Source organism: Schistocerca gregaria, chromosome X (assembly GCF_023897955.1).
Source record: "Schistocerca gregaria isolate iqSchGreg1 chromosome X, iqSchGreg1.2, whole genome shotgun sequence".
NCBI lineage: Eukaryota > Metazoa > Arthropoda > Insecta > Orthoptera > Acrididae > Schistocerca > Schistocerca gregaria.
The window spans coordinates 410,314,258-410,458,436 of NC_064931.1; the positions used below are offsets into that span (position 1 = coordinate 410,314,258).

Consider the following 144,179-nt stretch of genomic DNA (forward strand, 5'->3'; position numbering starts at 1 on the left):
ATGGACACAATCAGCATTATCACACCACATCTAGGCACATTTACAATGCACTACAAATATTTAGATTAAATAGACCAAATTTTTTTGACTTATTTGTTGTATGTAAACCTTCAACTGGCTGGACAAATTTTTTCCAGCCAATACCCATATATTGTGCACATTCATTTCTTACTCTAGAATAGTTTTTATTATGTAGGCTTTCCCCCCCGCCCCCCCCCCCCCCCTAAAGTGTTAACCAATTGCCATGCTCAGCACAAAAGTTCATGAGGACAGAGGTAATAAGTAAAAACTACAGGAAAGAGGCACCACTCAAAGATAATAATTTTATTATATGAAAACTGTACAATAAATCATTTACCACTAAAGGTAAGAAACATGGTATGTTGCTCTGAAACCATTACTTTCACTAGACAAGAAACAGGCACAATTGTCAAGTTTTACGCAGTATTCCAGCATAATTACCCCTCTTTAGTCGAGACCTATCCAATGATACTTTAACACAAGTTCAGTAGTTCAAAAACAAATGTTTCACATTGTTCCACTTGTCCTTCCAAGATGTCACATTAAATAAAGTCAAATCACATGTACCACTGTCAGTTTCTCAAACAAGAGGGTAGCTTGCAGAACTTGCAATTCCACAGTTGTTATCACGGTTTCTTGCCATTTTAATATAACCATTTTCACCCCACTCTGGTCCCCAAGAATTCTTCACCAACCAGTACTCAACATCATCCTCAGTTGTCCCATAACCGACAACAAGCACTCCATGGTCAAGGTTCTCAGAACTGCACTGCGGCTCATAGTAAACTCCTGCAAACAAATTCATTATAGCAGCACTTGCAAACTAATAAGTTTTCATGAAATGTAACAACACTAGGCATACCTTTAGAATAAAATTGGAATGAATCATGACTAGCATCAATAGCTACAGAATTGGACCAACTGTAGCCACAGCAACTTTAAGTTGCTCTTCATTACCTTGTGGAATATCCACAAAGCCAGTATCATCAGCTCCTACATCAATGCGTTTGAATCTACACTTGTCATCCTTTAATGAAAGAAGGGAACATGTCAAAATAAGAAGAAAAAACAAAACAAAAAAACTACACTTATCACAACAGGGACTGCTACTTGTTTGCTACATTAGCTTATTAACAAAATGCTAACAGAAAAATTTCATGCACTAACTAAACATGTAAAACAACAGCAATTACTTACATCGCCTTCATATGGATACGATTTTTCCGTATCGATTCCACGGTTATCTCTAACGTAAGTAAATGCCTGATCCATCAAGCCACCATTGCAGCCTTGATTTCCATATTTGTGAGAACAATCTATCAGGTTTTGTTCACTCAGGGAAGTCAGATAGCCTGCTTTCCTGAAATGTTGTCCTTCCAGTGCACCTGTCTATAAGAATGACAGAGAAATACACTAATTAGAATGGTGTCTGAAAGACAACAAAAGTTTTTTTTTAAAAAAAAAACTAGGCACATTTTTCCAAATATAAAGCTAAAGTACTCTAGTAATATATGTCACAATCACATTTCCAAAGTAATCTCTCTCTCTCTCTCTCCCCCAAACAAAACTAGACTCACCGAACTGAACGCCCAGCACGAACCACATGATCCTTGATTTTTAACGTCTGTAACTGCACCATGTTTCCTCCAGTCCATATAGGGCGGTACATTTACATTTGCAGGTGGAATGAAAGTAGATCCTCTTATACCAAGAGATTCCCTTAATTTTGCGTTATGAGTTTTATTAAAGCCATTGTATGTTGCACCGAATTCATGAGCCAACTGTTAACACAGCAAACAGTCACCACAGTGCAATGGAATATTATTATTTTTTTTACCGTGTTCATAATTAAACTTACCAGATCACCGAACTTGTTTAACTCGAGCTGGTACGATACTTCCCCTCGTTCGAACGCAGCATTGTGTTGGGCAATTCTTTTTTTGTTTTCCATAAAAATTTTCATTCTGAATTTTTCTTCAATAGGACTCAAGTACTTTTTTCCATGTTTCAGCTGAAACACGGATCTTTATGTAGACCTACCTCATTTCCAGAACATGCGTAATATAACTTTACATATACCTTTAAACCAACCTCACCTTGAAAGTATTCCACTCTTCGAGAAAGAGATCGAAGAACGCAACTGCTTGCGCTCCCGCAACAATACATAACAGTATCACGTACACTTTCATTATGGCCTGATTACAAGAAATCTCCTTGTTACTGTTGCATTTAACTGTAACAACGCACTGAAAGTTATAAGTTCTTATAGCAAGAAGGTTCCAAGCCTTTTGTTAGACAACGTAACTTCCTCGAAATTCTGGCGCAAAACTAAACAATGATTGAATATAATCCCTCTTTCAGGTAAACACTTCCAATTAACTAAAACTAGAAAAACATTTTAAAAACAAAATTACTTACCACGCAACAAAGGAACGAAAAAAAAAATTCACAGTTCTCAATACAGCTACTAGCTTCCACACGAAACCATCAGCCAACTAAAGCACAAAGGCAGAAACAGCTGTATATATACACACGATGTCAGAAGTCACGGGACTCTTCGTTGTCACCACCGCCATGTCGCCCAACAGCCAATCAGGGCTAAGCAGATGGAAAACTAGTTTTCAAGTTCGCGTTATCAAATCATAATTTAGCGTGTTATAATTCCATCGCACCTGATTTTTGCTGTAAACTTGTGAAACACGGATAGTACGACGAGTTTAATACTTAAATACAAAACTAGACCAGTGTTTTTTATATTGACCAATAAACATAGGTATTCTCATTAATAAACAACATTTGGAAAAAGTTAAGTAATTCAGCGAGAAATGAAGTAGAAATACTTTGCCATTTGTCTCCAAAAAACTGTGCTTCATTATATTATCTACGCATCCTCCGCTATTGCAAAACTCTTTGCTTGCTATTGTAAAAAGAAATGGCGGATCAGCAGTTCGGTGTTTCAAGACAAAATCGTGAGTTAATTGAAGCGGCAGCAAAAAGAAGGGCCTTATTACGCCAAGAGTATATTAAATTAACAACGAACCCACATCGACATGCAACTGGAGAAGGAGGAGTACTGGTATGTTTTCTGTAACATAGAAATCTCAATGTAGCCTATCGGTAAGGTTCATGTAGAAAACTATTATCGGGTATTTATTGAAGTGTTAAAGTATATTGATACTTTGTTTGCAGTTGTTGGGTAGGCATTTAAGTACAAAACAATTTGTCTTAAATCAGTAATCCTGTATTGTCCAATACAATGTTATGCAGTTTGGGATTTAAATTGCCGGGTACAAAGCCGATCAAAAAGATCCAGGATTTTTAACAAAAATTAAGTTTGAATTTTCAGCACAGGGTTTAATCAAAGTCGTTTGCTGTGCAAACCCATCTTGTGGAATTATTATTGCAATTGGTGTTGGCGAACAGAAGCCCTTCGTTGCTCAGGGGTGGAGGTTATGTTGGATGCTTTGTATGTTGTGCACATTTGAAGATAAAGAATATTAGTATCAATGGCATAATGCAATCATGAAGGTAAAAAAAAAAATTGGTTAAAAAGTGCCCCCATTGAAATCTGTGTTGTGGTGACGAGAGTTGGCGAATTCGACGAATGTGGCAGAAGGAAATCTGAACTCCGGTTGTGCTAACAAACTGAGCTGTAGCGAAACCTAATGTTTCCATTAGCGTTATATTAAAAAATGCAGGGGGGGGGGCGGCGGTCCAGTACGTAATTCATTGCCCTTTATGCAGAAGTGTCACATTATTCCTAGTTAGGCCTACACATTAATCACACTATAGGCGTACTCCTCAAACGTTCATGTTGTGTAACTCTTACAGATTCTTATTTGACAACTTCCGTGGAGGAAAGAAAACAGAAATATCTCAGCGTTGCAGTAGGCCCATGTCATATGAGTTGTGGAAATGAGACAACTTTCATGTTAAATCATATAAAGAGTTGACTGACAGAAACCTTAGCAGCCTTTTTTGTTGAAAATATTCATGTTGTCAGCTTGAGTTTGGAATATTTTCGATTTCAGGAGAACTGACAAAAACATTGCAATCCCAGGTTTTCTTGTTTATTTATAAGTATCATAAATATTCAAATAAATGTACAGAAGTATGTGAGAGAAACGCGAGACTTTAGAAAACAGTGCACTGAGTGAGGTGGTGCAGTGGTTAGCACACTGGACTTAAATTCAGGAGGATAGTGGTTCAAACCCATGTCCAACCATCCTGATTTAGGTTTTCCGAGATTTCCCTAAATTGTAAATCGTTTGAGGCAAATACCTGGATGGTTCCTTTGAAAGGACGAAGCTGACTTCCTTCCTCATACTTCCCTAATTCGATGGGACCAATACCCTCGCTGTTTGGTCCTGTCCCCTAAATCAACAAACCAACTTGTTATGATGCAATTTGCTTCACGATTTATTACATTTGTGGTTTCAGAAACGTAACTCCAGTCATTGTAGGAACTTAAAATAGAGATGAATAGCCTCTATTTCAGAAAAAAGGGCAGCCCACTGCATCACAAAATTAAATTCTCATTTATTTTCTTTAAAAATAAAGTTTATGATTTTAATTTAATTTTGTGATTCTTGGAGTGGTTAATGTGTTTCCATAATGTATTCCCAAATCGTTCTTCTGCAGTTTTTTTCTCTGTCTTAAAAGTGGGCATATACTGCACCAGTCTTGGGACGACTAGAACAAAAGCCTCTTCGGTTTGAGATATTACAGCTTCAATGAATTGCACTGTTATAGTTTGAAAGGTCTGCAGTTCATAATGTCAGCCTACACAAATAATTGGACATAAGTGTTTTTCTTAACTCCAGAAATACCTAAATTTTCTCCTCGTTGTCATTTAAAACATTTTGAGCTCGAATAACATCTCATGTATGTGCTTCATACTTACACTATGAGATGACAAAAATAGGGCAGCACTTCTCATAATGTGTCCGTATGTGAGGAGTCTACATAGGAAATGAAAATGTAAAATTCTTACAGAATGCTGACAATTATGTCTCCTAGAGACCAGCCACAGTGTTCTGTTTTCTTTATGGTAATCGTGGAGGTCAAATTCGTTTAGTTTTAGTTTGCAAACATTTTCCTCTTTTTCTTTTGTAACAGATATATTAGAGTTTATTTAGTTGTTAATTGGTGTTGTATAGCAGTTAGATTGTTAAACTTAGCATTCTTTATAGGATGTAACAGCTATGGAATTAGCTAGGAGCTGGAAAGTTGTGGGAGAAAAGTAGTGTCTTGTGTGGGAGTTCGGAAGACAGTGAAGACAGCATGTTCAACATGTGCAACAGTATTCTGTTTTTACACTTAATTTTTAGGAAAAAAATCGTGTGGTTATTCTCAAAGAATGTGTTAAAACAGCTGTTTAGGGGGTAGAACTGGTTTTTGGATTAGAATTTAGAAGCGTCATGTTTAACAGTGTTTTAGATGGTAATGTTGTTTTAAAACAGTTAATATTAACTTTTTACAAATACCTGACATTGTCAGCTCTGTAGGAGGCGATCTATAATTACGAATACTGTCTTCTTGTAGGAACATTTCATTAGCATGATCACATATATATGTTCATTGATAACTACATTCAGCAAATTAAATTCATATCCTCAGATCACTTAGTACTAGGTTGTCGTGTGTACATCAATCTTTGAAATTGGACATTTTGTCATGACTGTTGGCTTGCACTTTCTCACTTAGTGCACAAAAAATTTGTGCTGTTATGTCAGTGTAATTTTCAATAAGCTTCCAGCAGAACAAGAAAAAGTTAACATTCAAGTGACAGTTGTGTATTGATGATGGAAAGCATCTTTATGGTTCACTTCATTTCATTTCATTATGTACATGCATTCCGTGGACTTACAGTACTACAGGTATTGGGCTAAGAATAAAGAAGAGAACAGTCAATTTGGATATGAATTTGTGGCACTGCAGCTACTATGATAACTTCCCATCTAGTCTCGGGCTCAGCAGTTCTAGGTCTGTTCCACACTTATTGCCACTTCATTAATGTTGCATTAATAAAAATTAATCAAACAGGTATGCCTGTTGTGTTGTAATAGGTCTGTGTTGAGTATTTAAGGACCTAGACCCCAATTGATTCCATATTCAAGGTTCAGTGAGCTGCTTTGTTGCCCTGCTACTCCTGCTTAGTTATGTGTTATGCTATTATAAGTTTTAATGGTCCTCTGTTACTAGTTGAATTCTGAACTTTAGAGACTGTGCAATTGGAGTTCCAGTGGACAGCTACGAGGAGTCTTACTGCTAGGTGTTGTGTATCTTTGTAAAACAAACACACGTTATTTCAAGAATACATCCACTTTTGTTGTTTCATATAAAAGGTGGCATGATTTATTGTGTGTCATCTTTCAGAAATCTCACTTCATTTATTTTGATTTTTTAATCATTCATCTTCAGAGAACAATCTACATCTAAATGACTGCTCTGCAATTCACATTTAAGTGCTTGGCAGAGGGTTCATCGAACCACAATCATACTATCTCTCTACTATTCCACCCCGAACAGCGAGCGGAAAAAACGAACACCTAAACCTTTCTGTTCGAGCTCTGATTTCTCTTATTTTATTTTGATGATCATTCCTACCTATGTAGTTTGGGCTCAACAAAATATTTTCGCATTCGGAAGAGAAAGTTGGTGACTGAAATTTCGTAAAAAGGTCTCGCCGCGACGAAAAACGTCTATGCTGTAATGACTTCCATCCCAACTCGTGTATCATATCTGCCACACTCTCTCCCCTATAACGTGATGAACTAAAATTATCTTGTCCAGTACACAAACCCACATTCACTTTCAGTCGATCATTGCCAGTAAACTAATTTTTATTGCAGCAACACACTTCATTTGAGAAATACTATAACTAATTCTGGTTAATTCAAGTTTTCTTACGATAAAAGAGAGAATTGGAATTATCTGTGTAATCTTATTTGTCCTTCTGATGTATAGCTATTGTGATAGATTATCTTATGAATGATGGACAATGGTATTCAAGTGGAATTTGGGGATGCTGAAGATATTATAATTTGCAGAAACCTGGTAGAATTCTGTTTATTGCAACTGATTGTAGTAAAAGTAATTTAATATAAACAGAAACTGTACTCTGCAGGTATTTAGTCATGGGATTACAAGAGTGTCAGATTCCACTCATCTGCTTTGACCCATGACAGATTAGATTAGATTAATACTTGTTCCATAGATCATGAATACATTTCGTAATGATGTGGAACGTGTCAGTTTAATGAAAGATGTCTGTACAAGATATTACATTACACAAAATATTGCATGACACTAATGTTTAAGTTAATTTTCTTTTCCCTCCCTTAATTTATATCTAAAAATTCAGCCAATGAGTAGAAGGAGTTGTCATCTAGAAATTCTTTTAATTTATTTTTAAATGTTGGTTTACTATCTGTCAGGCTTTTGATGCTGTTTGGTAGGTGACCAAAGACTTTTGTGGCAGCATAATTTACCCCTTTCTGTGCCAAAGTCAGATTTAACCGTGCATAGTGAAGATCATCCTTTCTCCTGGTGTTATAGCTATGCACACTGCTATTACTTTTGAACTGGGTTGGATTATTAGCAACAAATTTCATAAGTGAATATATATACTGTGAGGATCCCTAGATCCTTAAATAGATGTCTGCAGGATGACCATGGGTGGGCTCCAGCAATTATTCTGATTACATGTTTTTGAGCACTGAATACTTTTTTACTTGATGATGAATTACCCCAGAATATGATACCATACGAAAGCAGTGAAAGAAAGTAGGCATAGTATGCTAATTTACTGAGATTCTTATCACCAAAATTTGCAATAACGCTAATAGCATATGTAGCTGAACTCAGACGTTTCAGCAGATCATCAATCTGTCGCTTCCAGTTTAACCTCTCATTAATGGACACACCTATAAATTTTGAAAATTCTACCTTAGCTACAGACTTCTGCTCAAAGTCTATATTTATTACTGGAGTTGTGCCATTTACTGTACGGAACTGTATATACTGTGTTTTATCAAAATTTAAAGAGAGTCCGTTTGCTGAGAACCACTTAATAATTTTGAGAAAAACATCATTTACAATTACATCACTTAGTTCTTGGTTTTTGAATGTTATTACTATACTTGTATCATCAGCAAAAGAACTAACTTTGCATCTTCATCAATATGGAATGGTAAGTCATTAATGTATATCAAGAACAGTAAAGGACCTAAGACCGAACCCTGTGGGACCCCGTACTTGATAGCCCCCCCAGTTTCAGGAATCAGCTGTTGTTTTAACATTACATGAACCACTTATTTCAACTTCCTGCATTCTTCCAGTTAAGTATGAATTAAACCATTTGTGCACTGCCCTCCTCAAACCATGATGATTTAGCTTATCTAAAAGAATTCCATGATTTACACAATCAAAGGCCTTTGAGAGATCACAATAAATACCAATGGGTGATGTTCGGTTATTCAGAGCATCTAATATTTGATCAGTGAAAGCGTATAAAGCATTTTCTGTTGAAAAGCCTTTCTGAAAACCAAACTGACATTTTGTTAGTACTTTGTTTTTACAAATATGGGAGGCTACTCTTGAATACATTACTTTATCAAAAATTTTTGATAGATGCTTGAATACTGCTCAGCAGTGTGGGATCCGCACCAGGTAGGGTTGATAGAAGAGATAGAGAAGATCCAACGGAGAGCAGCGCGCTTCGTTACAGGATCATTTAGTAATTGCGAAAGCGTTACGGAGATGATAGATAAAGTCCAGTGGAAGACTCTGCAGGAGAGACGCTCAGTAGCTCGGTACGGGCTTTTGTTAAAGTTTCGAGAACATACCTTCACCAAAGAGTCAAGCAGTATATTGCTCCCTCCTACGTATATCTCGCGAAGAGACCATGAGGATAAAATCAGAGAGATTAGAGCCCACACAGAAGCATACCGACAATCCTTCTTTCCACGTACAATACGAGACTGGAATAGAAGGGAGAACCGATAGAGGTACTCAGGGTACCCTCCGCCACACACCGTCAGGTGGCTTGCGGAGTATGGATGTAGATGTAGAAGAGAGATTGGGCGGTAGTTGTTGACATCCGACGTATCCCCCTTTTTATGCAATGGTTTTACAATGGCATATTTCAGTCTATTGGGGAAAACACAGTGCTCCAAAGAGCTATTACATACGTGGCTGAGAATCCTACTTATCTGTGGGGAACAAGCTTTAAGTATCTTGCTGGAAATGCCATCAATTCCGTAAGAGCTTTTACTTTTCAGTGAGTTTATTATTTTACTGATTTCAGAGGGAGAGGTTGGTGGAAATACAGTTGTTTCAAACTGCACAGGTATGGCCTCTTCTATTAGAAGCCTTGCCTCTTCTAGTGAAGATCTAGATCCTATTTTCTCCACAACATTTAAAAAATGATTATTGAAAATATTTCCAATTTCTGATTGTTTGTTAGTACACTTGTCATTCAGTTTTATGGCACTAAAGTCTTGCTGTGCTCTTAGTTGACCTGTTTCCCTTTCAGTAATATTCCAAATTTATGTAATTTTATTATCAGAGTTACTGATCTCTGACATGATACACATGCTTCTGGACTTTTTAATAACTTTTCTTAGTACAGCACAATAGTTTTTATAATATTGAACAATTTTGGGATAAGTACTCCCTCTTGCTGTTAGATACAGTTATCTTTTACGGTTGCAAGATATTATTATTCCTTAGTTAGCCAAGGTTTTTTATGTTTTCTTGGAATTATGTTTAACTATTTTCTTGGGAAAACAATTTTCAAATACCCTTAACAATGTATCTTGAAATAAGCTATATTTCAAGTTTGCATCGGGTTCCATCTACACTTCATCCCAGTCTAGCTGCTTTAGGCTTTCCCTAAAGTTTTCAGTATTTATATTGTTAATTGAATGCACTGCTTTGAAATTCTGATTTGATATACTGCATGGAGCTATGTCATGTACTGTAACTAGCTGTGCACCATGATCTTAAACACCATTCTTAACAGGATAAGCATTTATGTCCTTAAACTTATCTTGGGCTATAAAAAAGTTATCTATCAATGTCCTGCTGTTCTTTGTTATCTGAGTAGGAAAATCAATGATGGAGCCCAAATTGAAAGAACTGAGTAATACTACAAGGTCATTCTTCCTATTACACTCTTTCAGGAAATCAACATTGAAATCCCTACAAATGATAATTTGCTTCCCCTTGTCTGTCAGATAGCACAGCAAAGCATCCGAGTTTTCTAGGAATAGCTGGAAATTCCCTGAGGGGGACATATACATTGTTACAATTATGAAAGTGCCATCATTTAGTTTTAGTTCAGTGGCACATGCTTCCATATGTTGCTCTACACAAAAAATTTTTAGTTTCTAAATTTTTTGCGCTGTGGAAGCTTTTGACATATATGGCAACTCCTCCTCTCATCATATTATCTCTACTTACATGTGCAGCTAATTTGTACCCATTGATGCTAACCTTTTGCGTATCAGTGACAATGTGATCCTCAGACAGGCATAGTATATCTATTACATTCTCAGGTTCTATATCTTCTAAACAAAGCAGAAGCTCATCAATTCTATTTTTCAATCCCCCAATATTTTGATGAAATATACTAACATTATTTTTCATTTTACTTTTGTGAGTATCTTGAATTTTTTTTAACATCTTTAGTACTTGCCTCGCTGAGTTTCTCACTGGACACTGATCTTACACTAAAAAAGAGTTACCACCGTGAGATGTAGTTCCTCCCCTCTTTAAATTTCCTGCTATCAGCGCAGCCAGTTTACCCTTCCCCTTCTTGTTGAGGTGTAGGCCATGTCTAGTATAGTCCCACCTACAGAGTGAATCAACAGGAACCACACCAATGTATGACCCTGCATCAGATCCAAGTAGCCGTTCCAACTCCAAATTAACTCTCCTGACAGTAGAGCTCAAATGAGGCTGGTCGTGCCGCTCCAGAACCGACCCAAACCCAATACTGGTATGACTCGATGCCGATGCAATATTTGCCAGGTCACACTCTATGCTGTACCCTGGATCTCTGTCAATACTGTTGCCTGGCCCACCCACAATAACCACAGTATCTTCCTTAGTAAAGCCTCTACATAGTGAACCTAAATCCTCTGTAACCTGCCCCAGTCCAGCACTAGGTTTGAAAAAACTTGTGACATCATCAATATGTCAAAACGGTTACTTCCAGCATAAATGATGACAATAATGTCACTACATACACACACCACTGAACATGAACAAAAATAAAAATGACACACCTCACTCCAAAAATAGAATGAAACTAACAGGACAACCACGGAAAATTGGAGGTATAGGGCAAGGATAAGCTAAATATACAGCATTAAAAGAAAACCACACCATCCTAAAACAAATAATGTAAAAAATAATGTACAGCATTCTGCTACATCAGCAAAACCATAGGAATCAGACACTTCCCTTGACCTATATAGCTACCAAAAAACCATTACTTACAACTCCGAAAAGGAGAACCAAAACACCAACAATTCAAAAACACAAATACCCCATATTCACTACACCAGTTAAAACACAACTGACCTACCAACATGCGCGCCCACACACACACACACACACACACACACACACACACACACACACACACACACACACACACACACACACACACCCCTTAATAACTCACCGAAAACACTTCCATAACCCACGTTGTCACAAAAACTATCTAAACTCAAACACACATTAGCACAATTACAACCAAAACTCAAATGAACCCGGTACCACACATTAAACTCAGCATGTCGACATTCACCATCAGAGGGCACCATCAAATACAACTACACAATATCTACAAACATATCCAACTCAAAAAAACTCTGCTCCATAGTGACGTCACACACCACATCACCATTAAATCACAGGTCATAGCAGGTGGTTGGAATTGGATGCTTCCGTTGACCCTTAGTCATTTACAAATAATGTAAGTGACAAAAATTTCATGCTGGGGAAGGTTTAACATCTTGCAAATTTGCGTAGCATTAAGCTGACAAACCTGAAAAATATTTTCATTAAGGATATCAGTATATTATTTTCACAATCTGGGACTTCATTTCTTCTTTGAAAACCCAGAAGAGGTCATAGTAAAAGTGGATTTTGTTTAGTCTTCCTCCAACTTGGCATAATGTATTCAAAGTGTAACGCTATTGCATATAGCACTAAAATTTGTTAGTATACAGAACACAGCCAAATGTGTCATTATTTTATTTATTCTGACCAGTTTTGTTCGTCACATAAAGCATCCTCATACAGTCATTGACATATGCCCTTCTAATGTGTCAGCAGTGCCTGGATGTTTGAGATTTAACCTGCCTGTCTGCTATCAGAGTGTGATGAGTAGGAAATGCACACTGCAAATCTACTATCCAGTTTCCTATACGCTGAATATTAGCTCTATTACTACAATTGAGCTTCAGCACACCAAACTTTCAGTTGACTACTACCGCATCAGTGCATAAGCTATATCAGCAATTGAGCCTTACAGTGTAATTTTTATAATATAAATGAATGTGTTTCCTCATGTCTGTGATACTATCTGTGGTGTCACCGCCAGACACCACACTTGCTAGGTGGTAGCCTTTAAATCAGCCGCATTCTGGTACTGTAAGTCGGACCCGCGTGTCGCCACTATCAGTGATTGTAGACCGAGCGCTGCCACACGGCAGGTCTAGAGAGACTTCCTAGCACTCGCCCCAGTAGTACAGCCAACTTTGCTAGCAATGGTTCACTGACATCTACGCTCTCATTTGCCGAGACGATAGTTAGCATAGCCTTCAGCTACATTATTTGCTACGACCTAGCAAGGCGCCAGTATCCGTACTATTGATATTGTGAATCATGTACCGTAAAGAGAGTATTTTGTAGATCCCAGTTCTCATATTGTTCTGAGTATGTGGAGTTGTTTGTATGCTCAGCACTAGAGTGGGGGGGGGGGGGGGAGATTGCATGTAGCTTTGCAACTATATATTTGGGTCCCCTATTTTGTGCAGAGATCTTTGTGGGGAAACATCCGTGTGTGCATGCTTAGTGACCTCATGTTTTGGTCTATTGTTAATAGGTGCCAGAATCTAGTAGGTTCACTGCCGATCTGAAGTTAAGGACTGAATGAAAACTGAAGGTAGTGAATGAAATAGCTCAGTTGGAGCTACACTACAATCCTTAGTTTTGAGGAGTATTAAACTTACTGTTGGGAAGTTACAGTTACTATACAGAAAATGTACTATTTTGCTTATTCTCTTTTATTATGAAGCAAAACAGAATATAGATGAGTGATATAGTGCAAAACAGCCAAAATGGAATGGCTGTAGGAAGATGACTTTGAAAAAGATGTATGGGAAAATGTCTTGCCTTAGTAAATTAAGAAGTGGTTCCATCTCAGTTAAGACAGCAATTCCTACTCATTTCTAGGTGTTACGCTCCTGCAAATAATTTGGTGATGTACTTGTTACTATAACACTCCATAAGAACCTAAATGTGGTACAGGAATTAATTTTCATTGGGATGTGATGCTACAGGTAGATAAAGAACTAGCCAGACACTTGTAGAGGAGAGGAATGTTTGTTGTATGTTGTGTGCAATGTGAGCATACCAAACAAAAACGTTGACACTGACACATTAATCCACACATTTGAGGCAGATTAGTTTCCAGAAAAGGTCAAAGTCGTGGTTTACCACTGATATGAAGGTACATTTTCCCACCCCCAATATGGTGCTTTAAAGGCCAGCACTCTGAGCATTTGTTCTCACTGTGCACACAACCTGGTCTGTGAAGGCTTGTGGCCGGCCACTTCATGAAGATTCACCAGGTGCCCTACCAGTAGTCTGAGTCAATTTCAGGTTCATTCGCAAACACCTCCATGGTGTACATGTAGGCTGCGGCTTCACATGGATCTTTCACATGACCTTAAGGAATCGGTTAACAATGCAACACTCTGGTGTCACTTCCTCTGGATTCTCGACATGTACCAGGGCCATGAAGTGCTTTACACCGATGGCTCGATGGGTGATGGTCACGTTGGCTTTGCCTGTGTTCATGGAGGACATGTAGAATGGCACTCCTTGCCAGATGGCTGCAGTGTTTTCACTGCAGAGCTGGCGACCATATCTCATCCATTTAAGCACATCCGCTCATGCTGAGGTGAGTCATTTCTCCTGTGTACTGACTCCATGAGCAGCATACAAGCTATTGACCAGTGCTACCTACATCATCCTTTGGTAGCGACCATCCAGGAGTCCATCTATGCACTGGAATGGTCCAATTGTTCAGTGATGTTTGTCTGGACCCCAGGTCACATCGGAATCCCAGGCAACGAACTTGCCGACAGGCTGGCCAGTCAGGCTATGCAGTAACTGCTTATGGAGATCGGCTTCTCCGAAATTCACCTGCATTCAGTATTACGCCACAAGGTTTTGCAGCTTTGGGATATGGAATGGCATAACCTCAGTACACCCAACAAGCTGCATGCCATTAAGGAAACTGAATGTGTGGAAGACCTCCATGCACGCCTCTTGCAGGGATTCTGTGGTTCTCTGTTGGCTCCGAATTGGCCATACGTGGCTGATGCATGGTTACCTCCTCCATCACAAGGACCCATCTCGGTGTTGCTGTGGCTCACAAATGACGGTCGTTCATCTCTTGCTGGACTTCCCACTTTTAGCCACTCTCGAGCGAACTTTTAACCTTCCTAGCACCCTACCTTTGGTGTTGGTCGACAATGCCTCAACATCAGTTTTAGTTTCATGTTTTATTCGTCAGGGTGAGTTTGTATCATTTGCTCTAAGTTTTAGCACATGTCCTTTGTCCGTGTGTGTCCTCCACCCTAGTGCTTTCAGGGTGGGGCTTTTAATGTGTTGCAGAGTAGCTGGCTTTTTTTTCTTATCCTCACGGTCAGCCAGCCATGGTAACATGATTTCTTGTTTTAACCTCTGCTACCTGTTTCTTGCGTCTTTGTGGTTTTCTTGTCCCCTTTTGCCCATTTAAGTGTTTGTTGTCCTTCAGTCGTTGTTGCGATTTTTCCTTTCGTTCTGTTTTGTGTTGTCTCATTGTCTTATTCTCACTCTTGTGGCATTGTTTCCTTTGGAACAAGGGACAGATAAGCTCATAGTTTGGGTCTCCATGCTTGACAGTAATAAATGCTGAAATAATTGTTTGCTGAAATACAGTTTATCTATATGTTGCAAGTGAACTGGGAGTCTCATAGTGTCCTCCGCGCTGTCCTATCCTTGGTATCCCCAAACAAGTAACATTAAAGGGAGGTCAACTGGCTCAAGAATAATGTAATCCCCCACTGTGTTGTTTAGTGATACTGAATGTTATAAAAAGTTGCATACTATTCTTTATCAGGGTGAAGGCTCAAGTTCTGACAACAGTGAGGATAGTGACTATGTATTCATGTGTGTGTGTCTTTGCTGGTAATCTTGATTCGAGGGAATGTCAGCCTGCTTCATTCATTTGCCAGAAATGAGTTTTTCCTTTCTCAGCCTGTGTACAGCAGAACAAGCCTTTAGTCTGTGATAACCTTGCTGCATTATGATGTATAGCCGTTATTAAAGAAAATAAATGATAGCAACGCCTTTGCGAACAGCTACATTTGTCACTTTATTAAGCAACCAGTTTATGTCATAGACAGACCATACTCAAGTATATTGTGACATCATTATGAGATGAGATGTATGAGAACCTAGAACAACTATCAAACTTCATGTCACAAACCAACATGTCAGTCCAGGTGTAAATGTGGAGGAACACATATAGCATCGAGAATATGTTGGGTGAAGCACATGGCAATACTGTGCTTTTTGGAAATTTGTGGTAAGGCCTTATGGGACCAAACTGCTGAGGTCATCGGGCCCTAAGCCTACACACTACTTACTCTAACTCAAAACTAGCTTACACTATGGAAAACATGTGCACCCATGCCCGAGGGGGGACTCGAACCTCTGATGGGGGCAGCAGCATGGACCTTGACAAGGCACCTCAGACCGCACCGCTACCCCATGCGGCAAGACTGCCTCCCTACACTTCTGGTAAATGCTATATATGCTCCAACTGTGAGCAAACAATGTGTTTTCGTAAATAAACACATTTTAATCACAGTCTGTATAACTTACATGCTTTCACAGGAGTAAGGAAGTGTGAAAACTTGCATTGTACATGGCAACATTTCTCTCATTGAGTAATAGACTCATCTGGTAACTGAAGGAAGCATGTCAGGTGACATAAGACATCAACAAAAATGTTGAAGTGTAAGCATGCTGCACCCCCTCCCCCTCCCCCATGTCGCTATTCACAGCTAGGAATTGTGCTTAAGTTTTTCCGGAGGTCAGCATGTAAACGCCAAAGTTATATTGTTCAAATTTAACTTTCTTTAAGATTTTCATTGTGTAATGTCTGTCGCTACATTCAGCTCTGAAACTGATACAGTGGATGTGATGTAATGGAATGCGATATGGATTAATTTATTGATTGTGCTGATATTATTCCGTTTCCTTGTTGTTTTCGCGGCTTTCGCTTTAGTTGTGAAGTGTTGACAGGAAATTCCACCTATAAATATAACCGGTGGGGGAACTGAGACAATATTATTCAAAGGAAATACAGTGAGCGAAAATAATATGTAAGTTGCATTGAAACCACTCTGCACTTATAAGACTCGGACATGAAAGGGAAGCAGTGGTTGAGAGAGAGAGAGAGAGAGAGAGAGAGAGAGAGAGAGAGAGAGAGAGAGAGAGCGCGCCTGTCCCCAATGTTATTCAACCTTTACATTGAGCATGCTGCAAAGGAAACCAAGAAGAACTAAGGAAGGCAAATTGAAGTTCTGGGAGAAGATATAAGGTTAACATCAGCATCAGTAAAATGAGGGTAATGTAATGTAGTCGAAATAAACCAGGGGAACCTGAGGGACTTATAAAAATGGAATATAAATTTAAATGTTAGGAAGTATTTTCTTATGGTATTCGAAAGGAAGAGAATAGAAGCTTTTTATAACCTTATGCTATAGGAGAGTGTCGAAAATCGGATGGATAAATGGGATAACTAATGTGGCGTACTGAGTTTAACTGAAGAGAAAATAAAATCATGAGACAACTTGACTAAGAGAATGTATCGATTCCTAGCTACACATGATAAGACTTACAGGAATCGTCATTTTGGTAATGAAGGCGAGTGTGGAAGGTAAACTTTGTGGGTGGGGGACCCAGGCCTTACTACAGTAAGCATGTTCAAATGAATGGTGGTTGCAGTACTTACACAAAGGCCAGCATGGCATAGACTAGCATGAAGAGCTGCGTCAAAACCAGTCTTCGGACTGAAGACCCGTAAAACATTAGTTGCGATCTTTTTGAGCAAATAACTGTTATTACCAACAATTAGATAGGAGAGTACGAGTAAATTAACTATTTGCTGATATGATTTCTGTTCTGTTCTTGTTGTCTACAAATTAATACATTTAAGTAGGGTCCCCAGGCACTTTGGCCTATACTTTCTCATAACATAGTACCGCTGCGTTCAAATCTAAATTTACACCTTTTGTTGTTTCACAATTCATACATAGAAAGCGATCGCAGAAAATATTTTGCGTGCAGATACGAGAGCTTGTTTTTCATATTAATTTTTTTTCAATCGTAAGTACTCGCATCAGGTGAAAGATGAGTAACATTATAACGTGCACATAATGAATAGAAGTGTTCGTTATGGAGGTGAACATGATTCAAATACTTATTCTCTTTGACCATTCTTGTCCCCCCCCCCCCCCCCTTTCCTGCCTTCCTCTACAGCGAAAAGTATCAGGCGGCCGTGTCTGATAATGTGTCATTATAAAGAAATAAGAAGTCTGCGAAGACGTCCAATCTTTGTCATACAGAGCTAGTCTTTATGACTGCCAGGGAAATTGTGCTACCCTTATGAGTCCGTTGGGGAAGGCGACGAAATATACTAGAAACAGAGATTAGGTCTTACAAAGAAACGAATCATTGGAGATCCAACGGTACGTCGATAACCACCTGGTTCATATTGGTTCCTATAATACAGAAACGACGTCATCTTCAATAATACCCTTAGTAAAAAGAAGCAAAGCAAGAAAATTAACCCATATACTGTAATTTAAAAATGGATTATATATACTATTCTGGCTGTCTGGAACATTGTGTTGGTCAGCTCTAACGAAGTAAAGCCTTTGTTACTTTCGATAGAGGAGCGACAACTTTCCTTCGTGTTAAGTTGTTGTGGTCAAATTTGTCTGTCCCCCTCAGATTACAACCGTATCACCCATAACTAATGGTCGCAACCTTATTTGGACCCTTGGAAGGAGGCAGATTCGTAATCAGAAGACACAATACGTAGGACTTCAGACTGAAAAAGAGAAAAAAAATCATTTTTCCCCCTCCTGTTACCTAAATACATGGAAGGAAGTTGTAGATCATTTTAGAAAAAGAAAACTTCATTGCTCGACGGTAAATACATTGAGCGATGAAAATGAAAATGTAATAGCAGCAGTCTATATTGATTCAAAGAAAGTGGCACCCATACGATCAGCCACTGTAATGAGACATTGCAGTTCCACAGACAGGGCCGACAATGAACGTGGCATAACCTTAGAAATTAGTTGTATGGATTTAGCCGTAATCATTTGAGAAACGGAAACAAATGACAAACTAAGTTCTGCTGACCGTTTTCAAAAATGATTGAAATGGCTCTGAGCACTATGGGACTCAACATCTTAGGTCATCAGTCCTCTAGAACTTAGAACTAGTTAAACGTAACTAACCTAAGGACATCACACACATCCACGCCCGGATCGTTTACAGATCAAGCGCGCGATATTTTATAATGAAGCATATGAACGATTATAAAAATTTTTCGGGGCATAAAAACAACAGTGCCCCTGTTTACGTGTAATATACACGGGTGTGCAAAACATACGAAAGTCTTTCAGTGGTGTCATTGCTAAACAATGATCTTACATAAAAAGAACTGCTACAGTATAGTAGGGATTGTAACTGAAAGAAATGCACAATGAGAACAGCAGAAATTATATTTTTATTCAAGACAATATTTACACTAAAGTCACCACGATTCGTGATGGTACCCTGGACCTTATAAACGCGGGACATGATTCTTATTTAATACGGTGTGTGATGATGACAGACGGCAGTGCATGCTCTGCAGCATTTTCCATGCTGGCCACAATATTGGTAAGGAGTTCTGCCGGTAGGCCATATTTCTGTCAATTACGTTCTGTACTATATTGTAGCTGTTCTTTCTGTGTATCGGCCAAGTTCCGTCGAACTATGTTACTTGGCAGTGAAACATCTACATCCCCATCATACTCCACAAGCCACCTAATGGTGTGTGGCGGAGGGTACTTTCGGTACCACTATCTGACCCCTCCGACCCTGTTCCACTCGCGAATATTGCGTGTGAAGAATGACTGACGGTAAGCCTCTGTATTGGTTCTAATTTCTCAAATTTTCTCCTCGTGCTCAATACGCGAGATGTATGTGGGGGGGGGGGGGGGGGGGGAGGGAGGGAAGTAATATGTTGTCTGACTACTCCTGAAAAGTGCTGCCGCGAAACTTCAGTAGTAAATCTCTCCGTGATGCACAACGTCTCTCTCGTAACATTTTCCAGTGGAGTTTGTTTAGCATCTCCGTAACACACTCTCCCCAGCTAAACGATCCCGTGACGAAACGCGCCGCTCTTTGTTGGATCTTCTCTATCAGTCCTACGTGATAGGAATCCCAGATAGATGAACAGTACTCGAGAATCGGGCGACCAGGCACCTTATAAGCCATTTCTTTCGTGGATGAGTTACGTTTTCGTAAGATTCTTCCGATGAATCGGAGTCTGGTGTCTGCTTTTCCCACTATCTGTTTTATATGGTCATTCCACTAAAGGTCGCTCTGGATATTTACGCCTATATATTTTACGTCAGAAGCTCTCTCCCTCTGTTTGTCATCAATAGTGTAGTTCTACAGTAGTGGGTTTCTTTTCCTATGTATGCACAATATGTTACATTTATTTACGTTCAGGGTCAACTGCCAGAGTCTGCACCATTCATCAATTCTCTACAGGTCGTTCTGCAAATTCTTACTATCTTCTGGCGCTGCTACTTCGGTATAAGCGACTGCATCATCTGCGAATAGCCTTAAAGAGCATCCGACGCTAGATGCTAGATCATTTATATATATTGTGAACAGCAGCGGTCCTGTCACACTTCCCTGTGCTACTACAGATATTACCTTTACATCTATCGATGTAGTTGCCTTAAGAGCGACGTATTGAGTTCTATCTGCTAGAAAGTCTTGAATGCAATCGGTGGTCTGCTCCAATACTCCGTAAGCTGGTATTTTTTTCTCATTAAACGGCAATGCGGTGCGGTGTCAAATGCCTCACTGAAATCAAGGAACACGACATCGACCTGAGCGCCGCTGTCCACTGCGCTGTGGATCTCATGGAGGAACAGAGCGAGCTGAGTTTCGCAGGATCTCTGTTTGCGGCATCCATGTTGATTTTTATACAGGAAATTTTCATTTTCCAAAAACGTCATAATTCTTGAGCATAAAACATGTTCCATAATTCTACAACAGGTTGACGTCAACGATATAGGTCTATAATTGTGTGGACCTGTATGACGTCCTTTCTTAAAAACGGGAATGACCTGCTCTTTTTTCTAGTCATTAGGTATTTTCGTTGCTCAAGCGATGTACGATAAATTATTGCTAGAAGGGCAGCAAGTTCTTGCGCATAATCTCTATAGAATCTTAAATAGGCATCTCAACTAGTTCTGAAGCCTTTCCACTATTAAGCGATTGTAGCTGCTTTTCAGTTCCGCGATCGGTTATGTCAATATCTGTCATTTCGACGTTTGCACGACGACTGAAAGGAGGGACAATGTCACGATCTTCCGCGGCGAAACAACTTCGGAAGACCGAATTCAGTATTTCGGCCTTCTCTCTGTTATCTTCCGTTTCGGTGCCGGTGTGGTTACTGAGAGAATGAATAGATGATTTTGACCCACTTACTGATTCTACGAAGGCTGTTGTGACCGAGCGGTTCTAGGCGCTTCAGTCAGGAATCGCACTGCTGCTACGGTCGCAGGTTCGAATCCTGCCTCGGGCGTGGATGTGTGTGATGTCCTTAGGTTTAAGTAGTTCGAAGTCTAGGGGACTGATGGCCTCAGATGTTAAGTCCCATAGTGCTTAGAGCCATATGAACAATTTTTGAACTGATTTTACATACGACCAAAATCTCCTAGGGTAATTACTCAGGTCGGTTGACAACTTCTTACTTTCAAAATCAGTGAACGCTTCTCTCATTGCTTTTCTTACGCCCATTTTCGCTTCGTTCAGCTTTTGTTTGCTTGCTAGGTTTTTACTTTTCTTGAATCTGAGATGAAGTGCTCTTTGTTTATGTAGCGCTTTTCTAACACGGCTATTAAACCATGGTGGATCCCATCCCTTAAAACCTTACTCGGAACATACTTGTCGAGGGTATATTGAACATAATGCGAAAGTTACTTTTGTCCTTAAGTTTTGCTTGCCCATGTATTATTTCTGCAAGTTAGTGACACATGTATTTTCGAAGTATACGTACTATATATTTCGAAATTTACTAGGTTCGAAGGAGATGCATCATCCGTGATTTGATCTCATGAATCTGCAGCGACGTTAGCGTTAACAGTAGCTTTGTCATTTGCATCTTGAATGTTATGTCACATTGCCAGTCTTTCCCGAAGTATTTGGTTTCTGTCACTCGTATCCTTAACCGTCTTAGTCGCTGATACAGCTTTTCCTTTCTGATTAGTAGTAGTCTGGTATGTTTGATAGCAAACATAGTAGCCATCTGCCACTTCCTGTCGCAAACAAAGCGTATTGTGCCCTCAAATAAGAAACTATTGTGTAAGCGTATATTGTTAAGAGTATTCTGACGTAGCGCCTAATGCGCTAGTTTATCTCTCTCATGTGACAGATTTTGGGGGATGTTTTCCTTGTTTGCGGATGAGCTGCAGAGTTTAAGGTTCATGTTAGTCACACCACCGAAAGGCGATAGCAAGCAATACCAAAGCGCTCCTGTGTTCAGCGCCTGTACGCGGACTGAAAAACAAAATATTTTATCTTTCCTCTTATACCCGGCAGTGGTTTGTCAAACTCGGTTCTTTATTTTGCCTGCATTGACACGTGGGTTGCTATGACATTCTGTTTTGATAAAACCCTTCGAATCCAGTTAAAAGTAGCAGATCATCGCTCATGTCCGTGATTCCTGGTGTATGGAAAGTAGCTGTTACAGGATTTGTTAAAGTTTAATCATGAAGACTTAAAAAATTGTGGTTCGTTGGTTATCATTTGATTTCGCCTAGCCGCCCGCTGTGGACGAGCGCTTCTATGCGCTTCAGTCCGGAACCGCGCCGCTGCTACGGTCGCAGGTTCGAATCGTGCCTAGGGCATGGATGTTCGTTGCCCTTAGGTTAGTTAGGTTTATGTAGTTCTAAGTCTAGAGGACTGATGACCTTAGATGTTAAGTCCCATAGTGCTCAGAGCCATTTGAACCATTTGGTTTCGCCTATTTGTGGGTGTAGATATCGGTAGCTAAATTTTAGTGACTGTTAACCCTTCATTTCTGTAGTTATACAGTTCAGGACAAATAGATTTGTATCCAGAATGAGATTTTCATTCTGCAGCGGAGTGTGCGCTGATATGAAACTTCCTGGCAGATTAGAACTGTGTGCCCGACCGATACTCGAACTCGGGACCTTTACCTTTCGCGGGTCCCGAGTTCGAGTCTCGGTCGGGCACACAGTTTCAATCTGCCAGGAAGTTTCAGAAGAATTGTAAGTTACTGAAACAACGCTAGGTACTTTAATCGAGGCAATTTTGTGAAATTCTTGTTAACAGCTTGACATTTCATTTAATTACACGAAGCTTCATGGGGCTTGAAGTTAGTGAGTTCTGATATTAGAATTCCTTTTTCCTGTCTTCGAGTTCACGGGATAGAGTCGCTGATGCCCAAGCTGGAGATCGCGGGATAGAGTTCCGTATCGATAGTAACGATTTGAGTTGGCAGAGCTCTTGCGTTGCCAAAATATTAAACAACTCTGTTATTTCCTCTATTCGTCGCACAGGAGTTTTACATATAGACTCTTCGCCATTAGTAACAGTTTCTCTCTCCCTATGAATAATAAAGTGGCTATTAAAATATTAATTTGAATTGAGAACGGGGATGGAAACATGTCTTAGAAGACATAAAACAAGCCTCCTTTACTTATCACTGGCACTCCGTAGAGACGTTTAAATGGGATGACAGTTATTCCAGCACGTAGCATTAAAACAAGGTCATTAGGAACGACATTTTGAATTTCAGATTTTCTCCTTTAAGCTAACACATCTGTTGAAATCATCTAATTCTCTCTTGCATTGCAAGCAAGCGTCCTCACTGATGGTAGCTTGCGTTTTAGGAAGTATTTACGTGACTTGTTTCGGGACCAGGCCCTTCTCTGAAAGTGGTGAAAAATTTCCGTTGCTGATGGACAGTGTCTGATAGCCGTCGCTCCACGTACGCAAACAATGGCTACTTGCTCTGGCTTCTATGGCACAGCCGTTGACAACGACGAGTGGTTCGGAAAGTGGCACACGGCTGCTTCCTTGTTAGCGTTCACGTCCGGAATCCAGCACATTGTTAAAGCGCCCACTGCGAGTATTAATGTCTTTTCTAGGTGTACTGTATTTCCTTTCTATCTTACTCTCCTCATGGACAAACAAGAACCGACATTAATTGTTGTTGCTCTGTAAGGCTTAGTTGATGGACTACTGTTTTGACATGATACGACCACGAGCGAATCCTTAATTTAGAGAATCGTAAACAGCCTGAGTTGCTGGCCAGTGAAGTTCAGAGGCGGAACCTCTGCACGTGGCGTGATAAGTGCCTGACCGGGTCACGACAATCGTTGTAGCTGCACGCTTACGAACGCTCATATATTTAAGTATGAATTTTACGTGAAATAACGCCCTCTCAAGTAATACTGCAGTAAATTTTTGAATATTTTGTCTGAGTTTACTGGAATGCCCATCTGGTCCTACCGTTCGACGGTACAAGTGGCACGGCTCACACAACAAAGCTACCTTAGTTATTTTGTGAAGGTTCGTTAGGACCAATCTAATGCTCACTCCCAAGCTGTTGATGTCGTCGTCTTCAGTCCTGAGACTGGTTTGATGCAGCTCTCCATGCTACTCTGTCCTGTGCTAGCTTCTTCATCTCCCAGTACCTACTGCAACCTACATCCTTCTGAATCTGCTTAGTGTATTCATCTCTTGGTCTCCCTCTACGATTTTTACCCTCCACGCTGCTCTCCAATGCTAAATTTGTGATCCCTTGATGTCTCCCAAGCTATCACGCTTATTGTTGGATGTCAGACGCAAAAGAAGAAGCAATTTTCTGTGGAAATCAGTATCGATACTGGATTTAAAAAAGTCGTTCAATGTTATTACAAAAAATCAGTAAAAGTTCTTGACCGATTTACTTTTTAAGTTCTTACAAGATACTGTTAACTTTCGTACAGACACAGGCAATAATTTTTAGCGACAATGTACTGGTTTTCTGTTAAAACTGACTGCGAGAAAGAAAATGCTGTGCTGTGCTTTGCTGTGAAAATGTGCGGTTTCGTTTTCTTTCTCGCAATCTGTTCCGACTACAGTACCAGGTCCTTTGAGCCATTAGACGAACTGTTTCTCCCATAGTGCTTGATTTGTGACGGTACGCGCTGGTGCGCCGTGCTGGTACCCATGACGAAAAAAGGCGTTAAAATAGCTTTCTAAGGCGTCTAAATTTAAAAAAGAACCCCCGCCTCCTGGAAGGTCACGTAACGGAGAATACGGCAATGCGGTCGGTAGCGCCGATAGAAGACAAGTGTCTGGCGCACTTGTTGAATCGGTTACTGCCGCTTCAGTGGCAGGTTATCAAGATTTAAGTGAGTTTAAACGTTGTGTTATAGTCGGCGCACGAGCGATGGACACAGCATCTCCTAGGTACCGATAAAGTGGGGATTTGCCCGTACGACCGTTCACAAGTGTACCGTGAATATCAGGAATTCGCTAAAACATCAAATCTCCGACATCGCTGCGGCCGGAAAAAGTTCCTGCAAGAACGGGACCAACGACGACTGAAGAGAATCTTTCAACGTGACAGAAGTGCAACCTTTCCGCAAATAGCTGCAGATTTCAATGCTGGTCCATCAACAAGTGGTAGCGTGTGAACCATTCAACGAAACATCATCGATGTGGGCTTCCGGAGCCGAAGACCCACTCGTGTAACCTTGATGAGTGCACGTCACAAAGCTTTGCGCGCTAGCGCCCAGCAACGAAATTGGACTGTTGATGACTGGAAACATGTTGCCTGGTCGGACGAGTCTCGTTTCACATTGTATCGAGCGGGTGGACGCGTACGGGTGTGGAGACAAACCTCATGAATCCATGAACCCTGCACGTCATCAGGGGACTGTCCAAGCTGGTGGAGGCACTGCAATTGTGTGGGGCGTGTGCAGTTGGAGTGATACAGGGCCCACGATACGTCCAGATACGACTCTGACAGGTGACACATGGACTTCAGCAATTCCAGCAATACAGTGCCACCCCCACCCGTCCAGAAATGCTACAGAGTGTCTCCGGGAACACTCTTCTGAGTTCAAACACTTCCCGCTGGCCACAGTCTCCGCAGATAGGAACTTATTGAACATATCTGGGATGCGTTGCATCGTGCTGTTCAGAAGAGATCTCCACACCTCATACTCTTCCGGATTTATGGACATTCAGACATTAGTCCAGTCCATGCCACGTCGTGTTGCGGCACTTCTGCTTGCTCGTGGGGGCCCTACATGATATTAGGCAGGTGTACCCGTTTCTTTGGCTCTTCAGTGTATTTATAGTTATTCCTTATACATAATTTTATCAAAGATTGTGCGTGCTACAGTGTGCTGTTTTGTTCCCTTCCTCGCAGTCGGTTTTAACAGAGAAAGGAACATTGTATTTATGGCTTATCGGCGTGATGATTAGAATATTTTTATGGAATCTGAATCATCCGAAACTGTGTAATCCTAGCAGCTTGCAGATTAAAACTATGCGAATACTGTAACTGATTTGCCAGTTTATTTTAAACTACTTCAATTCCCAATCAGTGTATCCTTTGCACTAACAATAAGCAAGGCTCATGATCACAGAGAGAGGGGGGGGGGGGGGGGAGAAGAGGAGGTGGACAAAGACGGGGGGCGGCGGCTAGGAGATGGACAGAAATAAAAAAGGATGTGGAGAGAGGAGAGGCCGAGAACGACAGAGAGGGAGGAGGAGATTAGGACGCTTATGCAATTCTCATACGTATTTAGCAATTGCTAATCATTGTCGGGTTGGCTAATACATTATACAGGGTGTCGGAGAAATGTTGCAACGAAAGGGAGGGGTTCTAGATGCTGTCTTGAAGAAAAAAGCGAGAATAGGAACCAATGTTCCTGCCATTAGATCACTCGCTTCCACAACAAACGTGGTTTTGTACATTCATGGATCGTAGATGGAACTTCTTGCTACGTTGTTTGTTATTCAGTGATCGCCACGGATTTGTTCTTAAAGACACCGTCTACACCCGCCGAAGTTTATTGCAACATGTCAGAGAGACCCTGTGTAGGGCAGCAAATGTTACCGCGTTTCAGAGCCACCGCCTCTTGACAGAATTCACATTTTGACTTCCGTAAGAAATTGAAATGGCGTCACGCTGATGTAGACGTACTACTGCAGACTTTTCTTTTAGTTAGCTGCGACATGTGTTTTTATCTAACAAAATCCAGCAAGAATTAACACTACACACTTACTTTTCTTCAGTTCGTTAATCGCGCGCTCTACTAGACTTTCTTTTGTACACTCGGGAAACGAACGTAAAATGTAAATAGATAATACATGGCCTAAAATCCTTGACATTTCTGACGGCTGCTAACAGTCACACGACCCACTATTCTGTGGCTTGCGATAGATATACCAACATGGACCACCGTTAACATTAGACACGTCCACCATAAGTTAAAGAGCTAAAAAAGTAAACGTGATTCGCGCTGTGGAAAACACAAGGGTTTTGTAGTGATTCATATTGTCTTTCCTGTAGATATTATCAAACACAGCGTTGTTCATACTCCGCAGGTTGCAGTTCCAGGTATATCATAAGCCTTTAAGACTTGATTTGATTACTCAGATAACAATTAAAACCAATACTGAGTAGTGGTTTCCTTGTCGCTAGCCGTGGAATTTGTGACAGGAAGAGACTCATGACTTGGTTGATGTGGTAGATAAGTTCACTGTCAGTACGCCTGAAGTAGGTAGAAGAGGCGCAGCTTGTGATCATCATTTGTGGACATACGAACAAATAGGTGTTGAGAATACTAGTCGCAGACAGTCCATCTCACTATCTCACTTTCGCTGCTCTGCTCTCTGCGCTCATGCGCTGTGAAATCATCACGACTTGCTTCCGCATTGGTCACTGCCCTATGATACATAGCTAGTTCCTCTGATGTATAGGTTTCCCGGGCGTGTGACTCAAACGCGCGCGTGCGCGCTTGTGTGTGTGTGTGTGTGTGTGTGTGTGTGTGAACTGAAAGAGAGCCGTACAGGGATCTTAATAATTTGCTGGTTGGATGTTAATCTCATTCCCATAAATAATGTAAAAGATTCGCAGCCGTTAGCAAGTTACACAAAACGTTCAAAAAGTCTTAGTTCACCGCCAAGAGCTCATAATGAGTTGTTCTTTATTACGACCAATTTGGCTTCTGACCAACATCGGATATCAAATGTCGTTTAATACAGGTTACATGGCGATAATAGTAAGAACAAAGAAATGCAGTGAAATATATTACATTGTCAGTAATAAAATGTACTTGACAACAGTAATTTATAATGGATTACATGCTAGTTGACGCCATGGTTACCTCCGAATAATCTGCCCTCAATCTTTTATGATATGTGATATGGCCAGAAGACTGTAACTGGTCGTAATATAAAAGTATTTAATTCTTCATATATCAGTTGTATCCGCATCATCAGTTTCCGTAAGCATTAAACTATGCTAAAACTTTGAGTTTTATAAAGCAGTGTATATATACTTTTCGCAGGTTGTATATCCATCTCCACTGCAGGTTTACAATATTCTTCCTATAAAGAAGCTCCAACAACCATTTTCTCCGTTACGTTGACATATTAGTTTTTAATATGTTGTATGCTCGTCATTGCGTAAGTCTGAGAGGCATGTTATACGACCCAGTTTCCCTATCATTCATTTCACCTTTTTACTGTTGCGGATATGGCGCAAATATGTGACACGAGGCATCATTTGGATCAAAAAATTTTCTTACTGTGATGTCTGGTTGATGTACTGTCTTGGAACCTGTTCAGTAAGAGAATAGCTTCACATGAATGGGGAATAGATATGATTTGAAATTACAGAAATGCTGGTGAAATGTGTGATCTTTCACGGAATCGATGTCGATAAGACAAATAGCACCAAATTTGGTTACTTTCTTGTCCATTGTATTTCTTAGATAAGCTAGAGGTGTAGTGATCTGTTGTCTCCAGCAGACGCTATGGTGATACTTCCCAATGCTTTAATAGTCTGTCTAAACTGAATTTTCGCATTCCTTATGATAATGTTGACAAAATTTGTAACCTGAAAACATTGAATATGCAAATAGATGCTAGGCCCTCTGTCCCTGTAATAACGGAGTAATATGAAAATTTTCAACTTAAATGCATATGGAAGACTGATATAGTGAGGGTGGACGTGTTACTTCTTGAAACAGACAGACAGGTGGTATGTATGTGTGAAATAGCTACAACATATTATGAATGGTTAATATGCAGATTATAAACATATATTCCATCTGAAAACAGAGGATTTTTTTGTGACTGTGACAGATAATCAACTTTATTTAGACCTATTTATCATGGTACATAGCCTTCCACACTTAAAAAATGTGGATCAGACAATAAGATTATCCTGTTATTCAGCACATTGTTCATTAGATTTCAGTTATAGTACTGAAGAAAGTGTCACAGGTAAGGAAAATTCTGAATTCGTCCCGTTTGTCGTTTTTCTCAGAAAGGGTGTGGTCGCAATTTAACTATACTGCTGTTCGTCTTTGCAGATAATAGAAATTCACATTTGGATTGAGGAACCTAGTGAAGAGTATGTATCTGATAAAGATGTGCCAAAGGCAGCTATTCATATTACTTTCAGTGTCATTTTGTGACATTAGGCTGGTGCTTACTTGTACAGAATTGATTAGACCTTGCAGTGAATTTTATTACCGTCAAATCTCACAAACTGTGTAAACTGCATTGTTAAATGTGCTCGCTGCTGCTCCCTGCCTAACATGAACAGTTTATACCTCACATTCTTAAGACTTAATTTCAGTCTTAATGTACTTTACTAATTGCCTGCCGGTTACAATTGTGCTTCTTGTGCAAGCTTTATGGATTTCCTGATTCTTATTGTTTTCGCTTAGAGGAGAGAGCATCGGTGTTATAATGTATTTTGATCTTTGAATTTGTGTGCGATGGCCAACACTCCTGTATCGAAATGTCAGCCGGTTATGTAAACTCTACTCCGGGCGCTTTGGACGACATATGCTTAAAGCAGTTCTCGTTTGTTGTCATTCTTTGAGGAACGAGTAGGAGATAGAGAAGATTCACACACCTCAATGCACTTACAGTGTTTAGTGAGTTTATCGATTTTGGTTCTCTTTAGAATTGTGTGATGGAAGTGCAGCTTAGGCAAACTTAAGTGTCTATTTCATCAGCGACCTCAGGACTTTGTTTGTACTAAGATAAAGGACAGCCTTTGACGTTTCAATGTTCGCTTTGTTCGAAACATACTGCAGGCGTTTTCTCAATGGCATCACTGTTGATAAGGATGTAGCAGTGATAAAACTCGTGAAGGGCCTTGTAACACGAAGAGAACATTCCAGCTTTTCCACTCAGTGTTATGTAGATATCTAGTTTGTAGTTAATACGTGGAAGTGTACAGTACATATTTATACGATTTTTCATCACTCTAGGATGTGCTGTTAAAAATTCTCTCTCAGGTTTCTACAGGCGCTAATGTAATAAAAATACGTATATAAAGTAGACATTTTTTTGTGTACTGGAGTAGTATACCGGCGGTCATTTTTGAACACATTGTCTAAGGGGTCCCGAGTTAAATTTCCAGTATTTCCTCAGTAATGTGGACTTTCTCGTAATTTCTATAATCGCTCTAGGTGAAACAAGGGTGACGACGTAATGAAAATGTTGGCTAATTATTTCCCAGAATAATAAACTGAAAGTTTGTTCTCGGATTTCTTGGTTGACTGCGCATAGTAGGTATAGAGACATACTTCTTGTGGCAAGAGAGACTCAGCCAGTCTGAAGACTGTACTTAGTTGTTTGTCGTTTACTTTCTTGAGAAACGTTTGCGCCGAACATAGGTAAACTGTATTCTGTAAGTCACAGTTCATTTCATGCACGCTGGTTGGGAAGGTGTTGCTATCCTTTTTTATTTTTGCACCTAGTTTTTCTGTTACCGGATGGAGAAATAGGATAGTCGTCATTTATTTTACTGATTTAGTGAACACGAGTTGAAATTAATAGGACGACTGGTTTTAAGCTGCCAATTGTCGCAGAGAGATTTCTTCGTCTTTACTTTTTTTTCCCTCCACTCTTCATAAAGGATTAGTTGCTTTTCAAATTTAGCACTTCTGTTGGTATTATTTTTAGTGTTTCATAATAAATCATACTTCAGTTCTTTCTTGGTATCATTATTGTTGGTCTGTTTACAAAATGGAAATCCTGGTTCCTACAAATAATTCTCATATCTTTTTACACAGTTACATGAACCTTCTGCCTTAAACTGAATAGTGTTTAGTGGAGTGTATTTATGTACATCGATGTACACCCATCCCCTCCACGTTTTCCTCCCTCGCCCCTTGTCCTGCGAAGCACCTGCTGAGCTTGATTTGCTTGCATCCGACACACATTCCGCAACCGCAGTGTCCTGGATATGAGGCATTGTGTCTCATTCCTGTTGTATCCGGGACAGCCGCCGCTCCTGGACGCTGTGTAAAGTTGCACAACGCTTGTTTCGACGTCACCAGTGTTATCGAGTCTAGCGTGCTTCTGACAGAATAATCGTTTATGCAGTCTTCGCGCACCAAGAGTTAGTGTTCTCTTTTTCTTATGGGACTACACCGATATCATTTAACACAGAGGTTGACGTAAATGAAACTTTGTGAACGTCAGCTACGTATACAAGCAACAAATAGAAATCCTGTTTAATTCCAAAAATGGCTCTAAGCACTGTGGGTCTTCACATCTGAGGTAATCAGTCCCCTAGACTTAGAACTACTTCAACCTATCAAACATAAGGACATCACACACATCCATGCCCGAGGCAGGATTCGAACCTGCGACCGTAGCAGCATTGCGGTTCGGGACTGAAGCGGCTAGAACCGCTCGGCCACAGTGGCCGGTGTGTTTAGTTCCAGGAGAAAGCAAAAGACTGTGATTTGCTAGTTGCTAGATAATGTACATCTAAATATATACTCAAGCCACCGTATCGTGTATGGCGCAGGGTATCGTGTACCACAGCTAGCCATTTCCTTTCCTGTTTCACTTGCAAATGGCACGAAAAAAAAAGGCTGTCTACATACCTAAAAACGAGCTCTAATTTCTGTTATCTGTGCGGCCCACACGCGAAATGTACTTTGGCGGCAGTAAAATAGTGCTGTAGTCAGTTACAAATGCCTGTTCCCTAAGTATTGTCAATGGTGTTTCGCGAAAAGAACGTCAACGTCGTCTAACCTCCAGGGATTCCCATTGGAGTCATGAAACATCCCCGTATTAATTGCGTGTTGTTAGGACTTATAGGTAACAAATACAACATTAAGCCTATGAATTGCGTCGACGTTGTTCCTTTAAGCCGACCTGATGGGATTCCAAACGTTTGAACAGTACGCAAGAATGAGTCGCACTATAGTTCTTACTCGATCTCCTTCATATGTGTCCTATACGTTCCTAAAACTTCCTAACCTAATAAACCTGAGTCGACCGTTCACCTTCCATACTGTCGTCCCTATGTGCTCGCTCCGTTTCATATCGCTTTGCAGTGTTACGCCTACATATTTAATCGACGTGACTATGTCAAGCAGCACATCACTGACACTATATTCGAAAGATAGGCTTATTTTACCTACTCATCTGCATTATCGTACAGTCTTCAACATTTCGAGCAAGCTGCCGTTCATCACACCAACTAGGAATTTTCTATCATCCTGTATCCTCCTACAGTCTCTTATAACAGCGCCATCACCAAACAGTCGCAGATTCGTCCTCACTCCGTACAGTGCAGATGCATCAGTATTGAAAAGCAATGCTTTTGAGCCTATCAGACGGCGACTGTTGGAAAAAATCACTTATCAGGGCCTTACCTGTTAAAGCAGTGAGTGTCTTGGTCTGCCGGAACGGAAAGCAACCATAGAATTTTTAAGTATCTGTCATTTCTGATGCAGTGGACGTTATTCAGCGTCATGATTTTCTTTATGTAATAATCACATGAATGTAAAACTGAAGTGATATCAGGTGTTCCCCAGGGAAGCGTCCTGGGACCTCTACTGTTCCTGATTTATATAAATGACCTGGGTGACAATCTGAGCAGTTCTCTTAGACTGCTCGCAGATGATGCTGTAATTTACCGTCTAGTAAGGTCATCCGAAGACCAGTATCAGCTGCAAAGCGATTTAGAAAAGATTGCTGTATGGTGTGTCAGGTGGCAGTTGACGCTAAATAACGAAAAGTGTGAGATGATCCACATGACTTCCAAAAGAAATCCGTTGGAATTCGATTACTCGATAAATAGTACAATTCTCAAGGCTGTCAATTCAACTAAGTACCTGGGTGTTAAAATTACGAACAACTTCAGTTGGAAGGACCACATAGATAATATTGTCGGAAAGGCGAGCCAAAGGTTGCGTTTCATTGGCAGGACACTTAGCAGATGCAACAAGTCCACTAAAGAGACAGCTTACACTACACTCGTTCGTCCTCTGTTAGAATATTGCTGCGCGGTGTGGGATCCTTACCAGGTGGGATTGACGGAGGACATCGAAAGTGTGCAAAAAAGGGCAGCTCGTTTTGTATTATTGCGTTGTAGGGGAGAGAGTGTGGCAGATATGATACACGAGTTGGGATGGAAGTCATTACAGCATAGACATGTTTCGTTGCGGCGAGAAATTTCAGTCACCAACTTTCTCTTCCGAATGCGAAAATATTTTTTTGAGCCCAACCTACATAGGTAGGAATGATCATCAAAATAAAATAAGAGAAATCAGAGCTCGAACAGAAAGGTTTAGGTGTTCGTTTTTCCCGCTCGCTGTTCGGGAGTGGAATAGTAGAGAGATAGTATGATTGTGGTTCGATGAACCCTCTACCAAGCACTTAAATGTGAATTGCAGAGTAGTGATGTAGATGTAATGTTCGGTGTCGCATAGTTTTTAATGTTGGAAGGAGCTGGTTGTATACAAACGAGCATTTCTACCTTTTAAACATACACGCGCGTGCGTCAGTATTCTGATAGCTTAGCGAAAAGATAACGTTTCGGGAGATAGTATTTATCTTGATCATTTCTTTTTAAGTGAAGTAGTAAGCAGCCACATTTGTTAATCTAAAACGGTGTGTACCGCCTTTTATCACTATCCGCCTTATATACGACGGTGAGTCAAATGATAACCTTAAATTTGTAATAACAAATCGACATTTCGCGCCGTTATCCTGTAAGCGCCACAAACAGCGTGTATAATGGCCTGTAGGTGATAGCATAGTGCCGATTCACACATACCGTCGCAGTATCAATATAAAGATGGCCTCCCCACTTGCGACTTGCACCAGGGAAGAACAGCGTTCTATTATTCGGTTTTTGCGTAGTGAGGGTGTGAAACCTATTGAATTTCATCGACGAATGAAGGTTCAGTACGGTGATGCATGTTTGTCACAGCAGCAAGTCTACGAATGGAGTAGGAAGTTCGCAAATGTGAATTCAGTGGAAGATGCTGAATGACATTGCAGCATGCTTGCAGATTATTCATGGGTCAGCACACCACATTGTGCATGATGTGCTCCAGTTTCACGAAGTGTCTGCAAGATGGGTGCCAAGGCAGCTGACTCCTGAAATGAGAGAACGACGTGTTGATGCTTGTGAAGAACTTCTTCGGCGCTCTGATGACTTCCTTGCAAGAGTCGTTACTGGGGACGAAACCTGGCTTCACTTTCACCAACCGGAAACGAAGAGAGCGAGCAACGAATGGCGCCATTCATTACCAAAACCAAAGAAGTTTCGAACAGAACCACCAGCATGGAAGGTTATGATGACTCTCTTTTGAGACGAAAAAGGCGTCGTTTTGGAGCATTACATACCTAGAGGGAACGCTATCACTAGTGCATCATACACAGATATCGTAAAAAATCATCTGCGGCCTGCAATCAATTCAATGCGACGTCGGTTGCTGTCAGCATGTGTCATTTTGCAGCACGACAATGCAAGGCCCCACGCTCTTCGTACAGCAGTTATAACAATCACAGACTTGAAGTTAGAGTGTCTTCCTCATCCACCATAATCGCCAGACCTTGCCCCCAAGAGATTTACATATGTTTGGACCACTCAGACGCAATGGGAGGAAAGAAGTTGCGTTCTGATGAAGAGGTACGCCACGCGGTGCACGAGTGGCTGCGCGGACTACCAAAAGAATTCTTTCCTAAATGAATTTATGCACTTTGCAAGCGCTGGAGGACTTGCATTGAGCGTGGGGGAGAGTATGTTGAAAAGTGATACAGCTTTGTACCACTTCTGCACAAAAACATTTAAAAAAATATTTAAGGTTTTCATTTGACTAACACTCGTACGTCGGCTATATTTTTTAAAAAATCTACAAAATTGTGTGTTTATGACGAGATACGGTAAAAACGTTGTCTCCTGTCACACACATCTAACCGACCTGCCAAAGTAAAATAGGAAATGGGATCTCCCTGAATCTAGTCTCAGTTTTCGTGGGCCAGTGATAGGTTCCCAGAAAACTTTACAATGTGTCAAGTGCAATGTGCAGCAGAATTTGAAATACGGTTTCTTGAAACTCGCTAATAAAATTTTGCAATCGCTATCCATACATCTGGTGCAAAACAATATAAGAAACACTTAGCACGGAAAAACTAATTGTAATCGCTTGTAGTTTCTTAAACCTCGGTTACGGTGATTTGGTGTACGCTCACACAAAGATGTCTCGCGTGACCGCCCATTTTTGCACCGTAGCTGTTTACCAACTCAGTAGGTTGATACGACAAGTCATTACCTTGCAATTGACAACTTCGTGAAGTTTGCCATTCGAAGTGAGAACCGGAATACGGAGTACGGTTAAAATAAGATTTGTAACTATAGGTAATAATTCTCAACATATTCCAGTGACTGTACTCATTGAAGTGAATTGTCACACTGCGCGTACATATACTTGTCTCGTTGGTTGATCTATTTATCTGTATGGGTTTGTGCTGATACAGACGTCTCTTTTGCCTTAATGGTTATTGTGCAAGAAAGTACACCGATGAGCCACAACAGTATGGCCACCTGCTTAATAGCGTGCTGGTTCCCCTTTCAGACGCAATACAGCATGGCTTGGGTTCGATAAATCCTTGGTAGGTTTCCGGAGGTACATGTATGTGGCACCAGTGTCTACCCATAGGTCATGCAATTCCCGTAGATTACGGGCCGGTGGTGGTAGCACGATCCTTTCGGAAAATGTCATCGCCGTCGGCATGACATGAAGCACGAAGAGATACAGATCCTCGACAGTAATGTTCACGTAAGCCGCAGCTGTCGCCTTCGATTACTGCAACAGATGTGGAAGACTAAGCGAATGTCGCCTCCCCCCCCCCCCCCCCCCCAACCCCTCCCTCCCACCCCCAGTTGTATAATACTGCCTTCACCGGCATGCGTTCCTGGCGGGTGCTTGTTCCGGACAAGATCATCGACATGATGCAATAAGAAAGAGACTCGTCATGGCTACAGGTTTCCATTGATCCACGGTTCAATCTTGATGACTGCATGATCACTGCACTCGCAACAGACGATGTCGTTGGCTCAACATGGGAACACGAAACTGTTGTCTGCTAAAGAGCCTCATGCTCAACAATGTGCGGCTAATGGTGTGCTGCGAAACACTTGTTCCTGCACCACCATTGTGCTCTGTCGTCATACCTGCCACAGATCTCCACCTGTCCTAGTTTACAAAGCTGCAAGCATCTGATCTCCATGTTCTGTAATGAGGCATGGACGTCCAACACATTGTCGCCTACTCCTGGTTTCCCCGCCCTTCAACGATTTTTCGTAAATGATCACGACAGTAGCACTCGAACGGCCGACCACCTTTGCCGTTTCCGAGGTGTTCGTTCCTAGGCGCCAAACCACAATATTCTGTCCTTTCTCAAAGTCTATCTCGTAAGTGAATTTTCCCATTTGCAGCCCGTATCGTTGCTAGAATTATTTCCCCATACGTCTCTGCTCCTCTTACATATACTACTGTTTGAAAAAAAAGCGAAATACGAAGACTAAGAGATGCGATCATAATGAAATTTATTCCATCGATTAAGGACATGACACTGCACAAGTAATTAGCATTACGGACATGTACATGCACTATGACTGTGGAAATTCAGTACAGAGTAGCGCCACAACGTGCTGCAATCATCACCGCTAGACGTCGTGGCATGAAATAAGAGTGTGTGAATATGCTGCTGGAGAATACTCTGCCACGCGGTTTGTATGAACTGTGGCTGCAGGAGGACGTGAACGAACAAGTTGCCCACCGACCATACCCTAGACATGTCCGATGGGCGACACGTCAAGCGAACAAGCAGGCCAGGCAAGCAGTGGCACCCATTGTTCTTCGGAGGCGGTTTGCACATCCCTCACCACATATACCTTTGCGTTTTCGTGATGAAATACGGCACGTGGAATGGCCTATAGGAGGGATAGTGCCTCGGGTTGTAAAACGTCCCTGATGTAGCTGTTCGGATTGCCCTCAAGATGTAGGAGGTGAGATCACGTGTTGTAGGCAGTGGCATTCAGCCCATCATACTTTACGTTTTTCCCCTATACGGCTTAACTGTACAGTCTGCCGATTACGTTCACCACAGCGGCGTCCAACGCGTATTTGGCACACTACATTTTGGCACTGAGCACGCCAGTGTCTGCATACACGTGCTTATTGCAGTTTGCCTGCGTTGTTTGGTTCTGGTCAATGGAAGCCGAATACTGTGGCATGCGTGCTACCAGCCCAGCCCGCAGAAGGCGGCGTCAAACCGTCGGCGCAGACATGTCCATTCCCGTTGCAGTGCTCAAACCTCGGGCCACCACTGTGGGCGATGCTGTTAGGGCCGTTACAACCAAGCGGACGCGGTGGCAGTCACCTCGCGTTGTCATATTGTGTCGTCCAGTACCCTGTTGGCGCTGTGTACGGCCCTCTTCTCTCCACTGGTTCCACATACGCCTCTATTGAAGCAGCGTGCCGTGTACTAGCTGTACTATCACAGAACGACAGAGCCGCCTCCTCCCGGACACCAATCATTCTGCTTTGTTCGAACGCACTCGCATGCCAATATTCCGCTTTGCGATATTGGCGAGGCATATTGACACTTGGTTACACGTTTCCACATCGAAGTCGTGGTTACACGTTTCCACATCGTATGACGCCTTCGCACCGACTGAACATTGCGTAACACTTACCTCTCCGTGTACACAAAAGAGAGCACTGTAGCACCCACGTGCGTGCCACCTCTCAGCCATTTAAATCACTTATGGTTCTGCTGTTCTACACGTCCTCATATAATGGCATGTAGCAGACCATTTCTTCTGAGTTTCACTCTTTACAGACAGTAGCTTACTTCCCTTATTGCGACACGTGCTCATAACGCCACCAGACGGCATTCAGTTTCGTGATCATAACATTTTGGCTCATCAGTATATTTGCGTTCCTCACCGGGAGTGAAGTCCCGTGAAAATTCTTACAATACAACCTGCTTTTTAGGATTAATAATCAGTCAGCTGATGTATAACTTCTTCAATCCCTGCATTGACGACTGTCGTATCGGCTGCAAGCCGAAAGTCCGGCAGGTCGCCTTTAACGATTTACAGAAATCACTGAAAACCTTGTTTTGGATGACCCGGCGGAGATTTGAACTTCGCGTCTCTCGAGTGCGAGTAAAGTACCTTCCCAGTGAAGAAAATGGAGGTGAAACCGTCTGGCCGGAAAAACTAATTGAGCACAGTTTTTGTTACACAGTGTGTGTAAGAATGTGTTACTCTGTAGAGGAGGTACAGCGCTCGAAGAATTGTGTATAAGGGCATTACTGCGGAATCAAAGCTTGAAAGCGGCGTAATATTACGACGTATCTACAATTAATAATCTCAAAAAATGCAGATGCTAATAAGGTTCGTTTTAAAGGATAAGATAGATTTCCTTCTCATTCTTCACTAATGGGCTGGCCGGTGTGGCCGAGCGGTTCTAGGCACTTCACTCTGGAACCGCGCGACCGCTACTGTCGCAGGTTCGAATCCTGCCTCGGGCATGGATGTGTGTGATGTCCTTAAGTTAGGTAGGTTTAAGTAGTTCTAAGTTCTAGGGGACTGATGACCTCAGCTGTTAAGTCCCATAGTGCTCAGAGCCATTTGATTTTTTTCCTCCACTAATGGTATTTTTTTGCTCCGTCTGTAATGGTGTCGTCGATGGGAAGTTAACTGGTTTCGTTTAAGGGAATGGTCCAAGCTGATATGTCGAACCCTACCGTGTAATTTTTGACACAGGAAGAATTCCCTGAAAGGAATGCGCTGTCAAAACTGTACCTGCTAAGGCGCACCGCCAGTATTAAAAAAAAATGGCCAGTATTAAAAAAAAGTTAAAGCTAGTCATTTTTGCTGTACGAAGAATCGTTTATAGCAGTGGTTTTGTACAACCCTTCTGTGCCTAGCGCGCGAGTCGCCGAATAAGGAGAAGCAGCCATTACAAGAGAACGTAGAGCCCAGTCCAAAGTGCAGAAACGAATTAATCGTTACAAAGTCCCCCAAATCATTAAGTTTTTGATATATTTGCAGGTCATATGACAGCTAAACTGTTGCAGATGTAGTTGTTACACAAGTGACTAATAAAGAAAATAAAATAAAATCAGTTGTATAATGTTACATTGCAGACGACTTTACTCAGTCGGAACTTTGTTGACATGCAATAGTATATAACAATTCGTGTAACACAGTTCGTGTGATAATTTTTCAGTAATGTATATTTTATTAGCAGTGAAACAGTTGAAACTTCCTGGCAGATTAAAACTGTGTGCCCGAACGAGACTCGAACTCGGGACCTTTGCCTTTCGCGGGCAAGTGGTCTACCATCTGAGCTACCGAAGCACGACTCACGCCCGGTACTCACAGCTTTGCTTCTTCCAGTATCTCGTCTCCTACCTACCAAAGTCGGTCGGGCACATAGTTTTAATCTGCCAGGAAGTTTCATATCAGCGCACACTCCGCTGCAGAGTGAAAATCTCATTCTGGAGTGAAACAGTTGCTTGCTTATTCCTTGAATGCGAATCGTCTATTGGATGACTTAAACAAACATGGTCCTTACACCAGGCACACGATGAAAGAAAACTTACTGCATTCAGGCACTTCACAGTAATTCCTAGCTTTATTTAGACACAATTGGGATGGAGTAAGAAATGGTCATGGCCATTATTCTGCATATGCTGCAGACGAGACATGCTTTATCAAATTCGTAAAACGTGGTGATAAATACTGACAACGTACAAATGACTGAAGTTTAAGAATACTGTTTCGCTGATAAGCTGGAAATGACAAAGAGCTATCGGAAATTATATTGTCTGACAACTTGCTGAAAAATGCTTTACACTGTTGGAAAAATATCTTTATTGCGAGGCTGAATCACACTCCACCTGAGTCCGCAATGCTGTATATTGTCTTTTCGGGGTGCAGCTAAAGACAGATGGGCTATGTCCAGGCCAAGCGTCCAATAAAAGCAATGAATTATTTTCTGCAACTGGTAAGAAGACGTTTCGGATGTAATATTTAAACGTATTGTCTCCTATTTTCCAGATTTTTGTATGTCGACTACAAAATTTTTGCAACTTAAGTCTTTTTTTAAATTTTTGTTCCTAATTTGTCTCTAGGTTCCTGTAGACAGATGGGAAGCTGCGGAAACAGTAATCCACTGACGAGAGTTATCACTGGCTTTGTTTCATTTTTTTATGACTTCGTCATAGCACTCAGCGAGTACAAAGTGACTCTGACCTTACTCACTCAAAATGTTAGTTTTGTTCGCACTCAATTCTTGCACAAAACCTGACTGATAGGCTTCATGGATTTATACACAAGAAGTGAGGGGATAACAACAAGTTTCATTTTCATGTCAGCAACAAATTTCTCTATTAACATCTCCTCTACGCGTTTACTTGAAGTTAATTACTTAATTGTGCGAATTTTTTACAGTTTGTTTAACTAGGTCGACGACACTTGGAAATCATTAATGTGCATCTCACTTGCAATTCAGAGAGTGCAGTCTCGTAGACCTCTCTCAGTAATGTTGCACTGCTCTCACGAGCAGTTCTAAAACTTAAGAATACACTGTTCAGAAGAATTAGGGGAATACGTGTATCAAAATCTGGTATATTAAATGTGTTCTGATACAAGCTGTACCTGTGGTCTTACTGCATGGCTTGAGATCTCTTACATTCAGTGCAGGTAACAATTAAAATAATTTGGCATATTGCCTGTGTAAGCCATTACAGTGTCAGGGGACACCTCAGAAGAAAGTGAGTATTGGTGTGCAAATTTTTTCTACTGAGTTACGTAGATGGCAGTTGTCATTTGTGGGCGTTGTATTGCAGTATGACATCTTGATGCAGTGCAAGCTGCAAGGGTGGTCTTTCGATCCAGAGAGGAAGGACTTCCGGTCGTGTTGCTGCAGATGCCAACGCCTCTCCATGTCTCACCATAGGTTGTGGGCACGCTACTGAAAGACAGGTCATAGACAAGATGAGTTGGACAAGGTCGTCGACGCACTGAAACCCCACGGGAAGACCTATATCTGGCCATCTCTTTGTCGCGGCGTCGTACAGATACCGCCAGAGCCCTGCAAGATGCTCTCAGGGCCACTGGAGCCGCTGTGTTCGATCAGCGGCAATGAACAGGTTGCGAGGAGGGGCCTTACGACCCACACGTCCTTTACGAAAACAACACTTCACACATCTTACAGCTTGCGTTCAGTTCCGCCATTATCATGTCACCAGGCAACTTCGTCGTTGAAGAAACGTGTTATTCACAGACAAGTCCAGATATCCTCTGACGCAAGATGATAGCCGCGATCGAATTGGGAGCGCCGTAGTGTGCAATAACTGCCAATTGTAATCCAGGAAATAGACTGATTGCCAAGGTTCTGTGACTATGTGGGCAGGCTTCAGTGTTTATAGCCATACCGATCTTATCGTCATCCGTGGTCGGCTTACCGCCATACTGTGCATCTATCAGATACAGTTCGGATATGGGGTAACTGCTGAATACGGTGGCTGCCCAGGTCAAGGCTAACAATTTCAGTTCGCATCCGATCCCTCTATCCGAACTGGAGTCCTTGCCTTTACCACCTATACTTGAGGTTCATTCGCGAACTCCTCCATGGGGTACATGTAGGTCGCGGCTTCGCGTGAACCATTCACATGGTAGAAAGGACTCAGTTCACCCCGCGGCTCTCCTCTGTCGCTTCGTCTCTTATTCTCGACATTTACCGAGGCCATGAAGTGATTTACACTGACGGCTTTGCGTATGTCCATGGAGGACATATTGAACAGCATTCCTTGCCTGATGACTGCAGTGTTTTCACTGCCACAAGTTATCGATCAGTGCTACCCTCGTCATCCTTTGGTAGCGACCATCCTGGAGTCCATCTATGCCCTGGAACGTTCAGGTCGTTCAGTGGTGTTTGTGTGGACCCCAGGACACGTCGGAACCCCAGGCAACGAACTTGCTGACAGACTGGCCAGACAGGCTACACGGAAACCGATTATGCAGATCGGCATTCCAATAACTGACCTGCGTTCGTTTTTACGTCGCCAGGTTTTTCGGCTTTGGGAGACGGAATGGCATAGTCTCAGTACGCACAACAAACTGCGTGCCATTAAGGAGAATACGAATGTGTGGCAGTCCACCATGCGGGCCTCTCGCAGGGACTATGGTTCTCTGCCGGCTACGGCCTGCCTCCTGCGCCGTGAAGACCCGCCTCAGTGTCGATGCGGCGCCCGATAGACAGTGGCCCATATTCTGGTGCAGTGTTCCACTTTGACTGCCGTGCGACAAAATCTTCAGTTACCGGACTCGATGCCGCAAATTGTATCTGACAACGCTTCATCGGCTGATTTAGTTTCATGTTTTGTTCTTGAGGGTGGGGTTTATCATTTGATCTAAATTTTAACGCATGTCCTTTGTCCCTCTGTGTCGTCCACCCCAGTGATTTTAGGTGTTGCAGAGCGGCTGGCTTCCCCTTTTTATTCTCATGGTCAGCCAATAATAGTAATTTGTTTTGTAGTTTTAATCTCTTCTATCTGTTTCTTGCGTTTCTGTGGTTTTCTTCTCACCTTTTTCCATTTTTGTGTTTGTTGCTCTTCCGTCGTTCCTGTGGTTTTCCTTTCTCTCCATTTTGTGTTGTCAGTCTTGCTTGTTTTATTCTCACCTTTGTGACTTTGTTTTATTCGGAACAAGGGACCGATGTCCTAGCTGTTTGGTCCCTTCCCTCCTCTTTTAAACCAACCAACCTACCAATCATGTTCCCCTAATTTTTGTGAGCAGCGTATTTTTTCTTCCATACGTTTGCGAGTTTCATTTGGTGCACATTTCATAATTCGTGTAAATCCTTCTTCTCTTTATGCGTTCACGTTCAGATCTTACGACACGCTGCTTAACTTAGTTTTATTCCTGATTTGTTTAACCAAAAATGTACATCATTTTATTGTGTCACTGAAAATTGTTATTGTAATGTTTTCTTTAGGTTGGAACATACTCCTTGTTCTTGATCGTAAGTGGCACAGTAATTATCTCCCGAGCCTCAGTTCAGGGAATTGTCAGTGTTATTCCCTCTTTCTTCTTCTGTTTCCACAATTTCTAACGAAATGTCATCATTCGTATGAATGTCCAAGAAATTAAATAATAAATAACACATATGTAGATCTTGAGGAGAAGTAGGTGATTTTTTTATGACCTATTACATTCTTTATATTTCATATTTGCAAGGTTTAAACCATTAATTGGATTTCACATTCTATGAATCTCTGGAACTTGCACAAAGGCAGATGCTAATATTAGCAAGGGTATACGAAAAAAACAAAGAATATTAATTTAGTTAACTCTTAACCATGTCGCAAAGGCAACTACTAGTTACTGTGGCAAATTCGATCGAATAGTAACTGTGAGCAATTGTCAGAGGAACTGTCAACGGAAACATAAATTCACTTGACAAATTGCGATGACGTTGTGCCGTGTTGTCCGTCGTCTGTTTACAGATGTGCCATACACTTACCTTGTTGCTAGTGCGCTGTCTGCTATAGCTACTATAGCGGTGAACAATCTCTAGCTCCTTGGCGAGCTACGAATTTAGCAATTTTCAAATTAAAAAAAAATACTTGTGCCTTAGCACATAAAATTTTGACATGTTTTTTGTAAATTTTTACTCTACAAAAAATTTCAGGTCATGTTTCGACATGTCTGATTTGACTGTTTCCTTGTTAGTTCAGAACAAGGCCGTGTTCCTTCCTCATCCTTGTCCAACCCTCTCTTGTGCTCACGCTGTAATGTCCTCGTTGCCCACGGAATTTTATGCCCCAATGATCACGGAAGGAAAAGGATAAAATATTACGAGAAAATAGAGATTGTAGGCCTTGTGGTGCAGCTTGCAACGATATTACTTAAATCTATTACAAGACGATAAAATCCTCCTCAAATGTTTACATTCAGGTAGAGTAATGACTCTTTCACTCCATTGTAGTCAACACACTGAGGCGACAGAGGTCATGGGATACCTCCTAACATGGTGTCCGACCTCCTTTTTCCCAGCATAGTGCAACACCTCGACGTAGCAAGGACTCAACAAGTCGTTGGAGGTCCGCTGCAGAAATAATGAGCTATTCTGCCTCTATAGACGTCCATAATTGGGAAAGTGTTGCCGGTGCAGGATTTTACGCACGAGCTCACATCTCGATTATGTCCCAGAAGTGTTCGATGAGATTCATGTCGGGCGATCTGGGTGGCCAAATCATTCAAACAAAGCGCGAACAATTTTGGTCCGTCGGCATGACGTCGTTGCTTGGAAACATGAAGTCCATGGATGACGGCAATGGTCTCTAAGTAGCAGAACGTAACAATTTCCAGTCAATGATCGGGTCAGTTAGATCAGAGGACCCAGTCGATTCCATTTAAACACAGCCACACGATTATGGAACCACCAACAGCTGGCACAGTGCCTTGTTGACAATTTGAGTCCATGGCTTGGTGGGGTCTGCGTAACACTTTAACCCAACCATCAGCTGTTACCAACTAAAATCGGGACTCACCTGACCAGGCCACGGTTTTGCAGTCGTTAAGGGTGCAACCGACGTGGTTACGAACCCAGGAGAGGCGCTGCAGGAAACGTCGTGCTGTTAACAAAGGCACTCGCGTTGGTCGTTTGCTGTCTTAGCCCATTAACGCCAAATTTCGCCGCACTGTCCTAACGAATACGTTCATCTTATGTCTCACATTGATTTCTGTGGTTATTTCACGCAGTGTTGCGTGTCTGTTAGCATTGAAAACTGCGTTGGCCGTGACTAGAGGTAATGCCTGAAGTTTGGTATTCTAGGTGCAGTGTTGACACTGTGGATCTTGGAATATTGAATTCCCTAACGATTTACGAAGTGCAATGTTCCATGCGTCTAGCTCCAACTACCATTCCACGTTCATAGTCTGTTAATTTCTGTCGTGCGTTCATATGATAACGTCGGAAGCCTTTTCATATAAATCACCTGAGTGTTAATGATATCTCCGCCAATGCACAGCCCTTTTTACCTTGTGCACGGAATACGCCGCCATCTGTATATGTTCCTATCGCCATCCCATGACTTTTGTCACCTCAGTGTGTTATGCCCTGTGTGTTTGCGTGCTTCATGTTTTCTCTGTCTGCATGTAACTTTTTCCAAGATTTTAAGCGATTGTTGGATAAAATATTTTTCTTTTATGATACTTGTTTCTGCTGAGCGATGCAGCGCTTTGGGTCAGGAGTTCAGAGACAGACAATAGTGATTATTTATATGGCACGGGATAGCTGTCAAATGAGTTGACATGCTTTGTCATCTGTTCACCTTTTTATTGTTAGGTGAGCAGGTGTGTAGAAATAAGTAGGAGTAAACGAACATTAGCCAATTTAAGAGTGTAATCAATATTGCGTGCAGAAGTCGTAGGTATTATTAACCATTTTAGTCAGTTATTAACTTTCATGGTTTCCTCATTGGTATTTTCTTTATTTAGAGCAGAATTTGCAGCTTCGGTATAAGACACTACAGAAAGTGCTAGAAATTGAACAGGCTTCTTAGTCTGTCTCAGTCTGTTTTAGAAGCCTTGAGTTTTGCATGTGCGTTGTAACGTCAGTTATCTAAAATACAATATGACTGAATCAAAGCAATCGGTAGTTTCAGCATTTACTTCTGCAACCTCTCCGTGTAGTAGTGTGGTCCAAGTACCTAGAAATCAGACTAATGGAGATATGTGTGGTGAAAAGCAAAGGGAGGACTTGTTTTATTAATAAAATTGAAAATCCATTTTACATAGCTTGAGAGATCGTTTAGGGCAGTCTAATGTCAGAGAAGGAGTCGTCGTGAGGATGTGCGCACACGTATGGTATGACATGGCATATCTAACATTTACGTTGCAGATTCTTGCGGTGTCTTGCAGTCACTGCAGATCGCCTGTCGGAACCGGCAGCGTCTGCAGATAATTTCCTCTGCGTCAGACTCGGTGCGGCCCTTCTGTAACAATATCCAGGCTGATAAAGAGAGGATTTGATAAGCTATAATGCTGCAGCCAGTGACAATGAGAAATTCCTGGCCTTAGCCGTACGTGGTTACTGTTGATGAACTAATTGCGGTTTTATTCAACGATATGAAAAACACAGTAGATATTTCTCGTGCTGCAGCTTTAGATGAATATATGATGACAGAGTATAGGACTGCCGGGGATACGAATTTTTTTCCCGCAGTGCATAAAATTGCTGTAGATTAATCGCAAAGTCAAGATGTAGCTCATCTCATTCAGTTCGCCGTTCTCATTCCAGGCTCCGAAGGCTAGTTCTACGAAAGCGTACTGAAAAGTAATGGCTCCGAATTTTTGTGTGAAAACTCTTACACCTTTTTCAATAATACAAACGTTCTTAATATTCTACGTCGTTATTTGTAATGTCTACGTATTTATTTCTCGTCATAGTTACCCTGGCGACTGTCACATTTCTCATGACGAGGGAACCAGTTTGTTGATACCGCCACTGTGGAGTGTTTGGCTTTATTGACAGATCCACAACTTCACCTCTCCTTGCACCGCTTCATCACTATGAAATTGACGTCCTCGAAGGTGTCTCCAAGTTTTGAAAATAGACGAAAATCAGATGGGGACAAGTCGGGACTATACGGAGGATGATCGATGACAGTGACCCCAGGCGTCGGGTTGTTGCAGATGTCGCAGCGCTCGCGTCTGACCTGGCATTGTCATGCTGAAGGAGATGGTGCTCGATGTGTGGACAGACTCTTCGAATTCGATTACACCTTGCACGGTCATAGGTTACACACCGGCGTGTTACTCGCAACAATTCAGAGCCTTCTAGCGGCAAAGGGCTACAAATATGTTGACAAGAAGAATAAATATGTAGAATGTTAATAAAGTTTGTTTTAATTAAAAAGACATTACTTTTCAGTACTCCCTCCGTCAAATAGAGCGTAAATGGTTGTCAATGAAGGTACTTATAGCTGCAAACAACATTGCATTTACATGTCATCATAAATGCTGTTTAAACGAGGGGTATTTGGAGTACTTTGAAATAACAAAAAAAACAAAAGGTTCAGATGGCTCTGAGCACTAAGGGACTCAACATCTGAGGTCATCAGTCCCTTAGAACTTAGAACTACTTAAATCTAACTAACCTAAGAACATCACACAGATCCATGCCCGAGGCAGGATTCGAAACTGCGACCGTGGTGGTTGCGTGGTCACAGACTGAAGCGCAAAGAACCGCTCAGCCACGCAGGCCTGCTTTAAATAGCAAACATCACGATAATAACTGAAAAAGGTCGCAAAATTCACAGCTGTCAATGATTATTAGTTGTCTGGCCTTTTCATTTTTTGTATATACGAAGTTACCGCAAGTAACATTTGCGCTATTGTTTGTTTGTCATTACCATAACAAGTTTTTTTTTCTAGCAGTTATATACTAATATTTTAATAGTTGTGGAAACTAAAGAATGTCTTACGAAATCTTGACGTGCAGTCTTTTTCCTGGTGCGGCTACACAGCTTTCAGGACAACAGTACGCTAATTCGCCTCCAGTAATATTCCACAACGGGAGCGCTGTGGAATGTCTCCGGTATACCTGTGTCGTGGACTTTGCGACCCGTGACGTCAGCTTGGTGTTTCCGATCACAAATATTTAAGCGGGACATACATCCCTTTACGTTTTATCCAGAATTATGACTGGCTGTGTACATATTACATAGCGCATAACTATCTTCAAATGTTTGCTCGTTATTGCCTTTATTTTCATTCCTTATATTTACCTTTGTCCTTTCTGCAATATTACTATAGCAAATGATTAAACGTTTCATGAATTTTAATTTCTCACTCAACTTCTTGTGAGATATCCAGGGATTTTAAACTGAGTTGTTACATCGTCTTACCTCTTTTAATTTTTTGTCAGGCTCTATGTACCTTTTTATTCTTTCTTGAAAAGGCAGGCAAATTGCATCTTTTTTACTGTTTGCTCCTTCAGCTTGTTTATCAGAAAGTATCTGTTCGCATGTATTTTGATTTATTATGGAATTTAGTTTCCTATGCCATCCATCTGTGCCACTGGTTAAAAACATTCCACGGTTCAATTGGTATACTGGGATTTTCTGTCCATTGATAAACCATATTGTCTGTGAAGTTTGACCGTTACTCCACTGGGCATTTCCTCCATTATTAGCATCCAAGCCTCATCGATACTGTTTGAGGAAAGATGTGCCAGTGCAGCACACATGCGGCAAAACAATCTGACTTCTTCTCTACCACTGTATTGAAATCCCAGTTCTTGTATTTTCTTCCAAATAATTGTCTCAAGTGAAAATTGCAACCGGAAAGGGCTATATCGAAGAACACTGATTGCTTGGCTTTAATTGTAGCCATTTCAAAGTCAAGCACTGCAGATGGCGGTATCCAGCCAGGCATCGTATTTTTCAATCCAGAAAAAAGCCTTTGATATGTATTTTGACTTTTGACGTATATCAAAGCGAATGAAACAGCTAATACCTTAATCTCTTTTTCTATGCTTCCAATAGCAACATGTCTGGCGTACAGTTGTTTTGTTTGAAACAAGTGTTAAATTTCCCGTCCATAAGAACAGTTCCATTTTGACACGAGATTTTCTCCGCTTCTTCACACGAGTCTTTTGTGAGGAACAGACCTATCGTCAGGTTTTTTTTTTTTAATTGGATTTCAAAATGTCTTCGCTCACTTGAATCTTCGAACTAGTGCCAGGGTTCTGGGTCGTCCCAGTAGCTTCCCTTGTTGCTTTACACATTGCAGTCTTGGAGTTTTCATCATTTGGCATACTTGAGACGAAATTTAAACCTTTATCTCTCTGATCTTGAAATTCCTCGTTAAAAATTTGGGAAACAGGTACTGTCTTTTCTTCGTGAACCCTTTTTCTGCAGTTACGCATTCGTTTGTTAATCTGCACATCTACTTCGTCAGGTGGGCAAGAATGTTGCTGTTCAGCCATGATACTGCCATTACCAGTTTTTAAACGGCGTCTACACATACTCGTTCGAAATTCACTCACAAATAGGTGCTATATTTTGTGTGCAGCCGGTTGCTATGACCATCTTTGACAAGACACGGCTTCCTTTCCGTTGTCGTAATTATTTCCATTGCTCACAGTGTACAGAACTCAAGTAGCTTAGGCATACGAAACTATACGGAAATGAAGGTTGTCAGCGAGGGCACTGCCTGACTGACGGTGACAACACATCCGCCTGTGTTAAACGACTAGTGTAAATGGACACACTTCGCGTTCATCAACAGAAAAACAATTTATGGCAAGGCAGGTATGACGTGAAGGGACGGGTAAGAATCTTTTCTCACACTTAGGTTATCCCGTTTTTATTTTCTTTAGGGGTTGCGGTGTTCTTAGTGCGAGGCAGAACGGAAGTTAGTCTTTTTATCGCAGCAGCTGCTTCTGATGGGGACATTGTTGGCCGGCTTGAGTCAGTGTCGAGGTAAACTGCTAGTAGATGGTGCTTTTGTGGCTGCAAGGGCTTTCATGTATACTGAGAGCATGCCGACTTGGTGGCTAAATCGCTAATAACGTGTCGAACATAAAACTCCCCTCCCCCCACCACCACCTTCAATTTCGCTACTCTAGGCTAGGCTTCTACCTACTTCGCCCATGCGATAGAGCGCCTCTGGATCTGTGTTAAAAGCGGTAAGTTTGGAGTGTTATGCAAAAAAGTGGGAATTACATCACAGACGTTCTGCTTTATAGTTCATTACAATAATTTGTTGTCGACATTTCAACTGCTTGTGAGAGACTGTCGCTATGCACAGTCAGACTCACTCATATTCCTCAGTAATTTTGGCTGTATTTTCTTTCTGCAGCAACTGTCAAAAACACAGTTTTATAAGGATTATGGCTCGTATATCTGGTAGTAACTTCAAATCGCACTCTTGATCGCGTTATTTTATTGTGGCGCGCCCACACACCCACACACACACACACACACACACACACACACACAGAGAGAGAGAGAGAGAGAGAGAGAGAGAGAGAGAGAGAGAGAGAGAGAGAGCACGACCTGAAGAAAAACACACCGAAGGGCACGGTGAGCCTTTGAGCCAAGCTACCGTTGGTAGCTGTTGCCAAGGTCAAGATATCCTTGAGTACTGCATTCATAGAGGCGCTGCAGGTCCAGCTACGTCATTCCGTCAGATCCGCCTCGTGGAGCCGCAGGCGATCCTCCTACAGGTGGTCAGAAACAGGCAGGAAAACCTTCTGGGGGGTGTTGCAGGGTTGATTGTGCTGAGAAATAATTGTTCAGAAAAAAATTCGATGCGTTGTGCCGTTTCCGAGTTAATTAGCATTGAAGTTAGCCAATCAAATTTTTTTCTTATCAATTATTTTTCAGCACAGCCTATCCTGCAACAGCCTTACAAGCTTCTCAGACTGTTCTAACCGCCATATATATAAGTTGCAAGACATCAGAGAATTTTTTTATAGTTAAATGATTTTTGTTACCACACAAATTAGCATTTATCTTTTCGATTACCAATTGCAACCTCAGTCATCATCAGATCAATGTGCAGCTGAGGAGGACCATGCGTCAATGACAACTGACGATTCTGGCTCCATTATGAAGCTGTGCAAAGGAGCTTTGCTTAAAATGGCGGTAGTATCGAATTCTTTCGGTTTCTGTTCTCATTTTTCATAAAAGTGCTTGGAAAAATACAGAATACGGATTTCTTGTGAAGTAAGCTTCTTTGTCTTATACTCTTTAGGTATAACATAGAGAGATGATTCTCGATATTTAACATAGGCCTTTTCTCCTCCCGAATTGCGACGTTATGTAATGAAATGTCGAGATTCCTGCGTGGTGCTACGGTTTAACATAGTCGTGGCAGTATTAATCCAGAGGCTTTGAGATTCTATAGGCATGGAAGAATACGAACGTTAAGAAGAATAAAACATTGTGTTGGTGAATGTATCCTGGCAGTCTCAGGAAGTGATTTAGGGACACCGTGAAAACAATTCTGAGGTGGCCAGACTTGGATTTAAAAATCTGTGGAGTGTTTCGATCTTTGCACAAACTATCGTAGTTTTTATTTTTTATATCTTATTTTTTGTTAGTACAATGGTAACGTAACGACAAGATCATGAAAGTTTAATTACATTAAATGAATAGTATTTAAATCCATTGATAATAATAATAATAATAATAATAATAATAATAATAATAGCTATAAAACGTTAATTTCGAATTAATAATAATGGGAAGGGAATTGGGAAATTTTGACAAGGTGTTGGTCGAGCTTCTTGTCGACATTGTGCTACGGTAATAGTGCCTTTCTGTATCGGTGTGGAGCATCCGTAGAGTAAATCAGACCACACCATGTACTCAGGTGGAGAAGAAACAGCACTTGTTGGAATATCAGTCTTCAGTCGAACTATTGCAAGTCACAGAAGATACTCATAAAATCTGTTCTGCGAATTGGAGAGCCATATTTTGTTCCGAGAGAATGTTTATTGTTTGATATGGTTGCCTGTTGACTGTACCTGCTAGACAAACCGTCACATCGTAGTCTATTTCTCACGCCTGTCTTTCGCCGTTTCAGAGGTGAACTTTATTTCTGGCAGAAGTAAAATTTTTCTTTGTGCTCTAATGCTCTTAGGTCATTTATTTTAAAGATTTTAGAAGCAGGATTTATACATTAGTGTGTATCCATTTCAAAATGTGTTTCGTACATTTGGCTTCTTTTTATGGACTATAATAATTAATTTTGAAATAGTCACTGTTGTAATAAATAAACTGATCATACAATAATTATCATACAAAATAATAATAATAATAATAATAATAATAATAATAATAATAATAATAATAATAATAATAAATTATACTGTGAATATAACTAACCAACCATTTCCGTGTATTTGGGACTGTTAGCAAAGGCACTCGCGTCGGTCGTCTGCTGCCATAGCCTATTAACGCGATATTTCGCCGCACTCTCCTAGCAGATACGCCTGTCGTACGCCCTACAGTGATTTCTGTGGTTATTTCACGCGGTGTTTCTTGTCTGTAAGCACTGACAATTCTACGCAAACGCCGCTGCTCTCTGCCGTTAATGAAGGCCGTCGGCCCACTGCGTTGTCTGTGGTGAGGTGATGCCCCATGCGTCTATCACCAATTACCTTTCCGCGTTCAGGGCCTGTTAATTGCGGCCATATAACCACGTCGGAAACCTTTTCTAATGAATCACCTCAGTACAAATGACAGCTCCATCAATGCACTGCCATCTGTAACTTGTGTACGCGATACTACTGCCATCTGTATATGTATATATCTATATCCCATGACTCTTGTCACCTCAGTGTATACTGGCAGCTGGTCCATTGTGGAGGCTTCCGTAGCTAATGTGACAGCATGATCATTGCCTGCGAGGCACGTGTTGCTCTGTGTCCAGATGAATACCACGGAGGTTCCAGTAATAAGGAGGTCGTGTAAAAGCTCGCGAAGTCGGAGAGTAATAATCAATCACTTTTGTACAACTGAGGGTTTCATAGAATAGGATGTCAGGATGAAGTTTTACTTGTGCGAGAGCGCTGTGGATCACTACAAATTACACCGTTTGCATACTACATTATGGTGGAAAGGAAGTGTTATTCACAAACTTTTTCTGATAAATTCATAAGCAAATTTGTCATCGTCCTTGGTATATCAATCAGACTGATGGCTGCCCATTCATGATGGTACGGCCATTAATTTTAGGGTATGTATGATCGTTAATGCCACACCAGAAGTCGATTCGTACAATAGGTTTGAGGATACACTGCGGGTGAAGCTCCTTCGTCTGGGGGCGGGCACTAGAGTTCTCGCGGGGATGTGTATCTATTAGTGTAACCGCTGCTGTCCTCCGTCTAGTCGAACGGCTCATAAGGAGACAGACAATGGCTTCAGGGGAAGTATCGTATAATGTGCATTTTATTGCATACAATAAATCTCAACAGCAGAATTTATTAAGGGTATACGGAATGAATTTTTCAATGAGAAAATCGATTTTTGGGAAACTGTATTCTCCCGTTTAGAAGAGTGTATAAAATACTGAGATTAAGTGTGTAGAAGTATTTTACATCTTTTTTATTTTTATTTTATTTTGTTTTATTGGGGCATATGATGATCCGCACCATGTTTGAGGCAAGAAACCTTCCTTGATATAGCCTGCCTTGCCAGGATATAATTGAGCACGAGTGTGTTACATTTTCTGTTAGCTACACTGCAAGACAGGTGACAGTCGATTTTGCGCAGTTTATATTGTTTCCTTCGGAATAAATCAATGTGCTTGTTGCTAACGTAATATTTGGTGAAATCATTGAGTTTTCTTGCCTTTATCACGCCAAGATCTAGTCTGAAACAATTTAAAAAGCATGTTCATTGGCGCAAGAAAGTAAAGCGTACTCAGAATTCGTTTGACTCATCATCTGCATCAGTACTTGACATCACAGCAGCGTCTAACTTCTACGCTGGTAGTCATAAATTGAACGGTGCGGCTACTACTACACCTAAAAGTGTTTGAAAAAGAAAAACAATTGCAATTCAAGACCAATAGAAGCAACTAAATGCTGGGAGTACAAAATATGAGATAATTGTGTGTCTACTATCAGATGTTTCGGTGAACAATGTGTCCTGCAAACAATGTGGAAAATGTGGCGTTCCACTGAAAACAAACAGAGGTATGATCAAAAGTAACGGAAAGTTTTGTCCCTCCTACAGAATCTTTATATTCCTCATCAGCAGCTCTGTCCTCTACAAGGTAACCCCCTCAGATATAATACAATTGTGTCAGAGCTTTTTCCAGTCTTGGAAGCATGTCTGGAATTCACTTTCCGTTATGGTGTTCAGCTCCTTCAGCGATTCTGTTTTTATGTCATCAGTGGTGGCAAAACTTCGTCGTTTCATGGTTCTCTCCAGCCTCAGAAATGGAAAGAAGTAGCTGCTGGCCATTTCTGGCGAATAAGGTAGCTGAGGCAACATAACAGTTTTGTTTCCTGCCAAAAATTCACGAACAAGCATTGAGGTGTGAGCTTGTGCATTATCGTGATGCAATTTCCACGAGTGTTAGTGTCATGATTCTGGTCGTTTCCTTCGGATTCCTTCACGCAAATGGCACGTAACTTCCAGGTAATATTCCTCATTGACCGTGCGGCCACAAGGCAGGAACTCATGGCGCACAGTCCCTGTGTAATCGAAGAAAACAGTGAGAAGAACCTTCACATGTGATTGAACTTTTCGAATTTTTTTCAGTCATGGCTCTTCAGCCAATGTCCATTGGGACAATTGTGCCTTGGTTTCGACGTCATACCCATAGACCTATGTTTCGCTGCGTGTTCTAACCTTCTTTAGAAGTTTTAGATCGTTGTCAGTTTCATTCAGCAATTTCTGAGTTATGTCTACGCGACGACGTTTTAGTCGAAATCCAACAATTTCGGAACAAACTTTGCTGTTAAACTTTTCATGCCCAAAACACCTGGAGCCAAAGAATGAGCCTTCATCATCAGCAAACTCTCTGATGGTGATTCGCGAATTTCCAGAACCATTTTCTTTGCGTTTGCCACCGTGTTATCATAAATTGATGTGCTGGGACGCCTAGGGCGGTCGTCGTATTCAGCGTCTTCTCAACTCACTTTGAAATTCTTTCGTTATTCGTAGTAGATCTGCCAAAAGTCACAGTCAACATTTCGAATGTGGTGTGGCACGCTACGCCATTTTTCAAGCAAATTATTATGCTTCAAGTGTAGTACCGAAGTTTCTGGAGTTGGAAGTATTTATCAGTTACCAGTAAAATGGTTCAACGTTAGATGTATAAACTATTTTGGACATTGAGGAACTGAATATTGTGTGTTTGTGTTTGTGTTAGAGAGAGTGAGAGAGAGAGAGAGAGAGAGAGAGAGAGAGAGAGAGAGAACCAACCATAACCATGTGATACTGAACAGACTACCTGAAATTGAACAGACTACCTGAAATTAAACAAAATTAGAATTATATATAATACCTTCAGCTGCTGACGGGCGATGATATATATCAACGGGGACAGGTGAAAATGTGTGCCTTGAGCGAGACTCGAACCCGAGATTTCCTGCTTACATGGCAGACGCTCTATCCCTCTGAGCCACCGAGGGCACAGAGGATAGTGCGACTGCAGGGACTATCTCGTGCATCCCTCCCGCGAGGCCCACATTCTCACATTATATGTCCACACATTACATTCATAGTGTCCCAACCCAACACACTCATTATTCGTGGAATACATTCTTACCAAGTCCCGTAAGAGTTCGGGTAATATGTGTGCATCCGAACAGAAGAGGAAGGTCTACATCCACTACATCTACATTTATACTCCGCAAGCCACCCAACGGTGTGTGGCGGAGGGCACTTATACGTGCCACTGTCATTACCTCCCTTTCCTGTTCCAGTCGTGTATAGTTCGCGGGAAGAACGACTGTCTGAAAGCCTCCGTGCGCGCTCTAATCTCCCTTATTTTACATTAGTGATCACCTCGGGAGGTATAAGTAGGGGGAAGCAATATATTCGAAACCTCATCCAGAAACGCACCCTCTCGAAACCTGGCGAGCAAGCTACACCGCGATGCAGAGCGCCTCTCTTGCAGAGTTTGCCACTTGAGTTTGTTAAACATCTCCGTAATGCTATCACGGTTACCAAATAACCCTGTGACGAAACGCGCCGGTCTTCTTTGGATCTTCTCAATCTCCTCCGTCAACCCGATCTGGTACGGATCCCACACTGATGAGCAATACTCAAGTATAGGTCGAACAAGTGTTTTGTAAGCCACCTCCTTTGTTGATGGACTAAATTTTCTAAGGACTCTCCCAATGAATCTCAACCTGGTACCCGCCTTACCAACAATTAATGTTATATGATCATTCCACTTCAAATCGTTCTGCACGCATACTCCCAGATATTTTACAGAAGTAACTGCTACCAGTGTGTGTTCCGCTATCATATAATCATACAATAAAGGATCCTTCTTTCTATGTATTCGCAATGCATTACATTTGTCTATGTTAAGGGTCAGTTGCCACTCCCTGCACCAAGTGCCTATCCGCCGCAGATCTCCCTGCATTTCGCTACAATTTTCAAATGCTGCAACTTCTCTATGTGAAAAGCAATGGTCCCATAACACTCCCCTGTGGCACTCCAGAGGTTACTTTAACGTCTGTAGACGTCTCTCCATTGATAACAACATGCTGTGTCCTGTTTGCTAAAAACTCTGCAATCCAGCCACACAGCTGGTCTGATATTCCGTAGGCCCCTTGTTTATCAGGCGACAGTGCAGAACTCGTGTTCTAAAATTCTACAACAGATCAACGTCAGAGATACAGGTCTATAGTTTTGCGCATCTGCTCGACGACCCTTCTTGAAGACTGGGACTACCTGTGCTCTTTTCCAATCATTTGGAACCTTCAGTTCGTCTAGACTTGCGGTACACGACTGTTAGAAGGGGGGGCAAGTTCTTTCGCGTACTCTGTGTAGAATCGAATTGGTATCCCGTCAGGTCCAGTGGACTTTCCTCTGTTGAGTGATTCCAGTTGCTTTTCTATTCCTTGGACACTTATTTCGATGTCAGCCATTTTTTCGTTTGTGCGAGGATTTAGAGAAGGAACTGCAGTGCGGTCTTCCTCTGTGAAAGGAAAAAGGAGTTTAGTATTTCAGCTTTACGCGTGTCATCCTCTGTTTCAATGCCATCATCATCCCAGAGTGTCTGGATATGCTGTTTCGAGCCACTTACTGATTTAACGTAAGACCAGAACTTCCTAGGATTTTCTGTCAAGTCGGTACTTAGAATTTTACTTTCGAATTCACAGGACGCTTCACGCATAGCCCTCCTTACGCTAACTTTGACATCGTTTAGCTTCTGTTGTCTGAGGGGTTTTGGCTGCGTTTAAACTTGGAGTGAAGCTCTCTATGCTTTCGCAGTAGTTTCCTAACTTTGTTGTTGTACCACGGTGGGTTTTTCCCGTCCCTCACAGTTTTACTCGGCACGTATGTCTAAAACGCATTTTACGATTGCCTTGAACTTTTTCCATAAACACTCAACATTGTCAGTGTCGGAACAGAAATTTTCGTTTTGATCTGTTAGGTAGTCTGAAATCTGCCTTCTATTACTCTTGCTAAACAGATAAACCTTCCTCCCTTTTTTTATATTCCTATTAACTTCCATATTCAGGGATGCTGCAACGGCCTTATCACTACTGATTCCCTGTTCTGCACATACAGAGTCGAAAAGTTCGGGTCAGTTTGTTATCAGTAGGTCCAAGATGTTATCTCCACGAGTCGGTTCTCTGTTTAACTGCTCGAGGTAATTTTCGGATAGTGCACTCAGTATAATGTCACTCGATGCTCTGTCCCTACCACCCGTCCTAAACATATGAGTGTCCCAGTCTGGCCGGTGTTGCCAGAACTATATACTTACATGGATATGGTGTCTGTTCTTTCGGACATGTCCCAAAGAACAGACACCATATCCATATAAGTATACCTGAAATTATGTTTTCAGGTATAAACACACTTCACTTTGGCGCGTATGATGCTGTTTCTTCATTCTATCAGGGCAGTACAACGAAGTGCAAAGTTTTGCAGAAGGTGGCACTTTCCATAGGACTATGAGCTGCAGCAGCTATGTTTTGTTTGCACAAGGAACGGGTCAGGTCTTTAGATAATGCAGTAAAAATCTGTTCAGAGATGGCTAGATAGCATAGGAGAACAATCAAGAGGAACCTGTTGGACAGTTACGATGATACTAGTTATGGAGCAGGTATGCTCCGAAGTAAACAGTTTGAAGCTCATTTCCCATAACTTATAATTTTTTCGTATACAAGGTCCATTTTTTCAGTCTATTTATAGAAGATATATGAAATTTTCGGGAGTTGTTCCTTAACGCCAAATATAGTCGAATTTAAAAAATTTTGAATTCGTTTTCGTTAAGGAATGGTATTTTAGAACACTTCTTAAAATGTAAGCCTAAGTTAGATTAAGTAGTGTGTAAGCCTAGGGACCGATGACAGCAGTTTGCCCCGTAGGAACTTACCACAAATTAAAACAAAGTGTAACTTTAACAGTTAGAAAAAATAAATTTCAAAAAGGTAATTTTTGTTTTTCGAAAATGTTTAAGTCAGTAGAAAAGCGAAACATACGTCAGCATGCTGTGAAAGAAGAGTATAGTCCCAGTAACTCGTGAGAAAATATTGCTACGTTCTGGCACAGTTTAACATTGTAAGTATAGGGCATCCCGTATACCGTTAATGAGTTCTTGACGGTGTATTTCCAAATGTCGATTATCCAAGGGTGTGGGTGAGCATATCGAATTCTGCAGACGTGCATGACCCGGTATTCTATAGGCGAAAAACTACGTCTATACCAATATCTTCTGAAAGCCGTTTGAAGAAGACGTTATGCTGAGCCCTGTAATGTAGAACTATAGTAAAAACGAAAGTCGTTGGCAGACATGGCTGATGATATAATTTATCCTTCAACGGCGGCAATTTTGTTCATGGCAGTTGCAAAGGGGCATGCGCTTAAGATTAAACACTGTGGGAGCCCGTTTTCCGGTAAATCTTGATTAATAATGGCCGTACCAAAAGTAACCAGGAAATGCCGATGACATAATTTGTGTAAGTCAAGTTGGTACACTGCATCGGAAACCCCAACTATTTATCGTAGCTAAGATGTGGCGACATGATTTTGTATTGCATGACATTTTTAAGTCTAGGAAGACCGTTATCGGGTGTCGACGAAGAGCAAATGTCTTCCCGACAGCGGACCAAGAGGTAAGAGGTAGCCTGTTGTGGATTTGTATCGTCAGAATCTGAATTTGAGATTGCAAAAGGAAATTTGTTTCCAGACACCAACAAAGACTGTCTGGCCATCCGGTTCAGGAGTCTGAATAGACACGCCGTTAAACTTATCGGTCTGTGTAACTGTCTATATTTTATTTACTTATTTTTTTACCACTTTTAAACAGTGGCCCAATGGCACTTTGTCCATTCGGTGGGGGGAAAACTACCTCTTGCCAAATTTCGTTAAAGATCATCAGGATCCTTTGTTATAGTTACTAGATGATGAACCATTTACATCTGTGTCTGGGGAGGTACCTTTGCATTATGGTAGCGTACTGTTGAATTATCGGCTTGTAAAAGTGCTGTTACAGGACTGTATCTGCCGGGTGTTAAAAGCCTAGAGTACTAAGTTCGGTTACAATTCGATGTAGAATAAAATCTAAGTGAAAACTGTTTGAAGCTGACATTTCATCACAACACGTTCCCAGTAATTCCCTTACATCGCAAGGATTGATATGACGTTCTCCTCGGTCTAAAATTCCTGGTATTCCGGCTGGGAATGTATGATGGTACGTCGCAATTTTCCTCCGACGTGGAATTCTTTTGTATGTACCTTCAATGAAACGACATACTGTTCCCTGTTATTCTGTTTATGCTGTCTGATGAAAGAATATGCTTTTGCTCGTAGTTCGTTTACATAAAATTGGATTATTAGCGGAGGAACGCGTCCTTTGCACTGTACTACTCTTCGTCTGTTTCTGATGGCCATGAATTTCTTATGACCACCATGGCAGAGAACTTGCCTCGAGGTATATAGAAAAAATAGGGTATCGTATTATGTACTTCGCAGCTCATCACATTCGTTGTTCACTATCTCTGGTCCATGTACTTTCCTGGTATATCGTGACATAGGCTTCAGAAGTCATTCTCAAATGGCTGAAAGAAAAGATGAGAGAGAGAGAGAGAGAGAGAGAGAGAGAGAGAGAGAGAGAGAGAGAGAGAGAGATGCAGAAATACCAGACCGAAGTGATGGACCGACCAGTTTCTCGGTTGGTAACACTATAATGAAAACGTCATAGAGACATGACATTAACTGTTTCCCAGTGAAGCATTCCTTCACGCTGGACTCTCTTTCACTCTTAAGCCATCTGAGGGTAGTAGTGCTATACTGCCATGAGCAAGAGCACTATCCTGATAAGTGGAAATGGGTCAGGTCTCGCTTTAGCTTGGACAACTGCACAATTGCATAAAACATAACTATGGTGAATGTTGCGGTTTAGTAAATTTTAGATCCTAAATGATAGCAGGCGTTATGGTATGGGTATCATTGCACATATAGATTGCTGCCAACTATAGATATTCCCAACGACTACGGTTATTTATGGGAAGTTAATGAAACTTAAGTGATACGCTACCTTCAGCATACTCCAGATATTCTGTCATGGCAACATACGACTGTATATTTTCTGAAAAAAAAAAAAAAACCACCCTTTCCGTAGAGGAACAGCTGATTCACTAAGTTACTCGTTTGAAACGTACGAGGTGCTATCCAAAATTTTCAGCACTGATGCTGTTATCTGTTGAAAACCTCCTTTGGACTAATGGTCACCATCACCCTTGAAGTAGTTCCCATCCACACATACACACCGGTCACAGTACTTCTGCCACTGGTCAAACGTTTCCTTGAAGTCCTGTTCTTTGAGGGTGTTTATCACTGCCAACGATGCTTCTTGAATCCTCTCCAGTGTGTCGAACCGACGGCATTTCAACTTGAGTTTGTTTTTGGAATAGCGCGAAGTCATAAGGTGCCAAATCTGGCGATTACGGTGGGTGGAGCACAACGGCCATGTTGTTTTTTGCCAACAAAAAAAGGTCCTGGTGAGCAAGGACGTGTGACAGGGCGCGTTGTCGGGATGCAGCAGCCAGTTCCCTTGACGCCAAAGTTCGGCCCGTCGTCGCCGCACGTATTCACAGAGCCGTCGTAAAACGTCACAGTAGTACGCGGAATTCACTGTTTGGTTGGGTGGGACGAATTCTTTGTGCATAATTCCATTGGTATAAAAAAAACGATGACCATGCTCTTCACTTTGCCCTTCACCTGTCTCGCTTTTTTGGGTCTTTGATAGCCTGGGCTCTTCCTCTGGGACGATTGTTGCTTTGTCTCTGGGTTATAACCGTAAATCCAGCTCTCGTCGCCGGTGATAACCTGTGACAAGAAAGTTGGATCATCAGATGCGGTCTGACGAATGTCCGTACATACTTCAACACGCTGTGCCTTCTGATCGGCAGTCAAGACCCTAGGCACAAATTTTGCGGCGACACGATGCATGCCCAATTCATCAGTCAACATTCGTTGACATGTCCCATAACCAATACCCACTTCATCCGCAAGGTCTTGAATAGTTCGACGCCGATCCGCATGAGCCATTTGTTGAAGTTTAGCAACAATGTCTGGCGTTGTGCGGCTAACGGGCCTTCCAGCATGAGCGTCATCTTCGACGTCTGTACACAGAGTATTTCGGGAATCACTGTTGATACGCAACATGTCCTCCCAGCAGAATGCCACTCCGCACACTGACTCGTCAGATATGCACCCTCTCGCCAACTAGCGGTGCAAAGATCTACTACTCCTACATTCCAGATGGCAGCACCAGCCCCGAAAATTTTGGATTCCACCTCGTATTTCACCGATCGGACAACGTACATGTTGCAATTTGGCAAGTGCGATCGCCAAAGTACTTCCTTCTCTAGCTTAATACCACAGCACACACAAATCTGAGACGACTCTATAACTTAAGAGGCTAAAAATGTAGGGGAATGGTGCATCTCCTCAAATAATAGCTGACGTGTCTAAAATGAACATTTACTTTTCACCAAAGAACTCGAGGAGCCCGAGTGTGGAAGGTTGTATTATCGTAAACTGTATAAGTGCCTGAAGTCGTTTATCAGAACTTACGCTAAGGCTATACTCTAGACATTGGCGATAGATGTTGCCTGACACGTTACTCGAGCTAAGAAAGGATACATGAAGCGCACAAATAGCTACCGAGCTGTCCACGCTTTGTGGAAGCTGCGTGTACCATACCACCGCAACCACATCTTCCTGCCCTCAAAAAAAGACACTGGAACACCTGATTAGACGCATGCATGCCACTGCTCGAAAATGCCTCAAAGCTATAAAGCATTGTTGTTGTTGTTGTTGTGGTCTTCAGTCCCGAGACTGGTTTGATGCAGCTCTCCATGCTACTATATCCTGTGCAAGCTTCATCTCCCAGTACCTGCTGCAACCTACATCCTTCTGAATCTGCTTAGTGTATTCATCTCTTGGTCTCCCTCTACGGTTTTTACCCTCCACGCTGCCCTCCAATACTAAATTGGTGATCCTTTGATGCCTCAAAACATGTCCTACCAACCGATGCCTTCTTCTGGTCAAGTTGTGCCACAAACTTCTCTTCTCCCCAATCCTATTCAACACTTCCTCATTAGTTATGTGATCTACCCATCTAATCTTCAGCATTATTTTGTAGCACCACATTTCGAAAACTTCTATTCTCTTCTTGTCTAAACTATTTATCGTCCATGTTTCACTTCCATACATGGCTACACTCCATACAAATACTTTCAGAAACGACTTCCTGACATTTGAATCTATACTCGATGATAACAAATTTCTCTTCTTCAGAAACGCTTTCCTTGCCATTGCCAGTCTACATTTTATATCCTCTCTACTTCGACCATCATCAGTTACTTTGCTCCCCAAGTAAAAAAACTCCTTTACTACTTTAAGTGTCTCATTTCCTAATCTAATTCCCTCAGCATCACCCGACTTAATTCGACTACATTCCATTATCCTCGTTTTGCTTTTGTTGATGATTATCTTATATACTCCTCTTAAGACACTATCCATTCCATTCAACTGCTCTTCGAAGTCCCTTGCTGTCTCTGACAGAATTACAATGTCATCGGCGAACCTCAAAGTTTTTATTTCTTCTCCATGGATTTTAATACCTACTCCGAACTTTTCTTTTGTTTCCTTTACTGCTTGCTCAATATACAGATTGAATAACATAGGGGAGAGGCTACAACCCTGTCTCACTCCCTTCCCAACAACTGCTTCCCTTTCATGCCCCTCCACTCTTATAACTGCCATCTGGTTTCTGTACAAATTGTAAATAGCCTTTTGCTCCCTGTATTTTACCTCTGCCACCTTTAGAATTTGAAAGAGAGTATTCCAGTCAACATTGTCAAAAGCTTTCTCAAAGTCTACAAATGCTAGAAATGTAGGTTTGCCCTTCCTTAATCTAGCTTCTAAGATAAGTCGTAGGGTCAGTACTGCGACACATGTTCCAACATTTCTACGGAATCCAAACTGATCTTCCCCGAGGTCGGCTTCTACTAGTTTTTCCATACGCCTGTAAAGAATTCATGTTAGTATTTTGCAACTGTGACTTATTAAACTGATAGTTCGGTAATTTTCACATCTGTCAACACCTGCTTTCTTTGGGATTGGAATTATTATATTCTTCTTGAAGTCTGAGGGTATTTCGCCTGTCTCATACATCTTGCTCACCAGATGGTAGAGTTTTGTCAAGGCTGGCTCTCCCAAGGCCGTCAGTAGTTCCAATGGAATGTTGTCCACTCCGGGGGCCTTGTTTCGACTCAGGTCTTTCAGTGCTCTGTCAAACTCTTCACGCAGTATCGTATCTCCCATTTCATCTTCATCTACATCCTTTTCCATTCCATAATATTGTCCTCAAGTACATCGCCCTTGTATAGACCATCTATATGCTCCTTCCACCTTTCTGCTTTCCCTTCTTTGCTTAGAACTGGGTTTCCATCTGAGCTCTTGATGTTCATACAAGTGGTTCTCTTTTCTCCAAAGGTCTCTTTAATTTTCCTGTAGGCAGTATCTATCTAACCCCTAGTGAGATAAGCCTCTACATCCTTAAATTTGTCCTCTAGCCATCCCTGCTTAGCCATTTTGCACTTCCTGTCGATCTCATTTTGAGACGTTTGTATTCCTTTTTGCCTGCTTCATTTACTGCATTTTTATATTTTCTCCTTTCATCAATTAAATTCAATATTTCTTCTGTTACCCAAGGATTTCTACTAGCCCTTGTCTTTCTACCTACTTGATCCTCTGCTGCCTTCACTACTTCATCCCTCAAAGCTACTCATTCTTCTTCCACTGTACTTGTTCCTAATAAAGCATTAACAACCCAGAAAAACTGAGCCCGTGATGCTAACACAGAAAGTGTGATATTTCATTAAACACTAAATTATTCTGAAGAATTTGGGCTTATATTGTAACTGCGTTATGTTTGTAGTGTTCTAAACATATATATGGTGGTCAAATATAGGCGTGATCCAAAAATATATTATTCCCGTGGAACTATAATATTTCTGCACTCTATTTTTGCAGCTTATCATTTTCAGTGTGTTCAGTTGTTACTGTTGCACTCATGAGTGTACATTATAGGATGGTTAATAATTAACCAGAGACTTTCAATTCTCGTGTTTTAAGCCCAGCTATCATCCTACGAAATGGAACCATTAGAATTTCTTACTGTACTTCACACTGGTTTTACAAATACGTCGATTCTGTCCTAGTAATGTAGTTCCAGCGCTCTGAAGTACTACAATTGCTTGTGTGATTAAGTTAATGTATGTCAGATGTCATGCTTTTCATTATGAGACCTCTATGGTGTAGCCAGTTTCTCTTAAGATCAGCGTAATTTAAGAAAATTCCTGCCCGATCAAAGCATCGTGCAGGAATGGAACTAGGACCAGGACCCCTGCTATTCACGTATAGCGATCTCACCAACTGAGATATCAAAAGACACCTCCGGACCAGTACCATTAGCCTAAGCTAGTTGCCACTTGGCTTATTGTTCAGAATAAACGTACGGAATAGGCGTCTGTGAAAATGACATTGTTTTTGAACATTAGTAGTTATTAGGACATTGATGAAAAAAATGATACCTTACAATATAATACAATAGATTTTAAGGGAATTTTGAGCACGATCAGTGTCATGCATGAGTGGCAATAACATTACCTCGTGCCCAGAAACGGCAAAATCCTCATCTGTTGTTAATACAACATTTTAATCACTCTTGTAGCACAAATAACTTGTGTGTTTCAAATTTAAGTTATACAGACATTTCAGTGTCCTCAAAAACTTTGTGATTTTCTGTGTTATACTTGTCGTTTCTTAGATATGGAACACAGCAGAGAACAAAGTTTCGACATTTCGGAAGAAAAAAGTGTAGTGGCCCTCTTGAAGAACTTTCGCTTTGAGTAATTTAGAGAAACAATGTTCGAACTCAGAGTGATTAGGCTTTAATTTGGTCAGCTCCAGTGGAATAATAATCCAGTTTTGTCACGTTTGCAGATAACAAAGCACAATACATTGGACCCTTGGGGCATCAGTTTTGCAAAAAAAATGGCATTAAGAGATTGGACGGAAGATATTCTACATGTATTTTCAGTAAAAGAGAAGCTCTTATTGATTAGCGTTGCATGGCCTACGACGCTGAAGAGTTAGTTATTATAGACGAAGATAACGAAAACATTGCATAAACTCGTTTGCGACAATATTAAACACGCACAAGTGCTTTAGAGAGAAAGCTTTCCTTTTTATTTCCAAAGTTCCAACCAGTGAGTCGACGAGAACCACAAAAGGCCGTTATAATTCGAATTACACTGTTATTTTGTATGACACATATGGGGGAAAAATTGGAAATACGTTAGATCACCTGGGTTCAGTTACTTACACCTTTAACCATTTCAGACCTTCTGGCTACAATTGTCATTAATGTTTGCTTGTAACTCTCTTGTACTGTCCTTTGCATTTGCTGACTGTTCGATAGGCTCAAGTGGTGGTACGTGCAAACAGAAAACGTGCATTGTATGAATACTTTCAGCGTATGTTGTCCAGCCGTATATAATTACTACTATTATAGAGAATGCGGCAAAGCTTTAGCTGTTGTCGCATATTTAATTTTTTCCAGAATAGCACAGCGGATATTAAAATGGCAGGTGAGCATGCATATGTTTTATTACACTTCATGGAAAATCTGCAGCATTAAAGTTGATAAATTTGCAAGTGAGCACATGTGAAATGATTGTTTTTCGTTGCTTTTATCGGTAGTGCATGAAAACGAAGTTTGAATGGACGGAAAAAAGCAGTCCGAAAGGTCAAATGGCCCGACATCGCCTGCTGCCGAGCATACCTCGGCATACCTTATTACGTGGCGCGCATTCTGGCAGTATCTTGCTGTTGCTTCCTCCGTGTCACATGGTGTATGACTCCACTGTACGGAACCGTTAATTAAAAAAAAAAGTTTTCTTTTAAACTTAGATTTACACAGAATTCCATTACAAGCCAAATTACAGCACAAAATTTTAATGAACATGAAAGCAGTTACGAACAAGAGCAATGGGGAAACTGTGTATGTAGTAATTGGAAGGGTGAAAGCAGTTACGAACAAGAGCAATGGGGAAACTGTGTGTGTAGTAATTGGAAGGGTAGCCTTTATTTTTCTCCGTCATTTTTAGAATTCCGTACATCATTTGGTTAAAACCTTGTAGGTTCGCTTTGTTGCCCGTCCGTTAAGGTCCCTTTCCCCCGGGAACGGTTAGAGGCATCAAATTGGAATTAATATCAAATACCAAGGTCCACGAATCCTTGGACGTGTAAAAAAAAAAAAAATAAAAAAAAAAAAAAGAAAAAGAAAATTGCAATCAAAAGATACAGCCTTTCGTTTCATCGTTTTGGTTCGCGCAAACTCTCATCAGAAGCTGTAGATGAACTATTCGTACACATAATTAAGGTTGTACGGAGCCCTCAGAGCGAAAGCCCTACTCGCACTTTCCCGTGTTTTTTAAGGCGTTTAAAAGTAATTATGACAACTTATAAGGCTACCTTTCCGGATTAACTTAGGTATGTTTCTCTCGAAGCTCATTCATCATAACCCAAAGGCCTCAATATGTGGAAATGTAATAGAAATTTTATCACACCCCTGCGCTACAGTGGATGCGAAAAGGTGATACCAGTCACGTTGTTGGCATCTGCACTCAAATTTTGAGTATTTCCACAACATTTGCGCAAATTATGTGACTGTTGTTAAACTGCCTTTCCAGTACAGTACTTTGCATCACTCAGCGTCGACTGTATAAAGCAGTTGATTATTGATTGTGTTGAAAGATTCCGTACAAACTTTATTATGTATATAGATAGTTAACATCAATAGGTTTTGATGGGTGAGATTGCGAGTATCAAAATAAGTGACATAATGTCCTTATCTTTTGGCTGCATTGACTACGAATCTTGAATTTTTTACACTGCCAAGTGACCGTAGACCTTAGTATGTGACATAAATTTCAACTGATACCTCTACCTATTTCTGACAAAAAAAGCGGTCTTATACGGACCCCGTTTTTACCTATTGAGACACAGAACCCTAAGAATGAACTCGGATTAAACTGAACATGGAAATCTGCGTCGTCTAAATGTTAAGCGCAGACTATTCGCCACGAAGGCGGAATCAACTCTGACTAGCAAAATTTTGCCAAACCAAGTCAAGTTGCAGTCGTCGGTTCACAACCTTGTGACGCTACAGAAGCACGGATTTCATTTTGCGCTTATATATACTGAAAATAAATAAATTAATTGTTGTTAACACAGAAGTGGTTTGCAAATTGACGTATATACTACTCACACACTGCTGAAGTTAGAAATGTTTCTGGACTCGCATTCGGGAGGACGACGGTTCAATCCCGCGTCCGGCCATCCTGATTTAGGTTTTCCGTGATTTCCCTAAATCGCTCCAGGCAAATGCTGGGATGGTTCCTTTGCAAGGGTACGGCTGACTTCCTTCCCCGCCCTTCCATAATCCGACGAGACCGATGACCTCGCTGTTTAGTCTCTTCCCCCAAAACAACCAACTAGCCGAAATGTTTCGATCTGTACCGTTACGTCAAGGAAGTAATTGGCTATGTAATGAATGCAGATAATGGCTCCCATAAGAATATTTTCCGAGGCAACATTTAAATGTGATAAAGCGAAGGCATTTCATGGACATTGCAGCAGAGTAAGGAAGTGTAATCCGAAGTATCTGCATAGAACAGTAAGCATATGTATGATTAAACATCTCTTACAAATATGCTCGCGAGCTTGTAGCATTACCTACAAAATTTGCATTAAATTCTACGCAAGTCAGTGTCTGCAAGAGTGCGATAATTTAACTGCCTATCGCCTACCCTTGTGCGTAAATTGCGTATAAATTTAACCTACCGATACCGACTTCGCCTTTGACCCGTGGTTTCTGCTATGACGCCTTTGACCCGTGGTTTCTGCTATGACGCCTTTGACCCGTGGTTTCTGCTATGACGCCTTTGACCGTGGTTTCTGCTATGACGCCTTTGACCCGTGGTTTCTGCTATGACGCCTTTGACCCGTGGTTTCTGCTATGACGCCTTTGACCCGTGGTTTCTGCTATGACGCCTTTGACCCGTGGTTTCTGCTATGACTACTGCGCGCGTTGGTGATAGCAAGCACATGTAGGTCAGTTAGCAATGGCTGTTTAATCTGTTAATAAGCTCGGTAGAATAGAAAAATGTGATGTTCGGCTCCCGGTCAATCTTAAAATTTTTTTGGCACTTGGAACTTCTTTCACCTCTGGGTCTATTTGTTGTGAAAAATACCTAGTTGCACTGCGGTTCGAACGCCACGTTAAATTATTGGTCCCCCTATAAATAGCTACGTCAGCCAGCTCAGAGGTCGAAGGAAGGCAGGTGCATAACACCTCCAAAACGACTATGCTTAGTAAATCAGTGTGGCTTTCGTACCAACCTTGGTTTTTATATCAGCTGTACCTAAGCCGGCAATGCAAATGCATACCTCTTCCGATATGTACGCCGATACTTTCTGTAGAGTTGAATGTCGGGTATGTGCCAGTTTTACCACTTTTTTTAACAGTGGATTTAAGACTTGCGAGCTATTTAAACTTTCGTCCACACAAAAAGCTGTGTAAATTACGGCCAACGATGTGTAATATGTATGTTTACCGTACTCGGCAAACAGTTGAAATCCCGATGCGAAACGACGTCAAAGTGAGGTAAAATTGGCCCCTCACTAATCCGATAGGAGCCATGAATTATAGCCGAACGATGTATTTTGTTCTGTATTTATTTCAAAGAAAATTTTGACAGTAACACAGCCAGGATATGCTTCTTGCTGTTTTCCAAGCCTTCTACTACAGTGGTGGGCAGCGTTCTATGTGCAAGAGCCTTTAGCGCTGAGAATTATAAAGTTATTCTATAGATATCACAATTTAGCTGTATGTATTGAGGACGGAAATGAGTCCCAACGAACTCCCCGCATGTTTCACGAAAGAGCGAACCAATTCTTGGAATTCAAATGGCTCTGAGCAGTATGGGACTTAACTTCTGAGGTCATCAGTCCCCTATAACTTAGAACTACTTAAACCTAACTAACCTAAGGACATCACACACATCCATGCCCTAGGCAGGATTCGAACCTGCGACCGTAGCGGTCGCGTGGTTCCAGACTGAAGCGCCTAGAACCGCTCTCTTGGAATTAAAAATGAACAATTTCAACTCAGCTTTCACTTGGTCAAAAGTGTGGTGCAATGATTAGATCTAACAAGGGAAACTTCCCATCGTACCCCCCCCCCCCCCCCCCCCAGATTTAGCGATAAGATGGCCCATTGCATCGCTAGTCAAAAACTGACCGCATATCAAGCGTGAAAACTGAAAGATGATGTAATGCACTGAGAAAAAAAAGAAGCAAAGTAGAAGCAGTGAACGGTCCAAGATTAATATGTGCAACATTGAGCGACTTCGTACGGCCATACAGTTGTGGTTATGTGATCACGATGGTGGACTGTGAAGGGGAAGATCCGGGTTCAAATCTCCCTTATGCCCAACATCTATTTTCCCGCAAAATTATGAACCGTACGTCCGGTCATTGACGTGTCTGTTCGCTGTATTCAAGTTGTCTTTATCGTGGTGTAACGTCTGTTCACAACAGCGACGTGTAACTAAGGACCTCCAGACGTACGTACCTCTTATTCATTCTACACAAGTACCACATATTATGCCTCTTGTGTTCTGTTTCGGAAGTTTTGACTATGAATTCCTTCGTTGTTACATAGTTCACACCCGTTTATCTGCTGTTTTCATTTCTGTGAGAGGTCTATGAGATATCTCGCCTGCTGTCACTATTAATCACATTTACTTGCGACGGTAATATAACCTTACCTCACGACTCATTTTTTTTATAACCAATGTATAGTATGACAATTGCCAACCCTACAGAAGCAGAATAGACACGTCAATGACCACACGGACAGTTCGCAAATTCGTGAAAAAAAAAGTCATGAGGGACATTTGAACCCAGATCTCCCCCTTCGCAGTCTTAACACAGGGACCACTTGACAAAGATGCCACGATCAATCAATGTCGCTCTGTGTTGCACATGTTGATCTTGGACCGTTCACAATTTCTATTTTGCTTATTTTTTTCCCACAGTTCAGTACACCGTCTTCCTGTTATCATGTTTGATTTGTGTTCAGTTTTTGCCGGGTTATCCACTGGGCCATTTTACCACTAAATCTGAGAGGGTGCGTTGCCAAGGTTCCCTTGTAAGGCCGAGAGAACATCTACTGAAACAAACCAACCAACCAACCAACCAAAGTAAACCAGACGTTGCATGCCACTGCTGACACGTATGCTGAAGGACAATTCCCACAGTAAATATTTTTCGGCTGTGGCGAAGTTTGAAAAGTGCTCCTTCTGCTTCTTTTTTTCTGTCTTAGTAACACAAAACTTTCAACAATGCCGTGTATGTACGACTAATATCTGCTTTCGAAGCGCCATAACCGTATCGACAGCTGAGTTTGCGGTGTTGCGAAGCGAGTTTCGTAATAATTTATATCAACACCGGGTGTTGTTCATTTGATGCAAGTTTAGTGCTACACAGCACAACATAGTATTGTTAATAAATTGCGCGAGCGTGTGAGGCCAAGAACAGCACAATAATGTTGCGCAGCATTTCCATGGAGCGTCAGTTAGAAGTCCGTCTTCATAGCGAACATGTCGGCGCTTAACGATGTGGACCTCGCATGCATTACTACTTAGTTGCTTGCCTTGCAAAACACAAGCAGAAATTATGCAGAACGGGCGAAACAAGACTGAAAACTTCCCAGTGGCCATTTCAGTGGGCCAGGAGATCATTCACGGCAGCAAAGATTCGTACTTAATTTTACTCTGCTATTGTGGATAACGTAGTATCTGGCGTTTCCTGATCAGTTAGGAATTTCATTTCTCAGCGCACCGAGTGGTGCATTTATTTAAATCTTCCAGCCCGTTTCATGATCTTTTCATTTTGCCTAGTTCTTTGCGGAAATCGATCGGAGCGTATTGAATTTCTCTCGGTGTAGGCAGAAACTGCTTTGTATTGCGCAATACCAGCCTCACACGGTGCAATATCCTAAGCGAGCGTCAGTATTTTTTAAACTCTGCAATCCTTTTCACAAAATTTTGCGAACCGACAATACCGGTCTCAACGCCCAAAGTTATTGCGGAATGCTCAATGTTGCGCAATAAATATTGAACCCCTTTAAAGTCTAACTTGTCTCAATCAGCGAAGCTAACTTGGCCATTAATGTAGGAGGAGTGTTCTATAAGTAATTAAGCACACTTTCTCCTCGGCCAATTTCGGCTGAAAAAAGGTGGAATTTGTGGGACATCGTCCTCGGAAAACCAGAGCATCACGGACATTCACAGGCGGTTGCGTAATTTGTACGGAGACCTGGCAGAGAAGAAAAGCAATGCATCTGTCATTATCGCAAGAAGGTCGCGCAGACGACTTCAGCAAGTTCGTCGACACAAAAATGCAAACGAATGTCTCCTCGTCCATGACAACACATGGCCTCACACAAGGCTGTGCACCCGAGGGGAGCTCACAAAACTTCATTGGACTGTTCCTCCACATCCACCCTACAGTCCGGATCTCGCACGTTCCGCCTTCCATCTGTTTAGCACAATGAAGGATGCACTCCGCGGGCAGCAGTACGTGGATGATGGGGAGGTTATTGGTGCAGCAAGACCGGTAGAGTCGTACCATGCGGGCCTACAAGCCCTCCCAGTAACGTGGCGTAAAGCCGTCGCATTGAACGGAGATTGTGTCGGAAAAATAGTGTTTTGTAGCCAAAAGAGTGGGGAGTAATACGATTATTGGAATACTGAATAAAACCAAGCTGCTATCAGAAAAAAATAAGTTGCATTACTTACTGAATGCCCCCTCGTGTGATTTAGTCTTACCCAAAATTGAAGGGATGTATGTAATCTCTGCACCTAGGAGACTAACAACAGTTCAGAATTATTAAGAGATTTGCAAAATATTTTCCTCGAATATAGATTACCGTATGCTACAGAAATTCCAAATAAATGTGTTAGTTGTGCAGATATTATTTACTTGAGCCGAAAAACTTTAAATTATAAATACCAAAAAAGTTGAGGGGATCGCATTACGGACCGACGGATAAGAGAGCATATCAGTTGCGACACTGCGCACAGTATATTAATAGCGTTACGTGTCAGCTCGGGAGTTCCCCCATTTCCTTGCTTCCCTCAGGGGGCTCAGCATTCGTTTGCTGGGTACGGGCTTGGCGAGCCCGCGGTCCTCGAGCTGTGGACTGGTGTGCGCCTCCAGTCTGCTGATACCGTAAGCTCTGGGCATGCTTCAGTGACCACCGTTTGGCGCAACGGTGGAACGTTGTGTGTCTTAGGGACCGGGGATCTTGGCTTGGTTGGAGGACGGTACATACCTCTATAAAAAAACCCTTCAATCTTAAGGTGTGCTGCGCGCCGATAAGATGCATGGCTGTTGAGGTGGAACAGTCGCTAGCGGGCAACCTCTGGGGAACCTGCCGCACCTCAGTTGTACAAGGCTTATCCAGGCATGCGGGGCTCTGTCTGGATGGACGTAAGTTTCCCTAGCTGCTCATGGGACGACCATGACTACCACGAATTCTTCCTCTATTCCTCCTCCTAATTTTTCGCTGGCCAGTGGGAATGGTGGACCGCTGGTAGGCACTACCGCCCAATCCAACAAGAGGGCTAGGTTAGCCAGTCCTCCTGACTCCGGCGTCAGCAAACGTAAAGCAGTTCAGAGTAACAGAGCACAAGAGAGTTCCTTTGAAAAGGTTTCTCCATTCTACATCCAAAAGGGTCTAGAAGGAATAGCTGGAACTTTAAAATCAGTGAAGCGTTTACGGAATGGGACACTGCTTGTTGAAACATCAACTGCTCAGCAAACAGTTAACCTTCAAATAGCTAAAAGCTTGGGGGAATACACTATCGATACAGAGCTTCACAGCACCCTGAACTCCAGTAAGGGTGTTGTTACCTGTAGTGATCTCGTGGACATTCCTGTAGACGAATTAAAGAGTGAGTGGGCTCAGGAGGGAATGGTTGACGTTCAGAACATCATGAAAAGGGTGGATGGGAACCTGGTGAAATCAGACTCCTTCATTCTTACTTTCAATACCCCCAAACTCCCAGAACACGTCAAGGCAGGATTTCTTCGACTGAACGTCCGGTCTTATGTCCCAAACCCAATGCGCTGTTTCAAGTGCCAGCGTTTTGGGCATACAACTCTAGGGTGTAAGGGGGAAGCGATGTGTGGCAACTGTGGTAAGGCTGCCCATGACGGAATTGACTGTTCGTCGCCTGTCAGATGTGTAAACTGTTCTGAGAGCCACCCTGTTTGGAGTAGGGACTGTAGAATCTTCCTAGAGGAATGTAAGATACAAGAAATAAAAACAACTAAGCGTATCCCCTACGGTGAAGCCAAAAAGATCTTTAAGGCCATGCAGCCCCCCCACATTCGTTACGTCCTTTGCTTCCATTGTTCAGAAGCCGCCTCTGAAGGTCGATGCATCTACACAGACGGAGGTTGTTAGTGCTGGCACGAACACATGCACGTGTCAGTGCACTTGCAAGGTAGCAACTGTATCAGAGCCTGTAGCCCCTCCTAGGACAGCAGAGAAAGGTACAGTAGCTCACATTGAAGAGCCCCAGGCATCTCCGACTGCTGAGGCTGTTCCAAAGCCCAGCATGGTCATAAGCGCCCCAGCTCCGGTTCCAGCAAAGCCCTCTAAACAAAGGAAAGCACATGTGAAGCAGCACCAACAGATTAAATCGGCTGGTAAACCCTCGGATCATGTTAATGTGGTCCCGCTAGACGCTTCATCAGACTCTTCCCCAGAGCTGATGGAGTCTGAGAATATGGGGCAATCATCTCGCCCCAAGACTGAGCCTCCACCCGCTGCAGTCTCCCCACCTCGGCGGAAAGAGAGGCAGAAAATACAACCACCGTGATGGCTCCCATACTACAATGAAACCTGCAAGGGTTCAGGACACATGTGGAGGAACTACGTCTATTGATTCAGGATAGACCTATGTGTGTATGTCTGCAAGAGACAAATTTCAGTGAAACATACACCCCAGAGCTACGTGGTTATGTCCTCCACAAAAAGAACGACCTGAGTGGACAGAGAGCTCGAGGAGGAGTAGGTATCTTCGTCAACACCGACTACCACTCCTCGCCTCTCTCCCTCACGACGGATTTACAGGCAGTTGCAATATTAGTACATGTGCGCCATATGCTAACAGTATGTTCGCTTTACCTGCCCCCACATGATGTGCTTGACGAAGAGGCTCTCAGTGATCTTCTTACACAGCTCCCCCACCCCTTCATCCTCTGTGGTGATTTTAATGCACACAATATGCTTTGGGGCTCTGTGAGTACTTGCCCCAGGGGTAGAGCAATTGAGAGGCTTCTTCTGTCTACCAGTGCCCATTTGCTAAATACAGGTCAAAGCACGCATTTTTGCATTGCAACTGGGTCGTTCTCTGCCATTGATCTATCACTTTGCTCTCCAGCCATCGCCCACACTGCTGCATGGGAAGTGGTTGATGACTTACACGGCAGCGATCACTTCCCCATCCGGATTTACCTGCCACATGCAGTGGAACCAGAAAGGAAACCGCCTCGATGGGTGCTCGGTAGAGCCAACTGGGCACTGTATAGTCAACTCGCCCAGTTTGAACATCGGGTCAGTATCCAGGAATGGGTGGATCATATTACTGAAGTGATCCACCGCGCCAGTGAAGCGTCCATCCCACAGTCCACGGGACAACCGAAGCGGCAGCCTGTCCCTTGGTGGAGCGACAAATGCCGCTGTGCAATCAGGGCTAGGCGGGCAGCTCTGCGTAGATTCAAATGCCGGCCAACTGCAGTGATAGAGAACCTTGCAGCTTTTCGGGTGGCGAGGGCAAAGTGTCGTCGGATTATACGAGAGAGTAAGAAGAGGTCGTGGCAGCAGTTCCTTAACACCATTAACCGTTCTACACGAAGTTCCATTGTATGGGAGACCATCAGGAGGATTTCTGGGAGAGGTGGGAGGTGCCCTATGGCTGCTATAATGTGGAATGGTACTCTCCACACGACCCCAAAAGATATTGCCCATTCTATGGCGGCTCATTTTGCAGCTATTCCTGCAACTGCCAGTCAGCATCCAGCATTCCAGCCCCACAGAGTGGCTGCTGAGAGGAGCAGTTTTGACTTCTGCTCACCCAATACAGAAGAGTACAACTGCCCGTTTTCCATGTGGGAACTAGATTCTGCATTGTGTGGGGCTCGTGATACATCCCCTGGTCAGGATAGAATCAACTATAGCATGCTGCGGCGCCTCACAGGGAGAAATAAAGAAATCCTCCTCCGACTTTTTAATCTAGTTTGGATGTCCGGTCACTTCCCCGACTCGTGGCGTGAAGCAATTTTAATTCCTCTTTTAAAACCTGGGAAAGACCGCACGTACCCGGGTAGTTACCTAGTGTTGCCCTCACTAGCTGCGTGGGAAAGACCTTGGACCGGATGGTCAACCGCCGCCTTGTCTGGATGCTAGAATCCAGACAACTCCTTAGTCGCTTTCAGTGTGGGTTCAGGAGGTATCGCTCCACCTTTGATAACCTGGCCCTCCTGGAGGCGGCCATACAACAGGCTTTCCTGCGCCAGCATCACCTGTTGGGAATATTTTTTGACATTGAAAAGGCATACGACACTACTTGGAGGCATCATCAGGCAGCTCCACGAATGGGGTTTTCGTGGATGTCTTCCCAATTTTATTCGGTCCTTCCTGTCGCCACGTTATTTTCGGTACCGAGTCGGAGACGTACTGTCTAGTCGCTTTGAACAAGAGAACGGTGTCCCTCAAGGTAGCGTTTTAAGTGTGACGGTCTTTGCTATTGCTATTAATAGTATTACGTCTGTTGTGAAAAGTCCTGTGCAGTGTTCCTTGTTTGTGGACGATTTCTCTGTATTTTGCTCCTCTTCAAGCCTTGCAACGACGACTCGTCAGTTGCAACTCACTCCGACGTTTGGATGACTGGGCACAGAAGAGTGGTTTTCAGTTTTCAACTGATAAGTCGGTGTGTGTTCTTTTTAACCGTTCTCGTTCCATTTTTGACTTGACTGAGTTGAGGATGAGGGACACCGGTCTGAATTTTAAAGACCCGGAGAAGTTTCTGGGCCTCACTTTTGATTCTAAGCTTACGTGGCTGCCACACATTAAGGAACTGAAAAAACGGTCTCTTAAGGCGCTGTCTATTTTAAAATGTCTTAGTCACCTCACATGGGGAGCAGACAGGACTTGGCTGCTCCGGTTTTACAGAACCTTCGTGCGGTCCCGGCTTGATTATGGATGCATGGTGTATGGGTCTGCAAGACCCACTTATTTGAAGCTGTTGGATGTGGTGCACCATGAGGGTATTCGGCTGGCCACTGGGGCGTTCAGAACGAGCCCCATACCGAGCCTGTGTGCAGAGGCAGGTGAACCGCCACTTCACCTCCAGCGGCGTCTACTAATGGTGCGCCAGGCCTATCAAACATTATCCACACCATACACGCCTGCATACCACACTGTTGCTCAGCCTCCACTGGAAAGGCTTTTTCGCAACCGGCAACGAGCAACAAGGCCCTATGGGATTCATGCAAAGGACTGCATTTTAGAGATGGGTGTGGCTAGTTTTAATGTTTTATGTCGAGGTTGAAGCAGATACCCACCTTGGCTCCTCCAGAGGCCCAGACAGATTTTAGATTTGGCAAATTTTAAGAAAGACAGTAAATCAGATTTTACTTTCAAATCTTTATTTTTTAACATTTTAGATAGGCATCATGATTTAACAGTAGTATACACTGATGGATCCCAACAGGTGGATTTTCTTGGCTGCTCAGTGGTGTTTCCCGAACGTGTCATCAGGATTCGCCTTCCCCAGGAATACACTGTTTTTTCCGCAGAACTTCACGCGATCCTGAAGGCATTGGAGCAGATACGGTGTACTCAGGGCAAAGACTTTCTAATTTGCTCTGACTCAATGAGCGCATTACAGTCACTGCAGAACCTGTACCCAGCGGAGAAGTTGGAACAGCTGATTTACGACCGACTGTACATCCTCTAACGACAGGGCAAGCAAGTGTCCTTTTGCTGGGTGCCAGGGCATGTGGGCATACGGGGAAATGAACAAGCTGATAGAGCTGCCTGCAGATTACCGGAAGTGACAAAATGTTCTATTCCTTTGCAAGGTATTGTTTCTGTGCTGCGGCGGAAGTATATGCAATTGTGGGAGGAGGAATGGCTGGCGGTGAGGGGAAAATAAGCTGCGATTGGTGAAACCCACCATCCAACCGTGGTGTTCCTCGTGCCGGTCACCTAGGCGTGACGAAGTGACCCTTACACGTCTTCGCATGGGGCACTGTCCCCTTACACATGCCTTCTTACTACGGCGAGAAGAACCCCCACTGTGTGATGCCTGTGGCGTACGAATCACTGTACGCCACATTTTAGTTGAGTGTGATTTATATCGTTCTGTCAGGGCGGAAGTTAATATTAGTGGGGATCTGCCCTCGATTCTAGCCGATGACGAGGCGAGTGTCAAGAAAGTTTTAAGGTACTGTGATGTTTCTGGCCTTCAGCCAAAAATTTTAGGTTGGAATTTTTAGTGTGTTACCGAGTGGCTTACCACTCCTTTTATACTTGTAATAGGCCAGTTCCAAACATGTGCTGTGTGTTTCATTTTAACCCTTTCACCTACGTTCTCTTACAGTTATCCTCTTTATGTGCTGCATTCCACTTTGCAACTGTTGATGTGCAAACTGCCTATGTAGCCTTTCACCTTTAATTTTAGTCCTATTTTAGCACTTGCTGCATTTTAGTGACACTTGTCCGTTGTTATTTCCGTTCGGACGCTAAAGACTACACTGTTGAGCGCCCATTTCCCCCATATCCATCCATCCATTTCCTTGCTGCTTGGTTTTTGCGAAATGATATTAGGGGGATTCCCCTTTTATCTTCAGACACATGATCTGTACAGGAGCAGTGAGTCGCAGGCGATGATTCATAGCTATTGTAATTTGATTACTTAGTGATTCATGATTTATCTAGAGTACAGCGACATAAGTACTCAGTATATTTGTTTATCCATTGGTTACCACAATAATCCAATTGAGAGATCGAAGTTGCACATGTTTAGCAGCCTCTCTGTCATCACACAGCAAAACCTTGTTGCGCTATTAAAGCACAATGTATTTCCTATTTGGTACGACATATTACGATCTTTGATGGTCTACATTAATGATTTTCAATTTCTCTAGTAACATATGACGCACTCATCACTAAAACAATTTTAATGTGCAGCACCCTTGCAAAAATATAGCTATTTTCACACAGACAGGTCAATTTGGGGACACGATGTTGATGCAAAATAAGTTACTGAGTTTTGCACCTTTCGCCTTCTATTCCAAGCTTAAGCACCTTTCCCCTATTTTTATCTGCGTTTTTAATAGATTAGATAGAATTTTCATCTCTTCTGGACAGTACAGGATCTTAAGATTTTGTTTAATCAGAAGTCAACAATGGTCAATATATATTAAAATATAATTTATGGAAAGCTCTAGCATTTATTTATACCCCCAGCACAATGGCCAACCTCAGCATCAATGGTCAACCAGGAGCTGTGAAATCAAAATGATGCTGCAAAAGTTGAAACCTAAATTCAGTTAGTGCTGGTATGGATTTAACGGTTCCTGTCTGTTGACTGTGTGTCATCTGGTTGGCCATGTGTTTTACCAGAACGGATGTTTCACAACAAAGTTTGAGAAGGAGAAATTGTGTGTACTTTCAGGAGAATTCAGGACTCAGTGTGTCGAAACGGATTGCATCATTCTTCGATGTGTCGCCTGTGAGGTAAATATTGCAATCGATGACAAGCGTCAGAGAAACAGATTAAACCAGCACATCCAGAACAACAAACATTTAAAGAGCATTGATCTTCGCAAGTCGAAACCTAAGGAAACTGCTATGACACGCTTTGGCAGCAGGATCTGAAAAGCAGCTGTCATTGAATGAGTGGAGTGCGGATCTTAGCTTGACATTAATCCAGTCAGGAATTACAATCCATAAGGTAAACAATCCTGCAGTCAAACAATTTCCTGAGAAGTCCACACAAAGATCAACACCAGATTGGAGCACACTGAGAAAAAGTTACGTACAGTCAATTTATGAGTACGTTTTAGAGAAAATATGGGGAGGGGGGGGGGGGTGGCAAACATTAAGTGGAATTCGTTTTAGTTGAAACTACTGATCTGCAAAGACATATTTCGAATGTGTTGGTTTTTCCATTATCTGGTAATGGGTAATACATTTATGCTTGTTAAAATGTATCAACTCGAGAAGAAAACAAATACCTGAACGTTAATGCAATCATTCTACGACTCATGTGAACCTGTGGCCGGGGAGCCTATAAGACGAAAAAGTCATGCTTGTGATGATTAATCAAGCACGCTACAAGCTTCCGGCTTTCCAGCAATTGAATTGCATGTACCCCAACCTGAATAATGTGACGTTTATTGCACAAGGTCCACACCAGGGATGGGAAGCCTTTTAGCTTACTTCGCCCACATTCAAAGAAGATGAGTATGTTTGGGCCGCACATAATATACGCAACACTAACAATAAACGCTGAGAAGAAAACAAAAGATTGACCAATGAGAATAGCATTGTGTGGCGGGAGTTCCAAATTGAAAATATTGAGTTTTCATAACATTACATAAACTTTTTTTACCACTCGTGCCATAGACGCTCACTTCTTGGGTGGCGTTGATACTTGGTTTGGCGCCGCATGCGGCACATGGGCCGTGGATGGGACACGTTTGGTCTGCTCCGTGTTTGCGAAAGTATCAGGGAGAATTACTGCAGGGTAAATGACTTCAGTGTTTCTCTGAAGAAGATTCTGGTAAAGGCTCCCAGTCGCACCAAGTTTTGTATAAAAGAAGGGACAGAGCTCCACCTTCTACAGTTCCCTGTTGTCAAAAGGTGGGGTAAATTTCTTCTGCGAAAAGTTCGATAAAAATCAAACACTTTACATGTCTAGACTCAATATACGCAGCAGCTAGCAAGCAGGCTCAACGGTTAGTCAACAACAAAGACCTAGAGTTGTGACTTTTTGCAGTGTATGGCTACAAATATTTGCATGCTGTGATTTAGAGTTTGGTAGAAGAAATGGAGGAGGAGGAACTGTGGAAGAAATTGACGAGTGTTAGAAATCCTTGATGGATATACTACAGGCAAATTCGAATTAAATTGGAATAACAATCCAGATGTGGAACCCTTTGCAACTGTGGCTGAACTTCCTTTACGGGAAGTGCATGCGTAGCAGAGTTTCTCAGCATGTAATGAGCTGTTGAGCTCAAAGCGCCAGCGAATTACGTGCGTTATAAACATTGAAATGATGTGAGTAATCCAGGATAACGGAACCATGTAAATTGTCAAGAAAGTTCATGTACCTGGTTTAAGCCCAAATAAAGTCATTTCATCATCACTTTTGTTTGCACCTTTTTGCATGTATTTTCAGAACTTCTCTCCTTTTCTGAACATAATTTGTACCTTAAAATCCTTTCACTACTCACAAGGGTATCCATGATCTCAGTTGGGGGTCATGGGGTTTTGTGGGAGACCGGGCACTCTATTAGCGTCATGATGAATAACGGAATACTAGGTTGACGCATAAGTTCGTAGCGTTTTTGTTTTGCATGTTGGTATTCCCGTTGCTATGGGTTTATTTATCTATTGTAATTTTTTATTTGCAGTTCCCGTTGCTATGGGTTTATTTATCTATTGTAATTTTTTATTTGCAGTTCACTGTTGCTGTTGAGTTTATAAGTTGTCTTTTGTCAATAGGGGGGTAACAGCAGTGGAGGCAGCCAGAAACATTTGCGCCTTGTATGAGGACAATGCCATTGGACTGAGCACCACAAGAAAATGGTTTTTCTTGCCGTGCGTTTTGACGTTAGTGATCCTTCCTGTTCAGGCAGGGTTTGAAGAAGATAATTTAAACGTATTAATTCACAATAAACTACATTCGTGTACTCGAGAACTGGAAAAATGACGACCTGTGGTCATTCTACCACCTTTTGAATGCAGTGGGGAATGTCCAAAAATCAGGTGTATGGCTGCTGCATGCTCTAAGCCAAAATCATAAAAATCAGTGATGGCAATACGTGCATATCTGCTTGCTCACCGTCAATTGGATCGTGAACTACTACTACTATTCCTATCCTGCATCGTTACTGGTGACGTGAAATGTGTCTTTGTGGTAACATAAAGGAATAATTGGGACTTAACAAAGCAGCAACTCCCTGTACAAAGACCTGCGCACACCCACAAAAGATAATAATATGTATCTGGTGGAACAGCGGCGGCGTGCTGTACGACGAATTGCTTCCCCCGAGGCGTAACCACCACTACTGACATTTATTGCCAGCAAATGAGACGTCTTGTAGACACAGTTACAGAAAAATTACCAGCAAGACTAAGTGACGTGATGCTGCTCCACATAACGCCCGCCCACATTCTGCTAGACTGACAAAACGATATACAGGAGTTAGGTTGGGAAGTCATTCCGCACCCACTTTATTCAGATCTTCACTTTTTCCGCTCGTTGTCGAACAACCTTCAAGGAACTTCCTTTCGGAATGAAAATGCACTGCAAAAGTGACTCGAGGAGTTCTTCGCCTCACTGTTTCTAAATCGGGAATTTACCCCTGCATTGGCAGACTGTTTCATATAGTCAAGGAGAATATATTACTGATGACTAAAGCCTCTGCTATGTGTATATGTTGTGCTTATTAAACATATGAAAAAAACGGTGCGAACTTATGCACCAGCATAATAGTTTAGAGATTCCACAGCGAATGATTGTTGGTACCCTTACTACTAGTCAGTATCATTACAGTCTATTTTCGTCCAATATTTCATGACTTGACTTCAGTAAGTGATCAGCGTGGACCTTTTTGTTGGAATGTAGAACCAGTATGCTTTTACAGTGGGTTTGAGTGGTGTCAAGGCATGATACTCTGCAATAAATATTATTTCATTGTAAAGACACTTTTAGGAACACAAAAGTGATGTGCAGGTCATCTTCCCAAACTGAACTAGTACTACCCGTTCAGAAAATCATGTAAGACAACAAATTTAGTATAGTGAAACTTGTTCAAAACGGAATCGCCTGGAACAAAAATGATTTTCCAGATTTGACAAGTTTCCGGATTGCACAAAATGCACTACGCTACATGAAATATGTCAGGTATGATGCACAAAAGAATACATTTGAAATTATGCACGTGTTTACGTACCTTTATTCCTGTAGAGTAGACATAAATTTACTGTCCACTGTACAATAGGGCACTAGGCTATTACACTAATTGATATGTAATACGGTGTGCGTGTATTTTTATTGTAACTGTAAATTCTTGTATTGTTGCACATACATATTATTCACATGTTAATTTAGCTTACATTTCACTTTCGTCGTCAAATATCAAGAGGGGAAACCTGTTCGCATTTCCTGTTGAAAATCGTTTCTTTCTACGGAATGTTGTGTTCTATACATTAGTTCCAACAGCTTGGAACAAAACTTGCATAACATCGTTCAATGCATGCAATTGCTTCTTTAGACGCATTAATTTTTCTGGGAATTCAATTTTGGTCCTCTTCCTTTTGTTCCTTTCTTTCCTCCTCACCATCCCCTTTGTTGAAGATTTCCATTAGATATGTTGGCGAAGTAAAAGTGCAGTGAGTTGACAGAAAGTTATCATCTCGAATGTAGTCATGTGGACTACGTGAAATGCTTTACATTTGAATTACTTCAGCAATTTTTACTGCAGTTTCTTGAGCTTCTATGAGTACAGAAGCTTCCATTTCATCACTTCCAATGCCCCCTTTGTGAAGCACTTGGTGACAGTTCAGTTCTGGGTTTTATTTCCCGTACTGTTGAGCCAGTTCAGGACAGAAACTAATCGTGTAAGAGGAAATGCGTTTTCGGCTGTAACACTAACATAAGAATAAGAGACTGCATCAAAAATCGCCCATAATGTGAGTGGAATATGTAAGTTGTAAGATGGGTTGTGTGAGGCTGGTTGAACCTGGCGGGAACCAGCCAGTCTCACGTTTGGAAACTTTACTTTCAGGTGGCTAGTTGCATTGGTTAGGGAAAAGAGAACTTCGCGGTTTCGTGTTATGTATTTCTTACTTTTTTTTTTATTTTGACTTCGAAAGAGCCCAGCTGCTAAGACCATCCATGCCTTTTTATCGCTTCGCCAACTGACTGGAAGCCAAGTGACGTCTTTATTTTTGAAACAATGCGGTTTTACCGCCTTCCTAATCACCAGTGGCTCCTCCATTTCACCAAGCACGTTTCTACACAGCAGTAGAGTGAGTCTTTACTTTGACATTTTTCCGCCACTGCACTTTTCGCCTCGAATTGCTAGAGATTTTGAAGGCAGTTCACGATAAACCAGTCCTGCTTCGTCGACACTGAACATACCTTTCTGGTCATAATTCGCAGTTGGGTTGTGCAGTATTCGTTAGCGGCTTTCAGGTCACACTCTGCAACATGGCTCCAGTCAAAGATAAGCTCGCCCGCACACTTACGAACCATTCCCACGCTATCGCGTTAATTTCATTTCCCGACGTCTTCGCCTTTCTTTGCCTGTTTTTCTTTATTCATTCATGTCGTGTCCTATCATCGTTGCTTAGAGTTTCATAAATGTGTGTTTTACCACATTAATCCCAACATTATTTCTCGCGTAGAGTTTGTCTTTCTCACTCTCCTAGATTACAGAAGACATTTCGTCAAATGTTAGTGACGCACACCTTTTGTTCTACGTCATGTTATCACATAGTGTTAAAAGTCAACTGAAACTGGCAGAAAATATGCGGGTTTCTTTGCAATTTTTTTATCTTCTCGGGTAAAACCATTGTTTAAAGGAACAACAATAACGTCTTTCACGTATCATCAAAGTCAGGCCTTACACAATCTTAGTGTTAAAACTAGCGTTCTTGTATAGACGTGAATAACTAAGGTATAAAGTAATACAGTAGTACTGTACAAGCTTTTTTCGGCATCATAGAGTGACTTATCACTTACATTTTCAACTTTGCATTTAGTTTCCGCGTTAGGCATGTTCAGCTTTACACAAAAAAATTAGCATATAAAAGTATACTGAATGTTTCAAGATTGAAATATTTGTTAGGTTTGGCCAGACTTCCGAATTATATCATTCCGCTTTGATCTAGATTTACTGCATGTGGTACCTCAACAAGGAGTTCCTTGTATTAATCAGTCAAAAACACAAAGCTAGCTTGTGTGATGGTATGCTGTTAAAGGTTCAGAGTATAAGTTCATGCCAACTAAACTGCGGGGGAAAAGTGCGAGAGCCAGTGCGTCAGTGGTTAAAGAGAGAACTTGGAGGCAGGCAGGCGAAACTTCGTAGAAATGCACACTCCTGTGTGAAAAGCTATGTGTGTAGACCTCAGTGAATCCCACAAGAAACCCGGAATAAGTATATTTGAAAGAACCCTTGAGAGAATTTCTGGTCATATATAACATGTATTCTGAAAGCAATTATTCTTTTCGTCAGTACTCTCTGGCGCCGAAATAAATCACTTTTTGTTTTATATCCCAATTATGTAGCCCAGTCAGCGAAGATTGGGGGCGGGGGGAGGGGAAGGGTTGGAATTCTTGTAGTCGCAAATATTTGTACAGTGGTAGGCCGGTCTGCCATGAACAATACACTAAAAATACTGACTGATGGGCGTGAGTGTGGGGTTGGTGGTGCAGTTTGAAGGTCACGCTATGTTTTTCTGGGATAACTCTAAAACCGCTACCTCCAACAAAAATGTTTCCCAGTACAAAATTAAACTACACTAGATTTTCTGCAAAAAAGGTCCTATTCGTATTTTTCTCTATGACCAATAATTCCCACGTTGCCGGAGACGGAAAAAAGAAAAAAAATTGTACATAATTAAAGATAGTGTTTTAATGGTATAAAATTAGTGTTAACGTAAACATAGTGGATTAAGAGCAAATATTAAATGTGTATGTACCCCATCTGTGTTGCAGTAGAACTGTGTATGGTGGGATAAATGGTGTTTTGGAAGTCTGACAAACTGAGGGTGATGTGTATAGACGTGTGATGGAAGTCAGGTTGCCAGATAATGATCATTCGCTTCCCAAATACACTGCAAACTGAAGAGGAGCAGGCGAATCTGCACTCGCTCCACCTGACTCTTGTCACAAGCAGTAAATACAGGGTGTCTCACAAAGTTACACAGATACTTTTGCAGCTCAGCTTAGAAATCACTGGGACACAGTGTACAGACATGCATAGGGGGTGTTTATTTTCCAGAAAGTGCATTAACACTACATGCAATGCAGGTAAGAGTAACTAGTAACACTAACACAAGAGAAGCATGTGACAGAATCAATGCAAAACTCTGTCTACTGTTTTACACTGCTAAAGAGGGAATTGATTACTCGTCATTCTGCGTGGCAGCGGTAGTATTCTTCTGCCAACACAAGCAGTGCTCTCTTTTCAGTTTACAGACTGACTATACCTCCCCGGCATTTCCTGTCCAATTCGTTTATGTGAATGCATAAAATAACTTCAATGAGCTCATACGTTTATGGTGGATTTTTTAAAAAAAATTAATAAGTGGTACTTATTTGCAGCCGTAAAGTGAGCTGTTATGTAAAAAAGCTTAGCAGCTGTATCTGTCAACTGCCTACCACCCTAAAGAGTCTATCCATTTGTAGCATGCTGTTAAAATGTATTCAACAATGTTGATTTCATTGTCTCCATTATCACTGGATTGAATACTTTCCACAGCCTATGAAATGTCAAATGCATTACCCAAGCCTCAGTTCTCTGAAAATACAAAGAGGCCCAGAGCCTTAAATTGGCTTATTCTGTGGTGGAAGTAGGTTGTACGTGTTATTGAATTTCAGCTATTTCAGCGTAAGTCAAGTATATCGTTGGCAGCAGATTAATGTTTTATACTTAGATGTGTTCAGCCTCATTCCATCACTCAGATTCGGATCCACCTTCCTGAATAAGCTGTGGCTGGGCAGTAAGGGGCTCCACTCAGTGCAGCCCACAATACATATACTAAGAGTTCCTGAAGGGAATACATTTATGAAGTCTACCAGTAACACAATTAATGGTGAGAGAAAGGCAGTAAATTTCTGCTAATTTATTAATTGACCATCACGTACACACACACACACTTACGCTGCTTTACAATGCACAATGATAGACAGCAACTGGGGGCCACATTTAATAATCCAGTCCCTTTCCCACCAACACTACATAGGCCACTGATGACAGCTTACTTACAAATTAAACACTTCTCAACCGTTGACAAAATTCTCTCCAGCTTCCACCCACTTCAAGTGGTTTAAAATGCACAATCTTTTGGCCAAGTACTCCTCGGCCATTGTTAAGTGGTGACTGTCTTTTGATTGCTGCTACCATCCTTGTATAGCGGTGCTGCCTTTTGCAATGTCTTTGGCACTCGCTCCAGCGCTGTGTAAGGTAATGTTTTCGTTACGCATTTACTTCAACCTTCTAATGGACGGGTTCAAAGGCCTTGCTTAGCTTCAAGCTCTCGTCTTTGTTGAGGGTGTTCTCACAAATTTTTATCTCAGTTGTGTCTTTTATTACACTATCCCAGAAACTATTAGTCTGCGTATTAACAGAATTCTCTTCAAATGCAGTACCCCTATCACTGTCCAGCTTGTCATTCCCCCTAAACACAATTTATCCCTTAATATGATTCAACTTCACTGAGATGGGGTACGCACATTTAATGTTTGTTCTTAACCCACATCATTTAACAGTTAACATCAATTTTATGCCAGTAAAACATTATCTTCAATAATCCCAGAGAAAAATCACACTTTTGGAGTAAATTTGATGTAGTTTAATTTTATGCTGGGAAACGTTTTTGTCAGAACAGAAGTTGCAGATATATGAGAGAGAGAGAGAGAGAGAGAGAGAGAGAGAGAGAGAGAGGGAGGGGGGGGGGTGACCTTTACACACACCCCAATGCTTTTACCCCATCAGTCAGGATTTTTGGTATATTGCTGATGGCATTCCCTCCTATGACTGTACAAAAATTTGCACTTAAACGTATTTTTTGTCCTAATTTCCCTTTTTAGACTGGACTAATACACCACATACCGGCCTATTGTTCACATAATATGTGATGAAACTAGTCTTCCCTTAACAGTTGTGTGCAGTATTTATCGAAGGAAATGTTATGAAAGTACTCTGCCTGACTGATGGTGTGTATATCGATGAAATTGATTTTGCCACCTTGATACGTGTTGTACAGTATCAGAAGTATCACTGTGACTTGCAGAATGGTTTTTATACTGCTTTTTAAAGTTGTCAAGCTGCTTGTGTTTTGTTAAAATGGATAAATTTTAACGCTATGCCAGGGTAAAATATGGTCCGGACGGTTTATCAGCAGTGGAAATTCATCCAAATTTGGTGGACCCTTATAACTCTAATGTGGTCATATTTGAAAATAATCCACATGAAGTGCACCTTAGAACTTTAGCAAGAGGCGAAGCCGAAGAAGTGAACAACGTGATATTGATAATTGGGGAGTATTAAATAGCTGACGCTCTTAGGCATATGAGCAGAAATAGTATGGTAAATTCTATGTAAAGAATACTCCTACACTATGAAAGAGTTTTATGTAGAAAAATGAGAGTTGGTATATTTAGTACAATGTTTAATCAAGGAGGCCCAGTTAAATAAATTAAAATGACTAAAATAACTTGCCTGTACTTGGCACTTCTTTCTCAAGATAACTAATAGTCTGCAGGAGATGATGTGTCATATATTGAAGTGTAATTTTCACCTCTGTTTCATGTGTAATGCAGCTTAAGAAGAATTATATAATTTCGTAAAAGTGTCATCTGCCAAAAATCAGTGGTCGAAAGTCCTCCATAGGTCACTAGTTAGAGTGAAGAATGGAGTGAGCACTCTTGTCAATGACAGTAGTTTTCTTACTGAAAAGCATGTGTTCTTGAATAATTTCAACATTTATGGAATTTCTTCTGATCTGTATTGATCCAGGAAATTGACAGTTCATTAGAAAAGCTGTCAATTTTATTAATTGATGTACTTGTTCCAAAGATAAAGGAACATTTCAGAAAATACATTTCCGTACAATGTAGAGTTGAGTTCTAAAAACCAGTATTGTTATAGTATTTTGACTCGTTTAGCTTCTGTACACACGGAATAAATGCTAATTATTCCTGTTCTTTGATTGCCAGTTATAAGAATTTCTGCTATGTTTTTTTTTTTTTTTTTTTCCAGCTGGATACAGGAGTGCAAAGATTTATGGCCATGCGTGCTACGCAATATGAACATTTTCGCCCAACACCAAAGTCTTCATTCTATGGCCTTGCATTGGTTGCAGCACCTATGGCACTGTTCATATGGTTTATAAAGAAGAAGAGGGTGAGTTTGACATTAGCAAAATTTTTTGAACTAAATCCTTTTGCTTTGTCATGTCACAGACAAAGTTTTTAAACACCACATTTACTTATTATATTGTAGCTGCGTGCTTAGGCGCTTTGGAGTTTTAAGGCAGTAGATTTCCTTCTTCTGTAAATAGTTTAGAGATAATGGATAAGGCAAAAACATATTCATTATTATTTTGTTTTCATTTTGGGAAATAAGTACATCAAAACAGGTCATCTATATTGCACTTATAGCTTGTAAGCTTGTAAATGAACATTTATGGATTCATATAGAAAAAGTAAGAATGTTCAAAATTTAAGGACTAGTTGATATTGTCTATGTCTAGGTTAGTCATTTCTCTGCCGCCTGATGACTGTGTAGAAGGGACTTTCAAGAGACAGACAGTGCAAGACAGAACAACAAAATCTATTGAACTGGGGATTGTTATGCATGTGGATATTACGTAGGGAAGTAAATTAATCAAGCTCTAAGTGCCCAGTCATAATATTCACAGTGCTTAAAATGTGCAGAGCAATACATTTAGTCACTTTATTACATGATTGTGTGTGGAAGTGAATAGTTACAAGCTTTTGTTTGTTTGTTCATTGGTGCTCTTGTTGCTGTCTGTGCGTGTTCATGACACTCATATAATTATCTTTTTTGCATAGGGTAGTTGTATGCAGTCTAATTAACATTCTCCTTCAAGATTTTTCATTAGCCTGGCATATTTACTTAGTCATGTGTTTCATGACATAAGGGGTCATGTGTGCAAACTTTAGTAGTGTCTGGAACCTCAGCCAGCTGTAGCAAAGTTAGCACTTTTTTGTGTGATTCAGTACTAATTAGTCAGTCTCCGATCAGATGAGATACCTTTTAAATCTCTCAGACATAGTTACTTGTATTGATAGCAACATAAATTGAGCAGCTACAGTAGGTACAGTAGCTACAAATTGCTGCACTACATTTTAATGGGGATGAGCTCATTATACTGGTGTTACCTGGCAGCACTGATGCTGCGTCATCATCCAAGTATGCCTGATAAATCTGGATTCCATTGTCCATGTGTTAGTGGCAACCATGCACAGATTGTACATCAACAGGTTAATAGTGAATGTGGGATACTAGTTACTAGGCTGCTCCTGCATACTTCAACATCAAATGTTAGTTGTATGATTTTACTAAGATTCCTGAGCCTGGGTTCTAAGGTCATTTTAAGTTCATATTAGTGGCTGGCTGAAGTGTTGATGAATACCATCACCAGTGGGGTTTGGTAGCTTAGCTAACAATTAGTAGTACTGTATCCTGGACCAAGTGGATGGCTCTGATTCGGATCTGCATAGAAGGCTTAAAGCAAAGGCTATGGTGATTCTCTGACGCTCTTGAGTGCAAATTTGTCGACTTGGTGTGCTGGGTAGAGAACTGTAGGGCCCTCTAAGTAGGTAAGGTGTACATAGTGCACAGATAGCAGCTTCTTGGTTAGAACAGTTCATGAATTGTGCACATTAGGATTTTTTACGTTAGAGAAATGTCTTTGAAAGCCTGGCGAGCATGTATGTTAGAATGGGTACCCTTCAGAGAGAAAGAAAAAAATGCATGTCCAGCAAGGATATATAAAAACAGTTAATTGAGGGGCAATTCAGAATAATACCCCAGAATTACTTCCACAGAAATGCACAGCATGTTTCAAAAATAGTCACTCCAAGAAAAGCATTGTTCTTCCCAGAAAGCACACCCTAAGAAAACTATGCACTGTGCGAATGAGAAGGAAAGATTCTCGCTTTGAAGGGTGATAGTATTGATGGTTCTGAACAGAAACTTCATATGGACATGCACCCTAATGCGAATGGTTTCAGAGACAAAACATATTTGATGTACATTGTTGTTTATTTTCTGCACTATTCAGTACATTGTCATTGTTAAAAATATAACACAGTAATGTAGGGGAATTTGAGATGCAGAATTTGAAATAGGACACTTGTGGTCTATCGAATTGGGACACTACCTCAAATAGACGTACAAAAACTACCTAAGGTACAGTGCATGTGCGTTGAGAGAGATTCTCCTTATTCTCTCGCTCTCATCAGATAGACGATTAGCCCTAGAGGGGAGAAAAAATAAATAAATGAAAAGGACCTTTTTTGCATAAATTTAATCTTATTCTTTAGTATGACATAAATTTGCTAGATGCCATGGTATTAGTTATACAAGAAAATGGTTAAAGACTGACATTAAAGGAAACCATTCAGAATAGGGCATATATCCATATGAAGTTTTTTGTTCAGAACCCCCAGTACTCAAAGCATTTACCTTTCCTCCTGACTTATCCTGTATATAAGATAGCGTTGATGATATGCATGAGTGCCCTATACTGGTCCGGCAGTTAAGAAGTAAATTAGTCATATTCTCTCTCTCTCTCTCTCTCTCTCTCTCTCTCTCTCTCTCTCTCTCACTCACACACACACACACACACACACACACACACACAGAGACAGAGAGAGAGAGAGAGAGAGAGAGAGAGAGAGAGAGAGAGAGAGAATTCTAGAGCATAATTTATTAAATAATATATTTGATTAAATATTTTCATATGGAAGGAGAAAATATTTTGCAATGAACTGCTTTATAAACAGTGATACACAATTTGTTACAGGAACAAATTTTATGATGACACAATTGACAGTGTGTAGAGATGAAGCAATTGTAAAATAGTTCCATATTGTATTCATCATTGCAAATTAACTTTAACAAACTGCTTCTTCTTTCATTTTGTAGATAATGTCTATTTAATTGGCAGAGTTAAATACACAGCTATTTCATTTGCTCTTTGGTGAATCATGGTGTTGTCTTTCTTTCCATCTTGTACAGTAGTGAAAATAAGTAGAACAACACAGAAATTGATTACCTATAGCTATGAATTTGTGTGTGATATCTACATGTGCCAATATATTGAAACTGATATGTGCCATGTATATATATATTTTTAAAGTGATCATAGTGGCATTAGAGTGAGGTAGTACTGGGCTCATTTAACAGCTTGCTTCAGTTAGTTATTGAATGATGCCTGAAATGTACGGAATTAGAAATTGGTGTCTCTCTGCATGTGAAATATGCAATTTTTGAACTGACCCAGCTGTCACAATTATTCTACTGTTGATTCAGTGTAAACACTTATTTTCAACCAAATCAATTTAATTCCATAGTACATAAAGTGATAAAAACTGATCTGGATGTCATTATAATATTGTGATGTGCAATTCTAAACAGCCCCATTTAATTCATTCTGTAGCAGTTAATTTGTTAGGAGTGGACTGTACTCGCCACCACCACCACCTCCTCCTCGTGAAAGAATTTTGCCACTGTAATTTTTGTATTTTCCTTTCAATCTGTTGGCTTTTATTTCATTTTATATTATGTATATAAAATTAGTTTTTACTTCTTTTTCTTTTGAACCAGGTTTAGTAGTGATTCTGATTCAAACTTTTAGTCACACTTGCTGGGCACATGAAATAATTTCCCACATAACATTAATGTGATTGAATATTGACCTTATCTATGACCACTACCACTTTTATGACAGTTGAACACTAATTTTATGCACTGAATAAAACGTCTCGTTGGACAAACAGCAAACTTCTTCTTAACCTTTAGACACATCATTTGTCTTTGGTTTTACAAAGCTGGTCATTCACTATTTTGTTACGTGATAGTGATGAATAATTTCACAGTAATTTTGGTCTTGTTTATTCGAAAAACCATCATGTGTTTAGCAAATTTTTGAACAATGACCACAAAATCACACAACCAACTGCTATTGAAACCCAGATCTTACCTTATTACTTCAAAAGGTTCTCAGCTGTCTTGTAGAAGGCAGCTGCTCCATTGAAAGCGCCATTTAAAACAGGCAGGTGTTTATTATTCATGAAGGCATGTATTATTGCCTCTGTCTAGTATCTGCTTGCTTAGTTTCAGTAAGCAAGGACAGTGATTAGAATTTTTTGTATCACAACTCGCTAGTTACCGTTTTTTATGTCTGTTGATTGTGGGAATCAGACCCTATTTTTATTTTGTGTACAACAGCATATTTCCTTATGCATTTAATACTTGCATCTCCACTCACAACTTTGTACATCTACATAAATGCCCTGCAAGCCACCATAGTGTGCGTGACAGAAGGTGCCCTGTACCTCTACTTGTCATTTTGCCTCCTGTCCCACTTGCAAATAGTGAGGGAAAAATGACTATACACCTCCATATGAGCCCCAGTTTCATGTATCTTCGTGGTCCTTATGTGCAATGTGTGTTGGCAGCTGTAGAACGTTAGACAGTCAGCTTCAAATGCCAGTTCTCCTTAACACTTACGTTACTGGTGACAAATCTAGCTGCCGCCTCTGAATTTATTGATGTCTTCCTTCAATTTGATGTGGTACAGATTCCAAACACTCGAGCAGTGCTCAAAAATAGTTTGCACCAGTGTCCTATACGCACTCTCCTCCTCTTTGCTAAAATTATCCCAATAAACCAAAGTCAACAATTTACCTTCCATACCACAGTTTCCACATGTTCGTTCCACCTCATATCGCTTTGCAACTTTATGCCCAGATATTTTAATGACTTGACTGTGTCAAGCAGGACACTAGTAATACTGTATCTGAACATTACAGGTTTGTTCTTCCTACTCATCTGCATTAACTTTTTTTTCTCCACATTAAGGGCTAGCTGCCATTAATCACACCAATTGGAAATTTTGTGTAAGTTGTCTTGTATTTTCCTACAATCACTTAACTTCGACACCTTACAGTACACCATGGCATCATCAGTAAACAATCGCAGATTGCTACTCACCTTGTCCGCCAAATCATTTATGTATACAGAGAACAATAGCAGCAGTATCACACTAGCCAGGAGCACTCTTGACGCTACACATTTCTCTGATGAACACTGAACGTCGAGGACAACATACTGGGTTCTATTATTTAAGGAGCCCCCGAGTCAGTGGGGCACCATGTCAAATGCTTTCTGGAAATCTAGAAATGTGGAATCTACCTGTTGCCCTTCATTGATTGTTCTCAGTATACTTTCTTTGGAGAGGCGTGTTCATAGGCTGTAGATTTAGAACGCTTGGCTGCATAAGTTCCATCAGTTTTGCTTCGTTTACATCCAGAACCTTCACTTACGTAACAGTTTCTGGTGCATCCTTTATAGTGTTTCCGCATTTATGTATTTCCAAATTTTTCAGAATATTTGCTTTCTTGTTGCACCATGTATAAATTTCACCATTATTGACTTTTCTTTTTTATCTGTTACTTCAACAGCTGAGTGACGTGGTGCAGTGGTTAGCACACTGGAATCTCATTCAGGAGGATGATGGTTCAAACACGCAGGTTTTCGTAATTAGTCTAAATTGCTTCAGGCATATGCCGGATAGTTCCTTCGAATGGGCATGGCTGACTTCGTTCCCCATCCTTGCCTAATCCGATGAGACTGATAACCTCACTGTTTGGTTCGTTCCCCCTAACCAGCGGTTTTTGTTCAGTGTGCGGTGTGGCCAAGGCCATCATCTGCTCAGATCTGACACACTGACACATTTCCTACTGCATTCTCTGGCTTCATGTCAGGTTTGTTTATTTCACAATCTTCTGTGGCGTGTCTCTCTCTTTTTGCATAGCCATTGTTATATTGTCATTTAATGTTCATTTGTATAATTGCTGGATCTCTGAGAGGGGATTATATCAAGATCAAATGAGAAGCGTTGGGGAGGAAAAGTAAACATTGTAGGATGAAAAAAGAGAAATTAAGGGTTGGAACACACTATTTCAGACCGACAAGCTGGAAAATGTCAAACAGAAAATAATGAAGAATAGGGATGTATTAGATGCATGTGAAGTGAGATGCCCATGTAAAGGAGAATTGGGTTGTGGAGAGTACAAATTGTTTTACTCGAACAGAGAGAACAGTGACAGCTGTGGTGTAGCAATTGTGATAGGAAAATGGCAGATGGAAAAATGTATTGAAAGTGGAGTACCTAGGTGAAAGATATGATGATGATGATGTGGTGACAAGAATGTTGTTGTTTTAATACAAATACATGTCCCAACAAGCCCACACATTGAAGAAGCAGAGAAAGATAATGAAAAGATTCAAGAAATTATGGATAAAGAAAAAATTAATGCCTACATCGTCCTAATGCGAAATTTGAGTGCAGTTGTAGGACGCAGAAAAGAAGGGGATGTGGTTGGGTGATTTGGATTGGGAAACAGGAATGAGAGGGGTGAATGGCTGGTTAATTTCCACAGAGAATTATCTCTTGTGATACACAGTGTTTGAACATCATAGAAGATGAAGATATATGTAGATATCTAGGGTGAAGCAGGACAGATCCCAAATTGATTACGTCATAATTCAGTAGTATAGGTACAAAAACTGCATAAAATATGCCGGAGCATACCCAGGAGCCAACAGATTTGGACCACAGCTTGGTGGTGACGGACTTGCAAATAAAGTTGAAGAGAATGAGAGGAGGAAAGCCAAGAGAGAAATTTAACTGAGAAAGGCTGAAGGAAGAAGGTAAGGGTGCTGAGTTGGAAAACACATTTCTCAAAAGGGTATAGAGGATCCAAAGAAGAGTGTGCAAGTGAGAAATTGAAGAGGAGGAGACAAAACCTGAAGGAATCTGCAGAAGTAATTAGAGAGGCGAGGAAGTTTGAAAGAATAAGGAAAGAATAGTTCACTAAGGCACTACTTGGTAAGATGTAAGGCATTAGGAACTGAGGAAGGGAAAAGAATCTACAGAAAGCTGAATAATGAATTAAGAACAGAAACAGAAGAGGCAAGAAGACATGGATGAAAGGGGAATGTAAAGAAATAGAGAAACTAGAAAAGGGAGGAAGTAATGTATAGATTAGCTGCTGACCTAGTCTTTGAAGCAGAGAAAAGCAGGCAAAGTATCCAAATAGATAAGGCTGATGGAAAAACCAAACAATATTGAGTTAGAAGAAGAGACGAGAGTTACAGAACAGGACAAATGATGCCGTTTCTTGAAGTAGAAAGGGCTTCGAGAGAGAGAGAGAGAGAGAGAGAGAGAGAGAGAGAGAGAGAGAGAGAGAGAGAGAGAGAGAATTATAAAGCAAGTGGAATTGGTGGATTACCAATAGTGTTGTATAAAGAGCCTTGGGAGTTGTGGTGTGAGAAAGTTAACTTACATAGATAATAAGATAAAGAAAAATGTAAGATAATAAGATAATGAAAAATGTAAATGGCCGGATGACTTTATCTTGGCATTAATGATACTAACTGAGAAGAAAAGCAATGCCAAGAAATGTTAGGCTTTTAGAACCATAAGTTTGATTTCTCATGCAGCAAAGGTTCTAAGGGTGATAAACAGAAGACTTCACAGTAGACTGGCAAAAAGTATTGCAGAGGAACAGTATGGATTTAGAAGAGGGAAAGGTAAAAGAGATGCAATTTGACTGTTGAGAATTAGAGGTGAGAGACCCATTGAAAGAGAAGTATGGACTGTTTTTATTGACTTTGAGAAAGCCTTTGATAGAGTACAGTGGAATAAATTAATTTACATATTAAGGAAGACTGGAGTCAACTGGAGGGGTAGAAGGTTGATTAAATATCGATATCTATAACAGACGATACGAGTGCAGATTGGGAATGAGATGACAGAGGAAAGCACATTTGGAAGGGGAATGATGCAAGCTTGCTGTCTCTCCCAAGTATTGTGTAACATGTATGTGGAGTATATTACTCAGAAATGTTTGAGACAAAAAAAGAGGAGAGCGGGTTGGTGGTGGGAGAATAAGTGAGTGATTGACTTGCGGATGATGTGGTGTTATTGGCAGATAGTGAAAGGACTAGGATTGTAATTTTAAAAGAATTAAATGAGACCTGTGAGAAATTCAGAATGAGAATTAGTAAGAAAAAGATAAAATGTATAGCAATAAGTGCAGGAAAACAATTACTATAAAGATAGGGCAGCAAGGCATAGAACAAGTTAGTGCTTTCAAATATCTCAGAGGGCATAATTACAGAAGACACGGAATGCAGTAAGGAAGTGAAAACATGTATAGCAATTGCCAAGAGGCATTTAGTAAGAGGAGACTTGTATGTGGTGCATGGTCAGGGAATCCAGAAAGAGACTGGCTAAGTGCTGGATATTGAGCATGGCTTTGTACAGAGCTGAGGTACGGACTCTGAGGAAAGTAGAAGAATAGAAGCATTTGAGATGTGGATTTGGAGGATGATGGGAGGGATAAAATGGGTAGACAAAGTAAGAAATGAGGTGGCAATGAGAAGGTTGGGGCAAGAGAGAGAAATTTAAAGTTAACAGGAAGAGGAAGCACAATTGGCTTGGACTTTTTATAAAGAGATTGTTTACTGATGAATGCTGTGGAAGGAATGATGAGTGGAAGGAGAAGAAGATACAAGATAAGATGGAGAGTATAAGGATAGAAAACAATTACAAGAAAACAAAGAGGGTAGCAAATGACAAGACTGTATGGAGAGCAAAGTATGGAGACCTGCCCTAGGGCAGAACACACGATGATAATGATAATGATGGTGATGCTGATGATTGTGCATGATTTTTGAATGGTCCTGTTCATTTGAATATTATCTTGTTATGGCATCCTGCTTGTTCTTTGGAAGATAAGTTTTTTCCCCTCTTTGAAGCTGTACGCATCAGGTTACATTCTTAACCACTAAAAACAAGTTGTTCTCAGCACATTCTTTTTGTACAGTTTTTACTATTCAGTAATCAAATAAATGCAGTATATATTTGTCAGTCCTAGGAGCCACCCATATTTATAGCATGAAGAATCTAATTTAAGATGTCATGTTATGCTAAAATTAGACCACACTGTTCTGTAATGCATCATTATAATCATTTATTATCTTGCTGTACTCTGTTACTTTAACATAAAACTGGATAAATACCTCCACTAGTGATAGTTCTACTTATGCTATCGCATGCCCATGCTTTTCGATTTATCAGAATAAGTGTTGTATTATGCAGCCATTTTTCATCTTTTCTGTCCATTATTCATGTATGCTTGTTTATGTTGTAGAGCAGTATTGACAGTTTCACAACTGTTGTCATGTTTATTTTGTCTAATGTCTAATTACTTGGCTCTTAAATTGAAGGTGTTAGTGCATGAAAATATTAGTGTACAAAAACATATATTTCCATAGTGCATGCTTATCCAGTGATCATGTGCTAATACATTACAGCACACTGTAAATATTGCTCTTAAATTATGCCATTTATTTTTGAATATGAGATGAAAAACACATTTAAAGTATGCCATTTCTCTTAAAATGGGTGCTGTTAGGGAAATAAAATGGAAACGAGACATGTTTCGTAGTGCTCCCTCCGCAATGACTAGAAACCAGTATGGAATGAGTGCTGAAATGATGGTCAGCTGTACTACAATCAGCTCAGAGAGAAGGGACACAGCTGTCTTGTTTTTGACTACACATGCCCCGATATGACATCAGGAATCTGATGCGCTCAAAATGTGTCATCATTTTATCAGTGATAAAATTACGCTCTCAAAAATGTGACTAAGGGTCATCCAACAGGACACCTATAGCACAACTAACATTGTCTCCAGTTCCTCCAATATGTTCCTAGTGGTGTTTTTCTTATTTTGTTCAGAGTCTACATCTACATAACTACTCTGCAATTCACATTTAAGTGCTTGGCAGAGGGTTCATCGAACCACTATCATACTATCTCTCTAATATTCCACTCCTGAACAGCGAGCGGGAAAAACGAACACCTAAACGTTTCTGTTCGAGCTCTGATTTCTCTTATTTTATTTTGATGATCATTCCTACGTATGTAGGTTGGGCTCAACAAAATATTTTCGCATTCGGAAGAGAAAGTTGGTGACTGAAATTTCGTAAAAAGGTCTCGCCGCGACGAAAAACGTCTATGCTGTAATGACTTCCATCCCAACTCGTGTATCATATCTGCCACACTCTCTCCCCTACAACGCAATAATACAAAACGAGCTGCCCTTTTTTACACCCTTTCGATGTCCTCCGTCAATCCCACCTGGTAAGGATCCCACACCGCGCAGCAATATTCTAACAGAGGACGAACGAGTGTAGTGTAAGCTGTCTCTTTTGTGGACTTGTTGCATCTTCTAAGTGTCCTGCCAATGAAACGCAACCTTTGGCTCGCCTTCCCGACAATATTATCTATGTGGTCCTTCTAACTGAAGTTGTTCGTAATTTTAACACCCAGGTACTTAGTTGAATTGACAGCCTTGAGAATTGTACTATTTATCGGGTAATCGAATTCCAACGGATTTCTTTAGGAACTCATGTGGATCATCTCACACTTCTCGTTATTTAGCGTCAACTGCCACCTGACACACCATACAGCAATCTTTTCTAAATCGCTTTGCAGCTGATACTGGTCTTCGGATGACCTTACTAGACAGTAAATTACAGCATCATCTGCGAACAGTCTAAGAGAACTGCTCAGATTGTCACCCAGGTCATTTATATAGATCAGGAACAGCAGAGGTCCCAGAACGCTTCCCTGGGGAACACCTGATACCACTTTAGTTTTACTCGATGATTTGCCGTCTATTACTACGAACTGCGACCTTCCTGACAGGAAATCACGAATCCAGTCGCACAACTGAGATGATACCCCATAGCTCCGCAGCTTGATTAGAAGTCGCTTGTGAGGAACGGTGTCAAAAGCTTTCCGGAAATCTAGAAATACGGAATCAACTTGAGATCCCCTGTCGATAGCGGCCATTACTTCGTGCGAATAAAGAGCTAGCTGCGTTGCACAAGAGCGATGTTTTCTGAAGCCATGCTGATTACGTGTCAATAGATCCTTCCCTTCGAGGTGATTCATAATGTTTGATTACAGTATATGCTCCAAAACCTTACTGCAAACCGACGTCAATGATATAGGTCTGTAGTTAAATGGATTACTCATACTACCCTTCTTGAACATTGGTGCGACCTGCGCAATTTTCCAATCTGTAGGTACAGATCTATCGGTGAGCGAGCGGTTGTAGATGAGTGCTAAGTAGGGAGCTATTGTATCAGCGTAATCTGAAAGGAACCTAATCGGTATACAATCTGGACCTGAAGACTTACCCGTATCAAGCGATTTGAGTTGCTTCGCAACCCCTAAGGTATCCACTTCTAAGAAACTCATGCTAGCAGATGTTCGTGTTTCAAATTCTGGATTATTCCATTCGTCTTCCCTGGTGAAGGAATTTCGGAAAACTGCGTTCAATAACTCCGCTTTAGCGGCACAGTCGTCGATAACAGTACCATCGGTACTGCGCAGCGAAGGTATTGACTGCGTCTTGCCGCTTGTGTACTTTACATACGACCAGAATTTCTTCGGATTTTCTACCAAATTTCGAGACAATGTTTCGTTGTGGAACCTATTAAAGGCATCTCGTATCGAAGTACGTGCCAAATTTCGCACGTCTGTAAATTTTAGCCCATCTTCGGGATTTCGCGTTCTTCTGAACTTCGCATGCTTTTTCCGTTGCCTCTGCAACAGCGTTCGGACCTGTTTTGTGTACCACGGGGGATCCGTTCCATCTCTTACCAATTTATGAGGTATGAATATCTCAATTGCTGTTGCTACTATATCTTTGAATTTGAGCCACATCTCGTCTACATTCGCATAGTCAGTTGGGAAGGAATGGAAATTGTCTTTTAGGAAGGCTTCTAGTGGCACTTTATCCGCTTTTTTAAATAAAATTATTTTGCGTTTGTTTCTGATGGATTTGGAAGAAATGGTACTGAGCCTAGCTACAATGACCTTGTGATCACTAATACCTGTATCAGTCATGATGCTCTCTATCAGCTCTGGATTGTTTGTGGCCAAGAGGTCAAGTGTGTTTTCGCAACCATTTACAATTCGCGTGGGTTCGTGGACTAACTGCTCTAAATAATTTTCGGAGAATGCATTTAGGACAATCTCGGAAGACGTTTTCTCCCTACCACCGGTTTTGAACAAGTATTTTTGCCAACATACCGAGGGTAGGTTGAAGTCCCCACCAACTATAACCGTATGAGTGGGGTATTTATTTGTTACGAGACTCAAACTTTCTCTGAACTGTTCCGCAACTGTATCATCGGAGTCTGGGGGTCGGTAGAAGGAGCCAATTATTAACTTAATTCGGCTGTTAAGTATAACCTCCACCCACACCAATTCGCACGGAGTATCTACTTTGACTTCACTACAAGATAAACCACTACTGACAGACACAAACACTCCACCACCAATTCTGCGTAATCTATCTTTCCTGAACACCGTCTGAGACTTCGTAAAAATTCCTGCAGAACTTATTTCAGGCTTTAGCCAGCTTTCTGTACCTATAACGATATCAGCTTCTGTGCTTTCTATTAGCGCTTGAAGCTCAGGGACTTTTCCAGCGCAACTACAACAATTTACAACTATAATTCCGACTGTTCCTTGATCCAAGCACGTCCTGTAATTGCCAAGCACCCTTTGACATTGCAGCCCATCCCGCACTTTCCCGAGGCCTTCTAACCTAAAAAACCGCCCAGTCCACGACACACAGCCTCCGCTACCCGTGTAGCCGCCAGCTGAGTGTAGTGAACTCCTGACCTATTCAGCGGAACCCGAAACCCAACCACCCTATGGCGCAAGTCAAGGAATCTGCAGCCAATACGGTCGCAAAACCGTCTGAGCCTCTGATTCAGACCCTCCACCCGGCTCTGCACCAAAGGTCCGCAGTCGGTTCTGTCAACGATGCTGCAGATGGTGAGCTCTGCCTTCATCTCGTAAGCAAGACCGGCAGCCTTCACCAAATCAGATAGCCGCTGGAATCCAGAGAGAATTTCCTCAGATCCAAAGCGACACACGTCATTAGTGCCGACATGTGCCCCACCTGCAGCTGGCTGCACCCTGTGCTCTTCATGGCATCCGGAAGGACCCTTTCCACATCAGTAATGACTCCTCCCGGAATGCACACGGAGTGCACACTGGATTTCTTCCCCTCCTTAGCCGCCGTATCCCTAAGGGGCCCCATTACGCGCCTAACATTGGAGCTCCCAACTACCAGTAAGCCCACCACAGGGCAGGCAGCTGCATCTGGCTCAGCCAGAGACAGTGCCTGAAACCGGTTTGTCAGACACACCGGGGAGGCTTTCTGATCAGCCTCTGGGGACGCCTTTCGCTGCCTGCCACGCCTTGGAACGACCTCCCAATCAACCACAAGCGAGGGCTCAGCCCCACTGCGGGCAGCAACCGGGGCAACCACAGCGGCAGACCGATCTGGGGACAGACGGGACGAGGTTGACATCCCCGTGATACCCAAGTCCGGCTCCCCACAGTGGTGCCCATTGGCAACAGCCTCAAGCTGCGCGACCGAAGTCAGCGCTGATTGCAGCTGTGAGCGAAGGGATGCCAACTCAGCCCTCATCCGAACACAGCAATCGCAGTCCCTGTCCATTCTAATCGATGTTGAACAACAGTTACTGAAACAAGAGTCCGTGCCTAGATAACGCAAGCGAAACACGCAAAGAATGTATCAACTAACCTGTACAAATGCCTAACGACTGCCCTACAATCTGCTGAATTTACGATTACAGTAACTAAAACTCGAAATTGCACCTCCTATACGAAACTCACACGCAATTTAAATAAGAATCTACGAAGTAAACACTAAAGCGCGATTCTACAACTGTCAAATACTATAATACGCCCGAAATATATGAATTAAACAATGCAAGTACCCAAAAACACGCAAAGAAATTAATTAAACTATTTGACAAATAAGTAAGCTAGGGTTATACGACTTGCTGCTGCAGCTGCTTATCCAACGGCGGCAGGGAGCACACTGTCTTCAGTTCTGTGTGTTTTTATAGTACATGGCATCAATTCTAAAAGAAGTCTGAAGGCACTGATGACTGAGTCATGCACTTGGTGGCAGGAATATGCAGTGGGCCCTCCTGTGTTCTTCTTCCTTGTGATGACATGTTAGTGTCCATACATTGTGTCCCATTTATAGCTGCCATCTTCACTGTTATGCCAGCTGACTCTTGAGATAGTTGTGGAAAGAATTGTGATGGGGAGACATCTACTGCAACTCTTCCTCTGTTTCACTACTTTCATTGCCAGTTGACTCTGGCAGATAAATACCATCGTGATCTGATATATCATTTCCGATTAAATATATGAGTTTTCTAGAACGTGCTAAATATCTTTATTAGTATGATGTACGGGCACAACATGATTGAAAACAGTTTTACAGGCCAAAGAATGCTATCTAACTGTTGAGGCAAGTAATGACAGCAACACACGAAATTTGGCTGTAAAGTTATATTCCAGTATCAGGTGTCATACCCTTTCTAACAGTGCGACTATCCTCATTTGAGGCAGCAATTGCTGACCAAAGCAAAATGCAACAAAATGCCTTTGTAATCATCAGAACAGCAGTATTATAAAAATGAGTTGTGCCAGTGGTTAGTTCACCCCTCCTATTGTTCTATATATACTTCACAAAGTTTGGTGGAAAAATGGTAAAAACGGAATTCTTTATTGTGAAAATAAAAGTTGAAAGATGCCTTTTGATCAATTTTTACTGTTCTAGTATTAAAGGTAGAAACCCATTAGGACAGTATTCCTGTTATAAATTGAGCTCCTATACTCAGACGCAAAAATAATGAGAATTGTTAAGTTGTACATTATGTATGTCAAAGAAAAGTACAGAATTGCATTACCTTTAAAATAATGCTCATTGGACATACTACATTTGTCCTTACATTTCATTGATGGAAACATTTTTAGGGCCATCTGAAGTTATACCACATAGTGCCTGCAGTGATACTTGTTTCAGCTCTACTATTTTCTGCCAACGTTTTCCTTTTAGGTCACTTTTTCTTTCCAAGTAACTGGAAAAAATCACAGTGGTCAGATCTGGTTGGTGCAGAACTGCCATGATATTGTTTTTTACCTAAAACCTCTCAAGTTCTGTGTCACTGACAGCATTTTCTTGGTGGTGCAGCCTGTTCTTTGGTAATGACAAAGCACGCCTATTTTCTGTAGTGTACCAAATTCTTTGAGCACTTGAAGGAAAAAAATCATGCTGGACTGTATTCCAATGATAAAAGGTATGAAAAAAGGCTGTTTTTGTGTTTTTCCTCATCTGGTTTGCTTTTGTTGAGGATGGTGAAAAAGCAGCCAGAATACCAATTCAGAATGGTATTGGCAAAGGTATTTACTGAACTTCTACCTTATCAGGTGATTTTGTGAGTCCTTACTTGCTTCATATTGTTCTCCTTCTTGAATTACATTTTGGGAGCTACCAGGTTTGTAGAGACTTGTTACAGTCCATGTGCCAATACTTTGCTCCTTTAATGATGTTTCTGGTTGGTTTTTATTGATGACAATAAAACTCAAAGGCAAATGTAGGGAATACCGAGCAATTAGTACATAAGCTCTAAATGTACTACTGTTAAGGTTGTAAATTTAACTTTATTTTGTATTACTTGGTTCTGGTCATGAAACTGCTGACATTGTCATGTTGACATTACAACTTCCCTTCGAATTGCCTAGAATTTTCTCTGTGTCAGTAAACTGTGGTGGAGGTGTGCAGTTTCAGCACATGATGATATGATCATGTCTGGCTTGTGGCCTACTGTAACTGACAATAATTTAATTTACATGACCTACAGAAAATGAACACTAGTGTAAAAATGATTCTACAAATAAGTAGGAGTTCCACTAAAAAGGCCAGTCACATTCCATATGAATCATTTATAATTAATTTTCTTTTTGTGTAGCTAATAACTGAAGTGTTAATTTTTCATTTTGATGCCATTCAGTTAACATGGTTTTATGATACGGCCAGTGAACATAGTCTTCCTGCATGTTCTACTCCTGGCCTTGCTTCCCCTCCTAACTGTAGACAGCCATACCCTTTCAAAACATTTATTGTGTTTGTGTATATTTTCCAGCCAAGATTTTGACTGTCACTGATGCACTTCATTCATCTCTCATGCTTCAGATGTTTGTGTAAGAGAACCCTGGAGTACACTTTAAAAAATGCATGTTTCTGAAGTGTGATACATAAATTAAATATTTTCTTGCCACTGATAATTATTGTATTTTACATTAATGTAATACGATATTTTCCTTTTAATTGTCTTTCAGGATGAACAAGAACACAAACTTCGTACTGGACAGGTTGCCTATAGGGACAGACGCTTCAAATTCCAGTAGCTACAAGCAATTACCTCAACTGTAAATAACTCTTAGTATTTATGTCTTTTTGTTTGTCTGTTGAAACACATTGTAATGCAGATACAGAAATAAATATTCTTCATAGCTAAAATGTACTGTGTGTACTGCAATTTCTCCTTTCCCCTTGCCTGTTCCTGATTTACCTGAGGCTGAAAGTATTTGTTCCCTGTGACACAACATTTTGAAAATGAAAATGTTCATGAAATAAAGTGGTTGTGCCATCATGTAAGAGATTTTGCCAAATTGTCTGATAGTTTCCCTGTCCGCTGACATGTTTTTGGTTTAAAATTCATCAGCAGTTAATTTTTTGAAGCTAGACTCAACCATTGTAATTTTTAAGTTAAAAGTAGAATGTAAAATATCTTATACATGATACATGAAGACGGCGTAATTGGAATATGCTATGGGAGCTTGGCTGATTCTGAACTACATCCTCACCATGAGGAGTTGAAGGGACCATCTCATATGATGATGTCTATCTACTAACTGTATGTAACAGTGCTAGAGATTAATGCAGACAGAGAAGCATTGTGACTGGGCACTCGAAGCACAAGGAAAACAGGAGCTCGTGCTGATGTATGGTAAATGCTGTTTGAAGGTAATAGTGCTTTGAGAAACATGTGATAAAATAGATTTCTCTTTGTAAGAGATTGCATTTCAAGCAGAAAATATCCTTGATGTAGAGTTCATGCAGTAGGAAATAGAGAACTTCTAATGAGCCTTTCACCATCGAACTCATATGGGACAGGGACGTGCTTCAAATTTTGCACCCTTCATATCTTTACAGCATCTCACTGGAGGCAGACAAGGGTGTATATGATGATAATTCACCTCACAGTCCCTTCCAAATTTTTTTCAGAATGCTTTTGTTAACACATCATGAGCATGAAACTATGTGCTCAGTTGCTGAGCAGTTGTGGGCTACCATGATTACTGCCTCCTGTTTTTGGTACCTGTTTGACTTCCATTAGCATACTTACAACAAAAGAACCATTAAAAAATAATTTTCAGCTTCTTGTGGCCATCCTGTCACTGAAGTAAAAGTTAAGCTGTTAGTATTAGCCAGTAGCATTTATTAATGAGCAATTGGATTGGAGGACATTCCTTGGTCGGTACTTCTGCGTAGCAGGTGTTACCCACTATCCATATGCAGTGTCTTGGCTTGTATGACTGTTGTTACTATTCTTGATAGTTGATTGCGACTCCTCTCATAGATACATTGTTACCCGTGGCATTTGACTGTTGGTGATAGTTCTCTCTCCTTGCACTTGAGATACCCTGTATAAACAGTGCCATTTGGGAAAATTGACAACTACACATCATCAGAGATTGAGCATTTAGACGATCTGGCATTTGAGTGTCATGTGAACAATCAGTATAGGGACTGACAACATCCTAGTTGTGTGAAATTTTGAACTTCTTCTCCCTGATGGGGTAGTTACCTCTAATTCAATTGGGTCTTAGGGCGTAAATCCCTACCTCCAGTGTATCACCTAGTTTTGGCTTCATCCAATACAGTGTAATTTTAATAGAAAACCAAACAGTGATGTTTTCTCAACATACATATTTTCAGACACTGTTTATAGGATAATAGTTAAAATTTATGAAAATCTAGAGATATTTTACACATTCTAAAGGTTTCTGTAAAGCTAAAAATCAAAAGTTATCCAAAGGATAGTTTTTTAATTTAATAAGATCACCATTTGATATGTACTGCTTGATATTTACAATACCACCCCATTTTTCCCGGGAACATTATGTCCAATATTTTACAGGTAACATTGTTGTAAGCAAACTGACTAGGAGAAATTGAACACTACATTACCTGGAAACTCCTACAAAATGGAGAAAACAAATTCAACTTCAGAATTTCAAATAGTAACGTAGTACAAAACTATTACCATTTAATAGAGCTCTGAAAACTCAACATTTATGCATAAAAAAAATATTTTTGCACCAATTTGATGGACATTGTCAAAAAACGCTTCTCATTGAACTTGAAAGAAAAATATATTTTGTAAGATAAGGTATTTGAATTTTAATGTTGGACTGAGGAAAATCTTTTTCTTACACTTTATTTGCCATTTTAACTTGTAAAAGTTAGTACAATAGCACACAGTTTCCTATTTCAGTGTACAGTAATAGGTCTTCAGAATGCAGTCATTAGTGCAAAAGTGTATGCTACAAACTATAGCCTGTCCACAAAGAGAAGAACAAGGGCTCCCTAGTTCTGAATTATCAGATGTCTGTAGAGGTTGGTACACTTTGGCCCACTAGTGTTTCTTGTCCGGCCGCTGCAATCCTCAACAATTTAATGAAGAAACTTGTGTATATAGCTGTTGCGAAGTGATTGTTGTTCTGTGTTGTGATGCTTTGCACATCACAAAATGGTTCCTGGCCTACCACGGGCAGCGCTAGGTACACTTTTCATCCCTTCGAGAAGGGTATTCAGTGGTGCTTTATGGAGTGGAACAAGAAAAATAATATCATAGAATGTTGCAAGCAGGAGAGCAAAAATTGAGAGTTGCCCCACCCTCTCTCTCTCTCAGCCAATGAGACAAGGTGTGTGTGTGTGTGTGTGTGTGTGTGTGTGTGTGTGTGTGTGTGTGTGTGTGTAAAATCACAATTACTGATTGTAGGAATTTTTGGTACTTTATTGCTTCAAGGAGACTTTTTGGAACCACATATGCAGTTATGTATGTTAAGCCCCCCCCCCCCCCCCCCCCAAAAAAAAAAAAAAAATCATACACCCTGGTGTGCCCTAGTTGACAAGTAATCAACAAAAATGTATTTCCTGTTATCCACTACATGACTGAAGCCAAAATAACAACAGTGATTATTACCACAATGTAAGTTTTTCTACTGGCACTTTTTGATTTCAAATTGTCTATGTGAATTGATGCAGAATTGATTTTCTGTTGAATAATGGTGCTTTCTGTTACTTTCAGTTTCACAAATCTTGTAAGCTTTTGTTATGCCCCTGTCTCAGTTTTTACTTGCATAGGCATGCAGTATAGCAATGGACAGCTGGTATGATGGCTAATACATCACACTGTCAGTGCCACTTGGGGGATACATTTACATGTGGGTGCAACTGTGGTGTTTGCACTGTGTGACTTAAGTGTGGTTTGTTCCCTCCTCGCACCTTGGTAGTCAATGTGCTGGGAGTCTGTGAACAGAGGTTGCCTCTTGCCCAGTCCGCACCCCCATCAATGTTAATTCCTTTTCCTTGTGAACAGATCGTACTATGGTAGGTCCTTTTAAGTAATTTTTTCATGAGTGTACTTCCCCTGTAAACTGCCCGTAGTTAGCAAAAAAAACCTTTTTTTTGTTTCTATTTTTAGGTGTCTTTTTTTTTTAAGTCCCTATCCTCTTTCTTCAGCTGAGTCACAAGGTATATGATAGTGAAGGAACATGTCAGCTTTTTTAATCTCTCTCTCCCTCCCCCTCTCTGGTCCGTCCGTCCTGTGTGTGTGTGTGTGTGTGTGTGTGTGTGTGAGAGAGAGAGAGAGAGAGAGAGAGAGAGAGAGAGAGAGAGAGAGAGAGATGTCAGTGCCCTGCAAGCTCTTTAGCTGATAGTAGGTTATCTAAATGGAACTCTCTTTCATCTGAGAGAGATGTACGAAGTGTGAACAGATAATATGGTGAGTAATTTTATTAGAAGCAAACTAATAAACTTAAATCATATTTGATTTAATCATCTTCAAAATACTGTCCTTACCCAAATGTTGAATCCATGACTAGAAACATTTCTGGAAGGCTTCTTTTGGAAGGGCATTCAGCTGCTATGTTGTGGCCCTCTCAATGTCAGGAATGGTGTCAGTGTCTTCCTTAAAAGTGCAGTTTTAATATCTTCGAAGAGCCAGAAGTCACATTGTACTAAATCTGGTGAGTAAAGCGGATTTGGGCTGACAGGAACACTTCTTCCGGCCTCAAACTAGCTCATTGTGGTGATGTAGAAGGAATCCTAGTGGCCCATTTTTCTGGATTCTTCCTTCATACATTGTTTTGCAATTGTTGCATTATACACTTGTAAACTTTGGCATTCACAATTGTTCCCCTTGAAATGAACTCGGATTGCACTGTGTCCTCAAGATTGGGGAGGGGGAGAATGAGCACGATATTGGGATTCAATTTTGACTGACATGCCTTTTTAAGGCAAGGGGGAATCACTGTTTTTCCATTGGGATCTCTGAATTTTCATCTCAGTGTCATGCCCATAGACCCAAGTTTCATCTCAAGTCAAGAGTAGGGGGTGGGGGAGAGGGGGGGGGGGGGTGCTAGACTTGGATTTATGGAGTGTTGGTAATATTTTGGAAGATGAAGGTGACTTGTGAATAGCCATAAAACAGTTCCAGTTCCAACACAGTTAAAACCCACATAATACTGACTTTTAAATCTTTGGTTGAAAGAAAAACAGCTGACTACACCATATTTTTTCATTTGCTTGAGAGCTATTGAGTGGCAGTTGGCTTGCCCCTTGCGCCCGGGTATGGGCACCATTGTCTCCAGTTACAATTTTGGGAATGAAGCCTGGCTCTAAGTGAAGATGATCCTTCAAGTCCATGCAAACTGAAACATGATTCTCCTTCTGTTCATAACTCAAAAGTCTGAGAACAAATTTTGCATTCACTCACTCATCTCATTTGCAAGTAATCGGTTAAAATGTATTGCACAGACCTGTATGAGACACTAAGCACTTAATAATTATTCATCTGTTTGAATGAACAATTTTTGCCACTTTTCCTAGTTTTCTTCTGTTTTTTAGGTTAATACACTACTGGCCATTAAAATTGCTACACCAAGAAGAAATGCAGATGATAAACAGGTATTCATTGGACAAATATATTATACCAGAACTGACATGCGATTACATTTTCACGAAATTGGGGTGCATAGATCTTGAGGAATCAGTACCCAGAACAACCATATCTGGCCATAATAATGGCCTTGATACGCCTGGGCATTGAGTCAGTGCTTGGATGGTGTGTACAGGTACAGCTGCCACATGCAGCTTCAACACGATATCACAGTTCATCAAGAGTAGTGACTAGCGTATTGTGACGAGCCAGTTGCTCGGCCACCATTGACCAGATGTTTTCAATTGATGAGAGATCCGGAGAATGTGCTGGTCAGGGCAGTACTCGAAATTTTCTGTATCCAGAAAGACCATATAGGACCTGCAACATGCGGTCATGGATTATGCTGCAGAAATGTAGTGTTTCACAGGGATCGAATGAAGGGTAGACCCACGGATCGTAACACATCTGAAATGTAACGTCCACTGTTCAAAATGCCATCAATACAAACAAGAGGTGACTGAGACTTGTAACCAATGGCACCCCATACCATCACACCGGGTGATACGGCAGTATGGCAATGACGAATACACGCTTCCAATGTACATTCACCGGGATGTCGCCAAACGTGGATGCGACCATCATGGTGTAAACAGAACCTGGATTCATCCAAAAAAAATGACTTTTTGCCATTCGTGCAACCAGATTCGTCATTGAGTACACCATCGCAGGCGCTTCTGTCCGTGATGCAGCATCAAGGGTAACTGCAGCCATGGTCTCTGAGCTGATAGTCCATGCTGCTGCAAATGTCGTCGAACTATTCGTGCAGATGGTTGTTGCCTTGCAAATGTCCCCATCTGTTGACTCATGGATCAAGATGTGGCTGCACCGATTCCATATTCTGCCAACAGCCATTGGATCTCGACCAACGCGAGCACCAATGTCGCGATACGATAAACTGCAATCTCTATAGGCTACAATCCGACCTTTATCAAAGTCGGAAACGTGATGGTACGCATTTCTCCTCCTCACACGATACGTCACAACAATGTTTCACCAGGCAATGCCGGTCAACTGCTGTTTGTGTATGAAAAATCAGTTGGAAACTTTTCTCATATCAGCACATTGTAGGTTTCGCCTCCGGCGCCAACCTTGTGTGAATGCTCTGAAAGGCTAATCATTTGCGTATTACAGCATCTTCTTCCTGCTGGTTGAATTTCGCGTGTGTAGCTCATCATCTTTGTGGTGTAGCAATTTTAATGGCCAGTAGTGGAACATTGTTCGAATACCGTGATCTGCGACAGGCAAAGGTAAACACAGCCTCATTCTAGCATCTCTGGATACTGACTGATAAATCAGAACATGTTTCAACTTGATGCTGCCTGTCTCAACAGATCAGGCTATTTGACAAATTACATCAAATGGTTTACCATTTGCTGCTAAAAAAAATTCATTCACCATATTTTTGATTGGACGTTTTGTGTTGGTCTTTGTTTGTGGTTTCATGATAAGAATTACTGAACAGCAGTAAGTGGCCTTTCTTTATTAATACAGTTAGTTTATGTGAAACAGTTTGATTTGAATTTTTCTGGCAAAATTACATTACTTTCAAAGTTGGAATTCAGATATTTGTGTAGCATCAGTATGGCATACTGTATGCACATTAATCTTGAATTAAGCTATGGTTATGGGTGGATGCAGACAAGTTAATTTGTGTTGTCATTAAATACAATTAAATATCCTGGAATTATGACTTCTTTCTCTTCTTTGTCTTCATCTAAGGCAAGTTTGTTGCACACTTGTGTTAAAAATACCAAGAGGCTGTCGTAAGGCAGGAGAAAATTGTCTGACAGCACTGCTGATAGTAATTACTCTTAGACCTGAAAATTTCATGTTACTGTAGAGTCCCAACTATCTGGCTCATGACTATCTGGCCTTCATACTATCCAGCCTATTTAACTGATATCATAATAATACTTCTTCATGATAAAATTAGGATTAATTTGTGGTACATGCTGTACTTACGCAAAGCTTTAGCAAATGGGTACCAGCTATAATGGTGTGTGTCCTACCAAAATGTTTTCTGCACCTTTTGTGCTTCTAGCACATCTTGAGTCACAATTATAATGTACATATTATACTGTTAATACAGAATAAATTACTTTTGCCACTCTTCAACAAATGATAACTAGAAGCCCTCTTCCAGCAATCACAAACAACAATGAAGCTCCATTGACAATACTGTGTTCGGTTCCTCAGTTGCATATCAAGACATCTAAAGTACATGTGTTGTTAAATTGTTGTTTTGTGCAGTCCTTAGGGCTTTCAGAAACCTGAGAAATAAAGAATCAGTGCCCCTACTTTACACTCGTCAAAAGAAAGCTTCGATGAATTCAGAAATCTTTAAAATCTGGTTCCAAAATGAATTTGCATCAGCTGTAGAGAGATATTTGAAAGAAAACAATTTACTGAAGAAAGCTCTGCTGCCTCTTGATAACATGCCTTTGCATCTTGCCAGTCATGAACTCCCAGATAGGAAATTATTTTTACCTCCAAATGTGACTGCTCTTTGTCAGATGATGAACCAAGGCATCCTTAAATGCTGTAATAGCAGTATTGCCGCCATATCCCCAGTTTGTTGTTATCAGCAATTGATGATAATGAAGACTGTGTAACCATTCTGATGAGGGTTGACTTGCTAGATGTCATAGGGTGGTTGGCTGAACCTTGGGAAGAAATTCTGAATATATTACTTGTAAGCTCTTGGAAAATAGTTTTAGACCATGAAAGTTGATGTTTTAACTTTGAATCCATGTGTGAAACTGGAGTCAGAGATGGAAATGATAATATCGTTCTGTTGCTCAAACAGGGCTGTGAGGATGTCGATGCAGAGGACATCACAGAATGGATGGCAAATTATGTCGACAAACTAACCGACAATAGTAGTGTGGAAATGGTGATGCAGTGGGGAGTAGCACGAGGAGGCAGCAGCAAACTTAGATGACAGGAGAAATCTCATCCTACATTTGGAAGGGTTCAAGACGACTGAGACAGGACAGCAGTAAATTACTTAGCAGGATGAAGCAAAACCAGCTGATATGATGTCTTTGTATAAGTGGAGAGATATTGCAGCATGGAAGAGGGCTAAAGGAAGGCAACAGTTACCTATCAAAGAATTTTTTGGAAACCTCAGACATGTAAGTTTCATCTTTTCAGTTAGGCTTTTGTTTTCACATGTGTGTAATCATTCATTTGTAGTTTACAGTCGATTGTTTTGTTTCCTGTACTAATTTTTGAAGGATGTAGCATGTACATAACAAACACTTATAAATACCATGCATTATGTAAGAAGTCAGAAAATGTTAATGAAATTGGGGTCTTGGATGTTTTGAAAGATATAGCTGGGGTTAAAAAAGTGAATATATGGAACTCCCATCTATTTGGCTGGATTCTGCCACATTAGGACAGATAGTTGAGAGTTTACTGTAGTTGGAATTAGTTTTCTTCTGTAACAGTTCTCATTTCAACTAACTGTACTATCAGTAATCCAGCTAATATAATTTTCTGGAAACATTTCAAAAAGTTCCACCCGAGGATGACATCATGACTACACTTTTGCAAGATGAGTAATCAAAATAGGTACAGTTTTGTGCACTGAGTTGAATAATGCACCTCCTTACATCATGCATCTGTTTTCAATCAGACTATGCAACGTGAGCGTTTGAGATGCCAGTAAATGTTATTTTCCTGGCAATGTTATCCCCTTGAAATAATTCAGAAGGGTGGTCTAGAAGTTTTACTTTCTGGTTGGCTAGACGTAGTACGATGTTTATATGGTTATTTAATACTTTAGTCATGGTTCATGTAGTGGCCCCATCTACAGGAGAGGTTGCATCATTCTGCTTTCAAGACTGTAATAGTAGGCGACAAGTTGGAATGTATAGACAGCAGTGAAATCTGAATCATTATGCAGCAAATACTTACTAGAATGAATATGTATTCAAAGGTGGGTGTAATTTAGGACGTACTGGTAATAACCATAACTAATTACTGAGAATTTTTGTGATGGGTCGTAAAGTAAGATTGAAAAATGCGCATTGCAAAATGAAATACATCAGAGAATCAATTTAAATTTGGTAATAAAAGATGTGAGTTAACCAGCATTTCGCTCTCATTTAAGTGTATGGCCGAAAGAGTCAGCCTTCAGGAATTGTGAAACGAACTCGTGTCATCCAGGACCGAGTGCCACAAAGGGGTCAGATTCACCACGAGCTGGGGAAAATCACAGGCGTCTATTGTCTATTGAGGCCTTAGCACTGTAGTGTGCGAGTGAGACAGACGGGAACCTATGTCATAGGGAAACCCAGTAGAAGGCTTTTGTGGCCAAGGAGACGTAGCAGTGGTAGATACGGTGGACCTAAGATTGGCCATAAAGGGAACATTTATGAAAACTATTTAATTCTGTAATAGTGCAGGGAATCAAGCTACAGTAATTTTAATTTGCCATCCTCCATAAATTTTCATGGTGATGCCAATAAAACTTGACTATTGATCATATCTATAATTGTTTAGGATTTACTGGTAAAGTGAAATTAACTAGTTTTGTAACAAAGATCTGAATGCTAAAATCTGAACACTTTGGTCAATCTTAACAATTGACATTTCATACAGAAGCGAATCATTAAAATGACAAATGTTGTAAATATCAACTCTGTAACTTTATTTGTTTAAAAGATATAGTAAATTTAAATTATTAGTATTTACAGTTAAGCATCAGATCATCATTGCCTCCACACAAAACACATTGAACGCTGACACCATGACGCCTTATTGAATCATTAGGTAATAGAATATTTGTTGTCAAGTTTAGTGCATAATAGTTACTTTTTTCTTTATTTATTTATCAGAAAGCACATTGTGACATTCACAGCTAAGAAAAAAATTGTATTGGTTATATGTAAAAGAATTTAACATTTATTATGTAATGGATATTATTGTTACTTTATGTTGAATGTGAAAGTGGTCAAGCTTTGATTATTTAAATATGTTAAAATGTAAAATAATGTAGGATAAGCTGTAGCCAATCAGATGGATGGCTTCAGAAAAGGGAACTGCCCTAGTCAGTTGAGCAATGATGCTCAGCACGCCAGAAATGTGGCTGGGGACGGGCAGAGACAGTGCTGTGCACAGGTGAAAGCAGACGGTGCTGATCTAGACACCAAAGGGGACAGTTCGGATGCAGACACGAAAGTGGATGGTCAGTCTTTAGGCAGCTAGGATGTGAAACAACTTAGAAAATTTCGCATTGTATGGTATCGCGGAACTTAGTCTCTGAGCGGTGAGCAGCCAACGCACCTGGTATGAACTCTAATTTTTTGCGTAGATAATTTTTATTTTGCGATGAGATTGTGAATGGTCGAATTGTGTCAAATGGATATGCGCTTGAGTGTAACAGTAACTCTAAATATGACCACTTTTCCTATTAGTTTGCTTTCTGAATAAACATTATTGTAACCAAATCGCAACTGAGTGGCCTGCATCATTTATGGGTCGTTAATTTAGTTCCTAATATTATTATTACTGTTGTTATATTTTATATTAGCTTCATATTTTGCAAACTTGCCATTAGGCGGATTGTGTAACCAAAGGATCACAAGTTAATTTAGGGAATATAATGCGACACATCCTGTTTAAACCCCTAGACGAATTTGAGCCAAGACATTTTGACGAAGAGGAACTGCATCTGAGCTCGAACATCTTTGGGATGTTACCTCCCAAAGATAAAATTTTGTAGTAACATGGCAGCTTGCAGTGTCAAGGATCGCAGTAGCATTACTTTATGCATTGACAATGTGATTAAGCTGTCACCATTACATAAACTTTGAAGACCTTGCTCCACTGTTAAGCTAGTATTACACTTAGGTAGTTTAGCTGTTACCAAAATGTGGCTGGTTGGTTGGATTACCTCATCTAATGTCTGATTAAATGTTATAGTCAGCTGACGATGTCTATGAGCTTCAGAAGTCACCAAGAGATTGGTGGGGCACTCACATGCGGATGACTGTTATACCTCACAGATTGTGTGGTCTCTATTTGAATGCTACTGGCAGGAGCTTACTTGCACAACTAATTTCCAGAACATTCAGAGTTAGCAGAACACCATCTGTCAAGTCCATGTGATTCCCAATATTTTCACCATGCATTTTTTTTTTTCTGAAAATACACAGGTACCGAACATCTGTAGACACAGTTTGAACAATCAGTGGAGTAACAAAAAACAGCAGCTTGGATGTTACAGAGGGTAATGGTCCTCTGATAGTGTACAGCCTCCCAACAGTAAATATTTCAAACTTCAGTCAGCAATTAGAGAGGGTACTCGTAAGACTTAATAGAAATAACTAGGAATTAATTGTCTTTGGTGATTTTTATATTGCTTTGATCTTGGATAGTTCTGATCGACACCGAGAGTTGCCAATGTCTTACTTTGCTTAGATACCAACAGTGTCATTCCCAGCAAGAATAGGAGTGAAATAACAATTGAAAATTTATTTTTGAATCCAACTGTCTTCTGTGAAATATATGGAAATTCGATGATAAATTATTTATCCTACCATGATGGTCAAATGGCAATAATAAAGCATCCCCATTGATAAGGCTAAAATAAGATACAGTTTCACAGAATCATAAATGCTGCTTTAGCCAAACTATTCAGAAAGACTTTAACGATTGGACTTTGGGAAGTTGTTCACCAAGGAGAGAGGAGACCTGAAATTAAAGTATCAGGAAGAGAGAACTTTATTTTATGCAGAGGGCTAACTGATTGAGAATTAAAGGGGCACTAGATGCAGTATTGTGAAATTGTTTAGTGCATTATCAAAAAGGCAAAACCCACGTACTATGAACAAAAATTTCAAAAGCAAAGTAAAGACAGTTTGTTACATTATTAGTCATAAAATGGAAAAAAAATAGTGATGCAAATGATGTTCAAGTCCTTGATGGCAGTAGCAGCAAGACAGGATTTCAACTCAAATCATTGGCTACTACATTGAATGCGTTCTTAACAGCAACTGAAAACAGGACAAATAAAGGCTACATAGCAGATCAATTAACATGCTTAGACAGATACTGCATACTCCACCAGTGGGGAAAACAGCATTGACAAATCAGCTGTTAGAGAGACCATAAAAATCGTTTTGTCACTGAAACACAAGTTACTCCTCTGGCTATGACAGCCCAGTAAACAAAGACCAAAAAGGTTAGAAATGGGGGGAAAATTTGTGTTATCACAAATTTTTGTGCTGTGGTAGGGGAAAGTGCAATGATGGGCAAACTAAAAATCCCCACCTGTGGAGTATGAGCATTTGAATGGGGAGGCATTTAATGGTGACTTTTTTTTTTACATTTTTATTGAATGATTCAAAAACCACAGCTTCACGCTAGAATGTTTCCCAATGCAGAATTGAACTACATTAAATTCTGTACAAAAAAGGTCCTATTCATTTTCTCTAGGTCTTAAAGTTTTCATGTTACATGGGTTGGAAAAATTGCAGATTATTATAAATAGTAGTTTAATGGTATAAAATTAATGTTTACTATTGAATGAAGTTGGTTAGAAAGAAATATTAAATGTGTGTACCATGTCTAAGTGCAGTAAAGCTATACAATGGATAAATTGTGTTCTGGGGTGTAACAGGGTGGAGGGGGGCAGGGGTGGAGGGTAGCAGAGTGAAGGAAGGTAGGTCATCAGATTGTGGTATTGCATTTCCCTCATTCATCGGTCTGCAAACTGAAGAGGGAGCAGGTGAATTCCCACTCCATCTACCATGGCATATCACAAGAAGCATCTACAGGGTGTGTCACAAAGTTATATTGACCTTCTGCAGCATGGCTTATGAATCACTGGTAACACAGTGTGCAGGTGTGCCCAGGAAGCTTACTTTCCATGTAGTACATTAGCACTTCTTGGAATACAGATATGACTTACTAATAATATTTATGCAAGAAATGCATATGGAAAAACTGTATGTAAATATCAGTATACTGTTCTACACTGCTAGAAATTGATATTTGTCATCCCATACGGCAGCTGTAGCATTCTTCCGGGCAACTTCCCCCACCACAAGCATTGCTCACTTTTAATTTTGCAGACAGACTATTTCTCCACAGAATTTCTGGTCCAGTTCTCTTATATGAGTAGACAAAATAACTCCACTGGTCTCGTGTTTATATGGTGGAGTTATTTTCACTTTATAAATAAGTACTTCTTTGCAGTTGTTAAGTGAGCTATTATGTAAAATATGTTTCTATGAATAAACATTGAGAAGTGTATAATTTGTATGTGTGATGTTGCCAGTACTGTTTATATTGTTGGTGGAAAAGGGATTGGATTGATAAATGTCGAACATTGCTGCTGTCTTATGGCTGACAGCCTATTTTGAATCTGTTAATTGTGTTGTAGTCACTTGGTGGTGAATTAATGAATGTCCAGAAGGTTATTGCACTTCTCTCAATAATAATTCTGTTAGTGTTAGACTGTATAAACCTCTTCCATTCAGAAATTGCTGGCACTGGTAGAGTGGGCTGCACTGAGTTGAGCCACTATCAATGCCCATGCCGAGGTAGGTACACTAGTTTCTGTCAGATCACTGAAGTTAATCACTGTCAGATGTGGCCAGTACTTGGATGGGTGATGTCCCAGATACACTGTGTGCTTTTGGCTATTTTTCCTTTGTCTCTACAGCAGAAGGGACAGGAGGGGTGGTGGCATAAAGTCCCTCATCACCAGTCTTTGCACCACTGTCCTGGATTCAGTTCCAAACCTCGCTCCTGTTTTTCATGAAGGAAGGGCGTGCAACACATTGATGGTGATCTGTCTGTCAGATGAGGATGTTAAGCTTGGGGCCCTCTGTGTTCTTCAAGAAGAGTACGCTATGGGCCAATACCAGGTTTCACCTTCTCCCTTCTCAGCACGACACTAAATGCACACCATCACAGTCACCTACATTTAACACATACACTTGCATACACAGCTCTCATACTTCATGAAGGAAACTGCCTGCAGGCATGGAGGATAGGGAAAATCTTTCCAATTACAGAGCTGAACCTGCCCTTTGGGCTCTCCTAGCCATTCATGCCACACAACTTTAGTGGAGCCACTTATCACACTTGCACAGTATATCTTCCAAGGTAGGTATGAGTATGTCTGACGGAATGGGACTGATCTGCTGTAACGCACAGCTTGACTTTTCGTCAAAATATCGGAGGATCCATAACTCTTAGGTGAACTACTTCCGTGGCATAGGGTGACATTGGATACACCTGGTACTGTGACAAGTATTCCAGTCAGTGATAGTGGAGGCAATGAAATTACCATTGTCAAATATTCATTGACAGGATTTTACACACAGGCACTTCAGTGTTGTAGACAGTTGACAGCTCGAGCTGTTGAAATTTTTTACATGACAGCTGACTTAACACCTACAAATAAGTTATCGTTTCATAAACTGAAAATAACTCCACCTTATAAACATGAGCTCAGTGAAATAATTTTGTCTGCTCACATGGCCAAACTGGCCAGGAAATGCTGGGGAAGTATAGTCTGTCTGTAACTCCAAAAGCAAGCAGTGGTCATGGTGGGAAAAGTAGCCTTTCCTGCAGAAATGGTACAGCTGCTGCACAAGATGACTAAGAACCAGTTTCCCATATACAACAACAAAACACAGTGCTTATATAAGTGTCTGCCGACATCAAAATGTGCCAAAGGCTTTAGGAAGACTATGCGATGTTTCACAACAACAAATTGCCTCCTATCAGTGTGACGTCACAACTTTTTAGATTAGATTCGTTTTAGTGGTTGCGAGCGAGCTTAAAAGCATGTGCAGTGGAGTCACGTATGAGTAGTACCTTCTCCCATTTCTGGCTACAGAAGTGTGGCAGTTAGTTGTATAAGCAATAACAGCATGCAGCCAGATTTTATCCGGAAAAATTTTACTGGTGCGCCTAAGCTGCCAGATTCACGTATGCGCAACAGGCCCGGAACTACGGTGCGGGAGCAAACCTGGGTTTTGGGGGGGGGGGGGGGGGGGGGGGGGGGGGAAGGGCGCCAAATTCATATTATTGAGGAAAAAAAGACCTTGTTTCACAAAGCGCGTAGCGTCTAACGTACATTGGTCTATCGATTACTCATATGATTTTGAACGCATCCCTGCTGGTTTTTGAACATTTTAGAACAAATTCTAAGTTGATTTCTGAAAGAATCGTAAGTTGATTTTTGAATGCGTGCACGGTGTATGTGATGTCACTGCCAGCGGAATCCCCGTCGCATCTAGAAATAAACTTTCCTGCAGACAAAAGGGGACGGGTCTATACGAGCTGACCGAAATAAAGCCGAACGGGTGAATACCAATCGCTGTTTATCTGGTTGACTGGGTTTGCAAATGATCAGCGTTGGCATAACTAAGCTGGCCGGGGTGGCCGTGCGGTTCTAGGCGCTATAGTCTGGAACCGCTACGGTCGCATGCCTCGGGCATGAATGTGTGTAATGTCCTTAGGTTAGTTAGGTTCAAGTAGTTCTAAGTTCTAGGGGACTGATGACCTTAGAAGTTAAGTCCCATAGTGCTCAGAGCCATTTTTGTTATAACTACTAGCGAATTCCATAGATTCAGACTACCAGAGTGAAAAAAAAGACTAACAACAAAGATTGCGTATTGTCTCCTCCGTGTATCCGAGAAAATAAAATTTTGACGGAAAATTTTTGACCAGACCGCTACATCACTAAGGGCCAATTATACAGTCCCCGGCTAACAGCCGCTGGAGTTCTATTCTGGGAGTAGCGCGGAAAACGCGTTGTACGAACACATAATAACGTCTAACCGGAGAATAAATGCAGGATACCTAAACCAGTGATTGTGGCAGAGTTACTGAAATTAACCAAAGAACAAGTTTTGACACTGACAGGAATAGTTACAGAATTAGTGATGACAAGATTGTCTGTTAGAACGAGGAAGGAGAAGAAACGGAGACACACACAAATTACAGAAGAATATGAAGATCCCAAATTTATATAAAAATTTCGTACTACTACTTTTCGATCTCATACTTCGGAAGCTAGAGAGTATGAATGAAATGTGAAACTATTTCCTAACATAAAACTTTTACTGTAGTAGGCCTAATAGGCATTTTGATATTGGTACTTCGTGAATCATATTCGGTCGTGTTATTAAAATGACCATTTGTGCTAAAACAGTCTCGTTTATTTGATGTGTGTAATAATTGCTGCAATTTTAGACAGGCCTATTTCGTTTTATCCAGCAGTGACAAAATACACATCAGGTCGAGAAACCACACCAGTCTGCCGGCCAGTGTGGCCGTGTGGTTCTAGACGCTTCAGTCTGGAGCCGCGTGACCGCTACGGCCGCAGGTTCGAATCCTGCCTCGGGCATGGATGTGTGTGATATCGTTAGGTTAGTTAGGTTTAAGTAGTTCTAGGGGACTGATGACCATAGATGTTAAGTCCCATAGTGCTCAGAGCCATTTGAACCACACTAGTCTTGGGTACAATTCGCATTAACAGCTTTTCTACCATTGGACAACGACATTTCGTTTCTTCGTGTAGCAAAACGTTGACGAACTTTGATGAGGTAATAGATTCTTTCCCAGAAAGGAATGTACGCCGTATAAATCTGTGGCAAAATTAGAGAGAAAAAACCTAGGGCTTAAGGACTGAAGAAATGTGTACTGTTTTGCTTGTCTCTTGTCTTTACTCGTTTTATGTGTCCAATATTTAATTTTATATCACACAAAACAGCAATTTATTAGCTAATAGGCAGTAAAGACTGCAAATTTTCTGAAGAGTTCTTTTCTGCCAGTTACAAATAACCCCACCCAGTATTAAAAGAGGGGCAGGATGTCAAACTGGCCGACTGGGAGCAGGAGAGGCACTAGATGAAGTTTTCTATTTCCACTGGCGTGAATATAGTTTGATGGCACCCATTACAAAATATTACGTGTCTGAATTCCACAGAGCGAAATCAGAGACGGGCGATGGAAGAATGTTGTGTGAAGAGTCGTGACACTGCACTTTGGCACACGTAAGACCAAATAACATGTGTTACGTTTCCTCGAACATATATGTTTGATGTATCAGAGATCTTCAGAAAGATGTGCGTTACAAAATGAAGATATTTTTGAAAGGTCGGTTTTTTGAATTTTTGGCGTCGTACCACAAACGCTCGAGGAAGGGGAGCGCCACTATCTAATATTGCCCCAGTTCGGAAATATCGTAGATCCGGACCTGATGCACAGAGCAGTCTGAGTTTTAGTGGGGGGGGGGGGGGGGGGGTAGTCTCCACGTGACCCGTGTTTGCGTTAGTGATTTTGCTCTCACGTCAAATAGCCTGGAGCTATGAAGTGAATTAAAATACATTTTACATAATGAAGGAAGGCCAAAATATGTAATTAGTTTCAGATTTGATTTTATTTCCACCTTTCTGACAACAGTGAAGTTATTTTTGTCGGTTTGTTAAAGAAATTTGACTTTTGTCAATCTTTTCTGCTGAGGCAGTCAATTTATTTGAAACGGAGTGTTTAGTTCCACACTATTGGCTAGTTTCAACTGTACGCTGCATTTCAAGTTCACATTTACATCTTCTAGCACGTATGGCATTATGCCTTAATAAAGAACCAAACATGAGATAATACAGTACTGGAACTCCAAAAAAAAATTACATATGAATCTGTACACACGAATGTGCACTTTAAGCCGAATGATGCATTTTAGTATAGTTCACAAAATTCCCGTGCTCTTGGAGTATCCTCTAATGTCTTGTTCCTTTTATGACATAATGTAAGATCTTTTAATGTTTTTTTACACATACGAACGTACAGATTTCTTGCTTCATCGTAGCTGCGCAAGCGCGGCGACGCCTGTTATCTGGCGCTCTCTGGCAACTGCTGAAACGAATCTATTTCTAACAGGCCGCAGGAAAATATTCCGAATGGTTGTTTGGAAAGCGTTACTTTCAAGGTAAATTTCCTTTTACCCTAGATGAACTCTGTGCGCGAATGTCTGATGAATTTCTTAAAACACAGAGCGTTTGACTCTCATTCAAAAATCAAACCTTGAGGACGACCATTTAGAATATTTTCGAGCTCAGAAGATCAGACATTTATGTCGATGTTAAAAATTTTACTGACACATTTGTGTGATGTATCTTAAAGTGTAACGCGTGCAAAAAAAGATCAATATTATGTGTGAAAGCTTAGCTTTTCTTGCAGCTTATTAATCTGAGAGACCAAAATTATACGTAAAAGCGTTTCTTTTCTTGTAGCAACACTATGTATATTAATTTAAACCATTACCTTTTCCTGTTTGCGTGTTGGTGCCCCTTAACAGTGATGTTATTGGCTGACTACATCACATGCCCTATGCTCTGAAAACACACTGTCACTGACTGGCGATATCGCTGGACATGGGCAACGACTGTCTTACAGAAGTGCATCGCAATCTCGATTTCAGTCCTTCGGGAAGTAACATGAGGTGTTTGGTGGAATTCGAATTTATACTTTCCTAATACAAAAATATACAGTGTACATGTTGCTGCACTTCAGATATCTTTCCAAAACGCGTTTTTTTCCCCTGAGTTTTTTTTCTCTAAACTGCCGGAAATTCTATGCCAGTGTATAAAATCACAACCATTGAAAGGATTGATAAGTTTTACAGTTCTGAGGAAATGTATACTGTTACTTAACACGGAAAAAAGTGTATTTTCATCCGGGAGGAAGTGTATTTTTAACCGGGAAATTCGGGAATTTTTTTTCTCGGCCACATATACACCCTGAGCAGTGTAGAACAGTGTGCTGAGATTTATGTAGATTCTGTCAACATGTTTCTTGTGTTAGTATTGTTTGTAACTCATATCTGCATTCAATGTAATGTTAACACCCTTGGAAAATAAACACACCCCTGGTATGTCTGAACATTGTGTCACCAGTGATTCATAAGACACACTGCAGTGCGTTGGTGCAACTTTGTTTATCACCTAGTTGCTTCTTGTGATGTGGTGGGGTAGATGGAATGGGTAATCACCTGCTCCTCCTTCAGTTTCCAGACCTATGATGAAGAAAACTACACAACTACATTCTGGCGATCTACCGTCCATCGCACTTCCCGCATCCCCTGGCCCCTTCACCCCAGATGTAGTACACAAATTTAGTATTTGTTCTTAACCAACTTTATTTAACAATAAACATTAATTTTATACCATTAAGACTCTACATTTAATAATCTGTGATTTTTTTATCTCTGCAATGTGGAAACTGTTAGTCCTAAAGAAGAAATGACTAGGATTTATTTTGTAGGAAATTTAATGTTGTTTCATTTTGTACTGTGAAACATTTTCACTAGAAGCTGTAATTTTGTAGTTATTCAGGAAAAAACATAAAAAGTGACCTTTAAACACTTCCTCACTACAATGCTCACACCCCACAAGTGGGAATTTTTAGTATGTTGTTCATGACACTCTCCCCTACCACTGAACAAAAACTTTTGACTACACAAATTTTTTTCACTACTTTTTCTTTGTTGACTCGACTATGATGTTATTTCAAGTAAAGTAATAAAATTTAGTGTGGACTTGGCGGCGTCCACCTTGAGCTACATTTGGAGCCAGTCAATGAGTAAAGGTGCATTTCTTAAAGGACTGAAGGATGCAGTAGTAACACCCATTTATAAAAATGGAAATCAGAAATTGCTCTGCAGTTACAGATGTATCTCCCTCCTTCCTGTGTTCTCAAATCTTTTTCAGAAAGAATTTTAGGACAATATTTAATCACCTTGTTGGGACTAAAACTTTAAAAGCTGCTCAGTTCACCTTTCATAAAGGCTTCTCTACTGAGGAAGCAATATATGTTCTCATGAACTGGGTTCTGGTAGACATAAACAAGAAAACTTATCCTGTTGGAATTTTCTGCGATATTACCAAAGCATAAAATTTCGCTAAAGCAACTGAAGTTGTATCCCATTAAAAGCATTCTCTTGTGTGGATTGAGTTCTATTTCAACAACAGAAAAAAGTTACCCACATTTACAAATGATGAGAATAAGACTAAATTCAGAGTAATAATATAAATTATAGAATAATATAAATTATAGAATCCGTCAAGGTTTGATTCTGACCGTGTTCCTTCCCTACATCTGCATCTACACCTCAATCTACAATCATATTCTTCAAACCAATGTGAAGTGCATGGGAGATGGTACTTCCCACTGTACCACATGTAGTTTCCTCCCGTTCCATTCGTCAAGGTAACATGGGAAGAATGACTGCATAACTGTCTCTGTGCATGCTGAAATTAACGTAATCTTATCTCAATGGTAGCACAGGAGCCCGTTGGGCATTTTGATCACAATAGCCATACATCAACATGATATCGACCTTTTCTGCAATTGGTGAACAGTCCATTTTAACACGGGTTGCCTTTTTTCAGTCTATTTTAAAATGACATTCTCGTAATTCAGAAGAAGGTATTTAGAGTAATTGCAAGAACAGATAGCAGAACTCATTGCAAGCATTTGTTCACTAACTGTAAGATTTTAACCATAATTAACTTATATATTCTAGAAATTGTTAATTATATACTGACTGAAGTACCAAATTTGTTTGTAACAAATCAAATACTTGATTATAATACAAGAACAAGTACTACTCTTCTCTTACCACAAAACAGACTAGCAAAAGCGATGAGAGGTTACGGAACAAAAAAGGTCTAATGAACTTATGTTTGGAAATGCATGGTTTCCATGCTAGGGACCATTTATTCAGTCATACATTGTTATAGAGACTGCAGTCAAATATGGACTGTACTATGTAGTCACAGTTACAATATGTGTTGAAAATGGTTTCCGTGTACCTCAATGCATGTGTGTACGCACCGTAGCATGTTCTGTCTCACACACTCACAGTGGCCAGGCTGCAACCGAACAATGTCAAACACAGCATGAATATGCTGCTCCAGTGTCTCCATATCTGGAATGGGCTCCACATTCACAATACTTTTGAGGTGCCCCCATAGCCAGAAATCACACGGGTTGAGATCCAGTGAATGAGCAGGCCATGCACCTGGATCCCATCTGATCCATCGACCAGGGAAGACACAATTGAGATGTGTCTGGATATTAATGATGAATTGGGCTGAAGCACCATCATATAGAAGCCACATAACCCTTTCAATCATCAATGGCACTTCTTCCAGCAGGGGAGGCAAGGTCACCCAGAGGAAACACAAATAGTTCAGACCTGTTAGATGATGTGGAAGGAAGACTGGTCCCAATATACGGTTGCCAATTATCCTGGCCCACACATTCCAGCTGCACCAATGCTGATGATTTGGTGTCACCATACCATGGGGGTTCTGCATACTATCCCACAATGACCATTGTGAAAGTTGAAGACACCACTCTATGTAAAGGTGGCCTGTGAATAAGATGGATTACACAAATCCTGGAATCGTGGTTGCCTGGTGAAGAAACCAGTAACAAAACTGCTCCCAATGTGGAAAGTCTGTCACTAGGAAGCCCTGCACACACTGTAAGTGATGAGGGTAGTAACAATTGTCACGGAGAATGTCCCACAGGGTTGTCTGGCTTACCCTGTACTGGCAGGCCAACTGTTTGGTAGTGACATGGCAGTTGCTTTCCACAGTGTTAGTAACATTTTTCTCCAATTCTGGTGTCTGAACATTTCGGGTACATCCTTCAAGGTTGTTTGACAGAGAACAAGAAAGGTGAAAATCTAATGGCACAAGATCAGGTGAATAATGTGGGTGTGGAATGACTTCCAAACCCAACACCTGTATAGTGTATTTTGACAGTCTAGCAGAATGCGGAAGGATGTTATCATGGAGTAGCATCACTTCACACAGTCTTCCTGATTGTTGTCCTTGAAGTGCATCTGCAAGAGATCTCAGTTGTTGACAGTAAATATTAGCAGTGATGGTTACTCCTCATGGAAGCAATTTTTAGTACACCACACTGTCGCTGTTCCACCTGATGCAAAATATTATCTTTTGTGAATGCATGCAGGTCTCTGTATGGAGAATTGCTGCTTTGTTTGTGCTCAACTATTCTTTTCTTTTCTGTATGTTAGCATAAGGATACAATTTCTTGTCACCAGTAATGATGCAAGAAAGGATGGTTGGTGTTGTTCATGAGCCAATTGATGACGAGTAAGCAGAGATGCACATATGGCCACTAACAGATTTTTGTGATTTTAGCTTAGAGCACATTGTACCTGTATACCCAAGTTCTGAACCTTCCCCACAGCATTTGAATGTCACACAATGGTGAAATGATCACAGTTCATCACATTTGCGAGTTCATGACTACACTGATGTGGATCATTCTGGATTAATACGTTTAAACACTCTTCATCAAATCTCAAAGGTCTTTCTGAATGTGGAGAGTCACTAATGTTAAAAAAATCCTCCTTAAAACAAGAAAACCAATTTCTTGCTATGCTCTGTCCAATGCCATTGTCCCCTTAAAGGGCACAAATGTTTCTGGCTGCCTCCACAACTGCCATGCATCTACTGAACTCAAATAGAAGAATATGTCAGAAATGTTCTGATTTCTCCACATGGCACTCCAGTTTTTAGTATCCACAGCTGCACTCACTGTGTCAAAATGATAATATGTAAACTCAGATAGCAACAGTGAACTAAAAGTAAAAAATGACAATCAATAAATAAATCCATAGCAACCGGAATACCAACATAAAACAACCTCTATGAATTTATTCACCAATCTAATAATAATCAGTAAAATCATATCTTTCGTTGAGTTGTGTAGTTAACTTCTTAGCAGCAAGTACAAGTAAAATAATCAAGAATGTAAACAACAGCCAGTGTTTGCTGAGCATAAGTTTTAGATTGCAAAAGAAATGAAAGGAATGAAAATTAAAAAGCAAAATATTCTCTAACAACAATCTTAACTTAATGATATCAGGAAATAATGCAGACTACAGTAATGAATCCAAAACAATACATACCATGGGCAGATGTTGACACTAGAGTTCACTGATTGTAAGTTGTAAATTACAAAAGACACAAAATGAATGAAAACTAAAAAAAGTATGATATTTATAACAGCATTAAATATACACTATCTGGAAATTGTGGCAAACACTTCAAAGTAAGGCTTAGGATTCCACAATTGCTGTTGTTTATGCCAGAGAACTTGGAGTGCAACCTTCGGCCATGACTGCCAACTGCCAACCTCGAGAGCTCTTCAAAAGCAAGAAAATATATGCAGAAACAACGGCCTCACAACTTCCATTCCAAGAAGGGAGCATCTCTCAGCTAATGAAACAGAAGAAACTTATCAATTGAACCCTAGAAACAATGCCATTACATGTAGTTGAAATGATGAGCAGAATAGAAAAAAAATGATAACTACATCCATATTCTGCAAGCAACTGTGAAGTGTTTGGCAGAGGATACTTTGGACTTCACCATGCATTATAGTTTTATTCACTTCCATTCACATATGGAGTAACAGATTAAATAGCTCTGTGTGCACTGTAATACGTCTAACCTTATCCTCAACTAAGCATTAATTGGTGACCATTTGGAGCTGCTTTGAATCATTATGACACTGACCAATGGTGGCCAGTATCAGTTAATGATATAAAACATGTTCTGTGATTGTGTCAAAGAAAATATTATGTGTACAATTAAAAAGTTAGTCACTGTCTACACAACAAAATGTCTTTTTTTCCATTATGGAAGCCGTTGTAGAGAATACCAGTAACAGAATTATGTGCCTCTCAGTTACACCCTTGATACAGGGTACCAATTACTTCTTCAGATGTTCCTTTTTATTGGACTGCAGTTGATCTCTTGGGCTGGTTTCCCAAGCTGACAATTGGGAATAAATGGATAATAGTGCACACTGACTACCTCACTCAGTAAGCCATCACCAAGGATGTTATGACTGCTGCAGCTCCAGAAATCACCAGAATACTTGCAGAATCCATACTTCTGAAATCTGGAGCACCACTTATAATGATCTCTGATTGTGGAAAAGTGTTTCAGTCAAGACTGATGTCAGAAGTAATTTCATCCGCAGGATGAAAACTAGCTACTGCCAGCAGTCAACTTGTATGATGGAACAGTTTAATAATACATTGACATACATGCTCTTGATGTATGTTGATGATAAACAGAGGAACTATGATACAATATTGCTTGTTGCCACATCCACATACAGAACTGCAAACCTAGACAATGCAGATTTCATGCCACTTTTCCTGATATATAGCCAAGAGGCTAAAGTTAAAATGAAACTTTGTTCCCATTTCTACTTGACAATGATGAGGATGATTGCATTAAATAATTTATCACTAGAAATAAAGAAGCATGATAGCTGGCACATGGAAAGATGACCAGGATAAGGACTATGAATGTTGTAAGTTCAAATACTGCCCCTTTAGCTCTGTCAAATGGGCATATAAAATGCCACTTTAAAAATAATTTTGTTCAAAATGGGAAACAAACCAATGCTTTCTGCCAGTTCTGGGCATTGCATGAAAGAATTATAGTGCATCCTATGGTGGATGGGATGATGCTTTACCACCCCCTTTAAAAACTTATTTATTGTGATCTAACGCTCCACACTGGAAGTATGTTTATTGAGCACACATGGAAGTGCACACGAGCTAAACTTCCTGGATCAGCAGACAGTGTGCCAATATATACATATACATATTTCCTAAGAGTCACCAGGCACATTTTCTCTGGTGTTTTGGCATTCATGCAATACCTGATGCATGTTAATGTTATCTGATATCTGAGTCTTTCAATAGGGCAGTCTGTACAACTGTTCAGCACAGAAGGTTCAGGCATATACTGCTGACATAGTTGGCATGTTCAGAAAGCACAATGTGCCTGACAGTCCACACGGTTGGGTTCTTATAAGTGAGCAGATTACAGTGACATATCACAGCACATTTTCAAAACCTAGAAAACTAACTGAACAAGTGAACAACTGTTGGGTAGAAATTAGTTTTGCTACAAAGCAAGGGTGTTTAAGACTGAATAGCACCCAGTGAATCAGAGCATCATTAGTATTAATATGAAAACTTAATGCTTTACTTCAGTTGCATGTTGATTTCAAATCAGTCCTAAAATTCCCAGTCACAAATAGAACATCATCTCATTCCTTGCCAGAAAGAACTAATAATGTAGCTATAAGACAGCAAACATTTTTCTAAATACACTTGGCTGGTACACACCTACAATTACCACTAAATTAAGCATTACAGAATGTTTTTATAGTTGATACTGCATATGATTGCATCATTACAAATATTTGCCATTATCTACAGTTAGTTTTCCTATAATGTTTCAAAGAGTTCTAGAGCTATAATGAAACAGCCTACTGCATTTGCTAACTAACTTGCTGATATGATAGTCACTGGAAACTCTTATGAAGAACATTTAAAAAATGTTCATACACTGTTCCCAGTTTTACAAGGGGCAAGTCTACAAGGGAAATTAAATACATGTGAAAATTTGCAACAGAATGCAGATTATTTGGCAACACATATTAATTAAATATGGCATTTTATCCACATCCTGTCATCTGGAAGTAATAATGACAAGTGACTTGCATAGATAAACAAAGAAAACTTAAGGTTTTGCTTGCTAGATCAATTATCATGTGAGGATAATCCGAGAGTGACCTGCATCATCATGCTTTGAACCCACTCATTAAGGAAAGGGTTTTGTTCAGTTAATTAAAGAGTGCAAGAGGTCGCACCAGTGTTCAAGAAGGGTAGTAGGAGTAATCCATTTAACTACAGACCTATATCATTGACGTCGGTTTGCAGTAGGGTTTTGGAGCATATACTGTATTCAAACATTATGAATCACCTCGAAGGGAACGATCTATTGACACGTAATCAGCATGGCTTCAGAAAACATCGCTCTTGTGCAACGCAGCTAGCTCTTTATTCGCACGAAGTAATGGCCGCTATCGACAGGGGATCTCAAGTTGATTCCGTATTTCTAGATTTCCGGAAAGCTTTTGACACCGTTCCTCACAAGCGACTTCTAATCAAGCTGCGGAGCTATGGGGTATCGTCTCAGTTGTGCGACTGGATTCGTGATTTCCTGTCAGGAAGGTCGCAGTTCGTAGTAATAGACGGCAAATCATCGAGTAAAACTGAAGTGATATCAGGTGTTCCCCAGGGAAGCGTCCTGGGACCTCTACTGTTCCTGATCTATATAAATGACCTGGGTGACAATCTGAGCAGTTCTCTTAGGTTGTTCGCAGATGATGCTGTAATTTACCGTCTGGTAAGGTCATCCGAAGACCAGTATCAGCTGCAAAGCGATTTAGAAAAGATTGCTGTATGGTGTGTCAGGTGGCAGTTGACGCTAAATAACGAAAAGTGTGAGATGATCCACATGAGTTCCAAAAGAAATCCGTTGGAATTCGATTACTCGATAAATAGTACAATTCTCAAGGCTGTCAATTCAACTAAGTACCTGGGTGTTAAAATTACGAACAACTTCAGTTGGAAGGACCACATAGATAATATTGTCGGGAAGGCGAGCCAAAGGTTGCGTTTCATTGGCAGGACACTTAGAAGATGCAACAAGTCCACTAAAGAGACAGCTTACACTACACTCGTTCGTCCTCTGTTAGAATATTGCTGCGCGGTGTGGGATCCTTACCAGGTGGGATTGACGGAGGACATCGAGAGGGTGCAAAGAAGGGCAGCTCGTTTTGTATTATTGCGTTGTAGGGGAGAGAGTGTGGCAGATATGATACAAGAGTTGGGATGGAAGTCATTACAGCATAGACGTTTTTCGTCGCGGCGAGAGCTTTTTACGAAATTTCAGTCACCAACTTTCTCTTCCGAATGCGAAAATATTTTGTTGAGCCCAACCTACATAGGTAGGAATGATCATCAAAATAAAATAAGAGAAATCAGAGCTCGAACAGAAAGGTTTAGGTGTTCGTTTTTCCCGCTCGCTGTTCGGGAGTGGAATAGTAGAGAGATAGTATGATTGTGGTTCGATGAACCCTCTGCCAAGCACTTAAATGTGAATTGCAGAGTAGTCATGTAGATGTAGATGTAGATGTAGATGTTGAAGCTTTCCCCAAGATGAGCTATATTTTTTCCGTGTGAATATGAAATTCTTGACATTGTAATATTTCTGGCTTTAAAGCCATCATGTTTCGTCACAAGAATTTCTTCTTAGAGCAGTTGAGAAGATAGCAATGGCAAGGTGACATAATGTGGTGTGAGATACCAATGACAGATTGTTTGTTCGGTATGGGTATTCTGAGAAAGACCGCCTAAATTGTGGTCCTTCTCCCTGATTGGCTGCTGTGCTCAGAAGTAGCATGCCAAAATGATAAACTTCTGTTATTAATATTAAAAAACTACACATTGTATGTACTTGCATTTCATGTTAAAGCACCTCTCATTATTTCAAAAGCATCGCCTGTGTATCCAAAACACTGACACCTGTGCAAAGCATACTCCCAGATCAAGAAAGAGGTGTAGCTGATCATCTTTGCTGTGAAGAAATTCCATGTATACCTATTTGGATCCCAGTTTACACTCATTACAGATCATAAACCACTTGTAGAACTCTTTGGGCAATGACCTTGGTTTCCAGAGTGAATGGCCCAGAGGCTGCAACATTGGGCTCTTTTCCTTAGCTCCTACAATTACAGTATCAAGTACAAGTCTGCTGCGCAACATGCAAATGGAGATGTGGCGTGTCACATACTATGTCCTCCATGGAGGCCCCACTTATTTTTCAAAGTTAGCTGCTCCTGAGCTCTGAGCCTGGGCTCACCTCTCTTATTGTTTGTCCATTGCCTCCAATGTGCTCCTGCTGGTTGCGGAGATGGGTACCAACCGTGTTGTCATCCTGACCACCTCTTGTCTCATATCTTGGAACTCCTCCATTGTGGTCACTGCGGTATGTCTTAGGTGAAAGCCCTTGCCAGGCAACATGTCTGCTGACCAGGAATGAACAAGAATGTGGAGGCTATAGTGCACCATTGTTCTGTGTGTGCTCAACATCAGGCTGTTCCACTCCAGTCTTTAGCCCAATGGCCTTCTCCCCATTGCCCTTGGGATCACATTCATCTAGATTTTGCTGGCCACGTCCTTAGCCCAATGTGACTTATTGTCATGGACACTTACTCAACCTACCCCTATGTGGCCAGGATGGTGTCCACCAGCACAATGGCCATACTCAATGCCCTTCTCCCAGCATCGCCTTTGAAGGACTTCCCGACACCATCATCACTGATAGTGGGCCCCAATTCACTTCTATAGCCTTTGAACAGTTCTGCATCACTAATGGCATCAAACATTTGTGTAGCCCTCCATTTCACCCTTCCTCCAATGGTGAAGTGGAGCGGATGGTGCACACCTTCATGCAAGAAATGGTGAGAAGTTTGGAGCATCTGCACATAAAACAACTCCATCCCCGCCTCCAGCCTACTCCTCCAGCAGGGGATAGCTCTGAGGTGGAGTCCCCACCCTCACTCAGCCCTCTACCTCACGAGTACTATTTGCACTCCAGGACACTGTCAGTAGCTCCCAAAGGCATGTGTATGGAGGTTGAGACATCACCACTGCCTCCGTCTGGTCCCCGGTCATTCACCACACTGCAGTTCCCGAGGGCAGTGCCTGATGTCCCGTGTTCCTTCTCCCAGCTGGCATGTTCCACTGATGGGACACCACTTGTTCACCTCCCAAAACATTGACCAGGGAGCTTCTAGCCCTTTGCACTCGTTTCAGGTGGGAGCGATCTGGTGTCCCAGTCCAACAATTTTGACAGCTTGCCAAAGGCATGAATGTAGACAACAGCCATTAGGTGGCGCCCCTATAACCTGTGAGCACTGCTGTCAATACCACAGTGCTGTGCATGGGCTGTGCCTGCTGCACCAGCCTGTTGGCACTCATTAGTGTACACATTGTTGTTGGTTCTTGAATCTCGTTACATCATGGCCCTCAATCTGGTTTACTCTATGGACTTGTCTACTGCCATATCCGATTATGGTTGCTGTTGTCATGTTTGCCATATCCATTCGTGGTTCTTGTTGTTGTCTTCATTGTCACCCATAGCTGCCTTTCTGTGGGTTTGGAAGACTCACTGTTGATGCCCTCTACCGGCTGGCCTGTGGTTCCCATTCTGATTCTGGTTACCAGATAATCCATACCAGGACATATGAGCACACAATCTTTTTCAAAGCTTTCCAGACTGGATGGATAACTTCCTTTGCTTAATACATTTGGTTGTCCTGAAACATCACCTCGACTATACTATCCTCAAACCAGTTAGCAAAATTATTTTAACAACTGTGCCCTTTACCCAATAAATCTCAGGGCAGAGGGTAGGCATTTTTACTGGCCAGTAAGTGCTCCTCCTGACAGCATTACTCTGCAAAGTGCCACATACTGCCAGGATTATAAAAAGTTTCTTTCCAATGGAGGTGGAAAACACCTGTCACTATAGGAAAGTTACAAGCCTTTAAGCTAGGCTCAGACAACAGCCCATTTAGAAGGACTATGAAAAGACTGAACCATCATCTCCAAGTGAACAAAACCCCTGTCTTCTGGATACAAGAAACAGGCCCCGACTTCCACATAGTGAGCAGAACAAGCTTGCAGCTATGGACAGAAATATTACATCTGGTCATAAGCAGTAGGGTATATTGCTGATCCCAATATATTGTTGTCTATGGGAGTCAACTACTGAAAGTATTGGATTCCATGCTCTATCCAAATGGAAGCTTGAGTATATACCTTGTGTCCATGGCAGGGTGTAGCATTCATTCATATCTCAGATATATGTTATTCATCAGCTTATTTGACACAGTCTTTGGCAATAACTGTTAATGCTTTGTAGCATTATTGCAAAATGTGTGAAGGGAGTTTCCTCAGGAAATTGTTCAGGTCCTTTTTGATTTCATGTCATAATATTTAGAGGGCGTGATTGCTGTATGTGTGACACAGTAACAAACTGAATTTTCAACCAGAGATGATATATAGTTCTCTAATCTATGGTATAAAGTTCATTTCAGTCACATTTATCATTATGGTACTGCAGTTTTCACAAACACTAGTGTAAAAATCAGTTTTTGACTCATCACACAAAGACAGTCACTTACTTGTTAGTAGAAAACACCTTTTCACCGCTTCCATTGTTCTTTGCATAAAACAATTAGAAACATTAAGTGCTGCAAGATTCTTTGTGCTGTAAGTATAGGAAAATGTAAAATAATATAAACATATGTAAGGCATTAACAAAATCTAGTACCATCTAATATTGCATCGCAGTTATTGCTGGATGAACAACACAGCATAAAAAAGTGTGCTACAGGCAGAATCATATCTGAGATATGGTTTCATTTTTAGAGAAGTCACTTCCTACCAGAAACTGTTTTGTAATCCAAATCAAATTTAATGTGCATATAAATCACAGCCTCCTTGGAAACACAGAGCTTAAACGTGGAAGATAGAGAAATATGCAAGACAGAGATTACTGACAAAATGTTCTACATGATTTAATAAGAGTAGAAAGCTAAGTGCATTGTATGTGATGGTGATTTGCAGAAAGGGGGAGGGGGGATGGCAAAAATACATAGGTCAGAAAATGAAAGATATTGAAAACTAAAGGGAGTGCAGGAGCATATAGTTACTGCAAAGAAATGCTGAGACCAAAGAAATTAAAAAAATTAGGGCCAGGTGTGTGGTGAGAGTACGGAAATGTTGTCATGTCAGTTCACAACTGCTGAGTTCTGAGAAACTGGTATCTTGGGGAAGAATCCTAATGTCATATGTGGTAAAACAGACACCCAGGTCATGACTGTCATGTTGTAGAGCTGCCCTGTAAAAGGTATTGTGTTTTGCCAGTATTTGCCTCCTGTCTACGGCCATTATCCAAACTGATAACTTGGTGGTAGTCATGCCAATGGAAAAGGCCGAACAGTGTTTACATAACAGCTGGTATACACCGTGTATCATTTCAAAAGTTGCTCTCCCTTTGATAGTACATATTTTGCCAGTTATGGGGCTGGGATAGGTGGTGGAAGAAGGGTGCATACAGCAGGGGGGTCACAGGGATATGAGCCATAGGGTAGGGAGATGGATGCAGAAGAAACATAGGGTTTGACAAGGATATTTCAGTGATTGGGAAAGACAAAAAGCTATTCTAGGTGTGGTGGGAAAAATATCAGACAGTATTGCTCTCATTCGAGGGCATGATTTTACGAAGTTGTAGCCTTATCGGAGTAGCTGATTTATACATTCAAGACCAGGATAATATTGAGTGACAAGAGGTGTACTCCTAAGTTGTTTTTTGGAGGAATCAACTGTACTAGGATTGGGTGTTATGTCCTGGAAAATCTGCTTTTGAACTAAGTTGGTAGGGTAATTAGTCCAATAAATGTTGAGGTGAGAATGGTGGTGTATTGCAGTAGAGAGTCTGCATCTGATCAAATACATTTGTCTTGATTGCCAAGGCTGTATGGGAAGGAGCATACTCTACAACATGACAGTTATGACTTTGGTGTCTTGTTTCACCACATTTGCCATTTGGATTCTTTCCCCAGGCACCTGTTTCTCAGAACACCACAGGTGGGAATTGACAGTATAACATGTTCCTGGTACTCACCATCCACCTGATCTTAATTTACATTAATTTCTTTAGTCTCTGCATTTCTCCCCAGTAACTATTTCTTTCATCACTCCCTTTAGTTTACTATATCTTTCATTTTCTGACCTGTCTGTCTTTGCTCCTCCCACCCACCTTCATCACATAAAATGCACTTAGCTTTCTGCTTTATTCACTAATGCATGTTTTGTCAGTAATTTCTGTCTTCCATAGTACCCTATCTCCCACCTTCCAGCTCTCAGGTTTTTAAAACTCATCCAGTGCAGTCCCCAACAATCAATCTTTCCTTCTTATCCCATCTGGTAACTCACCACTGACCCAAGATTCTACACGAGTTTTCAAAACTCTATCTCTTTCCTTAAACCTCATCAGTCCTTTTCCTTCACCCCTCTTCCTTCCTCTTCAACCCTTCTGTCAGAATAATGAGCCACTGGCTCCAAAGCATCACAAACTTAAATACCTTTATATGCATGTTCTCCTGCCACTGCTTGATGAGCAGATTTTTTATCTATAAAATTACATAATACAATTAAAATTGATTATTTTCATTGACATACTATGTTACCTCATTTTATTTGATATTGTTAATCAATAAAGAAAACTGTAGGAAACAGTGCATGTAAAACAAGATTTTAATGAATACATGTAGAAACACATGCTCGAATGCCTATTGAGTATTCATACATAAAAAATAAGGAAATGGAAGACAACCAGCTGGAATCATCTATACAACAAACTAAAGCCACCTACTGAAGGGGACTTGTTCATGAATAACTGTCAAAAAGTCAATTTTTTAATTTTTATCTTAAAAAGTCTCTGGAATTTTCTGAACAAGAAAAAGTTTACTTCCAGGCAAATGGACAACAGAAAATACCAAAATTGGAGGACTTTATAAGTGCCTGCATGCATCAGGATATCCCCATTTCCCACAGTCAGCTCTATTTTCTCTCATTTGTTACATTTTTATGACTTCCTAGTCCCTTAAGTTGGTTAACCCTCAAAAGCTTTACAGTTGTTTATCTTTTGTTTATGCAGAGAGTTTAGTCATTGTCTGCCATTGTTTTGGCAGGAATATTTTGTTTACAGTGAATTAATTGTGTGTGTGAGTTTCTTATCCAGTTGAAAGCAATGGGAAGAATTAAGACGTTTGTTGTTAAACAACGTACATTTTATGGAAATCAGTTCACTAAATGGATTAACTCTGCTAATACTGAAATCCAGTGTGAATCCAGTGTGATACAACACTTGAATCAGCTTCAACTACTCCCAAGTGCTTCAAAGCTAAAACTGAATATTTTTTGCAATGGGCTTGACAGTATTAATGCTGATAATATCGAGACACCAACTATTGATTCAGGTTGTGTTATTGTCGAACTCCCTGTTCTGTCTGAACTAATAATAAAGCTTTGCAGTGTAAGGTATGTGGAAATAGTGGTGTGAAGGTAGTTGAGAAGTATTGTGCTAGAAGAGCTTGTGGATCAAAATTAAGAACTGTTTGTTATTTTTGTGATTTAAGTGAATGTGGTTGTAATTGTGGCATTAGTAAACAGAGAGTGTAAAACACAAATATTAAACTTGCTTATGCTTTGAGATGTATAGGCAAAGGGTGTAGGCAATACATGTATGTCTGCAGCCCTGGATGCATCCTGGCAATGAAGAGGCCATAGTTCCCTAAGTGGTGTAGTGACAGCTACCTCCTCAGACAGTGGTAAAGTCACTGATGTGTAATGTATTAGCAAGTACTATCACAGCTGTACTAGTGGAACTGAAAATTATAAATGTTTATAGTGGAGGGATGGAATGTGAAGGTGTTGCAAAGATATTTGGCAGGTCTGTGGAGAAATATGGTGTGATGCATACATCTTACCTAGAAGAGGTACCAATGAGTTTGTGAATCCAAACCTTATGCTGACACAAAAATTGAAAAAATGGAATGTGTTGGACATGTCCAGAAAAGGTCAGGAACAAGATTGAGGAACTTGAAGAGGAATTTGAAGGGAAAGAAATTAGCTGATGGTAAGTGCATTAGTGGATGTGGTCGCCTTACAGACAAAGAAATAGACAGGTCGCAATATTATTATGGACAACCCATAAGACAAAATAGAAATGACCTTGAGGGAATGAAAAATTCAGTATTGGCTACCTTCTTTCATAAATCACCCAGCAGTGATTCATGGTCTAACTACCAGAGGGCTGTTACTCAAGGTGAGACCTACAACCATAAACATTCTTTGCCATTTGCTACAATGGAACTCAGAAAACCTATATATAGGGATCTTAGTGGCACAAGATTATTAGAGAAATATTACCATGGTAGGACTCAAAATCCAAATGAAAGTTTCAACAATTGTGTATTGTAATGGATACCAAAAACTGTTCTAGTAGGACTAAATACTTTGAAAATAGGTGTGCTAGATGTTGTTCTATGTTTCAATGACACTGCAGTGTCTAGGCCTAATGCTATGGAATTGATGGGAGTGACTGGTGGATTAAATATGCATATAGCTCTAATAGCCATTGATGAAAGGTGACTCTTCAAAGCAATGTTGCAAGCCACCAAAGAAACAAGAATAAGAAGTGTGTAAGAGAGAATGGAGGAAGAAAAACACAGGAAACAAGATGAATATGGACCTGGGATGCATTAGTGCCATGCAAGTTTAATAGAAAAACCAAGTTTTAACTTTAACTTGAATTTTCTGAAAGTTAAATTATTTCATGTTCTGGTACACTTTGGCTGTAAACTGTTAAAGATAGTGGGATGAAATTTTGTATACTTTCTTAAAACATGCTTAACTACAAAGAAGATTACTTTTGTGAGTTAACTTTGAAAACAAAATGCTGTTTTGTAGAAAAACCCTGAATTCATTTCCCAAATTTTTGATGATCACACCACAATTTATGACAGCACAATCTTTTCAATAGCATGCTTGAAAGATAATTGTGTAAAGAACTTACAGGAAAAAAATAAACCTTCTACTTTGTTTGTATTTTGAGTAATGTGCACCTATGACTACATAAATAATTAGCATGGTTAATTTCATGGGCAACAAAAAAAATACAATTAAAAAACAGTATGAGAGCTAAAGCTGTGGTTCCTACACAAAATGTTCCCAAAAATGTCTTAAAGGATACTAAGCATTATATGGGCTTACAAATCTTATTCTTTGAGTTACAGTGTTGAGAAAACTGACAATTTTTTCAAGGCCTCCCCTGGTATTCACAGACCAGTCTCCTTAATAGCATGTTGGTCCCCCTTTGGAATGTGATACAGCAGTGGTTCTATATGGCATGGAATCAGCAAGTCCTTGGTAGGTTTCTGGAGGTATGTGGTACCAGATATCAATGGGTAGATCATAACTCCCATAAAATTATTGGCAAGTGGTTTCTGGGCATTAAACAGGGGCTCAATAGCATCGCAGATGTGTTTCAGTGAATGAAGATCAGGCAAATTTGGTTGCTAAGATATTAACATGAGTTTACTATCAAGCTCTTGAAATCACTGTAGCATGATCCTGGTCTTGTGACATGGACAGTTACCCTGCTGGAGGATGCCATCACTCTTGGAGATGGCACCATTGCACTCTGTTGTTCAGTGTGCCAAAAATTGTGGCCCATCCTGCTTTACAGAATGAGCAAGCCTCCAACCTCCTTCGTCTGTGATGAGGCATGGGCATCCAACACTTCGTCGCCTACTTGTGGTTTCACTGTACTTCTTCTTTCCACATATGCTCATAACAGAAGCACATTAGCAACTGACCAGCTTCACTGTTTCTGAGAAGCTTCTCACCAGGCACCAGGCCATAACAATCTGCCATGTGTCAAAGACATTTATGTCAGTTGATTTCCCCATTTGTTGCCTGTATGTCCCCCCATTTTTTGCTGGTCCACTAATAAAATTTTGTTATCACATCACATGCCTGTACTATCACCAGTGGCAATCAATCTTCTGGTAGTCAGTGCTCATAATGTTGTGGATCATGAGTGTGTTTACTCCCCATAAATTGATGAATGTGATGGGTAGTTATAAAGTTGTAACTATCACCCAAAAAAGGGAAGTTACACAATTGATTTAAGTTTGTTTGGAGTTACATGTCTGCATCATGATACACATTTAAGTCCTTATGCTGCAATGACATAGCACACATCGCTAGAAGAGCTGAAATGAAATGGCAGTGGGTGATGGTGTAGCAGTCGGGGTTTATGGACACTAGATATTGAGAGCCAGTGATGGAGGGGAGCAAAGGTTATTATTTTGTCAGGGATGGTGGGAGGGAAAGTGACACTTTAGGGGAGATGGAATGGTTTTTTTTTGTTGGCTCAGTGGGTGAGGTATGAGAGAAACGTTGGTGGTTCCACTAATAGTCATTTATTGAGACAAAAGACCCTTTGAGCAAACAGAATAATACAGTGTGTTTTAACTCACTCAATTTCTTGCACTGCAAAATGGCGGAGTCGTAGCGTGTAGATTCCAGTGACCACTAATATGGCAACATCTTGTGTGGCAGTAGTACACCGGTGGAGTATTCTTCCATTCAGTACCATACCATGACTCAGTGCAATGACAGTGTAGTCTTCTCCTTGTGAATTTATTCATTGCATTATTAACAAATGGGTATGGTGCTCTTCCCTGGATTCGATCCAGAAACCCTCAGGTTCGGCATCTTCTGGTGGAGTTCATCAACCTCTAGGTTCATAGGTGACACATTTGGTGAGGCTGCAGTCCCTTCATCCTTACTACACACCTGGTTAAGTACTCACAAACTTCTTCCTGGTAACATCTGGGATGGCATCTTCTGTGTTGCCCTATTGGCATGGTATAAACATCATCTTCTGTTGATCAACATGTTGTTGTAGCAAAGTATGATGTCCACTGACTAACCATCGGTCCGTCTGTCCAGGTGCCTTCTTCCTTCCCTTGATGGACCTCCTCCTGCCTCTTTGTCAGAGATATTTATTTGATGGTTTTTGCCAGTGTTGCGTAGTTTCTAGGGCAGTGACTGACTCTTCAGTCATTGATCTATGCTTCTCATGTTGTGCAGAAACATCACCAATGTTGACATATGTGCTGGCTTTCCCCGTTCAGGTGCTGCTGCTTCTGAATATTGTGGCTTAACATGTCAGTCTCTAAACTGTCCACTTAACCTATAGTAAGACTTTACATATTTTTCTGCTTTGAACGACCATAAATAACTCATAATTATTATACATAATTTTTAGACACCCTACATTCCTCCCCTGGCTGGAAAAATTTGTTCTCAAATTTTCCCTTACGTCCATCTACATATGACTAACAAACAAGAAACAAAAACACAGTGGCAACCTTAGTCTGTCAGGAAAATTATATAATACATTCATTCCATAATAGCTTGAAGTCCATCAGCATTAAGAAAACTTCTGAAAGTAATGTTAGAAATATGGTAGAATGATGATCAGTAACAAGTAGAAAGCAACAATTATCTCTACATACATTTTAGCAGTACATGTATGTGCTCAGGATTTTTGTAACCATTTGACTGGAATTTGATGTAGTGACATGTTATTGTTTGTCTTGGGTTTTTGTCTGATACACAAGAAAGCAGTTCAAAGTATGATTATGATCAAGACAGCTTCAGAAATATCTGAGCCCAAAGCCATAATTTGCATTTTATGTTCCTCATTCAACTGTGTGATATACTGCATCATAGTGCTGGCATCAATCTTGCCTTGTAGTGCAGTGATAAGAACATCTAATGATTGCAGGATAAAGGAATCAAGGGAGTTGTTTAGGTTAGACAAATTTTGAGGAGCCAATAGTTGCAGAGGTATTTCTGGCCAGTAAATTAATGGGTAAGTGAAATTTCATGCCTAAGAGAGATCATAATGTGCCTGTAATATGGGAAGTAGTATTGCCAAGTGCATCTAACGTAATTGTGATTTTATAGCAAATGAAAAATTATTGTGTACTTTGTATGACCTAGATAGCCTTAGCAATACATTCCATTTAATGACTTACACTTGTTTAAGCACATGGTGTCTAATCATATGTCAGTACTTCCTATTATTTAAAACCCAGAATTCACCTTCATGTATTTTGCTAATTCCCTTTCCTGCTCCTGACTCCCTGTTAGTACATCATAGCCTGTGCAATGGTGTTTGCTTGTTGATAAGGGAGACTTAACATGGTTGGATATCTTGTGAAATGATCTGTAATTGTTAGTACATACCTATTCCCAGCTGGTGTTTTATTAAAGGGACCATATATGTCCATTCCTGCTATTTGAAATGGCCATGATGCTTCCAAGAGTCTCTGTAATGATATATGTTGATAGCAATAGTCTGTTTGCTGGGTGCATGGTATGCAATTGCACACATATTGTGCCAAATCATACTTTCTTGTCTCAAACCAGAAACATTCAGCAATGCGTCTTTCAGTAGTTCTTTGACCACTGTGACCTGAAAGAATGTGATCATGGGTCTCTTGCATTAATTCATGTCAGAGGTGATTGGGAATCATGATTCTTGGCCCGAGTCAAGTTGTTCGATACAAGACCCCATCCTGTAGGCAAAACTGCCATGGTGTCACATATATTTTGCAACCTGCATCTGAAGCCTTTGCCTTTTGCCATTCTTCTGCATCACGGCCTATTGCTTCTAATACCACTACCTTTATACTAAAACAATCTGTGTTGAAATGTTTCTTCCCTGGTTTATGAATGACTTCAAAGTCCATTTCAGATAGGCATAGAGATCCATGTTTCAAACAACTTGATGTGTCTTGGTAACCACTTGAGAGCAGTATGGTTCATGAGTATCTTGAATTTATTCCCATACAGATAGCACCTGAAATATTTTATACCATCGATGACATTCAGCAACTCCTTTTCCATTGTTGAGTAATTCTTTTCAGCTGTATTTAATTGTCTGGACATGTAGGCTACTGGATGTTCTGCACCATTAATATTTTGATCTGCTCCAATAGCAGGTCCAGATGGATCGCAGGAAAGGATGAATACTTTGCTGAAATGTGGATAGATTAATATAGGACTATGTCTTAATTTGTATTTCAGTGTCTCAAATGCTGTGTTGCATTCTGTTGTCCAGCGAAATTAAGTACCTTTTTCCAATAACTGCCTGAGAGGTCATGCTATTTATGCGTAGTCTTTTACAAATTTTCAATAATAATTTGAGATGTCTAGAAATTGCTGTACTTTCTTGGCAGATTGGGGTGTTGAAAAATCTTTAACTGCAGTTATTAGCTCTGCATTGGTTTTGATTCCGTGTTCGCTGATAACAGGGCCTAAATATGTTGCTTCCTGTAATGATTTTCCAAATTTAACGTTAATTTAATGTCCCTGAGATGTTGGAAAACTTCTCGTAAGCGTATCACATGCTCTTTGATGTCTTTTG

General features: G+C 40.8%; 2 protein-coding genes across 2 annotated transcripts; one reads left to right on the plus strand and one right to left on the minus strand.

The window, feature by feature from the left end:
* Nucleotides 1-309: 309 nt before the first annotated feature.
* Nucleotides 310-2,528, minus strand: LOC126299598 (cathepsin L-like). The gene is given in 8 exon segments (XM_049991621.1): nucleotides 310-810; nucleotides 884-931; nucleotides 934-1,048; nucleotides 1,219-1,410; nucleotides 1,599-1,802; nucleotides 1,880-2,032; nucleotides 2,118-2,349; nucleotides 2,440-2,528. Coding segments are annotated over 7 exon segments (1,014 nt in total). The 5' UTR covers nucleotides 2,211-2,349; nucleotides 2,440-2,528; the 3' UTR covers nucleotides 310-601.
* Nucleotides 2,529-2,598: 70 nt separating this feature from the next.
* On the plus strand, nucleotides 2,599-105,380 carry LOC126299599 (uncharacterized). Its single transcript, XM_049991622.1, has 3 exons — nucleotides 2,599-3,097; nucleotides 88,882-89,025; nucleotides 105,200-105,380. Exons 1-3 carry the CDS (start codon nucleotides 2,954-2,956, stop codon nucleotides 105,266-105,268), a joined length of 357 nt encoding a protein of 118 aa, XP_049847579.1. The 5' UTR covers nucleotides 2,599-2,953; the 3' UTR covers nucleotides 105,269-105,380.
* The last annotated feature ends 38,799 nt before the right edge of the window (nucleotides 105,381-144,179 follow it).

Excerpts from the sequence above, each read along its gene's own strand:
- LOC126299599 (XM_049991622.1), top strand. The coding sequence starts at position 2,954 with ATGGCGGATCAGCAGTTCGGTGTTTCAAGACAAAATCGTGAGTTAATT. Across the intron at positions 3,098-88,881 it reads CTGGAGAAGGAGGAGTACTG|CTGGATACAGGAGTGCAAAG; the intron begins GTATGTTTTCTG and ends TTTTTTTTCCAG. Across the intron at positions 89,026-105,199 it reads GGTTTATAAAGAAGAAGAGG|GATGAACAAGAACACAAACT; the intron begins GTGAGTTTGACA and ends ATTGTCTTTCAG.